Here is a 143,502-nt window from a genome sequence, read left to right as displayed (position 1 = left end):
ATACAACATAATACAACTAATTTGGTAATTAGTTGATCATTATCTGATTTGATCTCTATTTGGTTCTCATACACAAACAATATATAAAGTGTTTCTACTCGAGAGATCTCTGTAGCAAGTAAATATTTGAACATCTCAGAATTAGCAGAGATTTAACACGAAATCACATTATTTTTAAGTCATACGCATTTTAAAATCACCTATTTGAAAAAAGATTTCTATTTCTCATAAACACCTGATTCCGTTTCAAACAGTCAAGAAAATGGGTGTTTCAGAAAACTGTCCACACCTTCCGTGAAAACAACAGAACTCTCTCTGAGCCAGTAAAGCAAGGACAGCATCTTGTAGAAGAAATGGCTGCTGTGGAGGATGCCCGCTCCCCACCGGTCACCCTCTCTGTTCTCTGCCCACATCCTGGTCTCTGAGCAAATCAGGGGCTTTCAGTGGCTGACAAGTTCCCAGTCCTCCATGGCCAGACTGTACATGCAGAGTGTCACCCCAGGACCTGCAGGAAAAGCTGGGGGCTGCTGTCCTGAGTCTGTCACACTCGGGATGGGTTCATTCTTGATACAGCAGTGAAGGCAGGATAGGACATCTCAGTGATTCCAGTTAAAAGATCAAGGCCACAAGTTCAACAATGACTGTGAAGCCCTCCTGTCTTCATTGTCTCATAACCAATGGGCACACACGTTGTATAAACCCCTGACTGGGTGACAGAGAGGCCGAGGCTTCTCCACTTCCTGCATTCCCAGAGAAGTATGTGAGCTACTTCCCTTTGCAACCAGCTAGCACTCACCATGTCGGAAATGTCGCCACCACTGAGTTAGTGTGTGAGCCCCCTCTGTATTCTCTAAGTCCCTGAAGCACAGAGGCTGCATAATCACTGTTGAATTGAATTCTCAAAGCTCCATTGATGTCAAAGTCACCACCTGTTTGCCTGAAAGCTCATCTGTGATCAAGGTGCTAAATAATAAAGCCTTTCTCAAAACAATGATAAGGAGTCAATAATGTGCCTTTTTGGTGATAACTTCCGATAGACTGATAGAGACAGTCTCTTTTTTGGAAAACGATGATAACTATTGTCCTTGGAACTCATAAAAATTGTTGAGGGAATAGCTACTGTCAATGTCCTTACAATTCTGAGCTCTACAATACTTTTGTTGAAAATCATGTTAAAAACCATTTTTTCCCCCTTTATGTTTCACAGAGTGGGGCAAAGGTGAAAGAAAATCAAATTAATTTTCTGTTTTGTATCCTTATCTCTATGACAATGAAAATGTCCAGGATGTATAATTTACTATTTGCTAACACAACGAATCCTGGAATCATAGCAATCACTACTATTTCCCTGCCCTAAATCCAATCTCCTTATTTCAATTGCCTTAGTACTTTTGTTCAAACTAACAATATACCTGACTAAAACTCTCAACTTCCTAGATTCTCTCTGAGCTAGAGGGTGACATTGTTGCAAAAAGGCACTGTTGTGGACAATACAATATAAACCGAGGGTTTCTGGAAATCACTGTCATAAATTTGAGCTGGTCTGGGAGCAGTTTTTTTTTTTTACTTGAAGCCGTAAGGGTGAGGAGAAATTCTTGCTTCCTTTCTGAAGGTTTAAGTCTTTAGGTCTGCTCTAATAAAACTGATAGTAGGCTGATTAACAGGAGAAAAGGCACACAGATTTATTAACGCGTGCATGTGAAAAGGAACTTTATAAAATGTTGAGGCTTAAATACCCTCTTCATAGAGGAGAGGGAGGGCACGGAGCTGTAGGCAATTTTTTTAATGATTTATTTATTTATTTATTTATTTGAAAGTCAGAGTTACACAGAGAGAAAAAAGAGACAGAGAGAGATCTTCTACCCCCAGATGGCCACAATGGCCAGGGCTGGGCCAGGCTGAAGCCAGAAGCCAGAAGCCAGGAGCTTCCTCCAGATCTCCCACATAGGTACAGGGGTCCAAGCATTTGAGTCATCCTCTGTTGCTTTCCCAGGGGCATTAGCAGGGAGCTGGATAGGAAGTGGAGCAGCCAGGACTTGAACTGGAATCCATATGGGATGCCGTAATGCAGGCACCAGCTTTACCCACTATGCCACAATGCCAGCTCCAAGCTATAGATCATTTTAAAGGTGGATTTTTAGGGGAAATGAATGAGGCAAAATAACAGACAGCAGATCAGAAATGATTCTCATTACAGGATGAAGAATAGACAATAGCTTGTGGCAAAATCTGTCTATGTATGGTGGCATCCCTGTCTTTGTCATGTGAGTGTAATCTTCCTTGGTTAATGAAATTTCAGGGAGGAGTTCAAGACAAATGCATTTCTTTGGGAAGACTTTTCCTCTGGTCAGGTGAGGAACTACAGGTACAGTCCCTTCCTGCAGGTAAGAGACAAAGAAGGAAAGTCAGACAGCCCTGGGTGCTCAGACTATTACTCCAGCTCAGCACATCCCAGCATCACACTTTGGAGTGTGGTTTTCCGAGACCCTGCAGAGGTGAACGAATTTCTGACAATTTAGCATAGGCAATCCAAGTCCTGCTGAAGTGTGGCCGTCATCTGTCAAAGGAATGATGCGGCTTAAATGTTGGTGTCCCATATCCTGAGCCTTTTATTTCTAGTCCATGCAGTGGGTGGATGAATGAGAAGAATTGAGGAAATACAGCTTCCCCTGTTTTAGGGAAGGAAGTGGATTATGGGCCCATATTATTGCCATTAGTCCTAAAATACAGTGTGGGTGGCTTTTTTTTTTTCCCTAGGGAATTTACATGCTAATGAATCTTTTTTGGAGTTTGTGTTCTTGGAAGGTTAAAGAGCGAAGTTAGCAGTGAAGGCTCCGTTCCCATGATGGTGTGAAACTCCTCCTGGGCTACAATCTGGAGCTTCCAGTGAAGGCAAAATGAGCGTCACAGGAGGGCACAGAAGTCTCTCTAAATCCTGCATTCCTTACAGACACTGCTGTTCTACTGCCCTTCGGGAGAAGGCAGCCCAGAGTAAGAATGTCTCTACACGCCCAAAGCCAGAACAAACCACAGAGTAGATATTAACAGATTATGTGGTTGGGGGAAGGGTGACAATGTTGAATGAATTCAAGTGGAGAGATAGCCCAGCATTTTTTTTAACCTCTCTTTTAGAGCCATCCCAGCCCCTGGATCATCTTTCATGTTCAAGGCATTGTGATAATTATTCACCTTTGAGTGGAAAAGCAAAGTCACTGCTACTGGTCAGAGGCAAGTATAGTAAGTAAGACACTGGAAAAGCAATGCTCTTGAGAAGCCAGGGTCCTCCATAGGGAGCAACTACATCCCCATAACAAGGAGATAATAAAGGGACTCCAGCTGGCCTGATGGGTGTTCTGGAACTCCAGCAGCTGCCCCCGGATGTATCATTCCCACCTTTCATGGCCTTTCAGCGGAAATAGTTATTGGCTCACTCATAGGATAAACAAGCTTTCCAATTAAGCAAGTCGGTGTGAGGCCTACAGCGGCTGACTCCCTGGGGGAGCCCACCTTGAATGGCAACCTGTGTTCCTGCGGAAGCAGGGATGGTACTGTGCATCATCAAAGCCTTCAGGCACAGGCACGGGACTGGGGTTGGGGCTGGGATCCTGCTCCTTTTCCCTGCATTAACTCATTTCTGGTATTGGAATCTTTCTCTAAATCTGTATTTACAGGGAGTAACCATGAAGCTTCCTGAGGCGATTGATTGTGTGTTAGGGGGAAGGAGGGACATAGGCATGAGCCTATATGTTTGAAAGGAAGAGAAAGAGGGAGGGAAGAAAAGAGCCAAATAAAAAGCCGCCCCCTTCTCCCTGGAAGGCTATATTTGTAATTACTCAAAACATTTCTAAATAAAATAGTTACAATGCGTCAGAATGGCTCAAATATAAGAAAAACATGAAAAATAGAGATAGACGAAAATAGAAAGGGAGTCTTGTAAGAGGGACTCGGTTTAAAGAACAGCTTAGCTTAAAGAGCAGTTTTTTTCTCTGTCTACCACCTGCCTACCAGGTCCCGGCCAATGAGTCTTGCCAAGGCCAGTGACTCAGCAGAGCGTGCCTGCAGCAGCTACTGAATGACAGCCTTGGAACACTTCCTCTGGGTCTCCCCACCCGCAGGAGCAGTAGAGTAACTAATGAGGCATTATGTCTTTGCCCTTGCTGTTTGCACTTTGAAATGCAAGCCCACCACCGTGTACATTTCCTGCACATTTCTATGGCGCTGCAGTATCAAGCAATGCAGTCCAGGGCTGCTATAGAAGCTTCCTACGGGTTTCAGTCCCAAGCCTGCTATTTTCTTATCTGACTTGGCATTTAGATCGGCTGGATAACTCTCTGACCCCTGCCAAATGTGGCTTGGAGTTATGCATTGCTGGTATCTTGCTTTGTGATGTGGTTAAGTAAAAGCATATGCTTTCTCTTTTACTGACTTTGTGCCCAGAACTGAAATCAATCTAATCACTCTCTTCCTGATGCAGCAAATGATAAAAACCCAAGGCTTACTACTGTTGCTGAGAAAACCCAAACTCAGCTCCCTTGACACCCTTGGGAGAGTTTACCCTTTACCTGGAAGCCACAAATTCCCGTTCCTGTTGAAAAGCATGAGATTGCCATTAGATGGAGCTCAATGAAAGACAGACTAGAAAATGGTCTTTTTCTGGGCTAGAATGAGGTTTTTCCTGGAAAGTCTATTCAAGCTGTTAAAAGGGCAAAGTTCAATTTGATGTGTGTTTTTAAGGAGTAAACTTCCATATAAACCCAACAGACAGCTCTCTGGTGTTATTGTTGGTGTCAGTGCAAACCCATAAGCATTGACATCAGAAATAAAACTGCTGGGGCCATCTCTGTGAGGTAGCAGCTAAAGTCTGGCCTGCAATGCTGGAATCCCATATGGGTGCTGGTTCAAGTCCAGGCTGCTCCGCTTCCAGTCTAGCTCTCTGCTATGGCCTAGGAAAGCAGTAGAAGATGGCTCAAATCCTTGGGCCCCTGCACCCGCGTGGGAGACCAGAAGAAATTCCATGCTCCTGGTCTCGGATCAGATCAGCTCTGGCTTTTGCAGCCATTTGGGGGGGTGAACCCACAGATGGAAGATCTCCTCTCTCTTTCTCTCTGCCTCTGCCTCTCTGTAACTCTGCCTTTCAAATAAATAAACAAATCTCAAAAAAAAAAAAAAAAAAAAGAAAGAAAGAAACTGCTAAGTGAAACTGCTAAGCCCTAGGAAATGATAGAAAAATCCAGTAGGACAATCTAGTTTATATGATGTGAGATGTTTTATGCGGTGGGGAACCTTATCTCTGTCAAGGGCCATTTAGATATTTATAAATCATTCATGGGCTATATAAAATTACCAACTTAAAAATTAACCTTCTAGGGATTTGTTGAATTTCAGGTCCTCCCTGCAGTTGCACTGGCTGAGCCAGACCAAATGATTTCTCGGGTCTTATATGGCCCATGGGCTGGACATTTCCCACCTCTGGTAGAGTGTGCAAGAAAACACAGATTGCTTATAATCTGTGAAATGAGTATTATCTGGTTTGTTTTCATTTCCCTGCTTCTCACTCATCCTCACCACCAGATTTTTTTTTTTTTTTTTGATGTTCAAATGGAAAAATCTAGAGTCAAAAATCTGTATGCCCTGGGAAGAGAAAGTCAATCCAGTGTTAATATTAGAAGGAAATGTCCAGTTTGGCTTTGTGTGAAGGTGGGCATGATGGCCGAGCCAACTGCTACAGCCAGGTAAGCTTATTTTCATTATCTTTATGGCTAGGATACAATCAGAATGTGCATTGTCATGTGTAATAGGAAAAATGTATGTGCTGTCGGAAAAATCCAATCCTCCTGAGTGTGACAAGGGGAAAAAGTAGCAAAGTCTTTGTTAACGCCCAGGCAGTAATACAGCTTTGGTGTAGCACAGCCATTTATATTCTATTGAGTGATACTTGGAGTTTATGAAGGATATTTTATTTAAGAACCTCTGCATGTGTGGTTTTATAGTACATAGAGACCAAGACATCAAGGAAAAGAAAATAAAAATCCTTTCACTGAATTCATTTATATAATGCTAAACCACACTAAACGATTTCTATTCTATAAGCAAAGAAGAGACTATGGATTTTAAAACTGAATCCAATCCTATGTATTGATCACTTTTTGAAAGAAGTCACTGTGCCTCTCTTTATTACTATGTGTGGCTTGGTTTGCTTTGTACTGCTAAAACAGAATACTTAAGACCAGGCCATTGATAAAGAACAGAGATCTATTTTCATGGCCCTGGAAGCTGGGAAGTCCAAGGTCGAAGAGTCCACATCTAATGAGCCCCTTCTTGCTGCATCATCTCATGGTTGAAGGTGGCAGTGCAAGAGAAGAGAGAGAAGAAAGAAGAATGAATTCATCCTTGCCTTGGGAACCCATTCCTGAGATAATGGCATTAATCCATTACAGAGAGCAAAGCCCTCGTGACCACTTAATGGTCCCACCTCTCAATACTATTGCATTGGAGATTTGGCTTCCAACACATGAACTGTGGGGAACCCATTCAAACCATGGTGATGCGTATTTGTATGATTCTCCATTCAATGCAGGAATTGCTCACCTATCCTTTCTCTTCCACCCCATATCCATCACCTGACACGTGAAAACAGATCTGCCATTAAAATTTATTTGTAAACCAAAATATATTTTCATTGTATTAAAAAGATCTTTATTACACTATTGGGAATAATTTCACAAACAAAATGTCTTTTAGAGAGTGAATAATTAACTCCTAATAAATCTTGTGATATAAATAGGAGTTTATATGCTAAGTATGCCATAAAGTAAAATACTCCACACACAGAAGTATATTGTGGCACCCCTTTGCATATGACAGACATTTCCAGTTTAGCCAATTAGCTCATGTTTTCCAGAAAGATGTTTCAGAAGTCCTCAAAGACTGCAGTTTATGGATTTTGGAAACCAGAAAAAAACTCCAGCAATGTAAAACTGTCTGAGTTCCTCCACTGGACCTGGGTTAATGACCTCATATGCTTTTTCTCACATCCTGATTCCTGCTCTGGAAACAACCAGCCACCTGACTTTGACTCTATTTTTATCCACAAGCAAAGATGGTGATGTGTAGCAAACAATGAACTTGTTACTGAACCTCCAAGGAGACAATTCCCCCCAATAATAAGGGAAGGCATCTTAATGGGTGGGAAAGAAGACAGAAGGGGAGGGAAAAAAATAATACATCACAATTAAAGATTCTTTGAACCCGTCATTCAACATTACCATCATCAATAAGTGCTTGGATGAAATGCTCATTTGGGTTTCTGTTTCTGCATTTAACCCCTCTTATGAAGGAAGAAATGCAGATTCCTCATAGCTCAGATTGGGAAGGAAAACAATCAGAAATGAAGTCAGGATCACTGTGGAGCACAGTGCTGTTCCCTGAGATCAGGATGGGCACATGTGCAAGTTCAGTGCCAAGTTGACAAGCATGGAATGTGTCTGTTCTTAGTGGGTAAAAGGCAATATTATAGAGAACAGTGGCCCTACTGCTTTAGACTTGCAGAAGTCTCTATAGTTCTCAAAGTATATTCACAAGTACTGTCTCATTTGCTAGAGCAGCCTATTGAAATAATTAGATTACTTACCAATAACTCTGAGAAATAAGAAATATACATAAATAAATTTCTGCTTGAACTTTGGTCTTCTAACTTTACATCTTCAGACCACTGAGGATAGTACTTAATTATTGTTCCTCTCTTCATTAGTGTTTAGTTGCTGTTTTCCAACTAGAGTGGATATGTGTATATATGTAGTCCCTGAAGAAGAGAATAATAGCATGCATTTAGTTCTAGAGTTTTTTGGTCTTATCCCTACTGACCTTTTGGGTCAAAGGTCATATTCTTACATTGTAGGTTATTCGTAGCATCTCTGATCTTTATCCACTAAATGCCAGTAGCACACCCCAATTTTTCACAACTAAACATGTTTCCAATCATTGCCAAATATTTCTGGAAGAGCAAATATACCACTGATTGAAAATCCCTGAATAAGCCTGTCACAGTCCTGGACACATAGGAGAAGCCTCCTAAGTTCCTAATAAAAACCAACAGGCATTCTTGGGTGTTTTTAATTGAAACCCATCAAAAGATAAAGTTCAACTGAAGGGTAAGGTCCAGGACTTTGCCTTTTTAGCATTCATGACAGCAGTGCCAAATAAGCCTGTAACAGTGACTGCTCTTATGCCGATTAGTAAAATAGTTTTGTAGGGATCAATTTGGGCAGAGAAGAAGGACCTTGCTTCCTTCAAAGGTAGCACACAATTCTGTGTGTCCTTCCACCTTGAAACCGTGAGTCTTTGCAGAGGATACATTCCTATCTACTTCATTTGTTTAGAGATTCCAGCCACTGAGGAAGCGCTCATTCAAACGCTAAGAGCAGAGGGAGCCCAGACTTGAGCACCTTGGGACTGGAGTCTATTTCTATCTGTGCCACTAACCGAGTAGTAAGACCTTTGGCAGGTCACTGCACCTTTTTGGACTCAGAGTTCTCATTCATAAAACGAGGAGGCTGGAATTTTTATCTCCTAGGTAACTTCCGACTCAAACATTTATTTATGATTTTACGATCCAGGTCCTCCATTCCTATTTGAAAACCCTGGGATTGTGGGTTGCAATTCAAACTTTTCCCATTCCTCCAAAGGTAATAAAGTGCACAACTATTTTTTAGTAACCCTTCCAGTGGGGTTGGGACAACAATCCCAAATCAAGCACATTACTATTTGTTCACTAAGTGTGTGACTGCTCACACTCTGATATAACGATTATTAATAAGCCTTGCATCTGTTCAGGTTAGATTTTGCCACCAAATGAATTTGCCATAATTTGGTTTTCAGAATACTGCAAAATTGTAGATATACAACTGTGGGTGTATAGGCCGCTTTGATCATTGATGATGGATTACTGAATTCTGTTTAAAAATAAGTAGATTCTGCTAAATAAACCTATGTACACATTTTTAACTCTTGAAAAGTAGGTTAAGTAAATATTTCTTTAATATTTACTCTCTTGGACCCCAAATTTTAGAGCTGCCAAATTGGTATTCTCTTTTATTTCAGTTTTTATTCTAATATTCCATCATTATGTACAAAATTGCTAACCCATTGGTGTATGTATCTGGGAAAGATATGAATGAAAGTGAAAATTAAGCTTCTTATTTCTCCTCATGTAAAAGTATGGCATAAATTTCATGAATAAAATATAATAAAAACGTTATCAAAACAAGTCTCACAGGAAGCAATTTAACAATAAAGTATCATTGCCTCATTTTAATTAAGGTCTTATTAACCTGCACTTTAGTCAGCAAAAATGGAATAAAAGCTTCCATGAATCTTGCTTGCAGGGCAATGTTATCGGAAAGCTGTGGTCCCTGGCGAGCACACACATCAAGTTCGCAGGCTGGACTTGTGTCTGACTCCTGTGGATCTCAGTTCCCCCAATTTCTATTAATAGTGCTGCCAACCACGGCACTCTCCTCCACCGCTCAGCACTTTCTGTCACACACCAGGAATACTCCACACAACGGTGCTAAATATGCCAAAAAGGGCTCTGCCAAATACAGATGCACCCTCACTCTTCTGAAAGGAAACCAAGACAGCGGGTGGGCTGCCAGTTAAAATCAGTCCTTCTGAGAGGAGGAAAGAGTAGGATACAATTGTCTCCCACTCCTCTGTGAACAGTGATGCATAAAGCTGACGATTTGCTTAGGTGTTCCCCACCGTAGAGAAATTGAGAGAGAGAACAAGTTGGGTAGGAAACAGGAGGAAGGGAAACTCTAAAGGAAGAACGGATGCGACAGAGTTGGCTATGGGAACTTGCCATGAAATATCCAGCAGTTTGGTCATCTGTTTTGTTTCATTTGTTACTCGTTACTCTCCTAACAATGATAATAACAGCGATCATAATTACAAATGTCAAGTGCTAGGTGTTGCAAGTGCAATAATGAACAAGACATTTGAAATGTATACATTGGTGTTATAAACAGACCACAAACAAGTAAGAAATAAATATATGATTTCAGATGATGAAAGTCAACCATGTTATCAGAACACACGTGGCTTGTGTAGAATGTTTTGAAGGGATTCTTGGCGAAGCCTCTCTGGGAGGTGGCAGACTGCACCTGGAGCAGAGGAGGGAGCTGGGCTCGGAGTCACTGCCAATGCCAAAGCCACAGACAGGTTAGGAAGGTTGCTGCAAGAGGAGACAGGGCTGAAGGTCCTGAGAAGTCACTGTATAAGGTCTGTGTTTTCTGGCAAGGGCAACGAGAAGGCACTGAAATGTTGAAGCAAAGGAGAGAGCATTTGGTTTAGGGCTCTTTTATAAAAACAAAAAAGATTTATTTATTTCAGAGGTAGAGTTACAGAGAGAGAGAGGGAGAGGCAGAGAGACAGGTCTTCCATCAGTTGGTTCACTCCCCAAATGGCCACAATGGCCAGAGCTGGGCTGATCCGAAGCCAGGAACCAGGAGCTTCCTCTGGATCTCCTATGTGGGTGCAGGGGCCCAAGGACCTGGGCCATCTTCTACTGCTTTCCCAGGCCGCAACAGAGAGCTGGATCAGAAGTAGAGCAGCCTGGACTTGAACTGGTGCCCATATGGGATGCCATGCTGAAGGTGGCAGCTTTACTGGCTGTGCCACAGCTCAGGCCTGGTTTAGGGCTTAAAGGGACACAGCAGCTGCTTGTGGAGAATGGACTGGGAAGGGGAAAGAGCAAAAGAGCAATGATTAGAAGGCTGATTTGGAGGAGGACGCTGCAGGAGTGTGCAAATGCTCTCAGCAGGGGCCGGTCTGAGACGCTAAGGACCAGTTCCGGAAAGGATGGATAATATCTCCTCATGCTCTCTTCCTCCAGGCTCCTGGTCTTCAAGAGCTTTGAATAGATCTGTTTGTATTTGCAACCAGCCACTTCTATATGGTTAAACAAGCAATGTTTATTGCCTGGTGTTGGTGCTTTTTTTATAATCCAAATGTAGATAAGACAGTTGTGAATACCATAGCATTAGGGACCTAAGTACTCACACTGATATAAGCTGACAAATTCTTCTCTCACTTGTCAACCGCTACAGAATATTAAAGGTGTAAATGATATTTCCTCTCAACCTCATACTTCTAGGTTGAATAATCCTAATATCTGTCCTTATGTAGATGCCCTTTTATTATTATAATACCTATTTTAGGCCCTCTCAGCACTGCCCCTAACCCAGGCCAACTACTGGGTTTGAGTTGTAGAATGAGGACTAAAGATTAAAAACCAAACATAGAAACTCTGATTTATTTTTCTTTTCCTCTGGAGCCAAATTTTACTGCTTTGTGATACGTATGCATTATGCTTAAATAGGCCACCAATTTGTTTCAGACAGGAACCGTGGGGAGAAAGGGGAATGCCTTCTGTTTGTGGGGGAAGCTAGGGGACTGCCCTTTACTTATCATGTTCTTAAACTTCTTAGTCACGTTTTCGTCTTTTGTCAACATTTGCCATCCTGTTAAGTCTGTGCCTTCATGGTCCCTCGAGTGGTTGCAATCACCTCACTGGCAAAATGAGGCCAGATAAAGGATTTAATTAGTTACGGAAGGCTGTGTAAAAAATTTCCAAATCTAGCAACGTAGAACAACCGCAAACATTTATCATCTCACAGTTTCTATGGGTCAGGAATTTGAGAGTACCTGGGCTGGGTTCTGACTAGGCTTTCTCATGAAGCTGTGGTCTACATGTCAGCAAGGGTCTGGATGGAGCTGAAAGATCTGCTTCCAGGATGGCTCATTCACTCGTTTACAAACTGGAGCTGGCTTCGTCAAGAAGCCTCTGGTCTTTCCTAGGGCTGCTTGAGTGTGGTCATGACATGACAGCTGGCTTCCTCCAAAGATGGGAATCCAAGAGCGAATGCAGTAGAAGCCACAGTAGCTTTTAGGATCTAACCTCAGGAGTCACATTCCAGCACTACTGCAATGTCCTGTTGGTTACACAGGTCACAGTGCACACACAGGCATGGATACTAGAAGGAGAGAATCACCAGGGGCCGTCTTTGAGGCTGGTGACCACAGATTCAGAATGGGCAGATTGGTAATAAATGGGATATGACAAGAAGACCAACTGTTGCGACTCTGGGGAAGTCTCACTGGCCAGATGCAGTATCTGGAAGGCATAGCCACAAATGCTTGTGCTGGAATGTAGAAAAGCAAAGAGGGTGTTAGCAACAATTCAAGTCAGAGCAGAAAGTATTCTGATTCAGAGGGGCACTTAGCCAGCATCTGGAAAAATATTCACTGTACGCTTACTTACTACATATTTATTGAACAACCATTGTGCACTGGGCACAAGGACACAATGGCAAAATGGATGCTCCGTCATCATGAAACTTAAAACCTAGGAAAGACTATGTATAAGCAGAAGGATAATTACCCTATAGGGTGATGAGTTCCATGAGTAGCAGGGGGGTGGGGGAGGAAAGGGTGAGAGGAGGGGAGAGGAGAGGAGAAGGGGAGGAGGAAGGGGAAAGAGATTGTTCACCCATTTGTTCATCCCAGATACTCACAACAGCCAAGGCTTAGCCAGGCTGAAGCCAGGAGCTCCATCCTAGACTCCCACATAGGTAGCAGGAATCCAAACACTTGAGCCACTATCTGTTGGCCCCTCCCTCCCTGCCACCCCAGCACACTAGCAGGAAGCTGGATCAGAAGAGGAGCAGCTGGGACTCAGAACTGGCACTCCAACATGGGATGTGTGTGTCTTAAGGGTCAGCCTAGCCCACTGCATCACAACGCCCAGCAATCAGTGGGGGTTCTACATCCAGACTGCCAACCTATCACTGTCTACCTCTGCCACTTACCACAGTCCCCAACAAGGCCAGTCTGTGCCTGTTTCCTCAGTTACAAAAGCAGGCATGCTGCCCCCTGACAAGGTTGTGGTGAGGATTAGACAAGTCAGTACATGTGACTTAGGAAACCAAAACCCCAACCCTATTGCCTCTGCTGTAGATTTTATCAGGGCCCAGTTTCTCAATTCCTCTGTCTTCCCCATGGTGACTACCAGTCGACTCCTGCTAAAGATTAACTCACTAAACTAAGGGACAGGGTGACCCTGCAGGACTCCGGATTGCATGACTGAGAAGTCAGTTATCAGCTCTATGACTAATATTCTACTGCTGGACTCTGAGCTGCTTATAGGAACTTCAATTCCTCACCAAACAAAAGCAATAACCAATCTACCAATAGACCCCACTTTGCCTTCATAGTGTCTTTGGAAGGAAACACAACTCCTGTTGCTGATCACTCCAAGGAAGGCACTTGGACCAGTCAGAGACCCACACACAAGCCTATCACACTGTACCCCCACCCCCCATTTTGTAAGGTTCACCACCTTTAGTCGCTTGGGTAGTCTGGGATTTGAGTGGTTATCTTCCAGACTCCATACTCTGCACACTGCGAATAAACTCCTGTTAGCAACTACCAACTGCAAATGAATACCAATATTGCTTGAAAAATGTTTAGCAAAATTTACATGTGAAATTCCAAACCTTGTAGGTTTTTATGGCACTATAAATTTATGGTACAACATGCCGGCGCCACAGCTCACTAGGCTAATCCTCTGCCTTGCGGCGCTGGCACACCGGGTTCTAGTCCTGGTCGGGGCACTGGATTCTGTCCTGGTTGCCCCCCTTCCAGGCCAGCTCTCTGCTGTGGCCCGGGAAGGCAGTGGAGGATGGCCCAAGTGCTTGGGCCCTGCACCCCATGGGAGACCAGGAAAAGTACCTGGCTCCTGCCATCGGATCAGCGCGGTGCGCCGGCCACAGCACGCCGGCCGCGGCGGCCATTGGAGGGTGAACCAATGGCAAAGGAAGACCTTTCTGTGTCTCTCTCTCTCACTGTCCACTCTGCCTGTCAAAAAATAAAAAATAATAAATAAAAAAATTTATGGTACAACAAAGAAAAAAAATTCTGTCAACACTAGTTCCTAGCTCATGCTCCTGCCACAAGTTAATGGGACTGAAAGAATTCCTATTTCTTTCTCTCCCGACTCCTCAGTGCTGAGGTCTATTCTCGTTGCTTGACACTTCTCCCACATCTGCTTCTCCTTACGTGTTCCTCCTTTGCGTCTCCCCCTGCAATCATCCCAGTCAGCCAGGCTTGACTCCTCTTTCCCATTATGCTCCCCATCCAATCTGTTTACAAGTCCGGGGAATTCCGATTCTGCCTTCATTTTCATGCTGTCCTCCCAGCTCCATGCCCACAGGAATCACCGCTACCTGCAATAGCTCACTATTCTCAGCTTGTTTGGTTGAAAAAACTGCTGAAGTGGCCTCCAATGATCCCCTTCTGCTGCTGGTTACCCCCTTGTGGAAATCCCTGCCCTTGGGTGTGGATGGGCTTGGCGAGCAGTTTCAAATGAACAGAGATGGCACACGCGACATCACTTCCATGATTAGGTCACAAAAAGTCCCTGGTTTCCACCAACTTCCCCTTTCTTGCTCCCTCCCTTGCTTGCTCTGATGGAAGCCAGGTGCTCTATGAAAATGCTGACTTGACAAAGAACTGAAGGAGGCCTCTGGTAACTGACCAAACTGGACCTGGGTCCAACAGCCCTCAGTGATGGAATCCTAGGGTGGGTATGTGATGGTATTTGATGCAGCAGTTAAGATCCACTTGCAGTGCTCATGTGCCATATTGGAGTGACTGGGATTGAGTCCTAACTCTGCTCTCAATTCTGGCTTCCTGCTAATGCTCACCCCGGTAGACAGGGTAACAACTCAAGTAGTTGGATCCCTGCCACATAAATGAGAGATCTGCATTGAGTTCCTGCCTCCTGGCTTTGGCCTTGGCCCAGCCTCCGCTGTTGTGGACCTTTGAAGAGTGAATCAGCAGATGGGAGACTTCTCTTTGTGTTCTCTCTCTTTATGTCTCTCTGTCTCTCCTCTCATGGTCTCTGCCTTTCAATAAAATAACATAATGATAAAGAGCTAAATCCTGCTGATACTACACCAGATTCCTGACTGGCAGAACCAGGAGACAATGAGTGCTGTTATTTAAAGCTATCAAATTTGGGGATTATTAGTCATGTAGTAATAATAATGTAGTAATTGTAGTAATAATAATGTAGTCGTGTAGTAATAATAATGTAGTAATTGCCAGTTATTTATTACTAGCAAGTGTTCCCTAGTCCAGAAAGTGTTCATTTTTCTGCTGCTAAAATTCTAGAAACCCAGTTCCGTTTATACCGTTCCTGTGCTTGGAAACCTGCCATGACTCCCCATGCCTTCAGAAACTATCGAAGCTTCTCAGTAGTAATGACGGCACTTTCTCACCACGTCCAGGCGTGTCGGTTCATAATTAACTAAGGATTATCTGGGAGTTGAAGGCAATGATGTGTAATTCAGGTATCAGCTGGGGCCACCCTCTTCCTTAAGGGCGAAATTAGATTGGCTCCAACTGGCAATGTACATTTTGTGGGAAATCCAACACCTTTCCCAAGATTTCTATCAATTCCTGATAGGTTTCTGTTCTCACACTTACCTCTGGCTTTATTTGCTTCTGTTGAGGTAATTCAGTGTGCAGATCCTCTCTCTGCGCCTCACCCAGTACTACTGCACATAATTTCAGCTCCATTCCATTCCTTGATACACACACAGCTGTACACATACACACTTCATACAAGAACGTTGTGTGAAGCAGATCTTACTAACTTTTGAAGATTTTTTCACGGCTCGAATAACTTACCCAATTGAAGTTTACAGATAACTCTTAAAGTATTTTTAGGGGTGGTAAAATAATGTAAGTTCATTTTGGTTTGTATTTGCATAAAGAAACACCGGAGACACCATAAAAACTGAAGAAAAAAAAAGAAAGTATCTGGGCATAGGGGTATAGAACGAAGTATGTAATGACAAGAAAATGGTCAGGGGCAAAAAGAAGCCTCTTTGTTCTCCGCCTCTTTTATAAGGTAAGGCATGGTCCTTTAATTGCATAAGCAATAGAGTGGGTGTCTTAGCATGCATGAAGCCATTGAGGATGATATCCATGTGGTCATCACAGTGTCTCTTCATTTCTAGTTCCAGATGAGACACACTTGCATCCTGGGAAGGTGGGCAATTTAGACTGACAGGTAAAGAGATAATATTACTTCACAGAGCTGGCAAGAATTCCAGCTCTCTGCGACCTGGCTAACTTCCTACCTGTTCCTACCGTATCAGCAGCATCTGGCAACCTCTCCAACATAGGAAAAGCTTTTGACCCAGATAGTTCACTCCTGAGAATACCCCAAACAAGTATGTAGACATGTAGTCCCAAATCTAGAAGCTTCCGAAAATGCCCATCAGCAATAGAAAGGATAAAAATTGTGGATTTTGTACTATGAACTATGATAAAGCAGCAAGAGTGAGTAAACATGACGGTGAGTAGAAGAAACCACATAGCAGGAAGTCGTGCATCCTTCCCCATAAAAGCTGGACACCAACAAAACTAATCTAAGATTGCAGGAGTCCAGGAGTCAAGACAGTAGTTATTACGGGGAATGGATAACAGCAGGGAGGAGGGGGTAAAAGGAGACCTCTGGGCTCTGGGTTTTGGCCTAGTTCTTGATTTAAGTGCTAGTTTCATGGCAGTCTTTTTTTTTTTTTTTAGATTTTATTTATTTATTTGAGAGGTAGAGTTACAGACAGTGAGAGGGAGAGACAGAGAGAAAGGTCTTCCTTCCGTTGGTTCACTCCCCAAATGGCTGCAAAGGCCGGAACTGTGCCAATCCAAAGCCAAGAGCCAGGAGCCTCTTCTTGCTCTCCCACGCCGGTGCAGGGGCCCAAGCAGTTGGGCCATCTTCTACTGCTTTCCCAGACCACAGCAGAGAGCTGGATTGGAAGAGGAGCTGCCTGGACTAGAACTGGCACCCATATGGGATGCCAGTGCCGCAGGTGGAGGATTAGCCACTGCACCACGGCACCAGCCCCTCATGGCGGTCTTTGAAGATGTACCAAATGATATACTTAAGCACTATGCACTTTTTCTGCATATGTGTTCTGTAAACAGCTAAGTTACATTCTAATAAAAAGTTTTTTAAGGATCTTATCAGGGGGACAGTGCTGTGGCACAGTGGGGGAAGCCACCACCGGTGGCACTGGCATCCCACATGGGCACCAGTTCTAGTCCCAGCTTCTGCTCTTCCCATCCAGCTCTTTGCTATAGCCTGGGAAAGCAGTAGAAGATGGCCCTAACTTCTTGGGCCTCTGCACCTGCGTGGTGGATTCCTGTAAGAGGATCCTGGCTCCTGGCTTTGGATCAGCCCAGCTCCGGCCATTGCAGCCATTTGAGGAGTGAACCAATGGAAGGAAGACCTTTCTCTCTGTCTCTCCCTCTCACTGTCTATAACTCTACTTCTCAAATAAATAAATAAAATCTTTAAAAAAAAAAGGCCTTATCAGCAGTTCTATTTTTAGCAATGGTTTAAAGGTTTGTGTCCCTCCAAAATACACGTTGAAACTTAATCACCATCGTGGAGGGTGAAGAGACAGGGCCCCTGGGGAATCAGTTAAGTCACAAGGGCCCTGCCAATGTGCACTGGATTAATGACCTGATAAAGCATGCATTTTCTCAGCCACATGAGGACCCAGCAAGAAGGCACAGCCTGGAAGCAGAGAGCAGCCCTCACCCGACAGTAAACCTGCTGATGTTTTCATCTTGGACTTCCGGGCCTCCAGAACTGAGAATAAACAACTTTACAAATTGCCCCGTCTCTGTTATGTTTGACAACCCCACCACTATCATTTATCCATACTTTTGAAATTATCTACCCAAAATGTCAATTCTATAGATATTTTTACTGTCTTGTGCATAAATATTTGAAGGAATTAAACTCAATTATTAACACCAAGGGATAATGGCTATCTTTATGCATTGAGGATGGGTTCTATGATAGACGTTTATAATTTCAGATATTAAAAACATCACCTGCACGCAGTAATGCACTTTTTATAACATATTAACTATTTGGGAGGCAAAATTTAACACTTAAAGGTGTATGACTAGGCCAGTGCCGTGGCTCACTAGGCTAATCCTCCCTGTGGCGCAGGCACTCCGGGTTCTAGTCCTGGTTGGGGCACCAGTTCTGTCCTGGTTGCCCCTCTTCCAGTCCAGCTCTCTGCTGTGGCCCGGGAGTGCAGTGGAGGATGGCCCAAGTGCTTGGGCCCTGCATCTGCATGGGAGACCAGGAGGAGGCACCTGGCTCCTGGCTTTGGATCAGTATAGCGCACTGGCCGTAGCGGCCATTTGGGGGGTGAACCAACGGAAGGAAGACCTTTCTCTCTGTCTCTCTCTCTCTCACTGTCTAACTGCCTGTAAAAAAAAAAAAAAAAAAAAGGTGTATGACTAGAGAATGAACTCAGGGCAAGCTATGCACTCATTGGCTGGGTGAATGAACAAGTTGTGTAACTTCTTTCAGTCTTGGGGTCTCCATAAGTGAATGGAAAGTAATGTCAACTATTCTGTGAGCTAATGGGAAGAGTGAGCGTATGTCCACAGAAACTGCTGGTCCTATACGAAAAGGCTGCTATAAATCTTTTCTATCATTGCTTCAAGTAGTAGCTCATTTATTCATAATTTCTACATCATGATGGCATTTTTATCTTACCATATGAAAAATTGTATCATTTTAGACATTTATTTTAAAAATTTTTTATTTATTGATTTGATCTGAAAGGCAGAGACAGAGAGAGAGAGAGAGAGAGAGAAAGAGAAAGAGAGAGAGATCTCAGATGCTTGAATACTTCTTCCAGATGCTTCCCCCAATGCCCAGGACTGGATCAGGACAAATGCAGGATCCTGGAACTCAATCCGGGTCTCCCACAGGGAGGACAGAAATCTATTTTAGCCATCCCCTGCTGCTTCCCACAGTGCACATTAGCAGGAAGTGGGGATCAGAAGCCCCGCTGGGATTATAATCCGGGCACGGTGACACGCGTCGCAGGCGTCTGAAGTGGCATCTTAACTGCTACACCAAATGCTCCCCTCCCCCAACCCTGGTTTGAGACATTTAAAAACCTCAATGCCAATGTTTATTTTTATTCTAGTCCTTACCTAGCCATGTGACTTCGGAAGATCACCTCACCTCTCTGGGTGCCATTTTCCTTCAATATGAAATCATGAAGCTGAACTAAGTGCTCCTAGATGAAGATCCAACAGCACTGACATTTTATGGATCCACCTTCTGGCTCCTCTACCTCCCGATTGTCTCCCACCTCCATTCCCCGTGCCTTTCACAGTCCCACAAGTTCATCAAGAAGAACGGTTCAAAGTCCCGCTTGCCTGTCTATGCGTTTACCGCAGCAGGTCCACACCTATTTCGCGTGCCTCTTCCTTTAGCAAACTCTCTTTGGTTTGCCTTGCTGAGTAGCATCTGTCTGGCCCCTAAAATCCATATATCTGTGGCAGCAACTCTCATATTCTTCCTTATGTTAGTTATTTCTTTACATTTTGTCCCTTATTGCAGCCTCTGAGCTGTTTCAAGGAAAGCTACCTGCATTGCCTCACTACGCTCTGCCCACCATACTTAGCCAGAATTTGAACAGAATTCACCTACTAATGTTAATACTATCAAAGTAACTCCCTACATCACAAAAGAAACCTAACATAGAATGTCCTTTAAAACAGCTGAATCAGTGACACAACCACCATCGTGATGTCACAGCTCCGTGCGTTCTTGCTCAAGGTTTGACACGGGACAGCTACAATTCAGTCTGGTAACCACGACACCAGGGGACTCTGACGTAGAGAATGCGCACCAATGTCTGCCCGCACGTGGAGGTGTTAGTTTCTGAGACTGAACTTAATGGCCTTCCTAAGTAGGGTGGCAGCGAGAGGGCAAAAGAGCTGCCTGGATTTGTGTCGTGTTGGTCGCCGTTCCCTCTCTGGCCTCCTGAGTGTAACAGCTGCAAAAGAAAGGCTTCGCACAGTTCTGGCTAAGCCGAGAGCACCATCCCCGGGGGAAGGCTCAGTTAACCTTCATTAGTTGCTAACCATCTTTTGCAGGTTGTTTCAAAATTAAGTTCCGTAGCCGGCTGGCTTTCTATCTTTCCATGCGTGAAGCAGACTGCTCTCAGTCCTGTGAGTAATCCCCGAGGAAGTCGGCACCCTGATGATCCTTGTGGGGGTGAGAGCTAATCTCAGGACCGGAGGGGTTTTCAGGGTTATGAGGTTGGGTTTTTTTCCCCTTTAATGTCATTCATTTTCAGCCAGGGATGTTACATGCTGATGTTGGACGCTGGCCAACTAAAGCGCAGATAGCTTTCAAACAAGAACTTGACAAAATGCTTTCTGAAGACAAGACAGGGTGCATCAGTGAGGAAAATCGTGACAGGTGACAATCAGTCATAAAGACAAGGGGTGGTGGGTGAGAGCAACCTTGCCGGCTTGTGTCACGTTCACTGCCTGGAAAGGCAAGCGTCAGACCTCTTGTTCCGAGTGGGATTTGTTGGGTTCCCCATAGCTCTTCATCTTGCTCAGAATCACAGTCACGTTGCCGAGGCTGGTGACAGATATGCTTTGCTGGTGTGTTCAAAGGGATCTCAGTTTTGATTTAGCCTGACTGGAAAGCAATGGGAGAATATGGGGCCAAAATGTTAAAGTGCGCCCATCCTTTGACAGAGAAATTGCATTTCTGGAAATGTAACCTAAGGAAACAGGTAAGGATCTGTTCCAAATATGTATCTGTAGAGTATTTGTGGGGTCGGTGCTGTGGTGTAGCGGGTAAAGCCGCTGCCTGCAGTGCCAGCATCCCATATGGGCCCTGGTTCAAGACCTAGCTGCTCCACTTCCAATCCAGCTCTCTGCTATGGCCTGGGAAAGCAGTGCTTGGGTCCCTGCACCCATGTGGGAGACCTGGAAGAAGCTTCTGGCTCCTGGCTTCAGATCGGCGCAGCTCCAGCTGTTGCAGCCATTTGGGGAATGAACCATCAGATGAAAGACCTCTTTCTCTCTCTCTCTCTGTGCCTCTGCCTCTCTGTAACTCTTCCTTTCCAATAAATAAATAATTTTTTTTAAAAAGTATTTGTATCAAAACTATTTGTAACAATACAAAATCAGAAAAAAGCCTAAATGTCCAGCAAAGGAGGACTGGTTAAATCAGTTATGACACAGTTACATGTTTGAGTATTATTCAATTCTTTAGAGTGATGTTATAGAAAATACATTATAGAAATGAAAATATTTTCATGTTAGATGCTTATCTAAAAAAATGTAGAGCCACCACTGTGGCACAGTGGGTTAAGCTGCCCCTTGTGACATTAGCATCCCATATGAGCACCAGTTCAAGTCCACTGCTCTACTCCCAATCCAGCTCCCTGTTAAGCACCTGGGAAAGCAGTGGAGGATGGCCCAAGTCCTTGGGCCCCTGTACCCATGTGGGAGACCCAGAAGAGGCTCCTGGCTCCTGGCTTCAACCTAGCCCAGCTCCAGTTCTTAGAGGATGAACCAATGGATGGAAGATCTCTCTCGATCTCTCTCTCTCTCTTTGTCCTTCACTCTATAATTCTGCCTTTGAAATAAATAAATAAATCTTTCAAAAAAACTAAAAATATACATTTTGCCCCATTAAGAAAAACAAAACAGGTGAAATGTGTCAAATATTTACTGTGTGCTACATATATGGCTACTTATGTATATGTGTCTTATTTAAGTATAAAACAGTCTCACAAACTAGATATTGCTATTACTGTCATTTTACAAATATTCCAGGTCACATGAGTAGTAAGAGGTGGAGCTGGGAGACAGAGAGAGAGAGAGAGGGAGAGAGAGAGAGAAGTAATTGATATGGAAAAAGATCAGGGAGGATCTGTGGCAAGATGCAGAAATTTCTTTGATTATATGGAATAATGAGCATTGTTGTTTGCTTCTTTTGCGAATATTTACTGCGTGGTTTTTTCCTATAATGAGCCTGAGCTGTCTTCATAATTAGATTTTTGTTAGTCTCTCAAACGCTTTTTCTTCTCCTGCATACATTCCAACAGGGCCTCACGCATTTGAGTAGGTACAGGAGAGAGTTCTGCCTCGCAGTATCCCATGCTTGGCGGGAAGCGGGCGAAGACAAGAACCTGTGCAGCGTCCTTAACTGTCTCCAGGCTCCGCGGCAGCGCCTGCTCTCAGCAGCACCCTGGGCTGGTGAACACGGAGCTGCGCAGAGTCCTAGCTGACTTTCTGCATAAATCGTCTTCCACTGCAACTGACCCTGTGTTCTTCGATCTTCGCGCTCCACACTGTCGGAGGGCTCTGCTTGCCAACTGCAGGCTGTACAGACCAATGAGGCTCCGAGACCCGCAGTGCTCCCGAGTCAGCACCTGGGGACATCCGCATCACCCTCCTCGGAGCTCAGCGGAAGCCGAGATAGGAGCTCTGGCGTTCGAGCCTGCTGGTACCTGCGCGGCTCTGCCCGCCCTGGATGCTGCAGGGTTTGGCCGCCCGGCTGTCCTCCCTGGGAGCTTGCAGCCTTGCCCCTGCACACTCCGGCAGGTCAGCTTCCTCTGGACCGTTCCTCCCCCGTCACCCTCCGAAATCTTCCATCTCGCCCACAATCCACCCTCCCCCTTTCTTCCTGTCACATCCGCCCTTTCCATAAATAAGTGTTTATGAACAATATCACAGGCCTAGCTCCTGCTGTGCTGAAGCTGGAGATAAAGGGATGCAAAGATCTTGTTTATCCAAAAGTCTTAGCCGGCAGAAGCAGCGCTGACAAGTCCTATGGTTTGATGTCAGAAAAGGAATGCCAGCTCTTTATTTCTCTTGATAGTCCTGCTACAACCACCTAAAAACTTCCAAAGTGATTACTCAGCGAGTGCAAATAGATGTCCTTGGAAGGCACTGGAGGTCACTTCCAGACATTCCAAAGCGTATTACGTGTGTTTCACTGGCACTCTGCTCTAGAAAAGCCTGAAATTTGGCAGGAAGATTGTATTATTAGATGACAGGAATTACTATGGGGACTTTCAGAGTTACACAAAAGAGCTGAAGTAGGGAAGACTTTCTAGAAAGACCCGGGGGAAATATTCTGAAAACAATTTCTGAGAATGCTAGGTAGTTGGATACTCCGAATGTGAGTTAGAGCAGAAAGACAAACTTGGAAACCACCACCACGCAAAGATATTAGCCAAATAGGTAGGATGCTTTAAAGAAAAGTGCATGAACTCACCTCAAAGATGAGGGGGATGAAAAGTGGTGACAGCAGCGTGCCACCTGTAGCCCCTCGTGATGCAAGGGGGCAAGTAGAAGGAGCCTGAGCTTTTAAAAACACAAGTTTAAAATTTTCTATACAGTACAGTGTGACTTTTTAACACACATATAAATGTGTCATGGTCAGGTCAGGGTAACTCGCATGTCCATCACCTCAGGCATACACCATGGTCTGTGTTGAAGACATTCAAAACCCTGTGTGGTTGGAATTTTGAATGGTCCATTACTTGTTGTCCCCCATGGTTGAGAGCCAAAAACTATGCAAGCGAAAACTGAGGCATAGGGCCAGTGCTGTGGTGCAGCAGGTTAAAGCCCTTGCCTGAAGCGCTGGCATCCCATGTGGGCACCAATTCAAGACTCCGCTGCCCCACACCCGATCTAGCTCTCTGCTATGGCCTGGGAAAGCAGTGGAAGATGGCCCAAGTGCTTGGGCCCCTGCACCAGTGTGGGAGACCCGAAAGAAGCTCCTGGCTCCTGGCTTCGGATTGGCGCCGCTCAGGCCATTGTGGTCAACTGGGGAGTGAACCATTGGATGGAAGACCTCTCTCTCTCTCTCTCTCTCTCTCTCTCTCTCTCTGCCTCTCCTCTCTGTGTAACTCTGACTTTCAAATAAATAAATACATCTTAAAAAAAAAAAAAAAAACCTGAGGCACACACCATACACTAGATACTTTAGAACCGAGCGCAGAGTCAAGGAAAATGGGATGTGTGCCGGCTCCATCCTGATGCGGAGCCTGGTGGGGTGAGACATTGAGACTCTGCACCGACAGAGGAAAGCAAGAGAATCCTGGCATTCATCGTATTTACATTTTACATGGATCCTCATAAGAGCGGCGAAATCCTCCACACGTAGCTGCAATACCCAGGACATAGAGCCCTCTCTGAACACAGCGTGTGTGTGTGTGTGCGTGTGTGTGTGCATGCATGTCTGGGTTGTGGCAAGCTCAAGATTTTCATGGAGGGGCTGCACAGGTCTTGCTTTCTCCTTCCTGGTCTTTATCTCCCCCCACCCTGAGAAAAGGAACTTTGACTACCAAGCAACCCTACTGCTTGCTGGGTGGCAGGTGCTCTGCTGGGGACAAGGATCACCCTCTCTCCCCCTCCCCCCATAGCAGTGAGCAAGATGGCTTAACCTTTGTGATCGGCATTTCCAGGGGAAGGAGGTGGCACACCGCAGGAGGCTTTCTTTGGACGGTCTCCATTTGGAGCAGTATCCAGGAGAGGCGTTCAGAGTTGACCTCCCAATTGAGCCTGCTATTTTCTGTCATTTCATTACAGCTCCTCTAATACGTGGCGCTGTCACCTGCTCCAGCCTGTCGCGTGGCAGGCCCTGGGCCCCAGGATGAGTGTACTGATGGATGCCCTTTCCCCTTTGGACTCTTCCCAAGGAGCCCCACGCAGGTATGCGACCAATTGGCTGACGGTGCCTGCTGGTGGCTTGTCCTCCACCTCTCTACCAAGCAGAGAGCTTTATTTGGGAACATTCCATCTTGGCATGAAGAAAAGTGTGCTCACCTCCCCAGCAACCCAGCATGTAAGTCTGTTCCCACACCATATATAGTTGCACAGCTGGGTTGCTATAATTATGGTGGAGAATTATTTTTGATGTAAACTAATATTATGCATACTATTTACCAACCATCTTCTCATTTTGTCTAGGGGAAGGCTGGCTGCAGTGTCTCCTCCTCATCTGTGCAGATCTGTGTGTACAGCAGGGATTCTGGAGAAAGGCAGTTCTGCACAGTCAGAGAACGTGCAAATGGAAGTTTGCATTATTTATACCTAGCATAAGAGGGTTTTTCTCCCACCGTACAAATCCAGAAACACTTTGCTCAGATCATTTTCTGGGATGTAAATATTGTGGCTAAAAAGAACAAGCCATTGGTTCAACCTATGCTTCAGTTCTCAAAGCTAGCTGTTTATTTAATCCTTCAGGTATTAAATCATGATTATTAGCAGATGAAATACTGCACTGGCCAGGCTCAAATGTGCTCCCCAAAGACTTCTGAAGTTCAAACACAACCCCGAAATCCCGAGTCAGTTTAATTAATTAAGGATTGTTATTTACTAAGAATCAGAGCACAATCTGATCACATTGATCAACTGCATTCCATTTTTTGAACAAATTGAATGTACTATGTCCACCAAAGGGAAGAGAAAGACACTTTGAAACACCTGAAGGCCTGCCTGGGATGAATGGGACACAAGCAGATCATTTGATGATTCCAGCCCAAGGCTGGAGTGCTGTCTGTGGCTGACCCTTGCCATGGTTGCTATGGAAATGCAGAGAGGGGACATTTTACCAGTCTGCGGTTTAGAGATTTACAGGAAATGTCCACCAGCACTCAGACAAGCACATCACCAGCACATCAGCACTCAGGAAAATAGGTAGAGGTTGATCAGGCCAGTAAGGGAGATGAATTCCAACAATGGGATTTATCCTGCAGGTACGAGATGAACCGGGAGATGGGAGGCAAGCCAGAGGAGTTTTAGGTTAACCATTGAATAGTAGCCTAGTTAACCATTTTGACCTCAGGAACAGCTATAACAAGTGGAGTCCGTGATGGACAGCTTTGTGTTAGTTCCAAGTTGAGAAACTTGAGCTTTTGCTTGCAGGGGCGGGGAAACTAATGGGGGATTTTCATCAGGCGAGTTTCCCGCTCGGATCTGCATTTCAGACATGTCACTCTCGTGGGCTGAAAGGGCGACCAGCAGCAGCTGCTCTCTTGGCCCTAGTTCCTCTCTCCCTTTTTCTCTCTCCTGGGAGTAGCCCTATGAGAGAGTGGTGGCCTCCATTAGGACGAAGGAGCTAAAGCCGAGCAGGGGATGGATTTTAAACACGTGATCATGGCAAGATAAATCTTTCAGACTAGGTGTCTGTCAGTGGACGCGAAGAAGAGCAGTGAGTCCCAGCTTTCTGGTTGGTGATGAAAGGGGAGCTGGAGCCATTAGCTCTGTTGGGAAAAGGAGCAGTGTGGGGAGTGGGGGCGTATTGATCAAGAGGTGTCTGTGAGACTTCCACACAGGGATCCTGTCCAGGAGGAACGGGGATGTAGGCACGGAATCCAGGGAGGACTCTGGACCAGAAAAGGATGTGGGGGAGGGGACAGGAGGCCAAAAGCAGGAGGGTGGCTGACCCCACTGCGTAGCAGCAGGCAACTTGCAAGGGGGCTTTAGCGAGGCAGTGTTGCCTTTGGGTGCTTTGCCATGGGAGGCGTTTACAAACACTCCCAAGTCCAAACCTTGACAAGAGCTGCTCTGATGAAAAGCAAGGTGAGAGCTGCACAGTCCCACTTGTTCAGGACCCCCACACCTCGTTCTTCTCCTAAGGGCGCCCCACAAATCTCTGAGGGACAGTTGCAAAATGGGGCGGTCTAGACCAGGAGTCAGAATACCATCTCCCATGGCCCAAATCCACCACCGCCTCTGGTGACTGAAAACAACAAGCAGCAGCAGTTGTATCAGAACCCCGCCATGCTTTCATACTACGAGAGCAGAGTTGAGTTGTGGCAGGCACTACGTGTGGATCACAGAGCCTAAAACATCCCTAATGGGGTGACATTACAGCTGGGATCCTACAGGGGTTTTTTTTTCCACTACACTGTCCTGGTTCCCTTTCAGAGGGGACTTTCCCCCTTATCCACCAGCCAACCTCCAGTACCATCTTACAGAGGTGCCCTCCTTTGTCAGCAAAACCCTTGGATGAGCACACCCTTCCTCTCGCTTTTTCCAGAACTGGAAGAATATTCTTTCTGTTGTGGTCATATCTTGGCTTCTTAAAGTAGAAACAAAAGCATTCTCACCCCTGCTGGCCTCTACGTGGGTCCCTGAGCCACGAACTGTGCTCTGCCTCAGCGATCAAAATAAGACCCCTGTAACGGGCCTCCGTCCGCGCTCTGCAACCAGACCAGCGCCAGGGCCAGGTGACAGATACATCCTATTTCCTGAGCGCTTTCCTCTTCTACTGCCTCCCCGGCTCAAGAGATTTGCTCCACATTGTAATTTTCATTTCTTGATTCGTTCTGCTGCCTCCACCCCCCCTGCACGGCCCGCTGTGGCCCCCCGCCATCCTCTACTCTTACATCTTTAACACTCTGGAGCTAGCTTCCCTCTTGGGCCCCATGCCTTGGGCAGCCGCAGAGCAAAGCTATTAAACCCGCAGCACAGGAAACAGCCTGCGCTTCAACACCTACTTACACTTTCTAACAGGACAATGAATGTGTTATGACCCTGCACTCCACTTTCCTGGATTAATTTTCAATGGGTGCGTGTGCAATCGCCACAGACTTAATGCACATTTATTATCTCAGAGTTTGCATGAGCTGGGAGCCTGGGGAGGGGTATGTTTCCCAACTCCCTGAGTTTGTTGGAAGGATTCACTTCCTTTCAGCTGCAGGCCTGAGCAGCCTGACTGTAGCCCTGTGCTTGGCAGGAAAATGACTTCAGGTGCGAGAGTCCTGGGAGGCTGCTGGCCTCGGAGATTTCTCCCCCATGGTCACATCTTGAAGCCCATAAGGAGTCTCTCTCTCTTTCCAGGTTTCCAGGGTGCTAAATGTGAATCTTAAATAAGAGAACATGGCCGCACGACTTTTGCCATAAAATGGAATCTACTTCTGGGAATGGCATCCTTTGGTGGTTAGCACATCCCGGAATCCAGGGTAGGGGAGGGGGAGAGGAGACAAAGCAGGCAGGGGGCAGAGACCACAGATGTTGACCACAAGGTCACTCTTAGGGCTGCTAGACATAGGGACAGGAGGTAAAATCTTGCTTGTAGAACGTTTCACCCAGCACCTGGCAGGTGGCGAGCGCTCAACAATGAGTTAATATTATACCGCTTCTTTGTTGTTCCTTGCTTTTTATCTCCTGCCGGAAGGAGATCAGCTGCTTGTGAGAGAGGCTGTGTCTTACTGGACTTCCCTGGAGTTCTTCCCTCTCTGCTGGTCACATGATGGGTTCCCCCGCCAGCTGAGCGCCAGGAAGCAGGCCATGTTGTGGGCATCTCAGGTGCTGCATGGTATGGTTGTTCTAAAGGAGAAAATGACATGGACTGCTGCAAGTTCCTCCTGCACTCTTGAACTTCATAAGGGTCTTCTCACATCCCCTCCTCGACACAGTATCTCCCACTGTTGTCCTGCACCTCTGCGGAATCCACACCATGGCCTCTGCTGTTCTGGGCAGCTGTGCAGCAAGTTTCAAAAATTCCCCAAACAGTGCTTAAACTATTAGCAGGTTTCAATGTCTGGTTGCCTTTTACTTAAGTGAAATGAGAGCCACCTTCCTGGCTGGTCGTGCCTGAACTGAAGGCTCTTGGCATCCCAGGGAAGCCCGGCCTCTGTGTGAAAGAGGACCTCCAAGTCCCTGGTCTGAAAAGAAAAATAAAATCCAGGGTTGCCAGGGCTGTTGTTGCTATTGTCCGAATCTATGAGACGCTGGCGTGAAAAGTGGCACAGTGTTAGAAAGGAAGATTCTGCCTGTAGGGGAGAAGTCAGAGGGGCCCTGGCGTGTACCAGGCAGGTTAGGGGCTGTCGCTCCCCCTCTTCGTGGAGGAACGACACCAAACCCTGCCTAGGCTTCATATCCGAGTCACGGCACCATTATGTCGCTCCCCGTCTTCGTGGAGGAACGACACAGGACCCTGCGCTGTTCTTTCGTCTGCTCGGCCCTTCCCGGGTTTGCTGCTGGTTCTTCCCGGGTTGGCTGCTGGTCCTTCCCGGGTTGGCTGCTGGTCCTTCCCGGGTTGGCTACCGTCCCTTCCACCTCCGTGGAAGGGCGGTTCCCCCTGCCACATTCCCCACTTCCGCGGGGGAGCGGCACACCGCCGGCCGGCTCTCTCGGGGGCTGCACAGGTGTTCCTTCAGATGTTCCCCCTAGATGTTCCTCGTGCATGCCGTCTCTCTCCTCCTTTATAGTCCTCCTCCGCCAATCCCAACTCGGCTGCCCACACGCCGAGTATGCTGCTCTCCTCCAATCAGGAGCAGGATCAGCTCCTGGAGGTCATCACTCAAGTTGGCAAGAGGCAGCTGCGTAGAAGCTGTTTTCTTCTCTCCCAGCGCCATATTGTGGGAGAGCAGATGCATAGAATAAGTCTTAATTCCAGTAACTTAGTCCAGTCCGGGTTGCTCCCCACAAGGGGCAGAGATGGGCTCCCGGCACCTGGTGCCCACACTCAGGTCCTGGGAAGTGAGAGCCTGGAAGGAGATCAAGGCACAGAAGAGAGGACTCGGGATGCTTGAACATCACCGCACCCAGAGCCAGCCTCGGAGGTGCTGATGACAGTGAGCCCAGGAGAGAAGCTGCCCCACCCACTCTGTGAAATGATTTTTGCATCTTTAGCCTTAGCTGTATTCAGCTTCAAATTGGCTCCATTTTAGCCCACCAGCACATTGTCGTGAGTGACTCCCTTTATTGGCAATGAATTCTGACCAGTTTGACTGGGAAGTGTTGAAACATGCCAGGCGCCCATTGCTGGGCCTCTGGCTGCCTGTGACAGCATTTTCCCACCAGGGCCATGGCTGACTCAGGCCACCTTCAGGTGTCAACTGTTAATGACACTGGCTGCTTCACCAGGACTGCCGACTGCATCCTAAGTTGCATTATTTTCCTTCTCACTTTCCATTTCCTGCTTCCAAAGCAGTCCCTTAAAGACTTCTATGTACAAAAACATATGCACATACCAAACACATTAAATGTACACTTGTGGTTATCCCTGGACTGTAGGCATATTCGTTTCCATATTCATTTTAACAAATCACCAATAATACACTGACTTAAAACCAGTCAAACTCATTCTCCCAGAGTTCCGCCGTTAGGAAGTCCAAAAGAGGCCTCGCTGGGCTAATGTCACGATGTCAGCGGGCTGTGTTCCTCTCTGGAGGCTCTAAGGGAGAAGCCCTTGTCTGCTCTTGCTTGCTTGTGCAGGCTGCCTGCGTTCTATGGCTCAGGCCCTCTTTGTCTCTAAAGCCAGGAGGAGCAGCCAGGTCCTTCTGCTGCCCTCTCTCTGGGAGCTCTTCTGATTTCCTTTCCACCTTGAGGGGCTCCAGGATTTCACTGGACCCACCCAGATAGAAGACAGCAATGCCCCTGCCCTAAGGTAGCTGACTAGCAATCTGAGTTCCATTTATCCGCATCTTCAATTCCCCTCTGGCACTTGCCCTGACCCAGTCACAGGCTCAGGGAGTAGGAGGTAGACACCTGTGGTGGCCATCATTCTGCCTACCACAACAGGAGGATGGGTTACTTTTATTGTTTATTTTGCCTTGCATGTATTTTTTAAAGATTTTATCTATTTATTTGAGAGGCAGCGTTACAGAGAGAGAGGTCTTCCATCCGATGGTTTACTCCCCAATTGGCTGCAATGGCAGGAGCTGGGCTGATCCACAGCCAGGAGCCAGGAGCTTCTTCCAGGTCTTCCAGGTGGGTGCAGGGGTCCAAGGACTTGGGTCATCTTCCACTGCTATCCCAGGCAATAGCAGAGAGCTGGATCAGAAGTGGAGCAGCCAGGACACGAACAGGTGTCCATATGGGATGCTGGCACCACAGGAAGAGGAAGCTTAGCCTACTATGCCACAGCGCTGGCCCCACCTTACATGTATTTTAAATTTCTGTAAAAAAAATTGGTGATGCGCATAATTTTGTATAAATCAACTTACAAAAGAATATAACTTTCTTATTCATAATTTCCCTTTCAACATCCATCCGCCACTATGCCACCATCACTGCCCTCTATATTAAGGGGGAAGACAGTCAGTGACATTTTCTTTAGTTGGTTACCCCTGGGGCAGGCATTTGGCACAGCAGTTAAGATTCTAGGGGCTGCGCTGTGGCGCGGTGGGTTAATGCCCTGGCCTGAAGCGCCAGCATCCCATATGGGCACCAGTTCTAGTCCCTGCTGCTTCTCTTCCGATCCAGCTCTCTGCTATGGCCTGAGAAAGTAGTAGAAGATGGCCCAGGTCCTTGGGCTCCTGCACCCACGTGGGAGACCTGGAAGAAGCTCCTGGCTCCTGGCTTCAGATCAGTGCAGCTCGGCCATTGCACCATCTGGGGAGTGAACCAGTGGATGCAAGACCTCTCTCTCTCTGTGTCTCTACCTCTCTCTGTAACTCTATCTTTCAAATAAATAAAATAAATCTTTAAAAAAAAAAAGATTCTATTCGGGATGCCGGCGTACTGAAGTTCCTAAGTTCAAGACCCAACTCCACTTCCGATTCCAGCTTCCTGCCAGCCTGTACCCTGAGAGGCAGTAGGTGATGGCTCAGATATTTGGGTCTCTGCTGCCCATGTGGGAGAACTCGATTGAGTTCCTCGCCCCTAGCTTTGGTCTGATCCAGCCCCAGCTGTTGCAGGCATTTGAGGAGTGAACCAGCACATGGAAGATAGAGCTCTCTCTCTCTCTCTCTCTCTCTCTCTCTCTCCCTCCCCTTTTGAATAAATAAAAAACTATTTATTTAAGAAAGTTATTCTAGCTGGCTATTCTCAGCATCTGCCTCTCTCAACAGCCCCTTTATGTGTCCAGTCACCTTGGACTTGCTCATTGACTTTGTATCATTCCTTTTACTTCTGTGGTTGGGAGTGGGGCAATGTGCCTTTCTAAAATCTACTCCATCAGAGTTCCCACGGACTCTTTCTTGACAGCAGTTTGACCTATGTATGACATATACTCGCAGTCTCTGACACTTAGAAAAGAGAATTCTCTTCCCTGAGCCTGCCTCAGTGACAGTCACAGCTTACGCCTGGCATCTGTGACATTTCCAGCTGTTGTCGGAACCATTTTCAAGACGGAAAGGAGGCTCAGGGACATTAAGCATTTTGCCTGGTGGTCACACTGCTGATAAGTGACCAGGCTGGAATTCAAACTCCACGATCCATTCGCTTAAGCATTTTCCTATATTGACACCCTTGTATTTTCATATCTTCCTGTTCCAACATTTTTAAAAATATGTGACAACTTTTTCCATCTCTCATCATTCTGTCCAATTACCATTTCTTGAGAAATTTTCTATTAGAACAAGGTCAGAAAAGAAAGTACAGCCTAGCTTCTCTCCTGACTGATTCTCCAGGCACATAAAGGCTCTGAATTCCATTGGTAGTGACTGTTTTTGAAAGAATATTCATGTTGATTCTAAGAATTTGGTTTCCAGTCACTTTTGTGTTACTTATGGTTTCATTTATGAGCTTTTTTCAAGGTGGTTAAATCCTGTTCTATTAGGATCAAGACAAATATTATATTGTGAAATAAAATTCTTACACTGGTTTTGGGAAAGAAGAAAGAAAACCAACCTATAGTGTTTGGTTCTTAAGCCAGGAAGTAGGCAGTGCCTTTTCGACTGCCTTGTTCAACCTTGGCGCTAGAATTATGAGATGGTGATACTGTCCCTGTTTCACAGCTGAGAAATGAGACCTTGCAGAGAAACTCCATCTACCACTGATGGATGGCAGGCTTTGATCCACCGCTGTTTTCACACTTTCAAAACTTAATCCTTAGAACAACTATGTGAGCTTTTTTTTTTTCTCTCTAACTTAACTTCCATTTATAGAAGAAAGAAACACAAGCTTCAGGAGGTTGACTTCCCTAAGATCATATAGCAAAGCCGCTTTATGGGATTTCAAAGACTTTTTTGCTTTTTCTGTACCACACCGGGATCTTGGCTCTAGCTTGGATAGAAATCTGTTAATCTTATTTTCTTTAATCTTTCTCTTCTGAATTTCTCTAAATCATGGTAAATTCAAATGCCTACAGGGCCCAGGCAGGTAACAAAAAGAGAAGGAGACAAGCCGATGGTCAGGAACACTGTGTACATCCAATGGACATGACCGCTAACACTCAGCCTCAGCATCCAAGGTGCACGTGCACACAGCTCAACGACGATCCAGTTCACGTCCTTTGTCACTCTCTGTATTTTAATTTTGTACCTAAAAATGCTTTTCTGAGAGGTAGGCATTTACCATAGCAATTGAGCCAGTGGTAAACCTGCATCTCATGCCAGAGTGCCTGGGTTCTCCTCCCAATTCCAGCTTCCTGCTAATGTGTAAGCTAAGAGTCAGCAGGGGATGGCTCAAGTACTTAGCTCCCTGTCTGTCACCTTCATGAGAGACCTGGAGGGAGGAGTTTGGGATTTGGCCTGGCCCAGCCCCAGCTTTTGTGGGCATTTGGAGAGTAAACCAGGAGATGTAAGATCTCTCTCTCTCTCTCCCCTACCCCCTCTCACCCTTTACCATTCTCCCTCTCTCTCCTGAAATAAATAAAACAAATTTTTACAATTTTTTTGATACTCTACTGAGGCATCCCTAGGGAGACCATGATTGTGTGGCTATGTGTATACCCAAAAAAACGAAGGCTTTGAAACCCAGCATTCAAGCCTGGGTGAGACCAACAGGGTATTCAGGACCTGTGGGGACCCAGTGTGTGATTTCCATCCATGCGGCTCCGCCAGCCCTGAGTTCTAGATCTTCAGAGTTTTCTCCATCAGCTGGAAAGCCACACATCTGTCCCGCGTCTGCTAGGTGTTCAGTGATGGTGCTAACTCAGCCCTGCCCTCTGGGGCTCCAGTCCAGGCCTCAGCTCCCGATGCTCCTCTGTCTTATTCCTTGTAACGCTTTGCTTCAGTCTTTGTCTCACGGAATCTCGTTCCCTTATTTCCTACACTGCTGTTTAAAGAAACATTTTGTCTTCATATTATTTACAATTTTTAAAATTACCTTTATCACACAGGTAATATGAATTTTCTTTTTTATTGAATATTTATTTATTTATTTGAAAGTCAGAGTTGCACAGAGAGAGGAGAGGCAGAGAGATAGAGAGGTCTTCCATCCGCTGGTTCACTCCCCAATTGGCCGCAGTGGTCGGAGCTGCACCAATCCGAAGACAGGAACCAGCAGCTTCTTCTGGATCTCACATGCTGGTGCAGGAGCCCAAGGACTTGGGTCATCTTCCACTGCTTTCCCAGGCCTTAGCAGAGAGCTGGATGGGAAGTGGAGCAACCAGGACCTGAACCTGTGCCCATATGGGATGCTGGAACTGCAGGCGGTAGTTTTACCCACTACACCACAGCACCGGCCCCAGTAATATGAATTTTCAGAGAAATCAAAAAGAACTGCTGTCTGAACTACATCCATTAGGATCTCATGCATTTTTTAAAAGATTTATTTTATTTATTTGAAAGAGTTACAGAAAGAGGTAGAGACAGAGAGAGAGGTCTTCCATCTGCTAGTTCACTCCCCAGATGGTTGCAACGGCCAGAGCCAGGAGCCAGGAGCTTCTCCGGGGTCTACCACGCGGGTGCAGGGGCCCAGGGACCTGGGCCATCCTCTACTGCTTTCCCAGGCCATAGCAGAGAGCTGGATCAGAAGAGGAGCAGCCAGGACTAGAACCGGTGTCCATATGGGATGCCAGCACTTCAGGCCAGGGCTTTAACCCACTGCACCACAGCTCCAGCCCCAGGATCTCATGCATTTAACCTTGATGGTCTGGCCGGCGCCGCGGCTCACTAGGCTAATCCTCCGCCTAGCGGCGCCGGCACACCGGGTTCTAGTCCCAGTCGGGGCGCCGGATTCTGTCCCGGTTGCCCCTCTTCCAGGCCAGCCCTCTGCTGTGGCCAGGGAGTGCAGTGGAGGATGGCCCAGGTGCTTGGGCCCTGCACCCCATGGGAGACCAGGAAAAGCACCTGGCTCCTGGCTCCTGCCATCGGATCAGCACGGTGCGCCGGCCGCGGCGGCCATTGGAGGGTGAACCAACGGCAAAAGGAAGACCTTTCTCTCTCTGTCTCTCTCTCTCACTGTCCACTCTGCCTGTCAAAAAAAATAATAATAATAAAAAATAAAAAATAACCTTGACGGTCATCACCCTCAGAATGTGGCAGCAAAGGGCAGCCAGCCTGCACTCACATCACCCCCTTTGGTTCACGCCTCAAGGCGCTTGTGCACTCATGCTTTCTCTCACTTTCTCTCTCAAATAAATGAATTTCTTTTTAAAAATTAAAGTAGCAGGTGTTTTGCTTAGTATTTCAAATAAAAAACAGATTAACAAGAGAAAAGCTAACAGGGGTTTATTCTTTAAAAAAAATTGTATTTATGGGGCTGGCATTGTGGCTTAGCAGGTAAAACCACCACCTGTGATGCTAGCATCCATATGGCTACTGGTTCATATCCTGGCTGCTCCACTTCCAGTCCAGCTCTCTGCTAATGTGTCTGGGAAAGCAGTGGATGATGGTGCAAGTGCTCCACCCATATGGGAGACCTGGAAGAAGCTCCTGTCTCCTGATTTCCACCTAGCTCAACCATGGCCATTGTGACCACTTGAGGAGTGAACCAGTAGGTGGAAGACCTCTTTCTCTGTCTGTCTCTCCTCTCTGTCACACACTTTTTTAAAAAATGATTTATTTATTTATCAAAGATTTATTTATTTATTTGAAGGCAGAGGTACAGAGAGAGGTCTTCCATCTGCTGATTCACTCCCCAAATGGCCAAAATGGCTGGAGCTGGGCCAATTAGAAGCCAGGAGCTTCTTCTGGGTTTCCCACATGGGTGCAGGGTCCCAAGCACTTAGGCCATCGTCTGCTGTTTTTCTAGGTGCATTAGCAGAGAGCTGGATTGGAAGTGGAACAGCAAGGGCTTGAAGAGGCACTCTGCTATGGGATGCCAATGTTGCAAGCAGCAGTTTAATGCACTACACCACAACGCCAGCCCCCAGGAAGTTTAGTAGAGTGAATCACATGTATACAAGGGAGCAATCAGAAACGAACCATTCCAAAGGACACTTGGAACTTGAGCTTGCACAGTATTTTAGTGGCCTACCCCTATAGGTTTAATATACTTATAGGGGGAGGAAATTTGGACACAGACACACACACAGGGAAGATAGCATAGAGACATGTGGAGAACTCTGCTGTCTGCAAGCCGAGGAGAGAGGCCTGGAAGTAATCCTTTCCTCGTGGCCCTCAGTAGGAACCAACCACGCCGAAACCTTGATCTTGAACTTCTCTGCCTCCAGAACCGGAAAAGAATACATTTCTGCTGGCTAAGCCACCCAGCCTATCACAGCTGCCCAAGCAAATGGACACACCCCCAGATAAGGTTACATGATGTGGCCATAAATTTAGCAGTTCATATTCAAGCCAATAAAGACATCTCACAACAATACTTAAACAACAACTTATTAATAAAGACAATCAAAGGAAAGCGTAAAGAGAAAGCTTTGTTACCAGCTGGGACAGCACTGGGGAATCCTGAAGACAGCGTTCCAGGGCCGACTGGGAAAAGTTGCAACAGGAAATCCCTCCTCATAGGTGGGATCCCAATGTGTATGAAATCCGGGGGGAACTTAAATACTATTTCATATCAAACCGACTTGTTTAATTATTTAGCTACATCCATAAGTGACTTGGCTCTGGCCAGGTTCCAACAGCGACCACGTGGGCAAAAACTGTTTGATCAACAGCACAGTTTCCATAGGGAGAAAGGCCAGTTCTCTCAGTTCTCACAGGGAACTGCAGAGTCTCTCTCTCTCTCTCTCTCTCTCTCTCACACACACACACACAAACACACACACATTAATCTCAACTGACAAGGTCACACTGCAGCCATAAACATGAAGGAATTTTAAAAACTACTTTACTGGGGCCTGCGCTGTGGTGTAGCGGGTAAGGCTGCTGCCTGCAGTGCCAGCAACCCATGTGGATGCCGGTTGAAGTCCCGGCTGCTCCACTTCCTATCCTACTCTCTGCTGTGGCCTGAGAAAGCAGTAGAGGATGGCCCAAGTCCTTGGGCCCCTGCACCCACATGGGAGACCTGGAAGAAGCTCCTAGCTCCTGGCTTTGGATCGGCACAGCTCCAGACCTACCTCTCCTCTCTCTGTGTAACTGACTTTCAAATAAATAAATAAATATTTTTCAAAAAATTTCTTTACTGAAAAAGAGCTTATTTGGATTGAGAGAACCTTCTCTCCCCAACTGCTGCCTTCTTAAAAAAAAAAAAAAATTTGCTCTGGCCAGCACTCATCTCTCGTGAACTGGCTATCCAAGTGGCAAGCACCAAGGGTCTGATTATTTGTCCAGTAACAGCATTGGTGAGCTTGCCCACGAGTCTGGAGTGTACTCTTCAAGTGGCCTAACCCCTTTCCCATTAGGAAGGAGGGCAATGGCCACCTGTACCCCCCCCCCCCCAGAGCTGCTTGCGGTGCGTTACCACTGTGGCTGGGACTCCAGAGACAGCCCAGCAGCTGCTGAGTGCCCTTTCTCCCAGGGCCTCTCCCTTCTCTTCCTGCTGTGGCTCTGGCTACCTACGAGCACCTTGATGGGACAAGGAAATGGTATTTTGTGGGGCGTCAATGACTCCCATTCGTGTAAGAAGTCAACAGCTCTGACACTGGGTCCCCGCCACCTAACGGATGTCTCCCTCTCATCCTCCTCCGGAGAAACAGACTCGAGTATACACTGACCGGAGAGGAAGTAAAGAAGATATGTATGCAGTGCTTGAGCGGAATCAGCGGCGAGGTTCAAACTGGTGTCGCAGACTTTGTTGGATTCATGGATATGTGTGAGGCGGAACGAACATCAGCATCAGGAAGACAGCTTCTTTAGTGTAACCTGATAATCTTCGCCTTTTTAAACTGAGGACTAGCTGTACATACCTGCGGGGTACCACGCGATCATTTGATGAGCGTTAATTCTGGAACTGTCAAATCAGAATGATTCATATTCCTCACCTCATATACTGTAGATGCATATAGATCACTGCAAAGCTACAGTAAAGCATCTAGTACGAGAGGAGACAGAAGCTCCTATGCCTGGTAGACCAGGAGGGTGCTTAGAAGGGACTGAGAGTGCAGTCCACATTCAGACTGGAGTTTCTACGGTCCCACATTTCTTCTCCCCGCCTCTGTTTTCTGGGGAAGTACAGACGGCTGGTACCTGGATGCGGAAGACCCCTAAACAGACCCCTTTGGACAACACTGGCCATCGAGAGTCTTATCTACTGGAGAAGCAAATGACTCCTTCAGTCCAGTGATTGGAACCTTGAGAGGCCATCTGGATCAGTGCAAGTCAGTGGACTCCTTTTGATGATGGCCGGGCAAGGACACCGAGGGCTAAGGGAGACAGACAAGAAAGAGGCTGGGTCCCGCTTCCAGGATTTATTTCTTTGTTCCATTGCACAAAAATTTATTTTCTTTAAAGATTCTTGTTTTCTTTGGCCCCTCTTACCCCATAGGCTAACATCTACCTGACTGCCTTAGCAATACTGGGCATTTGCTGTCCCACTGCCACCAAGCACTGACTCCTGCCTCAGCGTCTTTCACCTTCAGTATTCTTCGCCAAGATAGTCCATCAGCTGTCTCTTCTCCCTTCCTCCTGCTTTGCTCAGGTGCTAGCTTTTCAGCGAGACCCTCCTTGAGCATTTTGATCAAATGTATAATGCCTTGGACCTTTTTTCTATCCACTTTGCCTGCCTTTTTATGAGCCTTATACCCATTTTACTATCTTATACAGGGTATACTTTATGTATCTTTATAAAACCTACTTATCATTTATTTATTTTATATATTTTATTTGAAAGGTGGGGTAAGTGGAAATCTTTCATCTGTTGGTTCACTCTCCCAGTGCCCACAACAGCCAGAGCTGGACCAGGCTGAAGCTACAAGCCCAAATTCAATCTGGGTCTCCCTCATTAGGGACCCAAGTATTTGGACCATCATCTGCTGCAACCCAGTGTGCACATTAGCAGGGAGCTGGAACAGAAGTGGAGCCTGGACTTGAATTAGGCACCGTAATACTGGAAGTGGGTGGCGGCCCAAGTGGCATTGTAACTACTGCACCAAATGCTCACCCTCTTATATCTTTTAATATTTCTTTCATTCTGTTAGAATACAAGTTCCACTGAGAGCAAGGATTTCTTTCTTTTAGAATTTTATTCACTCCTTTATCTCCAGTGCCTGAAACACGATCGGTGCTCAATAACTATTTCTTGAGTGAATAAGTGGATTGCAGAAATACCTGACACAGAACTCTTCCCTCTTCCCACATGAAAAGCCCTGGTGATACTAACCTCATCCTTCCCTAGCTGTAGGTTTACAACACTGTCATCTAAAACTTTGCTGGCTGGTTTGACTGGTGCCCTTAACTGAGCACATTTAATTATGACAGGATATCATTTAAAAACCCCAGTCAGTTTGGAAAGAGAATAAGAAGTCTTTCTTCTTCATACCTGCCAATGGCTCTTTTAGTCATCCCTTTTGCCTGACAAAATCAATCTAATATAAAGTAAATCGGATTTTTTGCTGATCCAAATTTCCCCCACAACCGTTTGCAAGATTTCTTCCAGCAATAAAATTCTATCATTCCATATATCCGTCTTTACTGCATAGAATTTGAACAACCGTGTCCCTTGGTTTTGTCCCTATTGAATTAACATTGGAATTTATCAGTGCCTTGCTGAAGCAAATGTGCAATGTCTGCTTTCTCAGCAAAGCTACAGACGCACGCTTTCTATGTGAAAACAATCTAAGCAATTCAAAAACCATAACATTCTTTAATGGAATGCTAAAGACAAATACTAGCAGATTTCTTCCTTTCCAAAGATTGAACCATATTCTAAAATTGACCAAAGTGAGAAATCTTGCTTTTAAGAAATACATATGTGGCCTGGAGTACTCTCAGGTTGATTTGGGGGCAAGTCATAGTTGCCAACCCACTCTGTTTCAGTAAGTCCCCAGCAAGCCCCCCAGTGAATCCTGTCCTTTGTGAAGGATTTTTCTGGCTGCTGAAGCCATCTCCAAACTATTCCGTGGAGATCCAATGGACACTCTCACACTGGGTTAGTAACTGCACACAAATTATTTAAAATGTCATTGATGGAGGATTCCTTATGGGACATTTTCGGTCTTTTAAGGAAGTCTAATTTTAAGCATCAATTCAGTCTGCTTTTTGTTACAAAAGGAAATGTAGGAATCAGGGGGCACTAAGCGATGGCTCCCATAGTGGAAATCTGAGTTACCTTAAATTCTTCCACTAGATTTCAATGGCTTACAATCAGCCAAGAAGTATTTCCAAGTGGGGTCACAGAGGGAGGCAAAAGAGATTATAATCCCAGCCCTGAAAATGCTTGCCTTCAGCCCAGGAAGATCAAATTAACATCTTCAGAAAAGTAACAGGCAGGTGTTTGGCCTAGCAGGGAAGAGGTCCACCTACCTTATCAGAGTGCCTGGGTTCAATGACTCCAGCTTCCTGCCAAGGCAGACCTGGGGCACACCAGTGATGACTCAAGACATTTTGTTCCTGCTGCCCACAGGGGAGACCTGGATGGAGTTCCCAAATCCTGGTTTTGATGCGGGCCGGCACAGGCATTTGAGGACTGAGTCAGCGAATGTGATGATCTCTCTCCTCCTCTCTCTCTCAAATAAATTTAAATAGTGTTTTCCAAAGTGACAGGCCAAAGAATGTAAATTAGTTGGTACTGATGCGAAGTGCAGAAGCAGTTCAGAGAAAGGAGAGCTATGAGGTCTGCATAAGTCAAGGAAGGCCTTGAGAAAAGAGAGCCATGTCCCAGGCTAACTCTAAGGCCAACTAGGATTAGGGAGGACTGGGTAAGGAGGAACAGCACGAGACGAAGCATGAGCACGTTCCTGAGGAACTCTGCATGGAGGGTGGGAACGTCCAGCCGCCAGCCTTTTCCTGCCTTCTTCCAAAGTGCACAGTTGCCTGGCCCCAGGGGGCTCTGGGAGCACCCCACACCTGCAATGCATATTCAGTGAGAGACTATGTTGAAGCCTATTTGGAGGGTAGTGATGAGCAGCGCCTTGGTTGCTCCATTTCATTTTAAAGAAAATCAATGGGCAAATGTCAGACTCAAATAGATCCCTCAAGAAGGATAATTTTAGTTGGCTGTGGGGGCCTGAAATGCTGCTTGGGCACGTACGAGCACACTGCTATCAGTTACCTCTGGTTGCTGAAGAAGAGCAGGTGTCTAAACAAAGCTGCTGCTAGTCAAACAGAATTGCAGTGAGTGTGCTCCCGCACGGCCCTCGGGATTAGGGAGCGTGCTGCCAGCCCGAGCCGCCTTCCTCACAGGTGGCTTTTGAGGACACCTGCACTTAATTAAGTGTCTGAGGTCAATGGCTGCATCTGAGCTTGGCATTCTGTCCTGGAAAGATCCCAGAACTCTAACAGCACAAGACTGTTGAGCTTCGAACCTGGGAAAAGTAACTCCCGACCGTTTGTCCCAGGTTCTGGGGACTTCTGGAACCTTCCTGGATCTCTCTGAGCTCCAGGGCAGCTCTAAGTATGTGAAGCCATGATGCAGCTTGCCGTTTCTTTAGTGTTACCTTTTCTATTTGTCCAAACCTGTTGAGTGAGCACTTACTCTGCGCAGGGCGTTCTGGCAAATGTGTGAGGGAAGATAAGAAATACAAAGACAATTCGTGCCCTTAGAGAGTGCAAAAATCTTCTCCAGCAGTGAAACATAAGAAAGACAAACTAAGCAGGCTGTATTAGCCAGCTTTTTGTGACTTTACTAACATATATGAGAGGAGTTTCTGGGGAAGTAATAGGTCATTCTGGTTTACAGTTTGGAGGTCAAGTTCAGGATCAGGCAGCTCCCTTAGTCTGACATCTGGGGGAGTCTGACTGTGGATGGTTGCATGGTGAGTGCAGGGGTAGACACAGCAAGACAGGCAGCCCACCTGGCTTGTACAACCAGCACCTTGGAAGAACTACCTTCTGAGGACACGCCCCCAGTGACCTAAAGACCTCCTACCAGGTCCACAGCTCAGACTCTCCAGGTCTCCATCTTTAACCCATCAACCATTAATACATGACATAGGGTTTCAGTGTCTCCCCAAGTTTGGAGAGCCAAGTCCCATGACAGAGTAATTCTGAGGCCATTGGAGAGAAAACGAATATGCTAAGGTAAGGCAGGGGTGCAGTGATGAATTGAGAGCAAGTTTGGAACAACAGACAATATTCTTCCAGATTGGCTGGGAAAAGAAAGAGTCCATGACAACCGAAGAGTGTGATTACATAAAGGCACAGTAATACTCAAATGCCTGATGTATTTGGATAACTATGAGAAGTCCAGTGCATCTGGAGAGAAAAATATCCTTCAAAAAAGAAAAGTAGATTGAAGCTAGATGACAAGGAACCTGAGAGCCAGACCAAGGATATACACTTTTTTTTTTCTATATTTAAGAAATAAAATGTGCCTCCAAGTTTTGAGCAAGTGGCTGTAATCTGACCCTGCAGGTATGTGAATTAGGAACAGGAGATTTTTTTCACAAAGGCCAATTAAGACCAGAAATCATCATGTTCTTAGAGTGAGAAGCAGGAGGCTTGGCCTGGTCCAAAAAGAGAAACAAGGAGAATGGTTACCAAGAGGCAGATTCTGTGTGTGGCCCACAAGAGAGAAAGGAGAGGATAGCTGCAGAGTGTTTCGTCTTGGGTTGTGTTTGCAAACCACTCCTCATGCCCTTCCCGTGGACACCCAACTCAGACTCCAGACCTATTTCTTTTCACAAACAAAGAAATGTATGGTAGCAGGTCTTAGGTCTGCCCAGATAAGAATTAGCTATTAGTTGATTGGGACTAATTGGGGCCAGCATTGTGGTGCAGCAGGTTAAGCCACTGCCTGCAACACCAGCATCCCATATGCACCATTTCCATCCTGGCTGCTCCACTTCCAATCCAGCTCACTGCTCATGCACCTGGGAAAAGCAGAGGATGGTTAAATGCTTGGACCCCTGTTCCCACGTGGAAAACTCAGATGAAACTCCTGGCTCCTGGCCATTACAGCCATTTGGAGAGTGAACCAGCAGATGGAAGATCTCCCTCTCTTTCTCTCTCTCTCTCTCTCTCTGTATATATATAAAATTTATAATTTCTATGTAATTTATATATAAATATATATATTTCTGTCTCTCTTGCTTTGTAACTATGCCTTTCAAATAAATATTTTTAAGAGACTAGTTGGTTAAAGACTGGTAGAGAATAGAGAATCTGACTTCGACGGAGGCTAAAAATTCTATCAAATGAGGAGGAGGAGACAGCACCAGAAATGACTCATGGAGAGAGACATTGAGGAGCACATGCCATCCTGGGCTGCTTGGTGGCCATTGCTATAGAGCTCGCCCAGCAGTAACTAGAAATGCTCACTGGATGTCTCTCACAACCTCTGTCAACAGAAGTGACAACTGGGGCATATTTCAGATGTCAGTGAACACTTAGGGTAATGTTTTGTTTATTTGGGGTCATTTGTTTGGAAAACTCACCATTGTGGGAAGCTAAGCCACCTAGTTCTAGTGAATCTTCCAACTTGGAGACTGAAAGATGGAAAATATTCTCAGGAATCAAATCTCTTTGAGAAAACAGAGCAGTGTGTTGAGGCAGATGTTGCATATAGCTAGGCAAGCCAGCCATCAGCTTTTGTCCTGGGGAGGGAGAGGAAGAACCAGGCCTTGGATCTGATGGCATAGGATAAAATTAATTTGTTTTAATTTCAGCTACTAAGGTTCTTAATCATACAAGCAGTTGCCTCTGATATATCATAATGAGTTATTCCTTTCTTGTGTCCAGTCCTAAAATATCCTCTTTCTCAGTTATTCTAATGAGGGGACCTCACTTGTGACCCTGGGGAGTTCCAAAGAGGTGTGTCCCCAAGAGCACACCTGAGCCCAGGGCAGCCTACATGACTAGCCTCAGGGCTAAGAAGGAGCAGCCAGCGCTCTGACCAAGAATGCCCAAGAGTAACTAGCAATAAATAGCTAATTAGAATATGTGCAAGAGCTTCAAACTCTCTGAAAGCAAAGTCAATGCCCATGCACTTCCACAATAATCGTGAAAGTGCCTATTGGTTGAAAGTTTTTAAAAGATTCAGCTCAGTGGAATTAACACTTGTAAGTGATGTGGCCTGGCATCGAGACAATTGTCTTGAACAAGTCAGGTAACAGCATTTGCTGCATCTAAGGCATTTTTTGGTAAAACATTCTTGAGTGATAAAAACAAAAGTATAAGGCAGATATGATACCGCAAATGTTAATTTCTGATAAGTTCGTTCACAGTGACACTTTGGCAGTGCATTGAGCCAGCTGACATTTTATAAAGATACTCCACACCTGCAAAGGAGTTTCACAGCCCAGAATTCCAGAACAATTCTAAGTATGTGTGTGTGACAGTGTGTATGTGCGTGTGTGTGTATGTGTGTGTGTGAGTGTGTGTGTGTGTGTGTGTGTGGTGTTTGCCTGTACTTAGAGCAGAGAATTTGCATAAGTTTACCCTGTAGGAGACCATCTTAACTCCCTTCCAAAAAAAAAACCACAGTTCTCAGTAACTTTATCCAAAAAAAGATTTCTGAATTTCTGTGTTATTACGTCACTTTATGGTTTGAGGAAGCTGCAGAAGTCACCAGAAAGGAAAAGTCTGCAGGAGAGCCATACTACTTCCTGGATGTTTGGGGCAGCTTCCACACGGCTTTGTGGGCCTTCTTGGGGCTGCTTTTCCACAAACGAGACGAAAGCTGTATAACAAAGAAGATATTTTAACAAAACTAAATTTTACCAACGGGTTTGGACCTAAAAGCAAATACTCTGATGATACAAACTTTCCGAGAAAAGGAAAACAAACAGCAGCATTCTTTGTTAAAAAAATATATATACATATATATACATATACATATTTACAGATAGTCTTGGCTGCTTACCATGAATGGGAATGATGGTAGGTAACTGTAGCTTCCTGGGATACAAATTCCCATCATGCATGAGGGAGGAATGGACAGTACAGACCCTTCCTCGGGGCCTTGGACACGGTTTGAGTTCAGTCCTCCCTGCCCCGGGCCTCATCTGGCTCACTCCCAAGCCAGGGCCTCTTCTGCTGAGCCTTGTCCAAATCTGACAAGTCCTCCAGGTCACACACATGGTGGAAAAATAGCATCTGCACATGTTGCTTCCCGTGCTCCCGAGGCTGCAAGGCGCTGATGACATTTAGTACATTTAGTGTTGCGGATTGCCAGGGCGCGCTCCGGTAATGAAGCATGTTTCATGGCAAGTGTCCAGGACCCCTCCCTTCCCGAGATGGTCAGGCCGAGTCCCAGGGGCTGAACGACTTGTCTCCTGAAAAGCCCTTACGGAGCAATGGCAGAGCCCGGTTCAGAAGCGTGGGACCCCAAGAAAATGGGGTCACCTCGCAGGCAAGCTCAGGAAGCGAAAACGTGGCCTCAGGCTCCATTGCAGGGGCGAACTTTCGTGTGGTTAAATATAACAACCCAATCAGGACGACGGCCAAGGCTCAGGGTGCCAGCTCCACAGGGCTCGCATGAAAGCTCTCTGGGATCCCTCGTTGCCACAGGTGGGTCACACAGTTCCCTGAGCTCGCGTCTAAAAATACGCCTTTAATGAGTCTAGCTGCCAGTGCTGATTGTATTGTCACTTTAGAATTCAGGATGAAAAGAAGTAGGGAGGCGGAGGAAGAGGTGGTTATTCTGGGGAAATCAGAGATAAGTTCTACGAGTTGCTAGGGAGTGATTTTGAAAATTGATTTTCTTTCTTCTTCTCTTTTCAGACGTCTTTAAGAGACTTCTCAAGCATGTTCTTTCTCATATCCGTCCTGTTTTGTGAAAACCTAGGATGGGTAGTTGATGCTCTGTGACTCTTGGCTTCCCAGGTCTGAGGGTGAGGCGCCTGTGTCTGTGTCACCAGCAGCCACAGCCATCTGTAGGCCTTCCGTGCAGGCAACGTGTGTCCAGAGTACGGGTGCAAAGGCTGCAAGCCCCCCTCTCCACTCAGCCGCGTGCCCTGATCTCTTTGGGTGAAGCAGGGAGGATGCAGCCAGTGGCTCTGAAGGGCTAGAAAGTCAGTTGAACCTGAGTTCGAAGAGGCTTTCCCTCCTCAAGGCCATTTCCACAGGCAAGACTCAAATGATGGCTTCTGCCCCAGAAATAATAAAACCAAACCCCCTCATACGGGGGACATAGTGGGTTAAGCTGTTGCCTGTGAGGCTGGCATCCCATATGAGTGCCCATTTGAGTCCTGGCTGCTTGATTTCCTATCCACCTCGCTGCTAATGCTCCTGGGAAAGCAGTAGAAGATGGCCCAAGTGCTTGGGTCCTGCACCCGTGTGGGAGACCTGGAAAAATCTCCTGGCTTCCATCTGGTCTAGCCCTGCCCATGCAGCCATTTGGGGAATGACCCAGCAAATGGAAACCTCTCTTTCTCTCTCGTGCTCTCTCTCTCTCTCTCTGTAACTCTACCTTTCAAAAAATAAATAAATAAGTGTCGCTCCCCCTCTTCGTGGAGGAACGACACAGGACCCTGCGCTGTTCTTTTGTCTGCTTGGCCCTTCCCGGGTTTGCTGCTGGTCCTTCCCGGGTTGGCTGCCGTCCCTCCACCTCCGTGGAGGGGCGGGCCCCCCTGCCACTTTCCCCACTTCCGCGGGGGAGCGGCACACCACCGGCCGGCTCTCTCAGGGGCTGCTCAGATGTTCCTTCAGATAGATGTTCCTGGTGCTTGCTGTCTCTCTCCTCCTTTATAGTCCTCTTCCACCAATCCCAACTCTGCTACCCACATGCCGAGTACGCTGCTCTCCTCCAATCAGGAGCGGGATCAGCTCCTGCAGGTTACTGGTTGAACTGGAGGCAGCTGTGTAAAAGTTGTTTTTACTCCTCTCCCAGCGCCATATTGTGGGAGAGCAGATGCATAGAATAAGTCTTAATTCCAGTAGCTTAGTCTAGTCTGAGTTGCTCCCCACAAATAAGTCTTTTTAAATTTTTTTAAATAAAAAATAAACACTTGCAGGATACAGGGTCTTAGATATAGAGCAACATTGGTTTTGTGAATGGCAGTAATTTCATTGGATAACTTTATAAGAATGACTTAATTTTTTTTAAAGATTTTATTTATTTGAGAGGTAGTGTTACACAGAGAGGGAGAGACAGTGAGAAAGGTCTTCCATTCACTGGTTCACTCTCCAAATGGCTACAATGGCTGGAGCTGGGCCAGGAGCCAGGAGATTCTTCCAGGTCTCCCAACAAGAGGTGGGTACAGGAGCCCAAGCACTTGGGCCACCTTCTACCGCTTTCCCAGGCCATAAGCAGAGAGCTGGATTGAAAGAGAAGCAGCCGGGACTCAAACCAATAGCCATAAGGGATGCCGGCACTACCAGCAAAGGATTGACCTACTGTGCCACAGTGCCGGCCCAAAGAATGACTTATTTCATGACTACTGGAAGTACAGAGAGGTGACTCTACCTTTAATTGAAATTTCAAATGTTCTCCTTTAAAAAGAACATAGACTGTTAACTTGAAGGCCAGTGAGTTTTCTTCTGCACTAAGAGGTGAGCGAGTTAGAGTGGCATTGCATACCTGGGACCTGGCACTGATGCCCTCTTGGCTTCTGCCCAGTGTTGGTGGTCTTCCATCGTCTTGAGTATGTTTTCCCTTTCCTTAAAAGCAGAAGGTATGTGCATACCTCCACTCCCTGCATGGGGGAGGTAAAGCTGTCTTCCAACCTCTTAGCAGCCCCTGCTGGGACTGGCATTAAATAAATGACCAGAGAGAAAACACCTAAAACACCATCCTTGATTGTACCTGGGTGTCCTCATGAGCCAAAAGGACCAAAGAAGCGGTGAGAGCCAGAGGCTGAAGCACTGGGTTGGACCAAGAATAATCAATTATGAGGATCTGACAAGACAAAGGGAGTAGAGGAGAGCAGCTGTCTGTGGAGAAGTCCCCGGGAGAAGGCTCCTTTAATGAGGATCCTTTGTGTGGATTTCTCCTGGCTCATCTCCCCTACGTCTGGCATTCAGAACGCCTGCCTCCCTCCTGGTCCGAGGCGGGCATCTTTCACACAGCGCGGATTTAATCTCTTGCATTCAAGAAGGATGCGGGAGGTCAGAGCGCCCTTCTTGCATGGGCTGTTTAGCCCAAGATAATCAACACTGGGGGTGGTGTGCTCTAGGCCCCTTTGCCCGCTCCCCAAATCTAGCGGCTGTCTAGTGTTCAGTGAGCTGCTTCTTCACCAACTACCACGGCTGAGAATCGCTCTGCAGATACCACCCACTGGCTGAGCGTCCCTGCCCACCAGAGCCCTCCACAGAGCATAAAGGTCAAGGGGCAGGGCAGGCCCAGGGCGTGCCCCCTCCTCGCCTCGCTTTGGTTCACTTGCTCTAGCTAAATTTCTGCTTGAACCTATCCCTCAATAACCAAATCGCTTCTCTTTGCTGCTAGTCTGTCCTATTGTTGTTACTGTTTTTGCTTCAACCCAAGCCTCTTCTGTTGTTGTTTTCTTCCTATCCACTCTTTCTTTCTTTCTTTCTTTCTTTCTTTCTTTTTTTTTTTATTTGACAGATAGAGTTAGATAGTGAGAGACAGAAAGATCTTCCTTCTGTTGGTTCACCCCCCAAATGGCTGTTACTGATCCGAAGCCAGGAGCCAGGTGCTTCCTCCTGGTCTCCCATGCAGGTGCAGGGCCCAAGCACTTGGGCCATCCTCCACTGCCTTCCCGGGCCACAGCAGAGAGCTGGACTGGAAGAGGAGCAACCGGGACAGAATCCGATGCCCATGTGGGATTCCGGTGCCGCAGGAGGAGGATTAACAAAGTGAGACACAGTGCTGGCTCCCTCCTATCCACTCTTTCTGAAAAAGGCTTTTGTGGGAGACGTTCAGGTTTCGGGAGGCTGGGCGGGCAGGCTGACGTGGCTTGGATTTCGTTGAAGTGCTTTGAAAATTCTATCTTCTTTGGAAGCTGCCCTGCAAAGCACTAAATAAAACAAGAGCTGGATGAGTTACCTATCAGCCTGGTGGGAATACACGTACACGGCACTTCGGGGCTTGGGTTGGCTGCCACGGCTAATGCCACAACAGATAACCCCGGGACTGGAGGTTTGCCCTAATCTGTTGTCACATGGTATTGGTTGCTTAGGAGGAGATATGGCTAAAGGCAGGTGGAGGCAATGCTGTTAAAGCTGAGGTTGGCCGCCTCTTGGCACTGCTTGGGGGCAGAAGGAGACTCCAAGGTGATTCCCCTATGTTGCTCTCTGAAAACTGTCCAAGCCTTGCATTTTATAATGAGAAGGCCAAGTTTAGAATCTAAAACTTGAGCCACGTTAGAAGATGAGAGGCACTGTCTGGACAGAGAATTGCAACAAGGAGTCGGCCCACGGTCAAGCACCCAGGGTGGGGTAGCCTTGGAAGGAGGACTGATTGGCATGTCTGGTTCCTGGGCTAGTCCGATGAGGAGGAAACCAATTGTCTCATGAAGAGAATCCATTTGGGAGTCTCCGCTGCCACCTTGCCCACTTCCGCGGAGAACCTGCAATCGGCCGTGAACCATCCCCCTGTAGATGAAGAATTCCCTTTTTAGCTGAGTGCCTGTTTGCTGTCATGGCTTGCAAATGTTGGGGGCCAGGAGCACCTCTGCCTGCTTCTGTGCCTGGAGGAGCAGCCCAGGGTCAGGGGCATCAGGATCCCCTAAGGGCTGGCTGTAAATGCAGATTCCCAGCTGGCAAAGGCACACGGGAGAGTGAGAATGCAAGAACTCACACCCTGGCTGATCCTGGCTAGGTCTACTTGGGCATCCATTCCCCAAGGCCCATGAGCTTGTCAGTCGTAGGCAACATCACTGCACCAGTGCGTCCACGTGGTTCTGGACTGCTACCCTCTGCCTGCTGCTGGCCAGGTCTCGGTCATCCCCTTTCCTGCGTCTGTCAAAAAGGGCACAGAGGGGACCAGAGTCTCTCGCACATACTCAGGCCTCTCTCCACCCGTGGCCACTCTACCTGTCACTCTGGTCCCAAGGCCGCCTCAGGCCCCAGTATCAGAGGCTTTAGTGTTGCGGCTGCCACAGCGCTCAGCCACCCACAGAGCCCAGGGAAGCATCTCAGACTCCAAGACCCAGAGCCACGGCACTGTGGACTGCTGTGTCCGAGATCTTTGGCATCTACTTAGAGGTCTTTAACAGTCCCTTCTCTTTCAGGGGAGAGCAGGTCCCCCCAAATATGAAGCCCCCTCTATGAGGGGGCTTCAAAAAAAAAAAAACCTGGGAAAATGGCCTTAATATAAAAGTTTATTTTGGTGCAAAAATGTTTGGAAATCCAGGCATAGTTGCTTTGTAAAGTGAAGTTTGCCATGAAGTTTTTGAAAACCCCTCTTCTACTGGGGAGGGGAGGTGGGGGAAAGTCGCAAGGACAGAGTGTCTGAACACAGCAGGAGGAGGCTCGGCATGAAATCTCTGTGGCAGTGTTGAATGCGAAATTCCACTCTGGTAGACACTGTGACATATAAGGTAAAGCCACCGCCCGCAACACCAGCATCCCATATGGACACCGGTTCGAGTCCTGGCTGCTCCCCTTCTGATCCACCTCCCTACTAATACACTTGGGAAACCCACCGAGTGATGGCCCAAGAAGTTCCTGGCACCTGGCTTCAGCCCAACCCAGCTCTGGCAGCCATTGGGGAGTGAACTAGTGAATGAAAAATCTCTTTCTGTCTTTATCCCTGACTTTCAAAACTAAGAAATAAAATAAAGTAAAATAAAATAAAATAAAAAGAAAAGTGAAATTCAGCTCAAAGTCAAGTTTTCTGAACTGTGCTGTAGGATGCACTCCCCTCCATTTCCCTAAGGAAGCCTCTGGTAAAGTCTGCTAGCCTCAGCACTGGCCAAGGAGCTGCGCTTAGCGGGACCAGGAGCAGGCTGAGGCCAGGTGGTGTCAGGGGAGAGAACACCCCAGATGCCCTGCCCTGGCCCTTGGCTTTGGTTCCTAGCGGGCCAACTCCAACTGCCCACCTCTGGGCTCCTCAGAAACCGGCGACTTCTTGCTCTCCCATGACCTACAGATCTTTACATCCCCTCTGGGGCAAGTTCATCCTTGTTGCTTCCATTGTATTACTGGCCCAGTCGCCCATTGCACCAACTTAAGGCCCTCCTGTGTTGCTCCCCGCTCCCTTCACGGCTTCTTTTTTCTAAAAACCTTTTCTAGTTATTTGTAATTCTGCCTTCCTTCCTGTTTCCACCCCACTACCTAGCCTTCTGGGAAAAAAAAAAAATTCACTTTTGGGACCAGCATTTTGGAAGAGCAGGTAAAGCCTCCGTCTGCAATGCTGGCATCGCATGTGAGCTCCAGTTCAAGTCCTGGCTGCTCTGCTTCTGATCCAGCTCCCTGCTGATGGCCTTGGAAAGCAGCTGACAGTGGCCCGAGTGCTCGGGCCCCAGCACCCACGTGGGAGACCCAGAAGAAGCTACGGGCTCCTGGCTTCAACCTGGCCCAGCCCCTGTCATTGTGGCTATTTGGGAAGTGAGCCAGTGGATGGAAGATCTCTCTTTCTCTCTCTCCCTCCCTCTCACTCTCCATAACTCTGCCTTTCAAATAAATAAATAAATCTTTAAAAATAAATACCCACTGCTTGCAATACTGGCATCCCATATTTAAAAAAAAAAAAAAAGAACCTAAGGAAGGGAAATTGCTCTTTACCACCACTAAAAATATTTTAAAAAACCAAAGGGCCCATATTTACATGATTAGCAAGAAAACTTCAGACTCCTCCATGAGCCAGGCAGGCAGTGTGACAAAAATTAAATTGCTTGGATCAGTGTTATGAAGCAATGGGTTAAGCCACCACATGCAATACATATATCCCATATGGGCTCTGGTTTGAGTCCTGGCTGCTCGACTTCTAATCCAGCTCCCTGCTAATGTGCCTAGGAAAGCAGCAGAAGATGGCCCAACTGCTTGGGCCCCTGTACCTGTACAGGAAACCCAGAAGAAGCTGCTGGCTCCTGGCTTAGTCTGACCCACTCCCATTTGGGGAGTGAACCAATGGATGGAAGATCTTTCTCTTTCTTCTCCCTCCATCTCTTGCTCGGTAACTCTGCCTTTCAAATAAATAAAATAAATCTTAAAAGGAAAAGTCTTTGAATTGTTCCCGGGAGCTGCTCTCAGCTTCCATTGCACTTGCGCTGCTGAGATCTCCGGATGTTTTCACTGCTGCCAGCCCCCACTGGACAGGGTTCCACCTTGGCTGTTTTGTAGCTACCTTTGTTCCTTATTTTAAATGAAGAATGAGAGCCCTTGAAGATTTGTATTTCTAAACGAGTCGAGGGGAAAAATGCTTAAAATACATTGCATTTGTATGAATAAAAATATTATTTAGCTATAAAGTTGAAGCTTTAGTGTCAAAACACTTTCTGCTCTCAAATCCTTTCAATGGAAGTCTTAAAGCCTTAAAGAAATAGGAGAATGGAATTAAGAATTGAGCTGTTTAAAACCTGATGAGACCAGCCATGAATTATAACTGAACAGTTTGGTCAATAGTTTGGCTTTTAAGGTATTCTGTACAAATGCGGTGTTGGGTAACATCCCTGAAATTCAGCTACGTTAGTAAAGAACGACACTTTGTATAGAGGAGAAAAGCAGCGGATTAAACCAGATAAACAGACCCCCCCCAACCAATGGGGTCTGACTGCCACCTAGTGGCCACTTATCCTCACCACGGGGTCCTGCCTATGGACTTGGACAAGAGGAGGTGCTGAAAAGCACCAGACTTCAGGGCTAATCCCCAAGCTAAATCACTGGGTGGCAGGACTAGAGTTATATTTTCTATCATATCAACTCTCATAGCTTCCAGGGCTATTTTAAGAAATATATACTTGTTGATGTGGCTTAAAAGAAAGTCACACCAGGACATGTAAGCCACAGGTTTTACTCTTCGGAAGCTTATTTTACACAGACCCCCAAAAGACAACCAGTACCTGAGGTTCAAGTTTCCGTTCATTCAGTTCAAGCCCAGGAAAACAAAAATGGTGATAAGAAAAGAAGCACTAAGGTACGGATTTGTGTATCACTGGAATTGGTAAGGAAGAAAGCCCAATCCATTAAAGTGCTCCTCTCCAAGTGCCAAGACCCCTCGCATTCATTTCTTCACGCCTAGCCAACATGGACACAAACACGTTGACCGTTGGCTAAGCTGTTCCACTCCCTCACATTATTAGGGAGGATTTCCAGATTGACCCAGTGTCCAAAGCTGAATCTTCCCTGGCGCGTTCTGGAAGCTGAGAACCTCTGAAATACCCCCAGTCGGCCAGTTTGTCAAATAATTTTTCTACCTGTCTATTGCCACCTATACAGCAATCTTAAGAAGAAGCTAGACCAAGAAGACCAAGAGAGTTCTGGGTACGGTCCCCAGGGTCCCAATGCATGTGACCTGACTCAGTTTCATTTTGTTGAGCTGGCAGCTACATTTGCAAACTTGAATGCAAAAGCCAGCGTGTTCGACGTTCCATTTTAGCACAGGCTTCCACTAGTCAGAAATCAGTGCCAAGATGATTAAGCGTGACCTTTCCGTGCAGATGGTACCTCGCTCCGCCAGCGCAAACAGCACCTGTCACACTAACCCTCAGATGCAGATGTTTGCATATTTTTAAGACACGATGTCTTAAATTGGTAAAGTAAGTGCTGAAGTCAAGCTTGGCAGAAGGGAACAGAATTACTGCTCTGTGATCTATGGTTACTGCAGCAGTCAGAGTTCTCCAGAGAAACAGAGCAAACGTGGAGAGGGAGGGCGGGAGTGGGGAGGTGGGGGGAGAGAGACACAAAGAGGGAGACTTAAGATGAAGGACTGGCTGCACGATGATGGGGGCAGGCAAGCCCCAATTCTGTAGGGTGAGCTGGCAGGCTGCAGACAAGAGAGCCAAGGTTTCAGGTCCAGTCCGTCCAGTCTGAAGGCTGCCTGCCATAGAGTCGGAAGGAGCTGATGATAAAATGAAGCCCAAAGTCATCCCTGAAGAACTCTGTCACCAGGGTAGGCTGGGCGCTTTGCTCTGTTCAAGTATCAGCTGATTGGATGAGGCCCGCTAACATTACAGAATGTACCATAGCACCTTTACTCAGGGTTCTCTAATTTAACAGTGAACCTCACTCAAAACCATTCTCACAGAAACACCCAGAATAATGCTTAACCAAACCCTTGGAATATTTGACCAAATAATTCTGACCCTGGCCATGGCCCAGATGCTCCCCCCGAGCATTCAAAAGGAAACAACCTTGAAAATATCTTCTAATTTAGATTTATTTATTTGAAAGGCAGAGTTACAGAGAGAGGGGGGGAGAGGTCTTCCACCTGCTGGCTCATTCCCCAAATGGACATGAGGCCAGAGCTGAGTCAGAGAGAAGCCAGGAGCTTCGTCTGGGTCTCCCACATGAGTGTCAGGGGTGCGAGCACTCAGGACATCTCCCACTGCTTTCCCAAGCACATTGGCAGAGCGCTAGACAGGAAGCAGAGCAACCGGGAAACAAACTGGCGCTCTCATGCAATGCCTGCATTGCAATGGCAGCCTAACCCAGTGTGCCACAATGCCAGCCCCAGTATCATGATTTTTAGACTCCGACCCCTGGAACTAAGAAATCAAATTTGTGTGGTTTTCAGCTATCTGATTTGAGGTGCTTGGCTATAGTGTCAGGACGTGATATTCCAAAATATGCTTTCTTAGTATGCTGAGAATCTTTAAGCTGGAGCCAAAGGGGCCTTTTAGGCAAACAAGAGCTCTGTCCTGTCCCCCCACGCATCTTTCTCCCCCGATAAAGACACAAAACTGAGAGAGGTCACTTTGTGGACTACCTCCCCCGAAAGTAGATCAAAACACCCTCATTTGCCATGTGCCCTGCCCTTTACCCAGGGCACCCACAGTCCTTGGAGAATCTGAACAAACAGGCCTTGCTGGGTCCCCGCAATTGACCATAGTTAGATCAGAGCCTCTTGTCCAATCAGCTTCCCCGCAACTCTCCACTTCTTTCATCAGACTTTGCATGAAAGCTAGCCCTCTCTCCTGGGTTTTGGTTGGGGGCGGGGGTGGTCTTCCTTTCTGAAGACTCTCCTATCCCATAGAACTTTGGAAAGTGAATCAGTCATGCTCTTCTCTTGGCCATGGCTGCCTGGGGCCGAGCAGGTAGATGGTTAGGAATCTGACAGCAGGTAGCAGTGATAGGATTCCACGTGCAGCAGGGAAGAGTAATCACCCAAACACACGATGGAAACCAAGCTCAGGCCAGCACACCTATGGCCTCACTGGGTTAGCAGACGTAAAGGCAAGTCGGATGACTGCCCAGAGGAGTGACGGCAAAAGCAGCCAGGACAGGGGGTTGGCGAGAGGCAGCACAGGCACATGACCAGTCATGACCCACTTGGGCTCCAAGAGGGAAAACAGAGCTTGCTTCTCACCACCGCCTGCCTCACTGGCATCTCCACTTGGCAATCTTGTATTTCTCGGTGAGTAAAAGTGACCTTTATGAAATATTTACTGAGCATCTGGGAGCTCACACTGTGGATCCACTTGACTGATTCTTTTAGGCTTTTGGATCAGGCAGGAAACTGTGTGTCTTCATCAACTATTATTAAAAAAAAAAAGTGCCATAGACTAGGGATCTTATAAATAATGGCATTTATCTCCCACAATTCCAGGGGCAACAGGTGCACTACCAGGCATCAGCTCATTCCTGTTCTGATGAGAGAGGGGCCCTGTTCCAGCGGGCAGGCCACTGACTTCTCACTGGGTCTTCCTGTGGTGGAAGGAGGACCAGAAAGTGCTCTGGGCTGCTATTCACCAAGGCCGTAATCCCAGTCACTCCTAACCAACCCCACAGAACCTCACCTCTGGCACAAGCATGTTGCAGGATGAAGATTTCCACACAGGAATTTGGAAGGGACTCCAATGCTTCATTGCACCGTTTTTCAGGGGATGTTTTGGGAAGTGTTTCTATCTTTTCTTCTCCCTTCTGCAGAAACTCCTTTTATTCCTTTGTTTTCAGTTTCTGGCTCATCCTCTGTTCTTTCTCTTGGATAGGAAGAGCAAGCATTGGAAAACTAAGCGAGCCTCACCTAACCCTGGGCTGTGGCGACCTTAACCCAGTTGAGCCCCAAGCCAAGGCTTCTCTCTCCGAGTAGATCCTTCATTTGGTACCTCCCCAGATGACGGCGAGGAAAAGGAGATGAGAGGTCAACAACAAACAGTAAAATCCAGGCACTCAGGGGACCACTCCTGCTACCGAGAGCTGGCCAGGTGAAAATCAGACTTTGTGACACTGAAGCTCTCTGCAGAGATAAATAAATCAGGAAAACATCGAGAAGAGTCTTCATCTCTATGGAGAAGTCTTTTTTTTTTTTTCACAAGTTCTCCTTAGAAGAGTGCCAAGAGCATTCTTCTAATGTCAACGTTGGACAAATTAGCTCTCCTAAATTCTATTTATTGTTTTTGAGAAAATGGATGATTAGAATTTAGTGGTCATTTCAATAAAGGCCTATTACTTCTTGAAAAGTGAAATATATATACAGATTTACAGATTCATTCATTTGTTTGAAACAGTGAGAGAGAGAGAGAGAGAGAGAGAGAGAGGGAGAGAGAGATCTTTCACCAGCTGGTTCACTCCCCAAATGACCACAATGGCTAGGGCTGGGCCAGGTGCTTCATTCATCTGGGTCTCTCACGGGGAGTGGCAGGAGCCTAATCACTTGGGCCACCTTCTGCTGCTTTTCCCGGGCAATAGCAGGGAGCTGGAATGGAAGGAGAGCAGCTTGGACATGAACCAGTGCCCACATGGAATGCCAATGTCTCAGGTGGCGGCTTTATCCACTGTGCCACAATACTGGCCCCGAAAAGTAAAATGTTTTTTAACAAAGAGTAAGATGCTCTAAATTGTAAAACAATTGGGACTATTTGTATCCATTTCTATTTGTGATATCAGTTTGGAAAAATTCAGTGCTGGGAGTCAGTATCATTCAAAAGAGATTGTTGAAATAAATAAGAAGTGAATGACAAGTTTGTTTGTTTTTTGTTTTTTGTTTTTTGGTTTTTTTTGACAGGCAGAGTGGACAGTGAGAGAGAGAGACAGAGAGAAAGGTCTTCCTTTTTTGCCGTTGGTTCACCCTCCAATGGCCACCGCAGCTGGAGCGCTGCGGCCGGCGCACCGCGCTGATCCGATGGCAGGAGCCAGGAGCCAGGTGCTTTTCCTGGTCTCCCATGGGGTGCAGGGCCCAAGCACCTGGGCCATCTTCCACTGCACTCCCGGGCCACAGCAGAGGGCTGGCCTGGAAGAGGGGCAACCGGGACAGAATCCGGCGCCCGGACCGGGACTAGAACCTGGTGTGCCAGCGCCACAAGGCGGAGGATTAGCCTAGTGAGCCGCGGCGCCAGCCCGAATGACAAGATTTTTAAAAATATACTTTAGAAAGGTGTTTGGAAGTAAAATTGAGGTGTCTTTGATTAAAAAATTATAACATCTAGACAATTAAAAAATTATAACATTGAGTCAATCTTAGGTAAAAACCAAATATTTTTGTGAGTGTCCAGCATTTTGTTGCAACCATATGGTAATGCTGCAAGCAGCTGGCACCATTACAACACTGACAGTGTAGTTAGTGGGGCAGGAGCAGGAGGGAAGAAAGGGGTCCTGGGAAAAATGGAAGATGGGACGGGCAAATGAGAAGGGGAGGTAGGCAGGAAGGTCAAGAAAGAAAGGAGGGATTGACTTAATAGATTCGGCTGCTTCCCCCAATCAAATAAAAATAAATAAATAAAGGAAAATTAGAAAAAGGAAAAACCAGAATTTGTAAAATGTGAAGGAGACAGCTACTAAAACACTGCACAAATGGCTACAGAAAGGGAACAGGAAGTCGAGCACGAAAGCTGTTCTATCTCATCCGGTGCGCACTCTGCACCTCCCTGGTGTGCACTGGCCTCTCGGTACTAGTAGACCTTGCACCCTCCCTGAAAGACAAAAGAATTGTAACGGTTCACGTACAGCTCTGTGCGCGTTATCAGTGCTTAGTCTCTCCCGGGCTGTCTCTAGACACCCAGGGATTTCTCACTGACAACCAGAGTAATCCAGGGCCTCAGGAGACATGGGCAGCCAGAGATTACCGGGAAGAATGTAAAGGACAGGACTATCTGGCCGCCAAGCTGTCCCTTTGCACCCATCTGTGGCCTTTCGGAACAGCAGCTCTGCAGCCTTGGTATCCTGTAGAGCAATCCTCCTCAAACGTCACCACGCCGTGGGGGACCTGATGTGCTGCGTTCTCACAGCTCTTGATGATGCCACTGCTGCCAGCCACAGACCACACCGGGAAAAGCAAGTTAGCGAGCACCAAGGTGAACCCACGAGGGAGCAGCAGGCGAGAGCCCAGAAGCCCGTTCTTTCCTGCAGGTCCGCGCAGAGAGAAGACAGGATGCAACAAGCACTCTCGATGCGTTGGCGACTGCTCTTTGTCCCACTTCCCAAGGACTGAGTCAGTGTAGCTTCCCTTCAGGACTTCCAGGCAGGTGGAATTTTCCTCTTACGCGTGACTCTGAATACCAAGCTACACCAGGTATAAGGAAGCCCGATGAGTTCTCCTGTGCCCCATTAGGTGACACCAGCATGATCCTCTATAACACTTTCCTGCCTTATTCCCACATAACCCTTCTTCCAGGAGAAAAAAAAAATATTGTCAACCTGAGCATTGGAGCTATATCTGAAAGCTTGAGTAATCCGGCAGATACTTTGAGAAAGTTCCCCACCCCACCCCGCCAAAAAAAAAAAAAAAAAAACAACCTTTAAGGTCAGATTAGCGGCTTGGCTCTGATTTCTTTATCCACTCTAAAAATGTCCCAGATGTAGACGCTTCCGCCATGTTCCTTGTGTGTAAAACACGAAGGTGGGGTGAATGAATGTATACTCCTTCTTCCCCAAATCAGAGCCTAATAGCTTCAGGGAGAAGCCAAGATTTGGCCTCATATGAAGAGTCTGAACCAATAGTCTAGCACCACATGGGGTGTCTTCTCTTTTTTTCCTTTAACAAAAACCGCTCATTGCACGATGCAGTGTGGGTGTTCTGAGGTAGCTACCCAAGTTTGCATACTTCCTGACTGACAGGCACTCCTGCCAGTGCCTCAGGGCCAGGGTGTGAGTGTTAGTGGGAGGAGTAACTAAGTTTCACTTCCTCGCTGGCTGCAGGCTCACAGCCACCACAGACTCCTCTCACTGAGGAGTGCGAGGAGCAGCCAGCCCAGCTCACCTCTTCCCACAGCACCTGGCCGGGACTTAGCGGACTGGAGGGCGCGGATGGGCAGAGCAGAACTTCTAGAAGGGAAGATGGGCACCCAGGATCCCTCTGATCTGTGGAGCAGACCAGACGAAGACGCTGAGCTGCTCCAGGACTTGGGGTGAGTAAGAGAACAGATCCTCTTTTCAAAGCACTTCTTGGGTGAACTCAAATGCTCATGTTGATGAATGACTGATTCTCCACAAACACCTTTCTCTCGGTCTCCCCGCTCTTCCCTCCTTGTCACTTGATTCATTTGTATCTGTTAACTTTCCCCCTCTGGGGAATGAATTCCAATGTAAAAGCATAGATTATCTTTCCAGAAAGCAGGTAGATCAGAAGATGGGACAAAAGCCAAATGTCGGACATTCTTTGAGAAGAGGGACAGAATTGGGATGGATGAGTGGAGGTTGCTTGGCTGTCCACTGGTTTAGGAATAAATGTGCTATTCAAGACTTTTGATCACTGTCCTAATGACAGTAACAGATGGTGGTGAGATAAACAGCCCACCCAACAGTGAGCGAGAGGGACTTTTTCAAAAGAAGAAATGAGGAAGTTTCTATAGCAATCTTGCTTGGGTTTCTTGCTCCTGACACTACATATGTGAGCTCTCACATGCATGCAGCTGGAGCCTTTCAAATACCAACAATCCAGAAAGAAGATGAAATTTCTGCTTCCAATAGATGAGTTTCTGTGAGTGGAGTCTTCAGTTTAAGAAGGGATGCAGGTGACAAAGTTCATCGGGACATTTAGTGAAAGGAGCAAGCATTGCACTTGAGAGGCACAGGAGATTTCCTATGGATTTGAACCTTCACCTAAAGCACTGGGAATGCGCTCAGACAGGTTTTGACACCTGTGCCTTCTGTCTGCTTAAACTGCTCCAAGTCTTCACAGCAACCCCATGACAAAGCAACTGTTGACAGTTCCAACTTAAGAAGGACAAAACAAGCACCTAACAGGGTTGAACAACTTGCTCACAGGTCGCACATCCATTAAATGTCCAAGCTGGGATTCCAACTCTTTGTTCTTCATCAAAGAACAACGGAAAGAGATAAAATCAGTGTGTTCACACTGAAGGGCTTGTATCCTCTGATGTTGTATCACTGTGGAAGGTTTCGATAATTCCTGTCTATAGATTACAAAATTGAGGCCTCAGCATTGAACTCACCCTTCATATTGTACATCAGATACAACAGCTAGAAGTTTCAGTGAGGGAAGTTCCACTTATTGGGAAGTCAGACTCCAGGCTTTCTCTGTCCTTTCAGAGAGAGGAACAAGAGGCAAAAGACCCCCCCACAAGCACTCAGAAGAGGTGTCAAAGCGTGCAGGCGCTAAAGCTGACGCTGAGCTTTTATGGACTCGGTAAGCTATAATGCCTCTGTGTCTCCTTATCTGGAATGCTAGCCCGCTGTAGTCAGAAACCCTCAGGAAGGACAGAGACAAAGGGAACAGCAGTTCTGGTTCTTTAAGGAAATGGACAACCCTTGAACCTAGACTCTGTGGTTGAGTAGCACCGGCACACACTTAGATGACAAAGACATTTCTGTGCTGCCCCAGGTGCAGGGAAGCCTCTATAGGTAAACCTCACCGGGGAAACAGAGTTGTGTCTTCTCTCGCAGGAACAGACATTCCACATGAAACGCCGCGCTGCAGAACTGGGTCGGGATACAGCTATGTCCTGACATCTCAATTTCAGCAGGCCTGGAAATGTATTACGTGTGTGAGGATGAGTTCCATGGCAAAAGGCAGCCTACAGTTATTGGGGGAAAGTGCTCTGTAGTACTGACTCCCAAATTTGGCTATGCATTAGAACAGCCCAAGGAATTTTAAAATTCCTGTTGCTGAGGTCATATACCAGATGAATAGTTTCAGGATCTCTGAAGGTCAGCATTTTCTTTTTTATAATATGATTTTTTTTTTTTTATTTGGAAGTCAGAGTTAGAGAGAGGGAGCGATAGAGAGACCTTCCCTCCTCTGGTTCACTCCCCAGATGGCCACAACTGCCAGGGCTGGGCCAGGTCGAAGCCAGGAGCTTCATCCTGGTCTTCCACATGGGTGGTAAGGGCCCAACCACTTGGGCCACCCCTCAGCTGCTTTTCCCAGGCCATTAGCAAGGAGCTGTATCACAAGTGGAGCAGCTAGGACTTGAACCAGCACCTGTACAGGAATGCTGGTGTTGCGCCTTGTGGCTTTACCCACTAGGCCACGGTGCTGGACCCCTACCATTTTCTTTTTAAACACTCCAAGTAGGAGCTGTATATCCCCCCCTTACCCCCCTCCACCTCAAAAGCATTGAATAAAAGCTAAAAGAGGCTTTTTCATTTTCAGTCTGTTGGGTATACACTTGAATCAGAAGACCACTCATAAATGTTGCCATTGTGCTTGTTGGTTTTTGGATCATTTTGATTAATGACTTTATTGATATGTACTAATCAGTTCATTCCATTCCAAAAGTACCCCGAGAGCCTGGTGTATTTAAACACATTACTCCATGGTATGTTGGAAAAGCAGAGGAGCAGAGGTGGGGAGTGAAGGAACACTGATTTCTCAAATGTGCCTGTTTCCCTGGTATAAATGCTTGCATGCTGCCAAGGCTCTAACCATCAGCTTGCAAAGCTGAATATTCAATAATCAGTCTGAGGCAGTAGCCGCCCCACCAGCACGTCACTGAGATGCTCTGTGTACCTGATACTTTGTGAGACCTTGACAATGACTTGAAGCCTCTGGCAGAATTCCACATATAAATGAAACTTGTTCTTTGGCTCTTTAATGCACTGGTGAGGTATGGTCTGTTTCAAGCCTTCTGATCGATTCCATTTTTTAAAAGCTTCATAAAAATCATGGCGATTTAATGCAATTGACGGACAAAAAATGGCTGGTTTTAGTGACTTAATTCTTAAGTTATTTTTAATAGGTCATTGGAGGTAAATTCTTATTCCTGCATTTTTGGTAGCAATGAAGAGATAGTCTTTAGTGGTTATGTGGGAGCAATATCCTAAGTCTTTGTTCGTTGGTGCCTGTTTTTCTTAGGCTCTGCCAGCTGAACCCTGAGCCACAACAGAGCCCTCATTTGCTTTTCTAGGACAAATGTTATCCACTTGCTCAAGCACAGCTTTATGATTTCCTAAAGTCTCTAAATCAAGCAATTCAGATGCGTTCCCATGCCTCACTTACAGAGCGTCAATCTCAAGACGTTTATTTTCTTTCGTCCTAAATGCATCCATGTGTCCAAAAGCAAAGAGAAGTAAAACCATCTTAAACAGTGGCTCAATTTTATTTATACCCTGGCTGTGCAGGGTCAGATGGCAGAGGTAGGGAGCAGGGAACAAGGTGGCTGCTCTCCAAACCTACAGAGGGGGCTTCGGGGGGGGGGGGGGGCTGGAGGCGGCCTGGGGCAGGTGCTACGGGAGCTGCAGAGGAGCGCGCCCGGGCCCCCACAGGTGGTCACCTGGCTTCTCCGCGCCTGGGATCCTCCCTCTCAGATCCCACCCTGCCTGGCCTTGCCTTGCCTGTCCCCGCAGCGGGCGCAGGTGGGCGCTCCTCAACCCAGCAGGTTTGCCGGGTACTCTTTTATGGCAGGCTATGGCCCAGGCTTGGAGCAGCATGTGACAGGGGCCAGGGCAGCGACGTAATGCTGGAGCCTGCAGGACAAGAGCGTGGAGCCGGGAGAGAGCAGTCAGGAGAGCCGGCTAGGGTTTCCTGCTGGGCCTGGCACAGACAGGGGCAGGATTGAAGAAATCTGCGCTTCAAAGACAGATTCTCTGAGGAAAGGAAGCTGATGAGTGCCCGGTGAGCTTCATGGATGACCGCAGGTGCACAGCTAGCTTGGCCCCGCCAGGGAGCAGACACCAGGCGTCCGGGGAGGGGGCTGAGTGCCTGGGCTCTGAGACTTGGCTGGGCCGCTCCCCTAGTCCGGGATCCCACCAGGCAGAAATCGATGAGAAAGGTTGTCATCGTGTTATTTTCTAAGAATCCCTTGAGTTTTCACTACCGTGAAAAGCCCTCCTCGCTGTAGCTCAGGTGTTGGCGCCGTGCCTTAGCCTCAAACCAAGAAGCTGGCCAGGCCTTTCCAAGAAGCTAATACAACATATAAAGGACACACTAAGGCTGCCTCAAAAATTATCCGATTGCTGTAAAACACAGGTGCATATCTACAGACACATTCTTTTTATAAGAGCATACTACTTTTTTTTTCCTTTGGAAGGCACAGAGACAGAGAAACAAAGATATTTCACTTGCTGGTTCATTTCCCAAATGCCTGCAACAGCCAGGGCTGGATCGGGCCAAAACTAGGAGCCCAGGACTGCATCTGGGTCTCCTTGGGTGGATAGCAGAGACCCAAGTACTTGAGCCACCATCTGCTGCCTCCCAGGGTGTGCATTAGCAGGAAGCTGGGTTGGAAGTGGAGCCTGGACTTGAGCCAGGCCCTCTGATACAAGTCGTGGGCATGCTAAGTGTCATCCTAACCACTGTGCCAATGCTCCTGCCTCTGCCCAGTAATCTGCATGTGGAAACAAAGTTATAGTAGGTAAGTAGCCACAGACTCTTTAAATGAAGAGCAGATGATCATTATCCTCAGCTTTGCAGGCCTTACAATCTCTGTCACAGCTCCCCCCGCCCCCCGCCACTGCTGTACAAAACCCGCCAGAGAACACAGAAGCCAACGAGCGAGAAGATGTTCCAAGAAACTGTCATCCATGAACACTGCGACGTGAGCCTCATTTGATTTTCATGAATCACAACACAGTCATCTTCTTCCCGACCATTTCAAATGTGCAGAGGCTCCTGGCTCTCAGTCTATGCTACACTAAGCAGGTGGCTGGCAGGAACTGGCCCTCAGCTGGTAGTTTGCTGACCCAGCGAATAAATGGGAAGAAACACACAGGTCCCTGTTGCGAGGCACATGCCTTGCTTACCCCAGCTCTGACCTTCGAAAGACGAGAAAGAATTCCAACTTTGGCTCTGTGGATGAACACAGGGAGGAGCCAGGTGGCCACAAGTCCCAGAGTGTCTAGGCTTAGTTGTTTTCCCCGCTGTGATAGGCATTGTTTACCGACCACCTACTATGCACCAACATTATGCATTCACATGCATTATGTCCGTTTGCCATCACAGTATCACTCTCATAGATGCAGCCAGTGACCTCACTGAAGATAAATGCTCTGCCCAGGCTGGAGCCCTGGCAGGTAGGGGAACAGAGGAATATACCTAGGGGCTCTCCCGAGACACCCAATGCAGTGCTGCTTTGCAAGTTAAAGCTACGCATTCAAATAACAACAGCTGGTGTTGATTGGATGCTTGCCTTGTGCCAGGCACTATTTTAAGCCCTTTACATGTGAAAATCTACTTAATTCACACAACTTTGAGAAGCAGGTACTGTTACTAACACATCCCCATTTACAACTGAGAAAAGAGAGGGCCAGAGCTTCTCCAGCATGCTCAGAGTTACAGGCCAGAAGGCCTTCAAGTCCAAGTTTTTGTCCAGAGCCCACATCCTTGGCTACTAATGCAAGTCGCTAATTTTCATGAAATTTCTCTCTTATTATATAATGACAACATATTAGTGCTGAATTCAGAGAAGCAAAGAAGGTTCTGTGATGACTACAACCAACAAAGTTCGTTGAAGAAGACATTATTCTCTCTATTCTTCACATAGTAGACATGCACACAAAGCCAAGTCAACACCCTAAATAATCAGTGTCATATTGAATTTTGTGTACATTCCACTTTCAGGACTAGAAGAATTGAGTGGACTAAGAAAGTACACTACAGTCCATAAGATAAATAAAGTACAATAAAGGGAGGTTTTAATGAGACCTGTTTGCACAGCTGTGACATCAACCACAGCAATAAGGCTTGCTTCTCTTGCTGTGCAATTTTGTGATCTTGCATTCTAAAAATGGAAGGTGACCCTTTGGCGGCCAAACAGTGTTGTAACGAGCACACGGCACCATCTCTCCTTAACGCATCCAGTCCCGACGGTTCCATCTCTGCCTCTCATGGACTCGACCCTCAGCCTTGTTCAGTGAGAAGCTCCCCTTTCCTCTTGTAGCTCTGTTGTCATAACGAGACCTTTAGAGTACTTGTTAAAGCTGGGGTTAGTTTCTGGATCCCGCCAGCTCCCCTCAGGGAGAAACACTATTCTGAGCCCATTCACTTCTGGCTCTGACCCGAATGTGGACCTGCCTGAAACCAACCGCAGCCCAGCTAGTGGGCTCCCTCGCTTCTCTATGGTCCTCACCCTCACTCTCTGTCCCCTGGCACCGGCCCCCAAAATCTGTGGCTAGATTTTGTCTGTTTAAAAATGCTTATAACTTTAAAAAGCGTAAGAACAATAACAGTATGTCTGGATAATAGTTTGAGCTATGTAGGAGAATGCTACCTTGTGGAGATACATGCTGAATGATTTAATGGTAAAGTGTCATTCTATCTGTAATGTACTTTAAAACTTTCTCGAAAACATATGGATAAAGAAAAAATGTGGCAAAAGTTGAAAAATTATTTTACCTAAAATATGAGTATTATGTAAGTGTATGATTTATAATATATTTATACTGTTTTCTATTTACATGTGAAATTATTAATAATAAACAATTAAAATATAGTAATGTAATATTAATTATTGAAAGTTTTTAAAACAAAGAAAGACACCAAAAAGGTCAGCCATGTACAACCATCTGAAATTATATTGTTCAGCTTCTTTGTCTCTCTTCTCTCTCTCTCTCTCTCACACACACACACACACACACAGATTGCAGCCACACCATGTGTATAATCTTGCTCTTATCTTCAGGTAAGACGTTTTCCCACCATCTCCCTCTGTGTCTGCTTAAAGCTGGTGCTGGTGTGGTCTTTCCTCTCCATTAAAGTTTGGATATTTCAGTTGGCCCACATTTCAGAGCACTTGAAGTAGATTTGGTCCATGGACATGAAGCAAGGTTTGGATGTTTGTAGGAACATGGAATTACATGGTCATCATGTTTCAGGTGGATTAATTTGGTAGTTGAGCATGATGGATGACAATGGTCCAGAACCACGAAAACTAATTAGTGAGCCAGTTTATAGATTGGTGAATAAGAAAGGAGAGTTGACCTGGGAATAGAAGGGAGACAACAGGACTAGACATCAGCAATCCCACTAAACTAAGCATAGCAAGTGATTCATATCCAAGTAAAACAAGTCCTATTGCTGTGGGGTATTTTTAAAAATGGTGTCAAACATATATTGAAAGCTTTAATGTTTCACAAGTATCTTCTAACACTTTTTTTGTTCTTTTTGCTTTATCCCTGTAAATTTCTAAAGTTGCCTAGGTTTCAGGTTACTGATTCTGGGTTCTGACTCACCATCAGGAGATAGTGTGTTGGGTGGGTCCACCAGGTAATCTTATACCCATTCTGCAGATGCCAATGCTGTTTTAGGGCACAGTAAACTCCTTTTGTTGGTGAACTCTTAAGGAGCAAGGCTGTAGGTGTATGTTCATCTTTGACTTCTCCACCAGGGACTTCTGCTTGACAAAGAGCAGCTGTTTAGATGCCTGTGTTTCACACACGAGTACCTGGCTTCAGTTCTCAGCTCTGGCTCCTGACTCTAGCTTTCTACTTACACAGACTCTGGGAGGGGTGAAAAACTCAAGTAATTGGGTTCCTGCCACCTATGTGGGAGGTCTGGGTTGAGTTCCCAGATCCTGGCTCTGGCCCTGACCCTGATCCTGTCCCTGGGCCAGCCCCAGATGTTGCAGGCATTTGGGAAGTGAGCTAGTGAATGGGAGCTCAGTATCTCTCTTTCTCATCCCGCCGCTTCTGTCTCTCACTCTTGCTCTCTCTATCTCTCTACCTCTCAAATGAATGAAATGCTTTGTTTTTAAAAATCAATAGATATGTGTTGAACTGCCCCCCAGGTTGAGTCAAAACGAAGACCAGAACTCAAGACTGTATTCATGGCCCTTGGTCTCACTCAGGCCCCTTCTTCCTAGTGGTTTTTACTGTGGGATAAATTGATGTTGGCTAGAGGTATCGTCTGAGCCGGGGCATAGAGAAGAGATACCTAACGAGACAAGGATCTGTCTGTTTTATTACATTCCCCAAAGTTCCTGCAGCTGTGGCTTCCTGGAAGTGTCTCTCTCTATCTCCATTCTAGTCCACAATGGTATCCTGTCAGTGATGATCACAGTCCATAAACAATTAGCCCTGAGCCATCATTTTATGAGGCACAGGTTATAAGCTTAAACAGAGTCGAGCAGAGTCAAGCAGATCCCACTCAGACACGAGTGCATCTGACAGAATCTCTGTTTGGGATCCCTGCTTTTCCATGAGATTTTTTTTTTCAAGTCCAACCCAAGCATTCCGTGTGTCTCAGGCACAGGGGAGCAATGGTGCCCTTTTGGTCTCGCGGGCATTCCTGCACGGTGCAGCTGCCCCGGGGCAGGGTGGGGGGATGAGCCTAAGGGTCTCTGCTGTGCTGGGATGCAGTTCCCATCCCTCCCCCAGCCAGTGGCTGCTCCTCAGCTGCTCCTCCAGCTCTCTGATACCCCGGGGGTATTGCTCCGTCTCTGCGCGTCAGGCTCTGGGGACCTCTCTGTGTGCCTGTGCATCTTTATCTCTTTCGTTTCCCTGTCACTGTCTCTTGGGTCAGTTTATGTCTGCATGAGGGAACATCAAAAATTCATAGAAAAGTGGAATTAAAGGATCGATTTATGTTGGTGCAAAAAATTTTGAAACTATGGCAAAGTTTTCTCATACTACACATTTTCCAAGTGCTTTTTGAAGACCCTCCAAGTGCACCACCTGTAAGTCACCACCTGCCTCGGGCCGTGTGTGTGAGCCAATGGACTGCTCTTGTCTCCACATCCTGCCTCTCTATCTCCATCCCTCCACCTACAGCTCTTGGACTTCTGGGCCTCTTATTCTTAGTGCCACTTTGTTTCTGTGTTTCTATCTCTGTCTCCATGTCTCGATTTCCCAGAATGTCTTGCCTCATTCCTCAGACTCCTGTAAAAACAGGTTTATCCTGGTCCCCAACTCCCACAGAATTCTCTTCTCCCCTTCAATCCTGTTTTCCTTTAGCTGTGCCTGACTCCCTCAAGGAGATTGGGACCTGCCTTTAATGAACATAGTGTGCCTTTGTTATCACATAGTCTGCTTCTGTTATCACTCAGGCTGCCCCCAGAAGCCTGGGGCCACTGGCCTCACCATGCAGCTATGCTAGGAGCACACATGCCTGAGGACACAGTGCTAGTGCTGATTCCATCGCAAAGCCCTCCCTACAGGGAAGGTCATGCTGGTCTTTCTGCAGCTTCCCCTGTATATCACACTCTGCCTGGCTGAACCGCATTGCAACTTCCCAAACCATCGGCAAGGCCTCCACTAGGTTCTCTCTACTTGGACAGGGCCCATTGCTGTGATCGGTGAGAAGATGAGCCCACACCTGTGGATATGACACTTCAGACACTAGCATGAGCAACACCGTCTTCGCAGCTGCAGCACAGCCTGCCTATAATAGAAATCACAGTTCTGATACTCTAGAGCTAAATAAGACAGCTCCTTATCCCAAACCTGTGATTTCAAACGGCACCGAGGGCTGCGAGCTTCATCTTCCGTAGAATCAAAGCATCCTGAACCAACTCTGTGAGCAAAGCCGCATCAGGGAGAGCAGCAGCCGGGCAGTGGACGCCATGCTGAGGACGGATCAGCCCAGGGCAGGCTGCTCAGCGTGGGAACGCCTGCGGAGTCTGTCTCGTGTCCCAGCACCGTTGTGTTCAGTAGGACTGTGGAGGCTGGGCAGAAACTCAGCAGCTGGGAAGTCAGGGCGATGAGACATGCCTCCGCGGCCCCCGCCCGGCACGGGGAGTGCACCTATGTCACGCTTCTGCCATGTGCGTGCACCTGAGCTCAGAGGGCAGTCACAAGTGAGAATAACTGAGGGAACAGTCAACGCTCCAGAGTGCTCTCATTGACTATCCCACGTCCAGCCATTTGAGCGACTTGCACACAGTCAGGAGTGTGAAATCTGTCTTCTTCATAACTCTGCTGGGACAGAATCTGGGTTCTACTTTGCTTCTCTTTGCCCTGAAATGTATGAATGACCTGTAGGTGCAAGCTACTGAGAAATGTCATCATCATCAGGAAATATGCAGGCTGGGACGGTGTTGTGGCACCATGGGCTAAGTCACTGTCTACAACGCCAGCATCTCCCAGGGGCGCCAGTTCAAATCCTGGCTGCTTCAATTCCATTCCAGCCCCCTGCTAATGGCCTGGGAAAGCAGTGCAAGATGGTCCAAATGCTTGGGCCCCTGCATGCATGGGAGAGACCCGGAACAAGCTCCTGGCTCCTGGGTTTCACCTGGTGCTGCCCCAGCCGTTGCAGCCATCTGGGGAGTGAACAGGAAGGTAGATTTATCTCTCTTTTCTGTCTTCCCCTCTCTCTCAGCAGCTCTGCTTTTCAAATAAACAAATACATTTTCTTTTTTTTTTTTTTTTGTCTTTTTTTTTTTGACAGGCAGAGTTAGACAGTGAGAGAGAGAGAGAGAGAGAAAGGTCTTCCTTCCGTTGGTTCACCCCCTAAATGGCCGCTACAGCCGGCGCACTGAGCTGATCCAAAGCCAGGAGTCAGGTACTTCCTCCTGGTCTCCCATGCGGGTGCAGGGCCCAAGCACCTGGGCCATCCTCCACTGCACTCCCGGGCCACAGCAGAGAGCTGGACAGGAAGAGGAGCAACTGGGACAGAATGCAGCTCCCCAACCGGGACCTGAACCTGGAGTGCTGGTGCTGCAGGCGGAGGATTGGCCTAGTGAGCCGCGGCGCCAGCCAACAAATACATTTTCTAAGAAAAAGAACTATATAAGCTAATTGGACATGGAGCTCAGGTTTCAAGGTACAAGACTGTTTTCTGTATTCACCAGTTCTTCTGCTGTAGTTTTGTTCCCCTGCCTGACATGAACTCTCTGCTCCAGGTAGGCATTCAGTTGCCTGTATATAGCACTCACCTGGCAACCCCAGTGCCTTTGCTTATGCCAGTCCTCCTCTTGGATGCCCTTTTCTCTATCTGATGAATCCTGTCTTCATTCTTCACCCCCAGCACATGATCTTCCTCTTCCCTGAAGGTTTCCCTGATCATTCCAGGCCTCCACGAGTTCCTCATTTTATACCATTTACTGTATCATTTAGATGAGCTCCATGGCTGGTTCTCTAACCATGTTCACTGCAGATTCTTCCTTTTTCCTCCCTGTTGGTACTGAAATGTCACTGGGAACTTAAATTTGCCTTTGTCCCCAGATGCCAAGTTCTGTGAACTCAAATGATTGAGGCTACTGAACTGAATTAAGGTGCTTAGGACCAAGAGTCCTTCAGCTCCTTGCTTCTTAAGCTCTAAGTTACCTAGTGATCCCGTGAGGCTCTGTGGGTGAATGGGTCCAGAGAAGGTGCATTCCTAAAAAGATGCTGAGGTAGTCCATCTAAACTTGGAAGATTTTATTTATTTATTTATTTATTTGAGAGACAGAGTCACAGACAGACAGAGAGAACTGTCTTCCATCCACTGGTTCACTCCCTAAATGGCCTCAATGACCGGAGCTGAGCCGATCCAAAGCCAGGAGCCAGGAGTGTCTTCTGGGTCTCTCACACAGGTGCAGGGGTCCAAGGACTTGGGCCATCTTCTACTGCTTTCCCAGGCCATAGCAGAGAGCTGGATGGGAAGTGGAGCAGCTGGGATATTAACTAGCACCCACACAGGATGCTGCCACTGAGGGCGGAGGCCTAGCCCATTTGGCCACAGCGTTGGGCTCGTCCATCTATACTTTGAATAGCAGCACTGTGCGGTACTTCTCAGATACCAGGAGCAGCCCATTGTGGTCTCACAGTGAATCTGGTGAGTCATATCCATTTTTGTGCAAAAGAAATGGAAACAAAAATTCGAGTGACTAGAATATAGAAGGATAAGTGCCGTTGCCTGTAACATCTTGGTCATGTATGTGCGCTTGTGACACACAAGGGATCTTCCAAAAGTTCATGGAAACTGTACTGTGGAAAAACTAGACACAGATTTCAAATTTTTTTGCCAAAGTAAACTTAGCTTTTAATTCCATTTTTCTACAAATTTTTAAAGTATCCACATAAAAGGAGTGATGTGACATGTATTGTATATTGTGGGTTGGTTGAACGAGTTTAAAAGCCTCTCCTTTGGGCCGGCACCGAGGCTCACTAGGCTAATCCTCCGCCTGCGGCGCCGGCACACCAGGTTCTAGTCCCTGTTGGGGTGCTGGATTCTGTCCCGGTTGCCCCTCTTCCAGTCCAGCTCTCTGCTGTGGCCCAGGAGAGCAGTGGAGGATGGCCCAAGTACTTGGGCCCTGCACCCGCATGGGAGACCAGGAGAGGTACCTGGCTCCTGGTTTCGGATTAGCATGGTGCACTGGCCGCAGCACGCTGGCCACAGCGGCCATTTGGGGGTGAACCAACGGCAAAGGAAGACCTTTCTCTCTGTCTCTCTCCCTCACTGTCCACTCTGCCTGTCAGGAAAAAAAAAAAAAAAGCCTCTCCTTTAAAAGGCAGCTGAGTGTGATAAGAACTTAGATCAGCAAATTCGGACCATAAAATCCTACGCAGTAAGGAACTGTGCAGGTTGCAGTCTCCTGGGGCAAGGTCCTTGCTCAGGGAGGCACTGCAATGGACGGAGAGGAGGCTGAGCGGGGGACCAGCTTTCCGGAGCGAGCCGGCCTGCTCTGTCTGTGGCTGGGCTCATTTCCTGCGCCTCACTGCCAGGCAGCTCTGACAATCCTCCGGGGGTGGCTGTTTCCTATTTTGTTACTGTCTCATGGAAGGGATAGCACCGCTGTTTCCTTCAAGGTCATCTTCAGGGTCTGATAATCTTGTACACACAGTACGAACTATTCTTCTGAGCGTGGCTAGTCTCTGCTCTGTTGACTCTGTTTGTTAGCCTTGAGACAAAATTACCGCAACGCGTGGGCCTTGGGCAAGGGGAGATGCTAACACTGCTCCTGGTGTACTGTTCTAGATAGAGTAGTTCTTTGCTCTTTTGTACTTCTCCAGGGAAAATGAGACCAAAAGAATGTATTATATCTTTACTTTTATTTTAGTTTCAGGAAAATGAACTTTATTGTAAAGGGGATAGAAGTGAATCCCCAGCACCAACACAATGTCTGGCATAGTCGTGATATATCGCATGATTAGGAAAGCCCGTAGCTTGTTCTCTTCTGCAAACATTTAAGTACGTGAAACATTGATAAACACAGACAATGCTCCAATATCTGAAAGAGGAAGGTTTTCTTCCTAGGCAGGATAACTAGTCACCTTGCCAGAGGAGAACCCAGAGGCTGCTGCTTGTCAGACCTTAGAAGCGGTTGGAGCAGATGGACTAGCCCAGGAATTGGCTGGAGGCAAAGGCCTGGCCACGCCTCACCGAGCTCCTCGCTGTCTCTCCCGGGATGCGTGTGGTCCGAGTGGACTGCTCCTCAGCATCCCTTTCCACTTGGCGTTTCCCAGCAGGGAAAAAAAGCAGGTTTCTTGTTGTACTGAATTCAAAAAACATCCACCTCGGAAGAGCCGCGGAGGAAGATGACCTAACTGGGAGTCTGAATCAGCAGTAGGTTCCGCGTGAATCAGCTGCGTGATGCAATTGCGAAGACACGAGTGCAATTTCAGGCTGCCTTGTGTGGGCCCAGCAGCCTGGAAAAAGAGGGGTCTGCACTGGTTGTTTTGCATCTCAGAGCTTAATCTACCAGAGACTTTTTTTTTTTTTTTTAAACTGGAAGGTAGAGGAAAGCAGGTGTCTGGATGAGAAGCTGATGGGAAGCAAAGAGGGTTTGTTCTCAATGTTTTCAACTATCTGCGTAAGTGTCATTGATAGAAATTCAAGAGGTAGCTCTGGGACAGCCTGCTGAAAGCTCTAAGCGGGGAGCAGTGATTCGGTGTAGGCAAGAGCGTCCTGTCCGTCGGTCACAGATATAATGGATTGAGCTCGCCTAGACAAATAGTGATCTCCCTGTCACCAGCAGCATGTGACAAGATTAGACAAGGTATTTATTAGAGTTTAGAAATGATTAAAACGTTGTACAGGCACTGGTGCTGAGGCACAGCAGATTAAACTGCCAACTGTGGCACCGGCATTCCACATGGGCACTACTCCACTTCTGATTCGGCTCCCTGTTAATGCTCCTGGGAAAGCGGTGGAGGATGGATGGTTCAAGTACTTGGGCCCCTGTACTCATGTGGGAGACTTAGAAGGAGCTTCTGGCTCCTGTCTTCAGATCCACTCAGCTCCAGCTGTTGCAGCCATTTAGGAAGTGAACCCAAATGGAAGAGTCTCTCTTTCTCTCTCTCTGTCTCTTTCTCTCTCTCTCTCTTTCTGTAACTCTGCCTTTCAAGTAAATAAATAAATCTTTTAAAAAAGGTTATACAATTTTTTTTGGTTACTTTATATGGTTTTTCCTAAAGAGCCTTCCAGATTTTACAAGCTTCAATCCTGTTAAGATTTGGCTCTTACTGCTAATAATCAGAATAACAAAACCTAAACAGTTTTTCTTTCTTTTCCTTTTTTTTTTTTTTTTTTTTTTTTTGACAGGCAGAGTTAGACAGTGAGAGAGAGAGAGAGACAGAGAGAAAGGTCTTCTTTCTGTTCACCCTCCAAATGGCTGCTATGGCCGGCGCTGTGCTGATGCGAAGCCAAGAGCCGGGTGCTTCCTCCTGGTCTCCCATGCAGGTGCAGGGCCCTTGCAAGCACTTGGACCATCCTCCACTGCCTTCCTGGGCCACAGCAGAGAGCTGGACTGGAAGAGGAGCAACCGGGACAGAACTGGTGCCCCAAATGGGACCAGAACCTGGAGTGCCGGCGCTGCAGGCAGAGCCACAGCGCCAGCCAACAGTTTTTCCATACAGTTATGGTTGCAGGAGCTTCAAGGCCTGTGCAGTTAGGATTCCACGTAATGAGGTGTTAAGTACGCTCAGTAAGCCGTAAGAGGCTCTGCAGACACCAGTAAAGGAACTTCGGGCATCCTGGGTGGTATATAGCCCAGCCTTGAGCGCCTCCCCGCTTCAGCTCTCGCCTGTCCTGCAGTACCCTTTCCAGTCACCCTGAATGACTCCCACGACCACATGGTGTTCTGTTTCTTTCGCACAGCCATTTCTCTTTTGCTTCTAGGCCTGTGCTCTTGTTATTCCCCTTCCCTGTCTTAGCTCATTGAACAGTTGCCACTCTGGATCCCACCAGACTTTAAGCAGACAAAAGGTCTACCTCTGCTTCTTTCTCTGTCTCTCTTTCCCTCCCTCTTGACCTCTGTATCTATGTCTCCAGCTCTTTTTCTTCTCTATTTCTTCCTCTTCCTCTGCCTTCACCTAATTGCCTTGATCAATTCCAGGACTCAATAAACTTTGATCAAACAAATGAAATAAAAGAATCTCTGGAGGTTGGATTAAGGGAGAAATTGACAAATTTCTCTTGTCTCTAATTCAGTGTTTTCCATTGGAATGCACTAAGTTAGGAAAATTTTATTAAGCTAAAGTCTCTTTTGCCAATCACTTCAATAGCGGTTCTTTCTGCATGGGAAACCAAACTTTTGAGCTGGTGTGTGTTTTTTTAGACTTATGCTTTTATATCCTTAATATTTATATATGTTGGATTGTTTGTAGTGGGGGAGTCAAAACTAAGTAATATCATACTGGGCGCATAGCTAGTCCTTCTAACAACATTATATTTGGGGATCTACCAACGCTGATGTGTGTATATATACAATATCTTCAGCATTGGCCTTATAAGAAAAACATTCCTTGATTGTTCAGGTGGGCATAATTCTTTTTGTAAGATATTAAGCATTCCTGCCACCCTCTCACTAAATGTCATTGGTATCCCACTCCTTCCCTCACTGGGCAAACAAAGAGATGCTCGCACTTTTTCCAACATTGCTGGCTGACTTCTTGTACCATCTTATCTTAGGAGTGCTGAAATCTGTCATTTCTTGGTTGATAGACGTTTAGGACAGCTCCAGATTTTTACACCATGAACAATTCTGCACTGCCCTTTGTCCACATTTCTTTCTGTTCATGTGAGTGTTCAGTTAGGCAGACACTAGAGAAGAATCACTGACCATATGTGCAGACTCAGTTACACTGGGTTCCCTACAGTCCCCTCCAACTTACACCCCTACCAGCAACAGACAATAATATCCATCACCCCCAAACCCTCCATTATTTAATACCATCTAACTCTTCCATTATGGATAATCTAGTAAATAAGGAAAAATATCACATTGTTATTTTAATTTTCATTTCTCTGATCCAGTACTGAGACTGTTAGAAATATAGATTTCCTCTTTTATGAAAGACTTTGATTTTTTCTCTCTCTCCTTTTTAAAGATTTTATTTATTTGAAAGGTAGAGTTACATAGAGAGGCAGAGGGAGAGACAGAGAGAAAAGTTTTCCACCCACTGATTCACTCACCAAATGGCCGCAACAGCTGGAGCTGGGCCGATCCGAATCTAGGAGCCAGGAGCTTTTTCCTGGTCTCCCACATGGGTACAGGGACCCAAGCACTTGGGCTTCTACTGCTTTCCCAGGCCATAAGCATTGAGTTAGATCAGAAGAGGAGCAGCCAGGACTCAAATCAGTGCCCATATGGGATGCTGGCACCACAGGCAGAGGCTTAGCCCACTATGCCACATCATCAGCCCGATTTTCTCTTCTTTGCATGTATATATTTTAATTTTCATTGTATATACTTTTAAAATAACTTAAATATCTTTAAGGCCCATTTACATCCTGGCTTGTTCAACCTGCTTGTGATCTTTCTTCCTGGAACCTCTCTTGAGTATTATATTCTCACTTGGATGGAGTTTGCAAGGCTCTTCCAGACTAAATTAGTGGTTTCTTGATGTTCAGCCCAGGCATTTTCATTCTTATTTCCTTTGACCTGCCAAACACGATGTCTTGCACAAGGATCTGCATGGATTTGAAAGAATGGTTGAAAATCGAGAAAACTGATAGTGGCACATCCAGCAACTTAACTCTCAGTTCTTCATGGACAGTCTTGAGCCATCCTTATCAAAGGTTGCCAAGTGCCTACAAAGGCTACCCTGTGTTCTTTGGCTCCCTGTTCACTGCCCTGAGACATACACTCATCAGAGTTTCGGGGACAGGAACACTTGACTCAATGAAAGGGGGATGTTTAGGCATGTGTGGAAGAGCTATTTGGGGAATGAGGACATTCGCCAGGTGTGGGTGGCTGCCTGGCAAGCTCCATATGAGCCTTTGTCAGGACCCACATTCCATAAAGCCCAAACGGATTCAAACAAAACTGCCACCCAGAAACCAACGCTCTCTCAGGGTTTTCCCCGTCAGATCCCAGTGTCATTCTTCTCCCTCTAAATACAAGTACTTGTTATATGTTTAAGGTGTACAGTTATTACGTAAAAGATTGTCATAAAAAATCTTGGTAAAAATGGCTGCCAGCTTGCAATTAAATAACAGCAAAGTTCTATAAATGTTAAAAAGGGACTTCAGAGTCCACCGGGAAGAATCCAAAGGAATGTCTTAATCCTTTATGTTTTTTAATTCTGTGACTCTAATATTGCTTCAGGTAAGAGATTTGCTGACTCAAATGGAATCTTATGCTAAAATGTTCATCCCAAAATTCATTCTTGGCAAAATGTATTTAAGGACTCGTGACCTTGTGGAGATTTCCTCTATCAACAAGAATTAGAATTTTGGCTTCAGCTGAACTTGGTGTTTGTTACAGCTTCGCTTGTAGTTCTTCCAGCTGTTCTTTGCAAGCACTTTGTAGTGAACAGATTTGAACTTGTCCGGGGATCAGTTCAACGAATAGGGCTGCTCTGGGTAAAGCACTCAGTAAGGACGCTTAGAAAGTGTTCGTCGCGTCATTGCTTTCAGTTAGCAAATACATTTCGAATCTTGGATGGAGGCATCTCTGCCCCAAGAGGAAATACGCTCGAGAAGCATAGGAAATGCGGCTCCAGAAAGCAGCTGGCTGATGGAGCTGTGGGAGAAACTGCCTTCCATAGAGGCACTTACATCTGTTCTTTATTATGCAGGCCAAAATTTCAGGTGACACAAGTTCCCAGTGGATGCCAGAATGTTTCAGGACAAGGCCCCTCACCTACAGAGCAGGGCTCTTCCTCGACGCTCTTGTGCCCTACCCGCTCTTTAACAGCACCCCATTCCTCACCTTGACATTGGCTGTGTAATTGCTCCTCTCTGCTGCTTTGCCATTGCCCCGGACTGTGGGCCCCGTGCAGTCAGCCAGCGCCTCTGGTTGCTCCCTGTCTGTTGTCCAAACTAAATGCAAAGAAACAGGAAATTTTACTTGAGCAACAAGAAAATCATATTGCAGAGGCTTTATGACTCCCAGTGGCTTCCTGAAGGCCATGAACAGGTACTGAGCACGGCTGTTCTCTGGGCCTGCTTCAACCTTTGCACTGTACTGACGTGTGCAGCACCGACAATCGGTCACCAGCTGTGACTGGTATTAAACCTTCATACACTTGAGGAAGTCGAGGCTGAGGTGCGTTAAGTCACCAGCCCAAGGATTTGGCTCTGACTGGTACAGACTGAGACCCAGGCAGGCGCACTCCTGGGGCTACAACCCTAATCATTGCACTTTACTGCCACTCCCATGTTGTGAGAAAGAACATGAAGTGCCTGTCATTAAGGGAAAGGACCAGGTGCCCAGCACTGTGCCTGCCACACTCTTAATTTCTGCAGAATTAAGAGTGGCCGGGGATACGTGCATTGCCTGTAGATGTGTGGACTGTCAGGAGGAAACAGGAAAGTGATTGACATTGGGGTCCTTTTGGGGAAGGAGCAGGGGTCAAAGGTAGGTAAAAGCTTGATTTTGACCATGCCTTCTTTTGGATTATTTGGATTTTTTTTCTTTTACCATGGGTGTCCTGTTACTTTGTCTAAAACACAAATACACACATACAGATCAGTTTGCATCTCCTGGGAACCTCCCAGCTCTTATGCATTTGAAACAACGTATGTGATGGAGCTTGCTCCTCACTGAGAGCATGTGGAGCCCCTGTGACTGGTTGCATCTCACTCATGCTGCTGGCTTCCAGTGCCATTACTCTATAGTTTTCCGTGAAATAAGACCACTCTTGCAAAAGAGGGTGAGAAACAGCAGTGAAAAGAAAGAAAATAGGTCAAAGCTTGTTATTATGACTGTTTGGGATTGGAATTTAAAAGAAAAAAAAAATCTGCTTACAAAGCAACACCATGTGAGTTAGCTGGGGCTTCTGGAAGAAACTGCCATAACTTGGGGCTCAACCGCGAAATCTGTTGTCTCCCAGCTCTGGGGGCCCTAGTCAGAAATCCAGGCACCAGCAGGATTGGTAATTTTTGAGGGCCCTAAGGGACTGTCTACCCAGGCCTCTCTCCTTGGCTTGCAGGCTTGGCTTCTCTGCTCACGTGGTTTCCCCTGCACACCAGTCTCGCCCCAATCCTCCTTTCTACCAGGGGACACCACTCCCCTGGGTTAAATGACCTCATCTCCACGTGCTGCAGACCCTGTCTCCATGTGAGGTCCTTGAGGGCCTGGGAGACCAGGTTCAACATAGGACTATGTTCTCAGCGCTCCTCTTCAGCCCCTCCCAGGGATTTCCTCGTCCTGAGGTTTGGGCTGGGGGCTGGGTTTCCAGGCTACTTACTTCTGGTGGAGGACATTGCAAGGTGACCTGTGACCTAAAGCCCAGGAGAGGAAGTGTCCCCGTGGCCTGCCCTGAGTGACAGCACTGTCCTCTGCTTTCCAGGTGGTACCACGGCAACCTCACACGCCACGCGGCCGAGGCGCTTCTCTTGTCCAATGGATGTGACGGGAGCTACCTGCTGAGGGACAGCAATGAGCAGAGCGGCCTGTACTCGCTCTCTGTGAGGTAGGGCACCCGAGGACTCCAGGAATGCCTCCGGGGGCACCTGTCACTTACGGACTTGAGCGTCGCTCACTCTGCCGGATCATCCCTCCCCTCCAAGTCGGAAGACTTCAAACTCAGCAGCGACTCTGTGAGAAATGCCCCTGCTGCATCCATCCACAGGCAGGAGAAAAGCTGCAGCTAGAGGAGCCTTAGGGATTGTCACGTCCTCGCACGTGGCTATGAAGGGCCTGGAACCCAAAGTGTGGGAGCATCTGGCACCCAATAGGTCAATGATAAGGAGAGCGTGGTGGTCCCAACACATTGCCTGGGCTCTGCCCGGGGCTGCTGGCACTAAAGCAGCTGGCGCGCGCACACACACACACACACACACACACAAAAGAAAGAAGGGAAGGAAAAGAAGGAAAGGAAGGGAGGGAGGGAGGGAATAAGAGAGGGAGGGAGGGAGGAAGGAAAAGAAAGAGCATCAGAATGCAAATTCCTGAAACCCAACCAGGATCCTTTCCATCATTTTCTAAAACATCAGAATGATCTGTGATGATACGAGTTGCCGAGTCACAAACCCAAGCAGACAACAAGCAATTTTCCAATTTTTCCTGTAAAGGACCCAACTTTCTTTCTTGAGGCTCCACATCCCCCAAATGGCAGGAAAGTTAAGGCAGTCTCTAACAGGTGCACCCAGCCAAATGTGGTGACTGCCCAGCCTTCCACAGTATCTCCTTACCACCTGCTTCTTCCTGGCTGGCCTCCCGGATCACAGATGTTAACCCAGCTGTGGTAATCAGGGAGGGGACAGGTTCTCTGACAGCATCTGGCACTGTCTCTTGTGGACAGGAGGCCACTCTCCTTGGGCTCTGGGTAGGTCTCAAGGAATCAGGCAGAGGACACGAGGACTCTTCCAGCACCCCCCCCCCCATTAGGACCTATTAGGTTCCTATTCTGATCACACTAGGACATAACACAGCCCCTCAGCTGCCCTGGCGTAAGACAGGTCTCCATCTCCTCCCTGCTCTACTTGGTGCAGGAGTCGTCCTCACTAACTCAGCACACACACTCCCTTCTCCTGTCTAATCCTCTTTTCCATCCAAATCCATGACAGCCTTTGTTTTCTGATTTTCATGTCCTCCCTGATCCAAGTGAGGAACTGGCTAAGAAAGTCTTTTCCTAAGTAACTGACGACAGGCTTCTGTGAAGTCAAAGGCCAAGAGTTTACATACCTGCTTCTCTAGTCATTGTGTCCAGGGCCTTCATTTTCCGTTTCCACGTTCCATAGCAAATTACCAAAATACATGGTGGCTCCGAACAACATAAATCGCTGCCCTCACTGTGTCTCTGCCTCAGAAGTCACGTACAATGTGACTGAATTCTCTATTCAGGCTCCTTGAGAAGAGAAAAAAGTAAAAACTGAAGCTGGACTTGCCATGTATTTGTCCAAGGAGATGGTATTTGAATTGAACCTAATTGGTAGCTAAGATTTCCAGCGGCAGAGACGGGGGAAGGTGTGGCAGAGGAGAGGAGCGGATGAGCGGAGTGCCAGGGCTGGTGCTTCCTGATGAACAGCAGTCCCATTAGTTCTGAAGGGAAATCCCCAGAGCAGCAGCACCTGGGAATAGGCTGGAGATGCAGATTCTTGAGCTGGCTCCGTGGCTCACTTGGCTGGTCCTCCGCCTGCAGCGTCGCCATCCCATATAGGTGCCCGGTTCTAGTCCCAGTTGCTCCTCTTCCAGTCCAGCTCTCTGCTGTGGCCCGGGAGTGCAGTAGAGGATGGCCCAAGTGTTTTGGCCCCTGCACCCGCATGGGAGACCAGGAGGAGGCACCTGGCTCCTGGCTTCGGATCGGCACAGCGCCGGCTGTAGCGGCCGTTTGGGGAGTGAACCAATGGAAGGAAGACCTTTCTCTCTGTCTCTTTCTCTCACTGTCTATAACTCTACCTGTCAAATAAATATTAAATGCAGATTCTCAGGCTCTCTCCCCCAGACCTCCTGAGTTGGAATCTGGGGATGCAGCCCAACAATCTGGGTTTTAAGGAGCCTTCCCAGTGATTTTGATGCCTGATCATGTTGGAGCATGGACAGCCCAGACAGGAATAGTGGAGGAAGGCTAGAAAGACAGGCTGGGCTCAGATAAAGTGGATCTATAGACACAGAAGTACTCTGCCCGATTTCCAAAAATGGAAAAGGCTATGGCAGGAAACATGATATTTCACTCAGTAGACAGAGAGCTAGGCAAGGGAGGACAAGATTTGGGTTCACAGGACTAAGTGAGTGGCACAAACAGGACTCAGACAAGTAAGAGAGGAGGGCCAAGGACAGAGGAGAATCTGGTGAGGATGTTACAGGCATCTTCCATCTTGCCAAGTCCCTGCCCTTAAGCTCATGCTAGGACAAATGCTCTTGGCAAGTGAAAGAGTAGGAGAGGGAGGAGAAAGAAGGGTGGGAGTGTGGGGAGGAGGGAGGGTAGGGTGGGAAGATTCACTGTGTTCCTAAATTTGTATATACAAAATGCATGAAGTTTGTATACCTTAAATAAAAGATTTCTAGGTTAAAACAATTAAAGAGAAGATAATCTTGAGTAAATTATACATAAAATAACAGCACACTGGGCCTGGGGTGTGGGGGCGGGCCTTTGGCCTAGCAATTAAGGTGCATATTGGGACCCCCACATCACACACTTGAATGCCTAGGTTTAAATTCTGGCTCTGCTCTTGACTTTAGTTTCCTGCTTACGGGCACCCTGGAGGGTGGGGGCAGTAAGTGGTTACCCAAGTAGTTGGGTCCCTACCACCTGAGTGGAAGACCTGGATTGATTTCCTAGCCTTTCCAATCATTTAGGGAGTGTAACAGTGGATAAAAGTGGGTGAGATCTCTCTCTGCTGTCAATCCAGCTTCCTGGCTAATGCATACCCTGAGAGGCAGTGACTGGTGGCCCAGGCACTTGGGTTTTCAGAAAGAGTTATGTAAGAATATATTTTCTTTTGAAAAAAAAAAAAAAAACTCACTTTTAAAATATTGTAAACATATCTTTTTCCCTTTCAGAGCCAAAGACTCTGTCAAGCACTTTCACGTTGAGTATACTGGATATTCATTTAAATTTGGCTTTAACGAATACTCATCTTTGAAGGATTTTGTCAAGCATTTTGCAAATCAGCCTCTGATTGGTAGCGAGACAGGTAAGTTCTGAACTCTCTGTTGAACTGTGAGATACTGTTGCAGCATGAGGGAGGATCAAGATAGATATCAATCAAAGAATGTCATAGTTGTCACTTCCACTGAATTGTATGCCTACGCTGTGCCATTTGATATGCTTAGGAACATTTTGTCTATTACTATGCCATATGCTACATTAATAAAGTATACACTTTATATGTAAACATTATCTATAGGAGAAAATAATATATTTTGTATAAAGCAGGTATTTTCTCTGATGTGCCACTTATTGGATTGATTTTGCATTGACTAAAAGTGTACAATTTCTATAAAATGGGCTATCCATTTTATAATATTTACAATTTTTTTTAAAAAGAAATGGTCAGAGAATCAAACCGAAAAAGTCATGGTTTCAAGAAACAGAAGATACCTCTTGTGGTACCTAATTTATCCAACTTCTTTGTCCAGACCATTTCAATGAAGTGTGGAAAAGCTTACCCCTATATTTGTAATACAGAGTCACAACTTTATTTGTCCTAAATGATGGTAAATCTAGTTAATCAAAGGCCAGGAAACTCCAAGAACCTGTGGCAAAAAAGGAACTCAAGTCTTAATCACACGACTGCTTACCATGAACTTGTCCAGACTTGTTTTCCTGGTAAATTTGATCATGGGCTTTCTGCTAACTTCAGTGCGGTGGACTGAGATGCCATCATTGGTTTTCTACCTTGTCTGTGAGTTCTGTGGCCTGATAGACCTTGATATGAATAACACAGTGTGTCTTTGCAGATGAAAGGCACAATGGAAACCACAAGCCAGTGGTTTTGCTTTATACTGACCACACCAGGCCTGCAATAGAATATTCTAACCTATGAAATTGATGCTACAATCATTTTTTTAACAGTCGGTAATTCTCCAGATTAACCATGCAAATCACTTCATGATTTAACCAGCAGTTGTCCTCATAAACAAATAGCACTTAAAAAATTCATGGAAAATTAGAGCTAAAATTTTTATTTTGATGCAAAGAAATTGAATATTCACATAGTTTTTTCATAATGCACATTTTCTATGAACTTTTTGAATACCCTTGTTATTTCCACTGTTCCCATTATATATCTTTGTTATTTCCATTGCTGCCTTGACCTTGATAAGCATTTCAGTTTCTAAGATTTTTTTCACTTCAAACTCACTCCTTGTGTCCAGCTCTACATTTGTATTGTTCAATGCTTGGTCACTGGCAACGGAGAGGAGATTTTTGAAGCTGGGTCTTTGTTTTGTCTACCTCTGTTTTTGTCCTCTCCATATCTGCCAGGTTTGCTCTATTTACCCATTAAATAACTGAATAAATGAGTGAACGGAAGACTGTGGATAGGAGTTCTGTGTGGCCTTCAAAGCTATTGATATCTTTCCACTCCCTTCTTTCAAACTGTTCTCCTAGACTCTATTTTTAAGTCCTTTTCTCGTTCTCTTTACTCCTTCCTGTCGTTCTCCAAGTTAGGGAAAATTTACATAGTATGTCTGCTGACAAATTGCAAAGCAGTTTCAGACCTGCATCCTGGTTGAAGCTTTGTGACACTGAGCCAATCGCCAGGCAAAAGGATCACTTAAGTCTGCTCCAAAGTCAAGGTTTCTTGACATGGCATTTGGGACAATGTTAAGCTTAATACGTCATCCTGACTGATCAATGCATTAGGAATTATAAAGATCTGTAGTCCAGACTCCTATTCTATTTCTCCAAAGCTAGGACTTGCTGTATCACCATCATTACTATAATTACTTCCCTATTTATTGAAGTCAAACTTAAGAAACTAAGATTTTCATCCTCTTCAGTGCCTCTCCTCTGTTCTACTCATTATCCAATGGTGGATTTGCTATTTGAACTCCTGCTAGAGGTCCCTTGTACTTGACTTGCTGGCTTCAAGCCCGCAGTTATGCTTCGCTGACTTTATTCCTCTTATCTGTCCCAGGCAGATGAACGAAAAGCCACTGAGCCTGGGGGAAAGAGGTAAAACCCAGGACAGATAAGTGCTCTAATCCTGTCCCTCTGGGAGTAAGAGGCCGAAGGAAGCAAGATAGCATGCTGGAGTCACAGTGACTCTTAAGCCCGAAAGTTACCCTCAAGTCACTGAGTCAGTACTAAGGCCTAGGCAGAATGGTGAGTGGAAACTGGGAAACCACCTTCTAAAAATAGGTCTTTTCTTGTTGATTGGGTGCCTAGTGTTGGCTCTGGGCTGATGATTTCTTGGTCAGCATCAGATGCAGTGCAAACTCTTCGTTCGATCAAGATCACTAGGGACAGCGTCTGTCTCCACAGAGGATCAGACCCCTGCAAGGCTCGCACTCCTAGATTTCCTCAATGGAAAGGGCTAGAATTAGATATTTCAGGCCACTCCTGCCAGCCAGACGTAGGCCTGGCCATACCTGGCAGTTCCCAGAAAGTGAGTTTATTACAGAGACTATCTGACATTCATCTACTGGCAGGAATAGCAAGGGAGATGATGTCCAACTAACCAAAACCTTACACTTCTGCCTTACAATTTCGTAACGTCTTCGGTAGTGTAAAATCCACAGTACTTGGCTGTGGGTCATGAGAAAAATCTTTGTACTCAGAGCAGGTCAAAGTGTAGACTTGTCTTAAAGGAATGAATGCTGCTTTATTCTGTCTTTCTCCAATTCTAATGCTAGTCTCCAATCTTTAAACTGTCAGGATTTCTGCTTCTTGTTCTGAAGACCAGGGCTTTCGTAGACATGATCTAAGCCTCTTACCAACTTTGATTCCATTATTATAACTTCCCGTTTCCCTCGTCACGGTCTGCATTTAATCTCTCTAATCTCTCTGTTAAAGTTTCTGTTCACTCTAATTTATCCTTATTAATACCCATGAATGCTGAAGATGCTTCCAGTTATTAAAAGTCAATAATTTGGGGCCAGTGCTGTGGCACAGTAGATTAATCGTCTGCCGGCAGTGCTGGCATCCCATATGGGCGCTGGTTCTAGTCCCGGGCTGGAGTCACGGGGACTCTTAAGCCCAAAAGTTACCCTGAAGTCACTGAGTCAGTACTACGGCCTAGGCAGAATGGTGAATGGAAACTGGGATACCACCTTCTAAAAATAGGTCTTTTCTTGTTGATCGGGTGCTCCTCTTACCATCCAGCTCTCTGCTATGGCCTGGGAAAGCAGAAGATGGCCCAAGCACTTGGGTCCCTGCACCCACGTGGGAGACCCAGAGAAAGTTCCTTGGCTCCTGGCTTCAGATCAGCCCAGTTCCAGCCATTGTGGCCATTTGGGGAGTGAACCATGGGATGGAAGACCTTTCTCTCTGTCTCTCCCTCTCACTGTCTAACTCTACCTCTCAAAGAAAGAAATAAATCTTTTTTTAAAAGCCAATAATTTCCCAAATATATATAGAGATACAATATACTCTCTTGCTTTGTTTTTCTCAATGACCCTTTTTACCTTCTAACATGTCATATAATGCAGTTATTAAAAAAAAAAAAAAACAACTTCCTCTCCATAATAGAATGTAAGCTCTATGAGGAGAAGGATTTTTGTCAGTTTGTTTACTAAGTCCCAGAACCTAAAAGAATAAAAGCTAACCATTTCCACATTCTGTCAGTCAGATGTCCCACTAACAATGCCTGCATTGAAGCTTATGTGGCAACATCACAACCAGCAAAGTTCTGACAACTTTAAGTTCCAAGGTAGACACAAAGCATAATTGGACATGATGTCTTGTGTTTCACGTATGTTCTGTATTGCCTTTGATTGGTAATAGTAGGATGTTAAATAAAACATTCATATTTTTACATGATTTCTAAAATCAGATTTGGAAACTTTAGAAATTTTTGTTAGTATAAGAATATATGATCTATAATCAATTTTTTATTGCATCCTCTTGAAATTAGCTAACTAGCAATGGAGAATGCCCAGCTCCTCAGCTGTTTAAGGCCCATGAAATCATTTGGTCTGGCTCTGCCGAGGCAACCACAGACAGGACTCAGAGTTCACTAAATCTACAGCAGGCTAATTTTTTAAATTAATAATTTGTATGGCCCATTGATGTTACAAATATCCAAATAGTGCCTGGCAAAAAAACAAACAAACAAACAAAAAAAAAACAAAAAAACAAACAAACAAACAGCTAAACTTCCTCAACCCTAAAAGTCTTGAAAATGTACACAGAATTTATCTTTATGCCTAAATATCCTAATATTATTAGAACAAAAATTGTTGCCCATTACCTTTTGTTTGTATTTCAATACTTCTTGTATGAAAATGTCATGTATAATTTATTATACCATGTTGTGACTTTATCAGCTATTCAGCCCGAGAAAATATGACATAAGTCAAGTGCAGTGTTTGTGTTTACCCTTCATAATAACTAGTTCTCAATTTTAAAGATCCTATCAGGTTCTTCCCTAAATGTCACATTTCCACTTCCCTTTTTCTTCTGACGGGGGACTCCCAGCCCTTTGAGAATGGCTACCACTATTATTACTTACTTGTCACCTTTCACTCCGGTGGCATTTTAAAATAATGAAGTTTAAAAGTTAACTTTAATTTGAGAATTATGTGACGCTTCTGAAAATAACCAGCACCCGCTCGGAAGTTTGCTAAGCCACACTCAGGGTCACTTCGTTTATGCTTGACAAAAATACAGCTTTTCTTAGTCTATAGATGAGCTCTATTTGGAAAAAGAAAAAAAATCAAGCAAGGAAAGGAATGAAGCCAAAATCTGTAGAGTGTTTAGTAAGCTCTGGGCACTGTGTTACCTGCGCTCACATGTATGATTATTTAATCTTCTTGACCTCCTGCAATAATGCTTATGGGCACAATGGTCCCATTTGCAGATGAAGAGATGAAAAACTGGAGGTGCTTACCTACTTGCAGAAGAAAAGTGGCACAGCTCACAGCTCATAAATATCAGAGTTGACACTGGAATCCAGGCGACTTCATCCTAAAGCATAGTGCTTTCCATACACTTTTCTGTCTCCTGAGGTTGGGCCAGCATGGCAGTACAGTACGGTATTGTCACAGCACAGCATGGTCTCGGATGCTTTTGGAAGGGAAGAGTCCCTACCACAATAACCTGAGAGATTTGTGGGTGGTGGCAAGGCTACAACACACAGCTCAGTCCTGTTCTTCTGTCTTCTTTTCAGTCTCCACTACTATGTTTGATGAGTGATGTAAACCCACTATCTGAAGAATCTGAATCCATTTGAGCTTCTGCCTTTGCATTGGTTGCTATTGTTATTTTGATTTTCATGAATTGCCTTTTGAGAAATTATATTAGAGGTACTCTTAAAATGTTCATGTCTGGGAGCAGGTGTTTGGCACAGCAGTCAAGATGCTGCTTGGGAGGCCTGCATCCCGTATAGGAGTGCCTGGGTTCCTGTCCTGATTCTGCTTCCCATGCCAACTAATGCACACCCTGGAAGCAGCAGGTGATGGCTCCCACATGGGAGACTGAGTTCCTGGCTCCCAGCAACAGTCTGGTCCAGCCTTGGATGCTGCGGGTATTTTGGAAGTAGAATAAGTGGATGGAAGATATCTTCTCTCTCTCTCTCTCTCTCTCTCTCTCTCTCTCTCTCTCCCTCCCTCCCTCCCTCCCTTCCTCCCTTCCTCCCTTCCTCCCTTCCTCCCTCCTCCCTCCTTCTCTCCTCTCTCTTCTCTCTCTCAGCCTGTACCTTTTAAATACAATGAAAAGAAAAAGAAAGGGTGAAAAAAGGAAGTTGTACATTCACGGGAAGCAGGACAAGCATTTGGTTACTAAGCTTCCTCCTGTTTCCCTCCCTTACGTGGGTTTGTGTGTTTAACCAGATTGGCAGGAGGTTAGAATTGGGACGGAGCTGGAGAACCAATTAACTTCTCCTTTATACACGAAGAAACTGAGACCCGGCGAGAAATGTTCAAGCAAAAATTCACGTGTCTTTTCCTCCATTTGCTTCCTAAAGAATCCGTTTCTTCAAACTTTGATTTAGACTTGCGAGCTCTCACCCACAACAGAGAACAGCATTTCACAAGCCGTGGCGGTTGCCATGGTGACCACGCTGCGGCTGAGGATAATTATGGTATAATGAGTAAACACACGAATTCCCCATGCACTTCTGGCCCCTGCCATTTGCCAGCTCTGTGTTCTCAGTCGAGTTATGGAGCCTCTCTGAACGCGACTTTCATCACCTTATAGAGCTGATGGCAGCGATTCATACTTGAACGGCTGGTGAAGATTGAAGGGAACTAGGCAGGCAGGACATTAGGATTCTCGGCCTCGTATCAGCATCCAGTCATTATGACTGTTATCTAATGAATCCCTTTTGTGATAATTAATTCCATCAGACGCTATGCAAGGGCCATAAATTCTTTGGTATATCACGAGAAAGGTAGTCTAGAAACAACGGGAATCTGTGTTTATCTAATGTTTGCTGTGTCATCTTCAAGTTTTAATCCTGCTCCACAGTGGATTCATAGGAATGGCAGAATCAAGTGAACCCTCCAAAAAGCATCTGAACTGATTTTATTTTTGAACAGAGTCTCCTGTGCTGGCTCAAGGCTCTCTCATCTACTTCAATGTATTTCTTCCTGTGTGCCTGCAAATAAGATTTGACAGCTCTTTCGTATAGACATGAATGAGAGTGGGTTAAAGTCTATTTGCAAAGGAGGAGCAAAGAAGGAAGGGAAATGATCTCAAATATTCCTATTACCACCCATCTCCCACAAAACCACTTCCCCCTGGCAGGAGCAGACAGGAACCCATCATGCCAGTTTGTTGTCTGAACTTGAGGGCAGTGATGAAACGTGTAGATGCAATCTTATTTTTATTCAACAAGTATGTATGGAGTGCCAACGAGGGATGGGCAGGAAGCAGATCCCATTCCTGTCCTCAAACACCTTACAGGCCAGCTGGGGGACTTAATGCCTAAATACCCGCCACCTGCATCAAAGAAACATGTAAGCAAGCACTCCCTGTAGGAGCAATGCGCGCTCTGCCCTGCACTGTTTAGATACCACAACAGAGCTTGCGGCTCCACACTGTTCTTCCTCTTCTTCTCAGCTCCTGCTGGAACATAAGAGAAAGTGTGTTTCGGGGCCATCTCAGGTGATTGCATACAGAGTTGTAGGTGTACCTGTTCAACCTCCCCGAGTTATTATTCAGCCGACACATGGGAATGCCTGCCCTGTTCCTCCCTTGATCATCTCACAAATGCCCTGAAGTTGAGTGCCCCAAACTAGATTTCACATGAAAGGCAGGAAACAGCAGGCACCTTCATGTAGTTCAGAAACTGAAGTGAAACTGACAGCCAAGTTTCCAAGCCCTGTGGCTGGTGATCTTCCCCGTTCTTCTTTCTCTGCCACCTCTGCCTCCCGTTGCCTTTTATCTGAATCTTCACCAAGGCCTGGAGTTCATTTGGTCCAAAGATCACAAATCCAGAGTTTGTCTCCACAGAGCTGTGGTGCTGTCTTGGATCTTGGGTGGAAATTAATACATCATATCACATTAGATAAGTTTCTTTTGATTGCAAGGGGGAGTCAAATTTTCACCAAGGATGTTAATACAGGCTTCCAGAATTCAAGGGCAAGCTGAACAAACAAGAGACAACAAGGAATCCACTCAGTAATCATGGCAACTCCTAGGCTTTCAGTACAATGAAATGCCTACCTTGAGCCCATTCTGATCATCTCAAAAATGTCCCTCCACTGAGGGTTCCTGAAACCAGGTTGTGTGTCAAAGACAGGAGACAACGGGTGACTTCATGTAGTTCAGAAACTGAAGTTGGTAGACCTTCTCTCCAAACAAGTGGATCCCCGGGAAGTGAACAGAATGAGCGTGGCTGGCCATGGGAGCCCAGCAAAGCTGAGCTGTCTGCCTGTGCGTACTGGGAGGAGGCAGTCCACTGTCAGCCCCGCAGCCAGCCGGCAGCCTATCTTATCTATCTATCGCAGTCTTTCTTGGGCAAGAATGGTCAGCTGAGGAGACCCGCCTATTAGGAGCAGATTAGTATCAGTAAAAGTTATCATTTTATGAGTGGTTTGTCCTTTTTCTCATCCTGCGATTCAGTCTAGCCTCGTTCATGATCTTACCAGCTAAAATCGATGCACCTTCAGTTCTACTTTCCTGGTTGGCTGAGTACCCCTCCTCGCTTTAACTTCTGCTGGGTTAACCTTTAGAAGATGGCTATGGGATCATTGGGTCCCCCACCCCAGTGGAGATTTGAAGTCATACCTGAAGTGGTTGTCTTGTGCTGACCCCACTACCAAGGCAAATGTGTACCAGGGAGACAGGGAGAACTCAGTCTCTTCCTTGATTAAGCCAGAATTACTGTAGCACTCAGTCACTCCCTCATCAAGCCTTCATCATGTCACAAATTATCACATGACGGAGGTACAATGATGTCTGAGATGTCACACCTGCTCTGAGGGGCTCACTGAGCTTGGAAATGTGCTTGTTGGAGAGGCAGTGGTTTCCTAATGCCATGTGGTTATGGCTCTGCAGGCTCAGGTATTCCCAGCCCCGACGTCCTTACACTGTGGCACACCAAACCCCAGGTCTCTGCCTCTCTCCCAGAGACTGAGAGAAGGGTTTGATCGGCCGAATCACAGCCCCTCCCAGAGACTTCCACATTGCTGCCCAGACCTGTGAGTGTGTTCTGTTATGTGGCGAGAGGGAATTCGGTTTGCAGATGGAATTCAGGCTGCTCATTAGACAACTTTAGGAGTGGGGAATTATGCTGGATAACCCAGGGGGTCATTGCAATCACAGGCCCTTATTAGAAGGCTGGAGAGGGAGGACCAGAGGCGGCAGCCTAAAAAGGACTTGCTCTGCTGATTTTGAAGATGGAGGAAAAGAGTGGAAAGTCAAGAAATGAGGGCAGCCTCCAGGAGCTAGAAAAAGCAAAATAAGGACTCCACCCTCCGGGCTCCACAGGGGAAGCAGCCAACACCTTGCTCTTACACTAGTGAGACTCACTGGTCCCCAGCACTGTCAGAGGAAGAACTGGAGTTGTTTTAAGCTCCTGAGCTTGCGGTACTTTGCTACAGTAACAACAGGAATATAGGTAAGAGTGTGCTTGGGATGTGGGTGTCCTCTCAACCAGGTACACCCCTCTAAAGTATCATTTAAAGATATTTTCACATTGAGTACATAGAATAGCGTGAAAACCTCCCAGTGGCTTTAAAGATAAAACAGAAGATTTCAAAATAGTTGCAGGTTGTGAACTGCTTTGAGCTTTAGGTGACAGTCACCCTTTCTCCCACTGTTACAGCAAAGATGGAGTCAGTGCCTATTAAATGGCCATTGCTTTGATTCCCAGAACAACGTGGCATCCAGATCTTTATGTTTTGAAGAATTCTTATTTATTTGAGAGGCAAAGAGAGAGCCAGAGAGCAACACAGACAGAGAGTGCTTCTATCAGCTAAGCTGCTTCCCAAGTGCCCTCAAGGGCTAGGTCTGTGCACAACCATAGTCATGAGCTGGGAACTCAATCCAGGCATTCTGCATGGGTGGCAGGGACACAACTACTTGAGCCAACCCCTACCGCCTCCTCGGGTCTGCATTAACAGGAGGTTAAAGTCAGGAGCCAGATCTAGGAATAGAGCCCAGGTACTATGATATGAGACTCAGGCATCATAAACCATGTCTTAAATGCAAAGCCAAATTCTCACCCTTAGCTTTTTTTTAGCTTAACATTATAAAAATCCATATTCCCCAAAATGCCATCATTAGAATTTCATTTAAGGGCTTAAGAATAGTCTATATCAAAGAATCATAATATCTGAGCATAATTTGCCCGAGCATACTGTGCCCTGCCACAACAGGGTGCCCTCGCTGGGGCTGTTTCTTGAGGGCAGGTCACATAGGAGCCCACCTGGAGCTCTCCATGCGTGTGCAGCGGTGCCCTGGTGCACAGGCAGCCCTGAGCCTGCACAGCTCCGGCATCACTGCTTTCGTTCTGACTGAGCAACTGCAACCGGCCCCTTCTCCTTAAATGACTGGCTCTGTTCTCATGAAAGGATCTCTTTGACAAGAGCACACAGACAGTGTGCAAGAGAGACTGGGGCTCTGAAAATGCACACCCCATTTTTTCACGCTGAGCCCAGTGATCCTGATGTGAAACTGCACATAGAAAGAGGTAGGGGCCAGGGGAGCTCATTTTCTGGGGCCAAGATCAGAGGCCCTCTTCTGGCTTTTCTCAGCCCACCTTTCCATTCTACAGCACCGCATTACCTGGGCCCAGGCGTCAGAAGCCATGGTGCTGATTTTGCAGCCAGACACTGTACAGATTCAAACATCATCGGACAACTTTTGTGCAGATTAATAATGCATCATTAATATTAAGTCCTTGTCTTTGTTTTAGCAAAGAGGAGGCATTTTTCTTTCCTTGTTGTCTCCCCCTCACCCCAATTTGTTAGCTTTTAAATCACCCTTTCTTTTTTATTATTTATTTATTTGAAAGTCAGAGTTACACAGAGAGAGAAGGAGAGGCAGAGAGAGAGAGAGAGAGAGGTCTTCCATCCGCTGGTTCACTCTCCAGTTGGCCACAATGGCCAGAGCTCTGCCAATCCGAAGCCAGGAGCCAGGAGCCAGGAGCTTCTTCTGGGTCTCTCACGCAGGTGCAGGGGCACAAGTACTTGAGCCATCCTCCACTGTTTTCCCAGGCCACAGCAGAGAGCGGATTGGAAGTGGAGCAGCTGGGACTCAACCAGTGCCTATATGGGATGCCGGCACTGCAGGTGGTGGCCTCACCCACTATGCCACAGTGCCAGCCCCTTAAATCACTCTTTCAAGGGAGCTGGATCTGACCACACATGTCAAATATCACTCTAGCCCAGCCCCGCCTTCTCACTCTTTGTCCTTTTCTCTGCTCTCTTCATTGTTCCCTGGCACAGCTTGCACCTGTCATATCATCTTTTTTTTCCTTTCCCTCTTCTCCTTTTCTCCTCTCCTCTCTTTTCTTTTCTCTTTCCCTTCTGAGAATGTAAGCTCTATAAGAACAGGTGCTACATCTCTAGCCAAGGGCATGGAATGCTTTGGAATAAATTACTGGATTTTTCACATCTCCTCAATGTCTCATACAATGCTAGACTTATCATATAAAAATCTCCTGTGAAATAAAAGGAAACGGGAGCAAGGCAGAAAAAACCCTTCACTTGCCTTTTTGGTAGTCAAAGTTTCTAGTTTCTGATTGACTGACTGACTGAGGGGAGGAGGCAGAAGGGGAAATGCCCTCAGTGTTGACTCAGAATTGCTCCAAGTCTTTGTGTGAAGTTCCCAAGCCCCCTGGCCTGAGCCCTTTTGCTGCCTCACCACCCCCTGAGCCCCTGAGACATCAGTGGACATGATCACACGTGAGCCACCCCTTCAGCTCGTGTTCACTTAAGAAAACTCAAGGCCTCCTTTAGTTTATTTTAATCGGGTGGTTAAGAGAGAGGGGAGAAGGCAGTGAGTCCAGTTTTTTGAGATCCACTGATTGGTTACAAGGTTGTTCTAGAACTGATTTAAAAAAAAAAATCGGGGCTGGTGCTGGGGTGTAGTGGATAAAGCCGCCTGCAGTGCCAGCATCCCGTATGAGCGCTGGTTCATGTCCCAGCTACTCCATTTCAGATCCAACTCTGCTATGGCCTGGGAAAGCAGTAGAAGATGGCCCAAGTCCTTGGGCCCCTGCACATGCTTGGGAGACCCGGAGGAAGCTCCTGGCTCCTAGCTTCGGAGAGGCGTAGCTCTGGCTGTTGTGGGAGTGAACCAGTGGAATGGTGGAATGGAAGACCTCTCTCTCTCCCTGCCTCTCCTTCTCTCTCTGTGTAACTCTGACTTTCAACTAAATAAATAAATCTTTAAACAAAAAATTGAGGCAATGGAGGGGATTCTCCATATTCCGGGGCAAGTCTTCTATAAAGCCCACCTGGAAGGCTTCTGGGTTTCTCGTAGGATCTGTTTCAACTGTCAGCCCCTCTTTGAACGCTTTCCTGAACCCTGCCACAGGAAGGTTCCTCAGGGCCTCCCACGTGCTGTCACTTTGGTGGCGTCTCCTGAGCCTGGTGGCCTGGGGGACTGTGTCTGTTACTGGTTCTGAGCACCAGGAGGCCAAAACCGTCTTTCATGTTGTATATCTCAGAGTCCAGCTGCAGGGCCTGGCACGTAGTCTGTACTCAGAACATGTTGAGAAAATGAGGCAGTAAATACTTGAAAAACACAAGAGACTTCAAAACCAGGCTCAGTCACCCCATTAGCATTGGACTTTCCTCCTAGGGATGCCACTTGATGTTTTATTTTTCTCTCTTCATTCAGGCAATCTGATTGTTCTGAAACATCCTTATCCAAGGAAAGTGGAAGAGCCTTCCATTTACGAATCCGTCCGGGTTCACACAGCAATGCAAACAGGAAGAACAGAAAGTGACCTTGTACCTACTGCACCTTCCGTAAGTGACCGTCAACTTGACCGCAAGCTTTCACTGTTTAAATGCCATAAAGCGTAATAATTTACTCACATCACAATTCTAACTTCAGCTATAAAACTTAGAAAGTAATGCCAGATTCCGCCTATTATGCAGTTCCTATGGTCCTGGGTAAATCATAAAAAAAATACAATGCAATGGTGATAAGATTTTTAGTACTTAGAAAATGACAGGTAAATCTCTGTCTTTAGTTAGCCAAATAAGTCCGTGGTGCAATGTATGAGAGATGTTTCTGTTTACCTAGTTGACTAAACTGTTATTCTTTGACAAGTTTCTTTTATAAAGAAAAAAAGTTTTGCATTTCAGCTGGAATAAAAAGTAGTGTGTAGCTTTACTGTACAAACTCAGGGTGTAATCTTTCCTAGCTCTTCTTGCTTCCTGATGGAAGAGCACAGAAGAAAACATTGCCCGTCTTTGCAACGTGAGCTCTTGCTGGGTTTCAGTGCCAAGGAAGCACTGGGTGTTGGTCTCACAGTGTACTGAGGTCTGCAGACTGTAGCCCTCTCAAGAAATCTGGACTGTGCAGCTGATAAAGGGGACAATACCCAAATGAAATACCAAGAACTAAGACTGGAGAGCAGTCATTCCACTTGAAAAATAATCACTTGAAGATATTCAGCTATGAATTCTATGAAACTATATGTGATCTTTCCGGGCTCTGCAGTACTTTTTGCTCCCCTACCAGCAGAGAAACCTTTAGAAAAAGCAGACCCTCCCCAACACCTGTCCACCTGCCATCCTGTGGTGAGGCCCAGGAAATTCATGGTCCACCTGGACCCTGCTTGCCCTCTTTGTACTCATCTCCTGTTCCCCCCAGGCTCACTCTGGGGAACCTGCGTCTCTCAATAATGCACTTGTCTCAGTGCTCCTTCTTCCCTCCCCATATCTGAAAGTCTGCCACAGCCATGGATGTCCACCCATCCCCCAAGACGTGTATCAGGGGGCAGGGTCTTCCAGGAAGCCTCGCTCGACCCCACTGGCTTCTTTTCCAATGCCCTCTTACCCAGCAACCTGCTTACTTTTGTCCTTTAATGGTCATGCTCTCGGGTAACCACCTGCCCGGCTGTCTGTCCTCTTCCACAGTTCTGTACTGCTAAGGACATGAGTCATAGCTTGTCTTTGTAGGTCTTTAGGTTATCACAGTTCATGGCACAAATTACACTTCTGTTTCTAGGTCACATTCCCTCAAAAACAAAAGTTCTGAAAAGGAGTTGATGATTTGAGGTTTTGTTAGATTTGGGAAAGGAGACAGCAGGACTCTGAACTTGAGAAACTTAGACAAAAAATAGCCCAAAGTCAACAGGACAGTACAGAAAATTCCAGCTCTAACCTTGAACCAATTCTTTTTCCCAATCAATGCCTTAGTACTTTCCTCTTTACCCTTCTTTAACCCACCACCGGTCACTTCAACATCTCGTTCATCTGCACTCCGTGTAACTCTACATTCCCCTATCACACCTCCCCTCAAGATCCACTGAAGGTCATCAAACCCTCCCCTACTCTGTGTGCCTGCCATCAACAGTAAGATGCAGGGGCAGCTATGCTGAATTTGCCAGGTTCGTGCAAACATAAGGTGCAGTAGATCTGAGTAGAAGCAAGCCTCTTTTTACCACATGCTGGAAAGCCTTGTTACTTAGCTTCTTTGCTTACTCTAGAGAGCAGAGAGAGCCACCTGCCCCAGGATCTACATGTGAAATACATGGAAAGGTTCTGTACGGTGAGGTTTTTACATAGAGGTTGAGAATGAAGGGACTCACCGTATAGTGAGATGCCCACAAAGTTCATTGTGCTTTAGTATGGACATACACTCGCACAAGACAACTGTAAAAGCTTTCCAGGGGCTGGTGCTGTGGCACAGTGGGTTAAAGCCCTGGCCTGCTGCGCTGGCATCCCATAGGGGTGCTGGTTCGAGTCTCGGCTGCTCCACTTCTGATCCAGCTCCCTGCTATGGCCTGGAAAAGTTGTAGAAGATGGCCCAACTCCTTGGGCCCCTGCACCCACGTGGAGACCTGGAAGAAGTTCCTGGCTTCTGGCTTCAGATCAGCTCAGCTCTGGCCATTGGCGTCATTTGGGGAGTAAACCAGCAGTTGGAAGACTTATTTCTCTCTATCTCTACCTCTCTCTATAACTCTGTCTTTCAAATAAATTAAATAAACCTTTTTATTTTTTAACTTTTATTTAATAAATACAAATTTCCAAAGTACATCTTTTGGATTACACCGGCTTTTCCCCCCCATAACCTCCCTCCCACCCGCAACTGTTCCATCTCCCACTCCCTCTCCCATCCCATTCACATCAAGATTCATTTTCAATTCTCTTTATATACAGAGTACCAGTTTAGTATATATTAAGTAAAGATTTCAACAGTTCGCACCCACATAGAAACACAAAGTGTAAAGTACTCTTTGAGTACTCATTATACAGTTAATTCACATAGTACAACACATTAAGGACAGAAATCCTACATGGGGAGTAAGTGCACAGTGACTCCTGTTTTTGATTTAACAACTGACACTCTTGTTTATGGCATTAGTAATCACCCTAGGCTTTTGTCATGAGTTGCCAAGGTTATGGAAGCCTTTTGAGTTCGCGGACATCGATCTTATTTAGACAAAGTCATAGTCAAAGTGCAAGTTCTCCCCTTCTTCAGAGAAAGGTACCTCCTTCTTTGATGTCCCGTTCTTTCTGCTGAAATTTCACTCACAGAGATCTTTCATTTGTCTTTTTTTTTTTTTTTTTTTTTTTGCCAGAGTGTCTTGGCTTTCCATGCCTGAAATACTCTCATGGGCGTTTTAGCTGGATCCGAATGCCTTAAGGGCTGATTCTGAGGCCAGAGTGCTGTTTAGGACATCTGCCATTCTATGAGTCTGCTGTGTACCCCACTTCCCATGTTGGATCATTCTCTCCTTTTTAATTCTATCAGTTAGTATTAGCAGACATTAGTCTTATTTACGTGATCCTTTTGACTCTTAATCCTATCATTATGATCAATTATGAACTGAAACTGATCACTTTGACTAGTGAGATGGCATTGGTATATGCCACCTTGATGGGATTGAATTGGAATCCCCAGGCACATTTCTAACTCTACTGTTTGGGGCAAGTCCGATTGAGCATGTGCCAAACTATACATCTCCTCCCTCTCTTATTCCCACTCTTATATTTAACAGGGATCACTTTTCAGTTAAATTTAAACACCTAAGAATAATTCTGTGTTAATTAAATAGTTCAACCAATGGTATTAAGTAGAACAAAAAAATACTAAAAGGGATAAAATATTAAGTTGTTCCTCGACAGTCAGGACAAGGGCTGATCAAGTCATTGTTCTCATAGTGTCCATTTCACTTCAACAGGTTTCCTTTTAGGTGCTCTGTTAGTTGTCACCGATCAGGGAGAACATATGATATTTGTCCCTTTGGGACTGGCTTGATTCATTCAGCATGATGTGTTCCAGATTCCTCCATTTTGTTGCAAATGACCAGATTTCATTTTTTTTACTGCTGTATAGTATTCTAGAGAGTTCATATCCCATAATTTCTTTATCCAGTTTACCGTTGATGAGCATTTAGGTTGATTCCAGGTGTTAGCTATTGTGAATTGAGCTGCAATAAACATTGAGGTGCAGACAGCTCTTTTATTTGCCAATTTAATTTCCTTTGGGTAAATTCCAAGGAGTGGGATGGCTGGGTTGTATGGTAGGGTTATCTTCAGGTTTCTGAGGAATCTCCCGACTGACTTCCATAGTGGCTTTACCAGTTTGCATTAACACCATCAGTGGGTTAGTGTCCCTTTTTCCCCACATCCTCGCCAGCATCTGTTGTTGGTAGATTTCTGAATGTGAGCCATTCTAACCGGGGTGAGGTGAAACCTCATTGTGGTTTTGATTTGCATTTCCTTGATTGCTAGGGATCCTGAACATTTTTTCATGTGTCTGTTGGCCATTTGGATTTCCTCTTTTGTAAAATGTCTATTTAGGTTCTTGGCCCATCTCTTAAGTGGGTTGTTTGTTTTGTTGTTGTAGAGTTTCTTGATCTCTTTGTAGATTCTGGTTATTAACCCTTTATCTGTTGCATAGTTTGCAAATATTTTTTCCCATTCTGTTGGTTTCCTCTTCACTTTCCTGACTGTTTCTTTTGCAGTACAGAAACTTCTCAATTTGATGTAATCCCAAATGTTAACTTTGGCTTTGACTGCCTGTGCCTCCAGGGTCTTTTCCAAAAAGTATTTGCCTGTGCCTATATTTTGCAGTGTTTCTCCAATGTTCTCTAATAATTTGATGGTGTCAGGTCGTAGATTTAGGTCTTTAATCCACGTTGAGTGGATTTTTGTGTAAGGTGTAAGGTAGGGGTCTTACTTCATGCTTCTGCACATGGAAATCCAGTTTTCCCAGCACTATTTGTTGAATAAACTGTCTTTGCTCCAGGAATTGGTTTTAGATCCTTGATCAAATATAAGTTGGCTGTAAATGTTTGGATTGATTTCTGGTGTTTCAATTCTGTTCCATTGGTCTATCTATCTCTTTCTGTACCAGTACCATGCTGTTTTGATTATAACTGCCCTCTGGTATGTCCTGAAATCTGGTATTGTGATGCTTCCTGCTTTGTTTTTGTTGTACAAGATTGCTTTAGCTATTTGAGGTCTCCTGTGCCTCCATATGAATTTCAGCATCATTTTTGCCAGATCTGAGAAGAATGTCTTTGGTATTTTGATTGGTATTGCATTGAATCTATAAATTGCTTTTGGGAGAATGGACATTTTGATGATATTGATTCTTCCAATCCATGAGCATGGAAGATTTTTCCATTTTTTGGTATGCTCTTCTATTTCTTTCTTTAAGGTTTTGTAATTCTCATCATAGAGATCTTTAATGTCCTTGGTTAAGTCTTCTCCAAGGTATTTGATTGTTTTTGTAGCTATGGTGAATGGGATTGATCTTAGCAGTTCTTTCTCAGTCGTGGCAATGCCTGTGTAAACAAAGGCTGTTGATTTTTGTGCATTGATTTTATATCCTGCTACTTTGCCAAACTCTTCTATGAGTTCCAATAGTCTTTTAGTAGAGTTCTTTGGATCCCCTAAATAAAGAATCATATCATCTGCAAAGAGGGATAGTTTGAGTTCTTCCTTCCCAATTTGTATGCCTTTAATTTCTTTTTCTTGCCTAATGGCTCTGGCTAAAACTTCCAGAACTATACTGAATAGCAGTGGTGAGAGTGGGCATCCCTGTCTGGTACCAGATCTCAGTGGAAATGCTTTCAACTTTTCCCCCATTCAATAGGATGCTGGCTGTGGGTTTTTCATGAATTGCTTTGATTGTATTGATGAATGTTCCTTCCATACCCAGTTTGCTTAGAGTTTTCATCATGAAAGGGTGTTGTATTTTATCAAATGCTTTCTCTGCATCTATTGAGATAATCATATGGTTTTTCTTTTGCAGTTTGTTAATGTGGTGTATCACATTGATTGAGTTGCGAACATCGAACCATCCCTGCATACCAGGGATAAATCCCACTTGGTCTGGGTGGATGATCTCTTTCTGATGTGTTGTTGCATTCTATTGGCCAGAATTTTATTGAGGATTTTTGCATCTATGTTCATCAGGGATTAAACTTAACCTTTTTAAAAAAAGCTTTCCAGCAGATTCTGAAATGTCTCTCCTTATTCCTCACTATGGAATGCTTGCTGATTGTGCCAGCAGGGCTGGGGAAGAGAGTTCTGATCTGTTTGAAATGCTCCTTTCCCTTCCTAATGCAAGAACTCCCAGCCTTCTCTGAGCACCCCAAACGGCCACATGGTGCTGCACCTCCATCTCCAACGTGTGAACACTGAAGTTTTTCAACCGTCTTCAACCGTCTGTTTTGTCTTTTGGGGATGTGGTTCTTTCATAAGGTCTACCAGTGGAGGAAGAGAATTAAGTGCTGTTTATAGGAAAAAAGAACTTGCTTGAAGTGAAAATGAAAGATGCCCTATTGCCCAGAAATATAGATGATTGCGCAAAACTGTTTAGCATCCTCTGGCAGTCACTTTTTGGGGAAATTGCTATTGACACTTTTAATAAACAGCAATGCATGGGGTTCCTGACCATGATTAATTTAACTAAACTCATGTATTGTATGGATATTTTTAAGTGCCTACACTACATCCAGCACTGTTTTAAGCACTGGGTGTTTTAGAGTAAAATAGGCACAAGCTCTCCCATCATTGAAGCCTCATTTTGGGTGAGGAAGGTCACAGACAATAACAACATAATAATACAATACCAGATGGTAATATGTCATAGAAAAAGTGGAGTGAAACTTGAGGGTAACATCTGAGTATTCTGAGTACTTACTGTGTGCTCACTACAACAGAGCAGGGGAAATTTTGTATACTTGCATACACACATACACATACATACTTTTATCTCTCATCTGTCATCTCTATATCCATCTATCTACCTACCTCTGTCTGCCATCTGCCTGTCCATCTGTGTCTAGCCGTCTCTCCATCCATACGTTCACTCAATACCTCCAATCCTAATCTGGTACTCGAGGCTCATGCTTATGTCTTTCTCTTTTCTTATTTTTAACTCCCTTCTTCCAGGGTAAGGAATGTGGGCTGCACTACCCTCAATCCACTTACTTATTTCATGATATGATCAACTGAATGTAAGCAATTTTCAGTCACTGTTCATACCATCCACCATCCTATCCCCAACATTCTGATCATCCAACTCATGCTCCAACATCAGTCCCAAGCCACTGCTACCCATGCTGTCAATGCTAACACCCATCTAGCCTGACTTGGCCTTGAAAGTGTACGCTGGTCACCACCTCCACTCCGTTGAGTAGAAGCCCTCTGCGTCCTACCAGGCTTCACTACCACAGTAAGCTGCTGCCACCACCATTGCCACATCATCCATACAGAGCCCCCCCCATCCCCCGCTAGGGCTTCACCACCCTGTGTGAAAGTGCAAGCAGGTCTTCAGACACACAGATATCTTTTTTTAAAAGCATTTACTTATTTATTTATTTATTGAAAGGCAAAGTTACAGAGAGGCAAGATGGGGGTGGGGGGAGGGGAGAGGGAGAGAAATCTTCCATCTGCTGGCTCGCTCCCCAGATGGCAGAGCTGGGCTGATCTGAAGCCAGGAGCCAGGAACTTCCTCCTAGTCCCTCACATGAGTGCAGTGGACCAAGGACCTGGACTGCCCTCTGTTGCTTTCCCAGGTGTACTAGCAGGGAGCTGGATTGGAATTGGAGCAGCCAGGACTGCAAGTGGCAGCTTTACCCACTATGCCACAGCATCTGGCCCCACAGATACCCATCTAGCTTCACACCTGATGGCTATCAACTACATTTAAGCCAGGCAGCTGGTAAGTAGGTAGGATGGCAGGAAGGGACTATTTATTTATTTACGTATTTGTCTATAACAGAGCCATTGAGCCTTTTTTAAAAAAATTATTTGAAAGGCAAAGCAAGAGAGAGAGAGAGAGAGAGCTATCATCTTTCATCCACTGGTTCACTCTTCAAATGGCTGCCTTGGCTAGGGCTGGGCCAGGCTGAAGCCAGGAGCCTGGAACTCTATCCATGTCTCCCACGTGTGTGGCAGGACCCCAGTGACTTGGGCCATTTTCCATTGCTTTCCAGGCACATGAACAGGGAGATGGATCAGAAGTGGAACAGCCAGGACTCAAACCAGTGCTCTGATATGGGATGTCAGTGTCATAAGCAGTGGCTGAATCCACTGTGCTACAACACTGGCCCTTTAATCCTTTATTTTTAACCACTAAGGTTGTTTCCAATTTTAAATTCCTCTAAATATCTTTCCTGTTATGGATTATAGATTTTTTAAAAGATAAATTTGCTATGAAGCACTGTAGCACAGATAAAGCCAACACTTGGGATGCCCACATCCCATATCAGAGTGCTGGTTCAAGCCCCAGCTCCTCTGTTTCCAATCCGGCTTCTGCTAGTATATACTGGGAGGAAGCAGATGGCTCAAGTGCTTGGGTCCCTGACACCTATGTGGGAGACCTGGAAGAGAAAGTTCCATGGTCCTGGCATTGGCCTGGCCCAGTCCCCACTAATGTGGCCCTTTTGGAAGTGAACCAGTGGATAGAAGATTAGAAGGTATCTCTCTCTCTCTCTCTCTCTTCTCTCTCTCTCTCTCTGATTCTTTCTTTTTTAAAGATTTATTTTATTTATTTGAAAGACAGAGTAACAGACTGAGGTAGAGTCAGAGAGAGAGAGAGGTCTTCCATTCCACTGGTTCACTCCCCAAATGACCACAACAGTCAGAGCTGAGCTGATCTGAAGCCAGGAGCCAGGAGCTTCCTCCAGGCTTCCCACACAGGTGCAGGGGCCCAAGGAGTTGGGCCATCTTCTACTGCTTTCCCAGGCCACAGCAGAGAGTTGGATTGGAAGAGGAGCAGCCAGGACTCGAACCAGTGCCCCTATGGGATGCCGGCACTGCAGGCTGGGGCTTTAACTCACTGCACCACAGCACCAGCCCCTCTAACTCTATCGCTATTGCTTTGCCTTTCAAATAAATAAAGAAATCTGTAAAAATATTATTTTATGGGGCTGGCTCTGTGACACAGAGGGTTAAGCCACAGCCTGCAGCATTAGCATCCCAGTTCAAGTGCTAGCTGTTCCACTTCTGATCCAACTTCCTGCTAACATGCCTGGAAAAGAAACAGAGGATGGCCCATGGGCCCTTGCACCCATGTGGGAGACCTGGAAGGAGCTCCTGGCTCCTGGCTTCAGTTGGTCCAGACCTGGGTGTTGCAGCCATTTGGAAAGTTAACCAGCAGATTGAAGATCTCTCCTCCTCTCCTTCTGTCTCTCTGTAGTTCTGCTTTTCAAATAAATAAATAAATCTTTTAAAAAATATATTATTTCAACTCTTACATCCTGAATAAAATTAACACCTTGAGGTTTCCTTGTGCAGCCTTTCATTCACTAAAATCTTAGAAAAACATCAGACTTCTGGTATATTCTTTGGATGGAGGTAAGATCAAGTGAGCAGTGTTATTCATTAGTTTGAGTTCAATGGCTAATTCTATCAAAGTCTTTGATATAACCAGTTTCCCATAATTATTTAACCTGCAACAATCCAAAATGTTATTTTTTGTCATTTTCATAATATCTAATCAGTCACTTCAATTTCTTTAACATGAAACTAAAGTGAATTGACTATGTGACATCAAATTCACTAATATTGATAACTTAAGTAAGCACCAGAGAAGTTCTCCTTTGCTTTTTTGTCAAAAGAATTTCAATTTCAAAAGAACTTGTTGCATATTACTTCTTGCCTAAACTCTTTTTACTGGAGTGGTGGTTTTTCTTCTTCTTCTTGTTTTTTTTATAGACTCCACTTCAGGAAAAAATACCCTGGAAACTCCCATGGAAAGAACCATGATGTCAATCAAGTCCTTTTCCAGTTCTTTTTTTTTTTTTTTTTCCTTACAAGACTTACTGTGACCGAGCACTAAAACAAAAGACTACCAGGTTCAATTTCTTCATAAATGTGTGAAAGTGTACATTTCTTCACTATAGGGTCCTTGTCTTATGCAGATCCTGTTCACACAAGTTCCCTATCATTCTGCTAGCTACGTGTGCAATATTGTGGTTACCCCTAAATTAGTGATATGTGAGTTAGAAGAAATAACTCATTCTCATTTCAAATCCCTTTTGGATAAATCAGAGAAGTAAATCTGCACATCTGAAAGTCTGTTTCATAGAATATGGATCTCAAGAGAGGGTCTACAAAAGGTGGGGGTGGGGTGAAGAGGGAAGCAGGGAGAGGGTTGGCTGGGGGCTAATGTGGGAAGAGGAATTATGTGACAAAATGAAAGTTGAAAATGTGGAAATTCCATTGCTAAGGTTCTCTCTTAAAACTTCACAAAGGGGGGTGTGGGCACGTAGCCTGGCAAGTTCAGATGCCGGCCGAGATACCCGGGTGCCACATCAGTGCCTGAGGTCAGTGCCCGGCTCCAGCTCCTGACTCTGGCATCCTGCTACTGCAGATCCTGGGAGGCAGGCGGTTACGGCTCAAGCAGGTGAGGTCCTGTCCCCCATGTGGGAGACCTGGACTGAGTTTCTGGCTACTGGCTTTGGTTGAGCCCACTCCTGGCTGTTGAAGGCATTAAAGAAGTGAATGAGCAGATAGGAACTCTCTCTCTTTCTCCCTCCCACCTTTCTCCCCCTCCCCACAACGTCTCACACCACCATCTCTCCATCTCAAACAAATAAATAAATTAAAATTTTTTAGAAATTTACAAAGAATATTAGCATAATACAGGCTCTGGGGGAGCCCTTAAGTAAAGAAATCTTTTTACTTTTTTTCAGTTCAGCTTCCCAAATGTATTGACTGTGGATGTGTGTGTGTGTCTCTGTGTGTGTGTGCATATTTATGTGCTAATACCCCTGAAGTATTCCAAGCAGCTGGGTTTCACATGACAAACTGACAGACACTGACTTTTCTAAGTGAAATGATGTGGTTTACTGTTTGCACATTGCTAGCTTGGGGATAGACAGCCTTTGCATTGGCTGCCCCTTGCTACAGAGTTACAGCAGGTGATCCAGTCTGAAAACAGTCTCTCCCCCACATGGACGATTTTCAAGTACCTGGGTGAAGAATGAAAGGTGATCAGTTAAAGATCAAAGGCAAACTTGTTTCATTTCCAGCCGTCCAGAAATAGGAAGAGGAACATCATGCTCTGGGGGTGCAGGCTTTCACTCACTACTTCTGTGTTGTTGTTTTGTGTTTTTCAGCTGGGCACCAAAGAAGGCTACCTCACCAAACAGGGCGGCCTGGTGAAGGTAAGGCATACCAGCCACAAAGGAGAGTGCCTGAGGCATCTTGGCATCATTCTGACAGTTCTCTTATTTTTTTTTTTTTTAAGTGTAATTGCCTGCTCATTTTGACCTGCTTGTAACATTTACCTGTTTCAAGAGTTTATTTTCATGACTTATTCAATGAAATTCTGGACAGTGGCTTGGCTTTTCTGTGGCAAAGGCATGTAAGAGTAGCCTGAAGTTAATGGTCAAGAAAGCACAATCCTGGGGCCCAATGCTGTGGTGTGGTGGGTAAAGCTGCTGCCTGCAGTGCCTGCATCCCGTATGAGTGCCGGTTCGAGACTTGGCTGCTCCTCTTCCAATCTGGCTCTCTGTTGTAGCCCGGGAAAGCAGTAAAAGATAGTCCAAGTCCTTGGGCCCCTGCACCCGCATGGGAGACCAGGAAGAAGCTCCTGGCTCCTGGCTTCAGAGCAGCTCAGCTCTGGCTGTTTGAGCCATCTGGGGAGTGAACCAGCAGATAGAGGACCTCTCTGTCTCTCTCTGTCTCTGTCTCTCTCTGTCTCTGTCTCTGTCTCTCTCTCTCTGCCTCTGTCTCTCTCTCTCTCCTTCTCTCTGTAACTGCCTTTCAAATAAAACAAATAAATCTTTAAAAAAAAAAAAGGCAAACACAGTTCTTTTCATGGAATGGCTGAGGGTGAAGGTAGCAGGTTAACTCTAGAACATTTCTTTTTTTTTTTTTTTTTTTTTAAACAAAGATGTCAACATTGTATAACCTGTTTACTTAAAGGTAGACCAAAAACATCCCTGGCATTAAAGAAATTGTTACAAAATCCGGAAGAGAACACAGCTTGGGACTTTAAAACCCATGGTATCTGTGTATCTCCCGTTGGTGTGATCGCACTTTTCCAGTTGCTCTGTTTCATTTCAATGTACCAAAAAGACCTTCCTGGAAGGTTGAATTCAACCTAAATATTTAGTCATTTGTGTCCCTACTAGACTGGGTGTTTCCTGAGGGAATTTCATGTTCAAAGAACATCTGTGTTTTAAATCCACTGTTACTTCCTTCTTTAAAAAGATCTTTATTTATGGGGCCAGCGCTATGGTGCAGTGGGTTAACACCCTTGCCTGAAGTACCGGCATCCCATATGGGCGCCGGTTTGAGATCCGGCTGCTCCACTTCCGATCCAGCTCTCTGCTATGGCCTGGGAAAGCAGTAGAAGATGGCTTCAGTGCTTGGGCCCCTGCACCCACATGGGAGACCCAGAAGAAGCTCCTGGCTCTTGGCTTTGGATAGGCACAGCTCTGGCTGTTGCAGCCAATTGAGGAGTGAACCATCAGATGGAAGACCTCTCTCTCTCTCTGCCTCTCCTCTCTCTGTGCAACTCTGACTTTCAAATAAATAAAAAAATCTTTTAAAAAAATCCTTATTTACTTATTTGAAAGGCAGAGAGACAGAGAAAGAAAGAGAGATCTTCCATCTGCTGGTTCACTCTCCCAAATGCCCACAACAGCTAGGTCTGGCCAGGTCAAAGGCAGGAGCCAAGAACTCCATCCAGGTCTCCCACATGGGTGGCAGGGGCCCACGCACCTGGGCTGTCTTCCACTGCTTTCCCAAGAGCATTAACAGGGAACTGGGTTGGAAGCAGAGTATCAGGGACTTCAACTGGCACTCCATTATGGGAACCAGTGTAACAAGCAGTGCCTTAACTCACTGTGTACAGCGCCAGCCCCTGTTACTTCTTTCAACTGCTCGTGGGGCACACAAGCACCCAGGATGGATGAGGGTTCTGTCAGCAGCTCATGTGGCAGTGGGCAGCACCAGTTTTTGCCACAAATTCTATGGAATTCCTAGACAAAGTTTAGAATGTAGTTGAGGTCCTACCCCTCAATTTGCTCATCTTACAAAGATGGGATCAGTAATATTTGATATTGTTTTATGAGGACTGGTTATAATGTCTATAAACTTCCATGCATAGTATATAGCTCATAGTAGGTGTTCAAAAATGACACCTACTTTTATTGTAGAGTTAATAAGATGGAAATGTAGTGGTTTATTACAAATCACTTGCTAGCCGGCGCCGCGGCTCACTAGGCTAATCCTCCACCTTGTGCCGCAAAGCACACAGGGTTCTAGTCCCGGTCGGGGCGCCGGATTCTGTCCTGGTTGCCCCTCTTCCAGGCCAGCTCTCTGCTGTAGCCAGGGAGTGCAGTAGAGGATGGCCCAAGTGCTTGGGCCCTGCACCCCATGGGAGACCAGGATAAGTACCTGGCTCCTGCCTTCAGATCAGCCGCAGTGGCCATTGGAGGGTGAGCCAATGGCAAAGGAAGACCTTTCTCTCTGTCTCTCTTTCTGTCCACTCTGCCTGTCAAAAAAAAAAAAATAAATCACTTGCATATTTGTAATAGGAATGCTAACATCTCTTCTTCATCAGAACTTAATGAATAGAATCACCTTTTTTAAAAAAAAAAAAAAGGATTTGGATTATTTATTTGAAAGTCAGAGAGAGAGAGAGAGAGAGAGAGAGAGAGAGAGAGGTCTTCCATACACTGCTTCACTCCCCAAGTGGCCACAATGGCCAGAGCTGGGCCAGGTTGAAGCCAGGAGTCAGGAGCTTCTTCTGGGTATCCCACATGTGTGGTAAGAACACAAACCCTTGGGCCTTCTGCTGCCTTCCCAGGCCATTAGCAGGGAGCTGGATAGCAGGGAAGCAGCCAGGATACAAACCAGCACCCATATGGGATGCTGGCATCTCAGGCAGCAGCTTTACCCCAACTGTGCCATGACAGTGGCCCCTTGAAGTCAATTTTGTATCTATTTTAAAATTTTTTTCCTTAGAAATGACACAATATTTTTCTGGATTATTATATCTTATCTTTCAGATACTTTTAGAAGAAGGTTAATCATTTAGTTCAAATACTAGATTCCTGTGTCTTAAACCTGTGCGTTTTGTTTTGTTTCTCAGACCTGGAAAACAAGATGGTTCACTTTACACAGGAATGAACTGAAGTACTTCAAGGACCAGATGGTGAGAGGCGTGATAAAGCATTTCCTCTGCAGAGATAGCTGTCTAGATAAAAGACACATCTATCGTTAAAATCCCTGCAAACCTCCTCTGTCCACTCAAACCCAGCCAGTGGCTGCCCGTGTGATCCCTAACCACCGAGAAGGCAGAGTGCTCCTACATGGATCAGGGTCTGGCTGACGTTCAGCTCCCGGGGCACTGGCTGCCTTCTGTCTGGGGAGACGGGATTGTTCTCATGCCGTAGTTAGTCATCGCCGCTGCAGCAATTTCCCTCTTTATTCAAAATTTGCCCACTTTGCTCAGTCAACTTAAAATCATTCCATTTCTTGCTGCTTTCCTTGTATAAAATATCTGAGAAAGTACAGTTTCAAGAGATGAGAGAAATATGACTTCTATGCATGTACTAAAGTCCATCTCCTCCAAATGTAAATGGATGAAAACAATCTATTTATTTGAAAGTCAGAATTACAGAGAGATAGGGAGAGACAGAAGAAGAGAGATCTTCCATCTGTGGGTTCACTCCCCAGGTTGTTGCAATGGCCAGCACTGGGCCAGGCCAAAGCCAGGAGCTTCGTCTGGCTCTCCCACGTGGGTGACAGGGGCCCAAGAACTTGGGCCATCTTCCACTGCTTTCTCCAGGCCATTAGCAGGCAGCTGGATCAGAAGTAGAGCAGGTGGGACATGAACTGATGCCCATATGGGAGGCTGGTGTTGCACGTGGCAGCTTTACCCGCTACACCACAATGCCGGCCCCGATAATCTCTTCTTAATGCCCAGTTTCATGAAAGGCTAATCCAAAAATTACAGGTGCGTGGCCTCCCTTGATGAGGCTTTCCTGTGATCAGTCCTCATGGTGAAAGGAATTGACGGCTGAGTTACACATGGTGGGAACAAGCGGTCGGCAAATTTGCGTGGTTCTTTAATGATATACGTTGCCTTGTGATTTTCTTTTTAAAGTCATCAGACCCAATTCGGATCCTAGACCTAAAGGAATGTTCAGCTGTACAATTTGATTATTCACAGGAAAGGGTAAACTGTTTTTGGTAAGTTGTCATTGTTGTTGTTTCTATATCCATATGTATAAAGGAAATGCATTTAAAACATCTTACCACACACTTCCTTTAGCTAAGGAATAAAAATCTATGTCTAAATGTCTATACATGTGGGGATTTGAAGGATGTGCTTTTAACCACCATCACACAGGGCCTACATGTTAGGGGTGCTTTCATCTGAGTCTATCATTATACCTTAAGTAAAGTGGCTTAAGCATAGAGGCAGGCCAGCTGTGTTCAGGCTGTGCACTGTACAAGAATGATACACAGCTGGCGCCGCGGCTCACTAGGCTAATCCTCCGCCTTGCAGTGCCGGCACACCAGGTTCTAGTCCCAGTCGGGGCACCGGATTCTGTCCCGGTTGCCCCTCTTCCAGTCCAGCTCTCTGCTGTGGCCATGGAGTGCAGTGGAGGATGGCCCAAGTGCTTGGGCCCTGCACCCCATGGGAGACCAGGAGAAGCACCTGGTTCCTGCCATCGGATCAGCGTGGTGCACCGGCCGCAGCGTGCCTGCCGCGGCGGCCATTGGAGGGTGAACCAACAGCAAAGGAAGACCTTTCTCTCTGTCTCTCTCACTGTCCATTCTGCCTGTCAAAAAAAAAAAATCCTTTAAAAAAAAAAAAAAAAAAAAGATGACACACAAAAGGGGATCTTCACTTTATTTCTTTTGCTCTCGAGTTTTAGTATCACTCCCGATCATCATGATCACTCCTGACAGACAGTGGGAGAGGAGGAGGCAGACGGGGATGGAGAGGGGCATACCATCTGCCGGTTCACTCCTCAGATGCCTGGGGGCCAGGCCTCCCCTGTGGGTGGCAGGCACAGAGTTACCGGAGCCATCACCACTGCCTCCCAAGGTCTGCCTTAGCAGGAAGCTGGAGTGAGGAGCCAGAGGTAGGCATTGAACCCAGGCACTTTGATATGGGATACGAGCATCTTAACCACTGAGTCCAATGCCTGCCCTGTAACTTTTTAAATTTTTCAAACATACCCTTGACCTAGATGCATCAATCATTAATGTTTTGCCATGTTTGCTTGATCTCTATCTACCATTTTTTTTTTGAACCAGTGAAGCTGCAGACACCATGGCACCCTAAAGACTTGAGTGTGTTTCTCCTACGAATAAAAATATAACCTATACTACTACAATGCTACTATTACTCCTGAGAAAATTAACATTGATGCTATAATATCAGCCAACAATGGATTTCTTTTTTAAATCCACATAGAGGTGTCATGTGAGCTGGCGGGGGTATATTTTTCTATTAAAACAAACAGCTTGAGTGGCAGGTCACTACGTGGACAGGGGCAGGCCCACCATCTCTGCATTTCACTTGGCCTTTCCTCCTGCTAGCCATCTCAGGACCCAAGTGGCTCTTCCAACCTTAGGTCTCAGGCTTCCATGTAAGGCACAGAGAAAGCCATTAGGGGTGGTATCAGCCTTGCCATCCCCTTACCTCAGAAAAGCCAGCGCGTCCGCAGGTGCTCACCCATCAATTTGCCCTTTAATGCTCATTGGCCACGATGCAGTGCCTTGGCCATCCACAGCCAAGTAGGAGACTAGAGACATTGATAGTATCATCATAATTGGCATAAACTAATTAGGACTTATTGCCTGAGGCTCTGTTAGCAAGAAGAAAAGGCAACTAATAATGTCTCCCACAGGGAATACAAAACAAGAATGATTAGACACTAGCTTTATGCACTGTGTGCACGACGCCCCCTACCGCAGCCCACTCACCCCTCAGTTGGGCATCCCACCAGGGTTCTACCTGCTGCACACAGGAACTTCCGTCTTATGAAGTCAACATTGTCCACTGGCTTCAACAATATATTCTGTTTAAGATGTAGGATATAGAGACCTTTCTGAATTTCAATTCAAGGCTTCTCCCACCACCAACACAAAAGGAAAAATGTTTTTAGCCTTTGCTTCTCAAATGGCAGTACAAAGAGAAAGAAAGAGCAAGATAAAAGTTGTCATTCACATGATTTTAGCCAAATATATATACTCAGAGACAGTCAGAAGAACTGCTGGGGCCAGCACCATGGGACAGTAGGTTAATCCTTCGCCTGCGGCGCCGGCATCCCATATGGGTGCCGGTTCGAGTCCCGGCTTCTCCTCTTCCAGTCCAGCTCTCTGCTATGGCCTGAGAAAGCAGTGGAGGATGGCCCAAGTCCTTGGGCCCCTGCACCCATGTAGGAGACCAGAAAGAAGTGCCTGGCTCCTGGCTTCAGATCGGCGCAGCTCAGGCCATTGCGACCATTTGGGGAGTGAACCAATGGAAGGCAGACCTTTCTCTCTGTCTCTCCCTCTCACTGTCTGTAACTCTACCTCTCAAATAAATAAATAAAATCTTTAAAAAAAAAAAAAAGGTAAGAAAGACTGCTGTTCATTCACGCCATGGGGAAAGTTCATCTGTCCTCCAGCAGAGTAAGTCATGGCCAGAGCCGGGCACAGTCCCTGCTGAGGAGTTGTACTGCCTGTGTTTCCTGTCCTAAATACTCAAAACTGACTACATCCTCCTGCTGCAGGGACCCTCATGGAAGCAAAGTAGCCCAACTGAGTTAGTTCATTCAGTAAACCCTACGGGTCGGGCTTATTCCGGGGCTCATAGCACAGGGTCTGAGTCATTTGAGAGATCAGCTGAATAAACACAGAAGCACTGGATTCAGCCCAACACACACACACACAGCGGAAGGTTCTGAGGCTTCCTGGATTGTTTTGTTCTTCTTTGAAGTCTCATTAGAGAATATTAATCTGACCTGTCAATAGTAAGAAGAATCCATAACTTCCTCAATATTTCTGCAGGTTGCTGACAGAAATAGTTCCATATATACCAATCCATCCATTACCTAAACTCTGTATTATTTTTCCCATGGACTATTCTAATTAATGCGTAACTAGTGATGTGTGCCACCAACCATCTGGAGTGTCTTACATGCCTTCTTTTGCCTTTCCAGCCTAGTGTTTCCATTCAGGACGTTTTATCTCTGTGCAAAGACGGGGGTGGAAGCGGATGAATGGATCAAGATATTACGCTGGAAGCTGGTGAGTTGATGCCTAGCCCTGAGAAATAACGTGGTGATGATTTTATTAAGCTTAGTTCTGTTGAGTCAGATGATGCCCAAGAATCAGGGAGAGACGCTTGTGCGCTTCTGGAACAGACTGCTCGTTCCTCTAGGAGTTGAGAAGAGATGGAGACAGGGCTGTGAAAAGGAAAGGATGGAGACGTATTTGGGTTTCAGCCCTAGAGCCTTAGCCCCAGGCCTGGCCTTAAGTCTTCTCTCTCTTTTTTTTTTTTTTTTAAGATTTGTTTATTTATTATTTGAAGGGCAAAGTTACACACACACACACACACACACACAGAGAGAGAGAGAGATGCAGAGAGAGAGAGAGAGAGAGAGAGAGAGAGAGATCTTCTATTGCTGGTTCACTCCCCACATGGCTGCATCCATTTGGGCTGATCCAAAGTCAGGAGCCAGGAGCTTGTTCCAGGTCTCCCACGTGAGTGCAGCGACCCAAGCTCTTGGGCTGTCCTCCCCTGCTTTCCCAAGAGTATGAACAGGGAGCTGGATCAGAAGTGGAGCAACTGGAACCTGCACCCATCTGTGATGCTGGCACGGTGGGTGGCAGCCTCGCCTGCTACGCCACAGCACCGACCTCTTAACTCTTCCTTTAAGGTATACAAGTTAGTCCTGTCTTGTCTGGAGCAGACATTTGGGACCGTAGATTTCACAGAGTAATGCTGACATAGTTCTCTCACTGAAGAGCTTTTTAAATTGTCAGAGCAGGGAGTTTGCTAGAGGAACTTAGGTTCCCGTGTGTCGCTCTGTGCAGGCCAGGGACAAAAGGCAGTTTATTTTACCTGCTTTCTAAATACTTCCTGGGAGAAAATGGGGCATTTATATAAAGTTGACATTCTCATACACTTTTTGCATGAGCTGTTAACCAAGAACGATACCTCAAAGCTTACCAAATTTTTCTATAAATGCAATCTTGAAACCTTGATATTTTCAAAAAGTAAACTATTTTGCCTAATTATTTGTTGTGAAATTATCTGATATACACACAAAACCAAGACTCTTGTTGAATACTTCCTTCTAGATTCTGGAACTTTTGCTCTTGGTTTTATTTTGAATTTGAAATCTAAAGAAATACTGCACTGATTTTGAACTTTTCCCAATGTATTTGATATTCAGTGACAAAATATTTTGGGAAATATTTTGCCATATGAAACCTTTGTTCAGATAGGAATAAATATCTTACTCTTTATATTTTGTAATTATGCAAGGGACACATAATCATTGTAGAAAAATTAAGATAAAATATATCTTTTAGCCTTCTCCCTGTGCAAGAAAATACTTAAAGCCATTCTCTAATGTTCTTTCCTTCTCACTCCACTTCACAAAATATTATGAACTTGTGCCCATATCAATACTTTGATATCTATGTCCTCCTTTGATTCATTGAATAATATTGTGTGATGGATAGTTGTATGTGTTAGTTCAAAGCAACCACTTTACAACATACCTCCTGAGAAACATACAGAAAACCATATTAAAACTTGCAAGGGGGCATCATTTTGAGCTGTGCGGCTACTTAGAAGTTGGCATGTCTTCTTTAATATTTATTTCAGTATTTATTAAAAGTCAGGGTTTGTTATTGTAGATGCACTCAATCACAAATACCTGCGTGTCTGTGTTTTATTGCAGTCACAAATCAGAAAACAGCTCGACCAAAGAGATGGTACCATTCGCTCTCGGTCTTTCATCTTTAAATAGAGCTTTCTCGCCAAGGACTGCCCGGCCCGGGAGCGCAGGCGAATGCTCCCTGGTGCTGTGATCCCTCTGTGGCAGCCTCCCCGCGAGAGCAGACTCAGGATTCCCTCTTCAAAACAAATCCGAAGCAGATTCTGATCGGGACCCGCATCCCACGTCGGCTAACTCCCTGCAAACTGCTGCCTTTGCCAGACGCGGCCACCTCCTTACGACTAGTGAGGAAATCCTTGTGCTGATAGAAACGGGTTCAACCTCCACTCCCAGGCCTGCCCCCTCTGAGCACATGCCGCCATGTAAGAGAAAGCGCTTTTGTGGTCTCCAACTGGTCGGCACCCGTGGCCTGCAGTTCCACGGTGCCTCAAGGTCAGCGCCCTGGCGCCCAGCTTGTGCAGGATTCTAGGCAGCAGGAGGCAGCGGGCTTCCACCGCTTCCCTGTGAGTCCCTTGAGAAAGCAAACATCAAAAGGTTTTCAAGGAGAGGGGTGTGTTTTGCTTTCTTTTTTTCTTTATACAAACAAAACAAAACAAAAACAAACAAAAAAACAGGTTCCAAAGCTAAAATAGAAAGTGTTCGCAGGATTGATTTTCTCTTTTTACAAGGCTCAGGAAGCTAGTGGGCCATTCATTTAGGTTAAAGCTATGAGAACTAAATGTCCTATGGGTGGTTAGTAGGGATTGACATCAACAAGGGTACAGTTTGAAAACATCGTCTTTGAGCATTTAGGGGAAGCGTTGTTTTTGAAGAGTTCAAAAAAGAAATTGAGGAAGGGTAAGGAAGCAGCAGATAGCTTGTAGCTCTTATTACGGTGGGGCACTGCTGGGGCACTGGTACCTGCCACATCTCCCAGTGGCCCAGGAGGCATTTCTCAAGAAATGCCTTACTAAAGAGCAACTTCTGTTGCCGGTTGATGGAGTAACACTAAATTTCCATAAAATATACAATCATGTGTTACACAGCCGTTTCAAACTGGAATCAAAGGAGTGAGACAGGGCGAATGAAATACGGCGTCCAGAGGTCAGAAACAGATGCCAACCCCTTCTACGATCTTTACTAATCCTGCTTTTTGTTTGTTGGTTGGTTTTTGCTTTTTGTTTTGTTTTGTTTTTGACAGGCAGAGTTAGACAGTGAGAGAGAGAGAGACAGAGAGAAAGGTCTTCCTTTTCCGTTGGTTCACCCCCAAAATGGCCACTATGGCCGGCGCACCGCGCTGATGCGAATCCAAGAGCCAGGTGCTTCTCCTGGTCTCCCATGCGGGTTCAGGGCCCAAGCACTTCGGTCATCCTCCACTGCACTCCCGGGCCACAGCAGAGAGCTGGACTGGAAGAGGAGCGACCCAGACAGAATCTGGCGCCCCAACCGGGACTAGAACCCAGGGTGCCGGTACCGCAGGCGGAGGATTAGCCTAGTGAGCCGTGGTGCCGGCCATAATCCTGCTTTTTTAAGATAGAAGTTTGGAGGGAGACAAAAATGGGTGAAGAGCCAGAAAATCAAGACGAGGGAGCCACGCTATGATGTAACACTGCTCTCACAGCCCCACAGGGCAGCTTGTTAAATAAATTCCTTCTGGTATTTAAACATCTAAGATTCAGAAATTGCATTAGGCTTTGTATATTTCAACAAGGTTTTTAATGTACTTTGTTATGTTTGTATTGTATGGGATAAAGCAAATGTCCGGTTAAAATGTATTGTATCAAGTTTGCAAAGGAAGAAGTTGCAAATGAATCCTTACCAGATGTACTCAGCCTTTTGTTTTCACAGAAACAAAGTCTAAGTAATGTTATTTTTACTTTTTGTAAAACATGTGTATTTATATTCTTCAGTTGTTTATGAAAAGGAGCTGTGCATGTACTATTTTGCTATTAAAACATGTTAATATTTGTAATTTAAATGAACTGCAGCTGACTTATATCACAGATAGCAAGGGTACTTCAGATAGACTCTAAGCCATGAAGCCTTTGAAATTGAAGAGGTTGTTCTGGGCCTCAAGGAATTCTTCATTAAATATGGAAAAGACAATAAACAAATATGTGATGATGTAAGTAAATACTGTAAACACACACACACACACAGGTGCAGACATTTGGCATGTCAGTTAAGACATCACTTGGGACACCCTCGTCCTGTATTGGAGTGAGTGCCGGTGCTCAAGGTCCAGCGCTGCTTCCCATTCCAGCTTCCTGCTAATGTGCACCTTGGGAGTCGGCAGGAGATCGCTCAACTACTTGGATCCCTCCCACTGTTGTGGGAGACCGAGATGGAGTCCCTGGATCCTGGCTTTGGCTGGCCAGATCCCAGCTGCTGTGGTCATCTGGGGGAGTGAACTAGCAGATGCAAGATCTTTCTCTGACTGTAGGCCTGTCGGTGTCTCTCTACCATTCAAATAAAATGAAAACAAATAAATAAATGTTAAAAAAAGAAAGTACATGAAGCTATAAAACATGCATTAGCTGGAAATAAAACCATTTGCTGGAGTTCTCATGTGAAATGGGCGAGCTACCAAATAGCCTAGCGTACTCTGTATTTAGGACCTGGTTACGTGCTGCACCTGCTGTCCAGTTCAGTGGAGAGGCTGTGATTGCATCTCCTGAGAAGAGCCTGGGCAGGGGCCCCCAGCTGCTTCTCCTCCAAAACTATGGCGATGTTTCGTGCTGATGGCAGATCAGAGCGGGGAATGTGAGAGGACAGCACGCAAGTTATCTGTGCCAGGCCTTATCTCCTAACATGCATGTGCTTATCACAAGGGCAGTATCTGTTAAGACACAGCTAACGTATTAACACTTCGTCACCAAATTCCCCTGGGAAAATATTGGCCCACTGGCGCAATAGTCCTGAACTATTGGAGTCACCTGTGGAAGGGAAGGCTCATGTCTCTAGGCAGAATCTGCCCCCAGTCCAGGCCACTGGGCACCAGAATATTCAGTGGGGCAGGACCCTTCTCTTCCCACTCATGTGGCATGAAAGACTGGGGTTCTTTCTCCTGACCTCTCATGTACGTGTTGAGTGTGCAGGTTAGGGAGCTACACTCTGTCGTTGCTTCAGGCAGACAGCGGGAGCGTCCATTCTATTTCCCTCCCCTCCACTACTTCAGATCTTCTGCAGTGTATCCATGTCTTTACCAAACTCTTCCTAGCCAAGCCCACTCCACAGGAATGCTCCAGGCTGGAGCCTACCTTATTCTGCTCTCCATGGATTCAGGCTGCCTGGCCATGATGTCAGTTTCCTCAAGCCATCTCTGGTTTTCTTTTCTTAAAATTTACAGGGGTGGGCATTTGGCACAGTGGTTAAGGTACCACTTGGGGTAGGAGAAGTGGCACAGCAATTAAGTCACCTCCTGGAATGCCCACTTCCCATATGGGAGTGCCTGGCTCAAGTCCCAGCTACTGTGCCTTCACTCCAGTTTCCTGCTAATGTGCACCGTGGGAGCCAGAGATGACACAACTCAAGTACTTGTGTCCCTGCCACCCATGTGGGGGATCCAAGTTGAGTTTCTGTCTCCTGGCTTCGGCTTGGCCCAGCCCTAGCTGCTGTGGGCATTCAGGGACTGAACCAGCAGATAAATGCTCTCTATGTGTCTCTCTGCAGTTCAACAAAATAAAAATAATCAAATAAAACTTTAAAAAAAATTTATGATCATAAAAGACTGGGATTTTCTAAAATTCAATAAAAATACTATGTCAAATTGCTGTACATTTTTAAGCACTTGCAATTTATTTTTTAAAAGGTTTATTTCTTTATTTTAAAAAGTGACACACACAAGCAGACACAGAGAGACAAAGAGACAGAGATATCTTCCATGCGCTGGTTCACTCCCTAAATAGCTGCAATAGCCAGGACTGGGTCAGGCTGAAACCAGAAACCAGAAGCCAGAAGCCAAGAATTCCATTTGGGTTTTCCACATGGTGGCAGGTACCCAAGTGCTTGGGCCACCATCTGAGGCTTTCCCAGGTGCATTAGCAGGAAGCTGGATTGGAAACAGCGCAACTGAGACTTGAAGCGGAGCAGTGGCCTAAGCGGCTGAGCCACACTCTCGCCCCAGACACAATTTCTGTGCTTATCTTGCTAACAAACTGCAGAATGGCTCAGTCTGTAGTCCACACAGATCTAGTTGATTGACAGATAAAAGGAAGCATGAGATTTCCCAGGAAAGAACTGACTTGAAGATAGGCAGGTTTGTTAAAGTGGCAAATGTTTTGTTGGTGGAGTAGGCACATCATTACAGCAGAGGGTTGATTCTGAGCACGCTTGTGTCTGTCAGCCCCTCCCTAGCAAAACCTGAAGCAGCTGTTTCTCTAGTCTCCAGGTAAGTGACATTGAGATTCGAAGTTGTGTTACACCTGTGAGCCAATGCGGCGCCCTTGGCCTTCAGAGTGCACACTGTCTCCAAGCACCAACAGCCTCAGTCGGCAGGCACAGCAACAGCTGGGCTGAGGGGCATCAGCCTTCCGGGAGAGCAGGAACAGAGCAAAAGAAATTGGCAAGTGCTGTGTGGCTTCAGGTATACACACGTGTGAAGGGCTCTCTGGGGACTCCCAGAAACACCTGGAAGGAATTTCACAGGGACTGGAATTTGTAGACAAAAAGCAAAGAGAAGCCAGAGAAGTGGTTTCCTGAACCCATCCTGTGGTTATTTCCTCCATTCCAGGAACAAGATTGGCATAGACACATTTGGCAACCTGCAGGATGCCCACATTGGCTGGCCAGGCTGTGGGGGGAAGGCATTTACTAGTAGGATGGAACAGGTGGAAGCCTCTAGAACTGCTTCTACCAGGGGAGATGGTACACCAGAAGCAGTGCCACGTTCCTGGAGGGATTTCAGAGATGAGTGGATGTAGGGGTGGGGACTCCCCCATCTCCACCAAGCCCACCTCCGTGACCTGTGCAGGAAGCAGAACCTTGGAGAGCGATAGTGAATTATCACACACTTACCAGGTGGTGACTCCTATCACAGGCATTCTTCCAGATAGGATTTATTGCTTGAGCAAATTAACACATCTACTGGCCTGGTCTACAGCCTATTGGTCTGCAACTGTTTTTGTTTGTTTGTTTGTAGGTTTTCTTTTTGTTTTACTGTTAGTACCACACCCACACTGTCCTACCATAGGGGGACACTAACTCTCTAGCCATATGGCATAGCTTAGTCCCCAGGGACCTTGACTGAATTTCCATTCCACAAGATATCACACAGGTCCATTACATTGATGACGTTATGCCAGTTGGACCTAGTGAACAAGAAGTACCAACAATCCTAAATATATTAAATATATGGAAGGGGAGAGGGAGCGGGAAAGGGGAGGGTTGCAGGTGGGAGGGAAGTTATGGGGGGGGGGAAGCCATTGTAATCCATAAGCTGTACTTTGGAAATTTATATTCATTAAATAAAAGTTAAAAAATAAAAAAAAGACAAATTATGTCTGCGGGTGGGAAATGAATCCAACAAAAATTCAGGTGCCTGCCGCTGAGATTTCTAAGAGCCCAACAGTGTGGGAAATGTCTCAAGGTATCTCTTCTAATGCACAGGATAACTTGTTGCATCTGGCCCTCCCAGAACCCCCAAAAAGAGGCACAATACCTAACAGGCCTCCTTGGATTTTGGAAGCAACGCATTTCTCATGTCATTCAATGGAATTTCACTGGTCTGACCCCTTCTTCTGAAGCACCCGTCATGGAAGAAGGGTGGAATGGTTTTGAAGACTCAGTTCCAGCACTAGCTGTGTGGCAATGTCTTTGAGGGCTCAGCAGTGTTCTCCAGGCTATCTGTGATCCACATCAGCATCCAGTACCTGGTTCTCCTTCCCCCACAGCCAGATCCATTGGTCCAGGAATCAACGGGGCAGAATTAAGACAGGTACCACTTAATCTCACTCCTAGTGATCTGTTAGCACAATTTTTGCTTCCTGTCAAGCCTGAGATAACAGATAGAGAAGGCAATTATGAGACTCTGAGGACTTGTGTAGGTGATGAGGGGAAAATGGGCAACAACGGAGCAACAGAAATAAGGAGTCAAACCACAGATCTGCCAGGGGATCTCAGTACCACCAAGCCCTGTCAATGGAAAACTACAAAGCAATTCCAGTAGGGACTGATTCTTCATCTTCAGGAATGAGTATCTGGATCACCCCATCAGGCAGATTCACAAATAGCCAGGGTGCTGGCTGAGAGCAAAGGGAATATGGGGTGGGCAATGGAAGGTTGTTATAAATACTAGTTACCACTATACATGCAGTTGGCAAAACAAGGGCTGTAATTATTGTACTTCTTCCCTTGTTTATAAATGTTAGTATATTATACATATTGACCAAAGATCTTTTCCCTCCCTTTCCTCTTATTATCTATCACAAGAAGTATTAATAACAGTTAACTTTGCATCATGGTACTGAAGTTTTAGGGTAACAAGGAGGAAAGTCAACATGACCCAAGGACTTGGCATCTTCCTTTGGGGGAATGTGTATTCTCTTCTGGGGAATCCTGGGGGAATATTCCTTGATGCACATGAACTCAGTATATGATTAGAAGGTTGACTTTGTTACTGTTTCTATTTGGGGATTAAAATGTGGTTTAAAGAAATGCATACAGGTACCAAGGTGACCATGGATGGACTGTAAAGTTTAGTTTCCTGTGTCAAATTGGCTAGGATAAAGAACCCAATTATTGAAACACAAATCTAGGTGTTGCTAGGACAGTATTTTTGCAGCTATATGTTTAACACCTACAACCTATTGAAATAATGTGGGAGAGACTCATGCAATCAGTTGGAAGGCCCCAAGAGCAAAATAACGGTTTCCCAAAGCAAGAAATTCTGCCTTGAAACCGCAGCCTTAGTTCTTAGCAGAGATTTTTCACTCTTCCATCCTGCCCCATACACTCTGCCTTGGACAGTTCCTACAACTTCATAAACCAATTCCTGGAAATAAGTCCAATACATATACATTCTACTGTTCTGCTCCTTTGGAGGGCCCTGACTAGTATAGCTTTTTCCAAAAATCTCTGTTTTATCCATTTTGTTGTTTTTGAAATATTTTATTATTTTTGAAGGTTTTTTTTTTTTCAAGTTACAATGAAGTTTATCAGAAATACACTCACTCCTACGATCCCCATTACCCAAGTACCTAATTTTACTCCTCGGAGGTCATCAATCAGGTGCTCCTATGTATCTCTTCACCTGATGATATACAAATATGAAAATACATTTTTTCTTCTTACACATAAGTTCTATAGCATGCCACAAAGTTTCACATCATGCTTTTGTTCAATGCACATTATACCTTAGAGATAATTTAATCTCAGTACCTAAAGCACTTCATCATTCCTTTCTTCCATCGAGCAAGTGTGGAAATCAATTTCACCAAAGTTCTATGATTATCTAAAGTGGGACACTTGAGAGTGAAAGGAACACTCAATAATTACTCCAAGGACATCAAGTATAACTTTTGGGAGAAGTATGAGAAAAAAGATCTATATAGTGCTCAAGTTATATTTTTAAAAATATTATTTTATTTATACTCATGTATGAAAAAATGTACTCATACTATCATGTTTACATACATACTGATATTGGCAATAGAATTCAATAAATCATGTTTATATTTTATAAAGAACACATAAACATTAAAATATTGATTGGTTATAGAAAGCAAAGTTGGGGGAAACCATTAGCAATAATTTTCATTTTCAGTAAAGAACAGCACCCTCTGAAAAGAATCAAATCAATTAGTAATATTCATCTATATTGCAAAATAATATTTACAAAGGAAAGTTAGTGATTGTACTGATTTTATTACTCTTACTAAGCCATTTTATCTTTTTCATACTCAGTGCACAGAAATAAAACATAATCTGAAGAAAAATATGTCCTCATTATTATTCACAATAAAAAGGGTCTGCTTCATTCTGCAGGCCTGGGCATACTGTACAACAGGGAGCACTTAACAGCTCAAGTGGATCAATGTTCCATTTTGATTCTGATCCACTGAAGAATCGCATCTATATTCGCTGACTAGACTAACTCCATGGGAGCCATGATAGCCTGAACCATTTTTGTGGTATCCTCAGAAAGACCCTACACAAGGAAATACAATCGATCTGTCTATAACATATCCATAGGCTCTTTCTTTAGTACAAGGTGGGAAAAGGGGCCTTTTCTTGAGTACATGGATGAACGTATTATTGTAGTCTAAAGATTGCTGGATTGATATTGTATTGTTACAACGAAGACAAGGTACACACTGAAATGACTGTCAGATTAAGAAACTTCCACAACTTTTATCAATTCTTCAAATAACGGAGCAAGTTCCTTTTCTAGGCTGACAATTAGTCCTAAAACAAAGAAATTAAGAAAATTAGATTGTAAGAAAAATGTTCCTGAAAAGTCTTTAACTTACATTACTTCTTGTCCAAAATTTAGTTATGAAAAAGAAATCAGATATGGTTTATTCCCTGCAACTAAAACAAAGTACAGCAAACCTGACTAAAGTAACCAAAAAACTCCTCATTCATGAAGTTTATTCTCATCTACATATTAATCCTATATAATAAATTAGATGAGAAATGTTTACCTATATTAGTAAATACAGAATGAATTATATGCACTATAATCTGTTAGGTTTTTTTTTTTTTTTTTTTGACAGGCAGAGTTAGACAGTGAGAGAGAGAGAGACAGAGAAAAAGGTCTTCCTTCCGTTGGTTCACCCCCCAAATGGCCACTATGGATGGCGCGCTGCGCCGATCCGAAGCCAGGAGTCAGGTGCTTCCTCCTGGTCTCCCATGCGGGTGCAGGGTCCAAGCACTTGGGCCATCCTCCACTGCCTTCCCAGGCCACGGCAGAGAGCTGGACTGGAAGAGGAGCAACCAGGACAGAATCTGGTGCCCCAACCGGGACAAGAACCTGGGGTACTGGGGCCGCAGGCGGAGGATTAGTTTTGAAAGAAAAATCTCAATTTATGCCTCAGTGTGTCAAAATCTGCACTAATTAAGAAGTAACACACATAATTTTTACTAAATAAGGCACATTTATTTCCTGAGTCAATTGGAATAGCTTATATATCAAAAGACAGGCAAATAAGCTGCTTCAACAGTGGTCAAAGGAAATCAGAAATTTATTTTATGAATTCAATAAAGCAAAGAAATGAGTGATTCAAATAAAAATATTTTAAACATGAATGGTAAGAGTACAAAACACGCCGGCGCCGCGGCTCACTAGGCTAATCCTCCACCTAGTGGCGCCGGCACACCGGGTTCTAGTCCCGGTCGGAGCGCCGGATTCTGTCCCGGTTGCCCCTCTTCCAGGCCAGCCCTCTGCTGTGGCCAGGGAGTGCAGTGGAGGATGGCCCAGGTGCTTGGGCCCTGCACCCCATGGGAGACCAGGAAAAGCACCTGGCTCCTGGCTCCTGCCATCGGATCAGCGCGGTGCGCCGGCCGCAGCGTGCCGGCCACGGCGGCCATTGGAGGGTGAACCAACGGCAAAGGAAGACCTTTCTCTCTGTCTCTCTCTCTCTCTCTCTCACTGTCCACTCTGCCTGTCCAAAAAAAAAAAAAAAAAAAAAGAGTATAAAACAAACACAGATGTTTAAAAAGTTCAGTGATTTACCTGGGAGACAAACTCATCTAGAAATCAGCATATATAGCTTCTCTTTAGTTTACTACAGTGAAAGCCTGTGTGTCTCAGTGCCTATTTTATGTTCAAAGAAGGAAATAGTTTTATTGCTTTTCGGCCTTTTGGCTAAGATCAAGTGTAGTACAAGTAAATAGTTTCCTCTTGTAGAATATTTAAAGCATCTGACTGTCAAGGAAATATTCTGAGTACAATATAACTGTGTACTTATGGCAATATATTACAACTGGTAATTTATTATGTGATCATGGGAAATCTATCAAAACTGACGTTAACTATATTGGATATACTGACAGCACTACAATCCTATATAATTTGCAAAGTGTTTGCACACATGTAGTTTAAGACTTCAAAATGTTTAGAAACCTAACAGATCATCAAATCTAAACCTCTCAATTTGAAGATGTGGTAACTATGGACTGGCTTCATTAACACAGCTAGAACAACTTTGCATTCTAAGAAGAGAGAATGTGTAACAGTTCTCAACAGCAATCAAATATGAAGGACAAACGCCTTAAAAAATTCCTACTCTTACCCAAAAGCAAGTAAAGAAATTGCAATCCAACTCAATTCTGTTATTATTTTAGACATAGATATCCAGTGAACAACATTAGATGTAATGGGATTTAACGATTCCTTACAGATGGGAATACAGCTTTCCAGCATTTGATCCCAAATTCTTCAGCCCTCAAGAACAGTAGCATGTTCATACCATTTAAGTTCTTTAAATGCTCAATCACATTCACCGTGCCTGCTATCAGTCAAAATTTTAAAATTTTCATTTTATAGATTAGTCTACATGGGATTAAACTCATCCTTGATCATTTTGTGTATTCTCCACTCCTTATTTTCTTAAACTGTTTTAATGTGAACAAGATGCGGCACTCAAGCTAATACTTTTCCTTTTTACCTCAAAAAAAAATTACCACATACGCTGTCTCATTTGAATTAGAATATAACCCCATAGGATGAGAAAGCAGATTATTTCTATTATACGAACATGGAAACTACGATTCAGAGAAATCACTTTTCCCAAGAATAAGGAAAAAAGATGGTAGAGTTGGACCACAAATTTAAGCTTTCTCCCTCTAAATCTACAATTCCTATCAGACTGCACAAACAGGATAATGTAAAGAGTTGAAAGTTATATTTAAAGTACTTCACATACCTGTATTGGCATTGCTACTGGCTATGAAACTCACCACCAAAGGCAGCCGATTAAACTGAACAACCTAAAAAAGAAAATACAACCGAAATAATATGATAGGCAGTATAACTCAACTGAAATGTCTTAATCTTCCAAAAACTTTAAAATGGCCAATGATACTAGCATGTTCATGGTACTACATCTTGAAATATGAAGGAGCTGAAAGTAAGTATTTCCACAACACAGAGTTACTGATTATCCCTTAGAAATGCCAACACAACTTGGCTAGGAAAGTTTTAAGGTGGAAACCTATCTTCATCTTGTTATCTCTAACGCCCAGCAGTGTCAATGACATAAGCAGGGGCTCAATGAACAACTGAAAATTAAATGGACAAAGATAGCATTTCGTAGCCATTTATGTATAGTAATCCTCCTGTATCTGTGGTTTCAGTTACCCACAATCTGAAAATTTTTTTAATGAGAAAATTCCAGAAGTAAATGATCCGTAAGTTTTCAACTACATGCCATGCTGAGTTGCATCATGAAACCTCATGCTGTCCTTCTCTGTCTTGCCTGAGATGGAATCATCCCTTTGTCCAGCATACCCACTCTATCTGCACTACTCACTGTTAGTCACTCAGTAGCTATCTCCATTCTGTGTTTACCTGCTTTGGTACTGCGCTGCTGGTGTCCAAATAATCCTTAATTTACTTAATAATTGCCCAAAGTGCAGAAGTAGCAACGATGGCATTTTGGATATATCAAGAAGTTATAAAGCACTCCCGTTCAGTGACAATGTAGAAGTTCTCACATGATAATAATAAAAAAAATCACGTGCTGAGGTCAGTTACTATTAATCTCTTACTGTGCCTAATTCACAAATTAAACATCATCACAGGTTTGTGTGTGTCACAGGAAGCAACTGCTTGAGGCCAGCGTCACAAGTGGTGAAGGAATTCACCAGCAGAACACAGAGAACAGTGAGCATAGCCAGATTTAGGAAAATACACAGCGAGCAGACAGCTTACGCGGACAACTGCAGCAACACGTACGATCATGTGGGAGTTACCTATTTGAGGCAGACTGCCCTGGGAGGGCTTTTCCAATACTAGTGATTTCCTCATTGTTGTGGGTTTTCACCAGGGACTTCCTTATTACCGGGTACCCAGGTGACCTCCACAGTGTATACAGGACAAAGTGCTATGTATTTAGGGTCTGTAAATCCCATGCAGACAAGAGGGAACTCCTCTACAGTTTTTATCTTCATGATTTTTCCTGCCTCCCCTGTGTCACTACAATGCAAATTAATTTTACTTTTAGCCAACTCTCAAAAGAAAAAAACAGAAAACCAGCTTTGACCTAATCCTTATTGGTGAAATTAAAGGTCTGATGGATTTGTTATTTTTTTCCTAAATCAGAGTAAAATATCTAGCATTTAAAGTTAAAAACGTCATTTGTGTATAATAAATGGTACGTGAACCACACTCTAGGAAACACCATTCTAAAGCAGAAGGGAATAATTTGTTCTTTTTTTTTTTCTTGACAGGCAGAGTGGACAGTGAGAGAGAGAGAGACAGAGAAAGGTCTTCCTTTGCTGTTGGTTCACCCTCCAATGGCCACCGCGGCCAGTACGCTACGGCCGGCGCACTGCGCTGATCCGATGGCAGGAGCCAGGTACTTATCCTGGTCTCCCATGGGGTGCAGGGCCCAAGCACTTGGGCCATCCTCCACTGCACTCCCGGGCCACAGCAGAGAGCTGGCCTGGAAGAGGGGCAACCGGGACAGAATCCAGCGCCCCGACCGGGACTAGAACCCGGTGTCCGGCGCCGCAAGGCGGAAGATTAGCCTAGTGAGCCACGGCGCCGGCCTGAATAATTTGTTCTTAAGATGATTATCCTGTAGATCAAGACACATAAGAAGTAACTGCTTCCCCATAAACAATATCAGTCATTATGTCTACATTCCAAACCACATGAAAGAATTAACAGTAATAACAAATTTAAATAACTTATTTGACTTTTAAGAAAAATTTCTAGCTGTCACAATTACAAAACAAGGGTATCATTTGAGAAATTCACAGTTGTCTGGCTAAGGGCACCATCTACTGGAGGTAACAATGATCTAACTTGCCCTTTTTAGGATAACAAGTCCTTAATTATTCAACCTTTAACTACTTTCTCATAGCAATTATTTCCTGGTATAATAATGTGAAGCAAACGACTAACCAATCTGAAGGCCAAAATTTTAAAATTTCATCCTCTTCAAATCTAAAATTTAGAATTATAACACAAGTGATTTCATATAAAAGACTAAAAAAAAAAAAAAAAAGACAGTGGAAAGCAGCAAACCATTAGATAATGATGTATTTACCTGGTAGGTGTTATAGTAACAGATGATACTCTTGTTTTTTGAAAGTCCAAGTTTGCTTCCTTGGTCTGTCGCCAGGGCAAAAGTGGATAAGAAGCCAGGTCTCAAAGCATGCTCTGGGGCATTGTCGTTGGCCACTGGGAAACAAGGGATTCAAATAAGAGCTATGCAGGTTGAGGAGTGGGGATGAGGTCGGGGGATACAGTACTTTTTTAAAAATACAAACTTTATATAAAATTGAGCACAAATGTTATGTTTTACATTTAAAATTATACCACTAATTGCATATCAACTTGAATAGACAAAATGCTCAGAAGTTCAGTGCTCATAATTAACGTAAAAATGCTAACAATTTTGGGAAGAATACTAAATATTTCTAGTTCCCTGATATTTATTTTAAGACAGATAATTCTGTTCATGTAATAAATTGAATGTTCTGGCTATCTGAGAGTCACACTAAACTAAAATAATGAAGATAGGACTAAATTAAATTAATGAAAAAAGGACTTTGCCTGTCAAAAAAACCATAGCAGTATCTCTCACAGATGTTAAATAACCCTGACAGGCAGCTACCTGTTTTCATGTTTCACTCAATGTTATTAACTGAACAAATGCAGAGTTCAAGGCTTTAACACAGACTTTCTCAGAAACAATATCAGAGCTAAAAAAAAAAATTCAAGACTCTCTTGTTCAAAGCACTCAACAGAACAAAGAAAAGGCAAGTGGCCTGCCCATGGCCACCCATGTTGATAGATCAGAATGAACTGTGGACTACCCATCAGGAAACCACTGGCTTCACTGCTATCTCCTCTCTGGCTAGCAGGCAACTCTGGACAGGTGTCTCTTTGCACTTGACTACTTTCATTTGTAAAATGAAAGAACTAAACTAAATTAGGTGACCTTTAAACCTTTCAATTCTAAAACCTAAAATTATCTGATATATATGATAACCCCACATGGAAAATAAACTGTAAACAAAATGTACAAAGTGTTATTTAATCTTTGGTTACAGCTACTAAAATGTCTCAGTGTAACTGGGAACATTCACTCTAATAAACAAATCTAGTTGCATTCATATTCACTTCCATAACTTAGATTTAGTAACAATTTACATTATACCATAAATGTTTTTAATGAGAAACTGAGTTGGAGATAAATCCATGCTGAAACTTGGGATGTTAACGTGACACATTTGACATGCAATCCAACAGAGGTTCCAACTCGGCCTTCAAAACTAAGACCATCTTCTGAATTTACTGAAATGAGTTTTACACATTTTCATTCTAACTACTAAAATCTAAGTGCCTTGTACATACGTTTCAGTCAAAACCAAACATGACATTTGCATTTGTATTTTTTACCTTTAATAACAGGTACTCCATCTCTATCTGACACAACAATAGCATGGAGCCCTTCCACACTAGAAAGACAGAAAGGTTAAAATATTATAAAATATTTTATTTTCCCAATATATGTATCTCGAAGTCATAAATGTAATTCTCATGTATATTTTTGAAAAGACATGGGGTTGCAATTACTGCTTCCCTACACTCCAGTGTGTCTGCCAAAACTCTTCCAGAAACTGAATGCACATTACTGTCATATTTATAATCTTTATAGATTTACGCAGTATAGTTGATTTTCCAGTAAAATTCCTAATGTATTACCATTCTGTGGTTGACAAAAGTATAAAAGGTTATCAGTGTTGGATACAGTGACCAAAAAAAAAAGGATGTATCTTCTTTCCTTCTCTCATTCATTCCAATTTTCAGTGCCCAGTATTTGTGGCACTTAATATTTTGATATTACGGTAACCAAATATACACACAGTTGTTGCTTTAATAATGCTTACAATCTTCAAACAGCTATCAAAAAAATAACACTACAACTGTGGCAAGTGCTAGTAAGAGATCCACGCTGCCAGGAAAGCCTGTAAGAGAGGGGCGAGGCAAACAGGTAGGTTAGGGGAGGCTTCCCTGGGGAAGTGGTACCTCACTGAAGAGTGGAAAGATCAATTAGGCTGAAGAAAAAGGGGAAAAAAGGGAAGGTCGTGTGGGAATCCTTTCAGCCATGCCCACGTTAGGAAAAGCAGGAAGCAGAATGGTCAGTGCTACAGCTCTGAAGGGAGAAAGACCTGGGTTCAGTCTGGGGTCTGCCTATCACTGTTTCTGTCCCCACGGGTCAATTATGAAATCTAAGACTCAGTTTAACCAGCTCAAATTGAAATAACTATACTTATTCGGCTATCATGAAATTTTAATACATAACATATAACATGAAAAGCACAGGCCAGTACACAGTTAACATTTGAAAGTATTACCGAACACTAATGGTGCAAACTATGCAGAAGGATATACTTTATCACTGCAGTTTAAGTACCAAATTATCACTGAGAATTCATGAGAAATACGCAGTTAAGAAATATAGACCCCAGGGCATAAAAGGAAAGGGTTAAAAGTTATGATGGGGAAACACTTTCAGACTTTCAATACCCATGCAAAAGTTTTTAGCTACAACACAAAACCCATTACCCTGTAACCATCTTACAATATCTGTAAACTGCACCTCAGAGATATGTTCAATGTTCCTACCATAACTGAGAACTATTCATTTCTTATTGTGGTTGATCTTAATGTTTTAATTTAGAAATAAGGAATATTCGAATTAAGCTTTAAGACATCCTATTGTCAAAAACTTTTAAGTCAGATAAGTGTTATTAAAACTTGAGTGCAAAATCTTATAAACAACATCATTTGTTATCCTCATGCTAAAAATATGATGAAGCAACTGCATATAAATGATTTTTAAAGTTTTTTTTAACTATTATTGGTATTACTTCCTATTACCATTCAATTCTGATATTATGTATGGACTAAAACATATTAGGTAAGATTAATACATAAAATAAACACAGTGTTCTAGGTTAAAAGTTAACATTCTTTTTTTTTTTTTTTTTTTTGACAGGCAGAGTGGACAGTGAGAGAGAGAGAGAGAGACAGAGAGAAAGGTCTTCCTTTGCCGTTGGTTCACCCTCCAATGGCCGCCGTGGCCGGCACGCTGCGGCCGGCGCACCGCGCTGATCCGATGGCAGGAGCCAGGAGCCAGGTGCTTTTCCTGGTCTCCCATGGGGTGCAGGGCCCAAGCACCTGGGCCATCCTCCACTGCACTCCCTGGCCACAGCAGAGGGCTGGCCTGGAAGAGGGGCAACCGGGACAGAATCCGGTGCCCCGACCGGGACTAGAACCCGGTGTGCCGGCGCCGCAAGGCGGAGGATTAGCCTAGTGAGCCGCGGCGCCGGCAAAAGTTAACATTCTATAGAAACAGATCCAGGGCAGGGGTTGAGCAGTGAAGACACTGGTAGGGGTGCTTGTGTCCCACTTCAGAGTGCTTACATTGTATACCAGCTCCAGCTCCAGCTCCTGGCTCTAGCCTCCTCCTAAATTGCACCACCAGAAGCAGTGGTGATGGCTCAAGTAATTGGGTCCCTGCCACCCATGTGGGAAACCTACACCAAGTTCCCCATGACTAGCACTGGCCCAACCTGGCCAGGCCCAACTCAGCCCTGGTCATTATGGACATTTGGAGAGGGAACCAGCAGATGAGAAGAACCAGCAGTTCTTTCTTAGGCTCTTAATAAAAATCTAAAAAACCACAATCATATCCCACAGATACTTGCACACATGAAATCATTTTGAAATCAATTTAGTAACATTTCTTGACATAGATAAAGATGAGAAATCTACTTTCTTGTAAGAAAAACATGCTAGAGGCCAACGTTGTGGCACAGTGAGTTGGTTCAAGTCCCAGCTGCTCTGCTTCTGTCCAGCTCCCTGCTAATGTGCCTGGGAAGGCAGCAGAGAACGGCCCAAGTGCTTGGACTCCTGCACCCATGTGGGAGACATGGATGGAGCTCTGAGCTCCTGGCTTTGGCCTGGACCAAACAGCCCCTGACCACTGCAATCATTTGGGGAATAAATTAAAAAATGGAAGCTATTCCCCTCCTCCCACTCCCCTCCCACAGTCATTTAGGAAGTAAATCAGAATGGAAGGTATCTTTCCCTTTCTCGCTTCCCCTCTCCCTCTCCCTGTGCTTTTCAAATAAAATAAATAAATGAATATTCAAAAAAAAAAAAAGTCAAGTTAAATTAGCTCTGATATACATGTACAATGGAATACCCTGCAGATATAAAAAAGAGGAAGCTCTTCATGAACTGGGGGGCCAATCTCAAAAAAACAGTTTCGAATAGTGTGTACAAGAAACAAATGTGTAACACAATATTTAGGTCTGTGGTTGAGTGTGCTTAAAAACATGCCCTTACATACATGGTTACAGGAAGACAGATAAAATATCTCTGCAGATAGTAAGAGTCCTCTTAGGTTGGGGGGTAAAGCTGGGGAGCTTCTCACTGCGCTGACAAAGGCAGGAACCAGGGGCTTCCCCTGGTCTCCCGTGGGGTGCAGGGCCCAAGCACTTGGGCTATCCTCCGCTGCACTCCCGGGCCACAGCAGAGAGCTGGCCTGGAAGAGGGGCAACCGGGACAGAATCCGGCGCCCTGGCCGGGACTAGAACCCCGGCGCGGCAAGGCGGAGGATTAGCCTAGTGAGCCGCGGCGCTGGCCCTGGATTCACTTTTAAATAACTTTATGAATATATTACCTACCCATAAAACAAGTGGATTAGGGGCTGGCGCCGTGGCACAGTAGGTTAATCCTCCCCCTTAGGCGCCAGCATCCCATATGGGCACCAGTTCGAGTCCCAGCTGCTCCTCTTCCAATCCAGCTCTCTGCTATGGCCTGGGAAAGCAGTAGAAGATGACCCAACTGCTTGGGCCCCTGCACCTGCCTGGGAGACTGGGAAGAAGCTCCTAGCTCCTGGCTCAGGATCGGCACAGCTCTAGCTGTTGCAGCCATTTCGGGGGTGAACCAACGGAAGGAAGACCTTTCTCTCTGTCTCTTCCTCTCACTGTCTATAACTGTACCTCTCAAATAAATAAATAAAATCTTAAAAAAAAATGTGGTTTAAAAACCAATAGAGTACCACAGAAATGTTTAGAAAAATCTGTGTCACTATGGTAGCTTTTTTCTAATTTTCATGGTTATTTAAATATCAACTAATGCACCAAAGGAGGAAGTAGAAATAAAAGAATTCTTAAAAAAAAAGATGTCAAACTCACAGATACATAAATGAGTAAGCAGAAAAATGAAACCCTTTACCCAGTTTTAGAAATTAGGTCACAATACAAAAGTTGTTTCCACTCTTACTCACAGTAGACAAAGAGTAATGTGAATATATTTTACGAATAATTAAAATTTTAACTCATTAATAGATATGCTATACTTTAAGAATAAGTTAAATTTTATAAAATACTCTAAGAAACCTAAACCTCAAGTTTACTAAAAATGACTTTTATTCTAAAAAACAACTGTTATATTAGTAATCAAAAGCATACTGAGTATGATTCTTCTAATTATGAAATATTTGGTTATTTTAGAATATACAAAGTTGTGATTATTAAGACCTGAGACTGCTTTGGGCTCAACTAGATTTTAAAATGCAAATCTAAGAACAATACATGAGGCATTCAAAAAAGTTTAGGGAAAATGCATATTATGAAAAAACTACATAGGTTTCAAAATTTTCTACAGCAAAAGAAACTAATCTTCTAATTCCATTTCTCCACAGACTTACTAAAGCACCCTCATATTTAACAGAATTCAAAACCGGAAGAGCACGCATTCTGTCAAGGCGTGCTGCTGACCTGGATGCTGAAATGCACTGCAGAGCAACATTTAAAGCATGGGCCCACAGCTCTGAGGCCAACACACCTGCGTCCAAACACACATCTGGCAACAAATCAGTGTACACTCTTCTTATTAAGTGTGTGCAAGCTTATCATTTCTTCATGTGTTTTGCTCTTGGGATGAAGTCAGTCTACTTTCAACAAATAATCCCGATGATGAATCACAGCAGACTCAGCCATTCTGGAACCAACAGAGGGCACTCACTCCTTTCCTGCCATTATGGAGAGATTTTCATCATGTTTTTATAAATATACTTAAATTTAGTTTATCTCTTGGATCAGCACTACCCCTTGATGTTTTTCCTCTTGGTTAAAAGATAAAAAATGTCGAGATTCAAAGAAGAAACTTTTCAACTGTTTTTGGTCAATACTAGAGCTCCTAAGTTATAAAATGAATAGATTTTGATGATTCTTCAATTCTCTCACATTGACAACTCCACCACACTCAGTACCATTAGAATAGATCTAGTTGTTAAAATGAGACCCTCATAGCCTAACATGATTTTATTACTTATTTATAATCACAGACCAAGTAATTAGAGTCAACTGTGTTATTTATTAGATCTCTAGGTGAATAATGAGCATCTTAACAGCCTTACAACTCAAGAAAACTGAAAGCAATATTTTTGTTTGTCTTCAGCAAAAGATGTTAACACTCAAAATAGGATTTTAAACCACTAAAACTTCTAAGTGGATTAACTATGCTTCTGTTCCTACATTGTTCCATCAGAGTGGTGAGCTTCCAGCAAGACAATTGTCAATAAACACAGAAAGATTCATTTTGGGGCCGGCACCGGGGCATAGCAGGTAAAGTTGCTGCTTGCAGTGCTGGCATCCCACCTGGGCTCCGGTTTGAGTCCTGGCTGCTCCACTTCCAATCCAGCTCTCTATCATGGCTTGGGAAAGCAGGGGAGGCTGGCCTAAGTCCTTGGGCACCTGCACGTTCGTGGGAGATCCAGGGAAGCTCCTGGCTCCTGGTTTTGGGATAGGCTCAGTTTCGGCCATTGCAGCCATCTGGGGGAGTGAACCAGTAGATGGAATACCTCTCTCTCCCTGCCTCTGCCTCTCTGTAAATCTGCCTTTCAAATAAATCGATAAATCTTTAAAAAAGAAAGCATTTGTTTGCACAGTGCCAATATGTGCACTTTTTTTTTTGATAGGCAGAGTGGACAGTGAGAGAGAGACAGAGAGAAAGGTCTTCCCTTACCGTTGGTTCACCCTCCAATGGCCGCTGCGGCCGGCGCACTGCGGCCAGTGCACCCCACTGATCCGAAGCCAGGAGCCAGGTGCTTCTCCTGGTCTCCCATGTGGGTGCAGGGCCCAAGCACTTGGGCCATCCTCCACTGCACTCCCGGGCCACAGCAGAGAGCTGGCCTGGAAGAGGGGCAACCTGGACAGAATCCGGCGCCCCGACCGGGACTAGAACCCGGTGTGCCGGCGCCGCAGGCGGAGGATTAGCCTAGTGAGCTGCGGTGCTGGCCCATGCACTTTAATCGCCAGTTTATTTTTTTTTAAGATTTATTTATTTGAAATTCAGAGTTACACAGAGAGAGGAGAGGCAGAGAGAGAGAGAGAGAGGTCTTCCATCCACTGGTTCACTCCCCAGTTGGCTGCCATGGCCACAGCTGCGCCGATCTGAAGCCAGGAGCCAGGAGCTTCTTTCAGGTCTCCCATGCAGGTGCAGAGGCCCAAGGATTTGAGCCATCTTCTACTGTTTTCCTAGGCCATAAAAGAGAGCTGGATGGGAAGCGGAACAGCTCGTCTTGAGCCAGCGCCCATATGAGATGCCGGCGCTTCAGGCCAGGTAGTTAACCTGCTGTGCCACAGCACAGGCCCCAATCACCACAGTTTAAAGAACACCATATCACATGGTGGTACAAGTCAAATTTCAATTAGTGTGGCATATTAATGAAATAACTACTTAGACTGCCTACGTTACTAACTCTTCAGTCCACAAATTACTAACAAATAACCGTGTAATTAACAAATGCACATTGTGATCAGTAACCAATCAGGCCACTTCTTCTAAAGCGTGTCAGTGACTGGTTACCATGAATCTGTTACTCAGTTCATGCAGAGACAGCTAAGCGTGTAGTTTTATACCTGCTGTCTCCCTGTGATAAACCATTAGACATTAAGAATAAATAGACAATCAAAAAAGGGAACTGGCCAGCAAAGATGAAACACCGGAAAGACACAAGAAGTGATCACGCTGGAAGTGAAATTCCAATAGAAGGTAAACAAAGTTATTCTCTGAAGAGCTCACACAGGAAGTGTTCACAATATCCTGTCAGAGACTCTAGATAAACAGCCACAAGAGCTCAATGCATTTATTAATATAAATGAGGAAAGTGGTTTTGATGAGAAAGAGGAAGTGATGCTGGCAAAAACAAAACAAAACAAAGCAAAGCAAAAATCATGTTAAAGAAAATCTCAGAAATATTTAACAACATTGAAAATATAAAAGCTAAAATGTTGGCAGCTAGCTAATGTAAACTTGGAATAAAGTAGGACAATTCACCAAGGCATAAAGAAGATTATCTTAGGGTTTATGAAGAGAAGTAGGCAAACACGTTCCAACATGCTACATATTTTTTTTTCCACAAAGAAATAAAATACTTTAATTATCAGTGTTTCTAATGCTTCAGTTTAGTGTACTAAACTAATTTTACTCATGTTTAGTTTTAATTTCCTAAATATTTGTAACCAACATTAAAAATTTGAATAAAACATTTAAAAATTTCAAAACAATTGTTACGTTTCCCACTGATTACTTTGCAAAGATTTCCTTCGCACAGTCCTAGGGGCCCGCATTACCATGCAGGACTGCAACTGCCTGTATTGCTAATCATTCGTCTGAGAAGAGCAAAGCACCTACTTAGCTTGCCAATATTAAGAGGAGGTGAATAAAATGAATAAAAACGAATTAAAGTATTCGTTAACATGAAATCACTGGTAGCGCTTATTTAACATCTCAATAGTTTTCTTCCTGAGTACATAAGAAAAACCCGAAACAACCCAAGCAAAAATCTAAACAAGAGTCTTCTTTTTAATTTGAAAATGAAAAATTTGCATAACATGCTAATTTCATGGCACATTTTGTTTCTATTCTGTTAGTCTAATCTTAGGTATACACTATGGTATTATTTAGTACTTTCAAATATCTTAGATAACCATAGGTACACAAGTGACATCCTTTGCGAACAGAAATAAACTGACAACTACCACCTTATTTAACGCCAGATTTGGAAGGGAAGGAAAAAGAATCTCATCGCATGTTCTGCTATAGTACTTCAAAAGTTAATTAATTCTGGATCCCTTTATTCTGGGATGTGAAAATGTCAGTCTCAGTCATCCTCCTCTCGTGCATTCCCTTAGACACCTGTAATCTTAGTTGTGGGTGAAGAGGAAAGAGGCACTTGTCGCAGAAGGCACTTTATCTTAAACCAGTATTAATTTTAATTCAGTTAAAGTGACAAGGGTCGCCACTGTGGCGCAGTGGGTTAAACTGCTGCTGCCAGCATCCCACATGTGAGTGCCCACTGGTATCCTGGCTGCTGGGCTTCCTATCAGCTCCCTGCTAATGTATCTGGAAAAGCAGTGGAAGATGGCCCCTTCCACTCACCTGGGAAACTTAAATGGAGTTTCTGGCTCCCGGCTTCGGCCTGGCCTCACTCTGGTCATTTCAGCCATTTGGGAAGTGAACCAGTGGATAGAAGCACTCTTTCTCTCTCTCTCTCTCTCACCCCATCCACTGTCACTCTGCCTTTCAAATAACTAAATAAATCTTAAAAAAAAAAAATAAAGTGACAAAGACACTTTCAGCCAATAAAACATCTAAAAGCAGGTCTCCTGACCTTAACACAAGAATCTAATTTACAAAATAGAACATCAGATGGACTGTGTGCAGGGAACTGCTGCCTGTGCCTAGCATTCTCAGGTTGTCATCGAAGCAATGAGATCTTAATGGCAACATTGAAAGCAAAGGCACTTCGAAGTATAATCCAATAAGCAGCTAAAATAGAATATTTGAAAGAACTTAAAAGTCACAAAAAATCTGAGAGCTAGTCCTCCAGCAACCATTGGCCACTTAACCTAAGACAAGTAATGCTTTTATCTGCAAATTCAAAGGCCATCACTTGTGCTTCCTAGGGTTATGTTAGGCATTTGATAGGGCTAAATTGTAGCATAATATGCACATAATACTCATCTATACAGAAACAATATATCTCATGAGGTTAACATGTCATACAGAACTTTTCAATTAAAAAAATTAAAATTCTCTTACCTTGGTAACTTTTTATACAGGAATCTCTTTAGGTCCTAAAAGAAAATATTTTTAAAAAATCATATTATAATAACATGCCTTCCACTGCTCTTCTAGGTCTTGTCCTACCCATGTTTCAGGAACCTTGTCATCACTCATGACTTTTCATGCCAGTGTTTTCTCTTTTTCTTTTGCATTTTGTTACTCCCCAGTTTTGTAACTTGGTGCTCCAAGTTAACTAATGTTCCCCTCTAAGGTTTCAGCTCATTATTTGTTGGGATAATGGCAGAACCTGAGTCATAAGATTGTTAAAGTCTGAGAAGATGCAATGTAGTAGCATGTTCTTTTTAGCACACTTAAAGTTAGATCACAGTTAACATACTATTTTCTATCTCATGTCTGTGTGCAACTGACAACATATTACAACCATCTTCCCTTGTTCACAAACTTCCCACTATCATTTGAATAATTTTGAGTCAATTAATGAACTTCCCTAAGATTCCATTTCCTAACATGACGAAGCGACTGCGTCAAGTGTTTGAGACTAAAGCAATAGAAGACTATTTTGTCTTATTATGCTCTCTCATCAGGAATTTTACGGACAATCTGGGTATCAATTATGACCTCTACGTGGATAAATCAGGTATCTGTTGTACGGAATCTCTACCCTCTAATATTTCCGAAACCTGAACGTTCATTTTACTTAAAGCTAAATCCACCAGCTTCTGTTGTCATGCTGCCCACACAAAATCTGAATTAATAGCGCCCAAGCAGAATGGGTTTGAAACCATCCTAAATTGCTGCAATGAACCTAACGAGACATCATGACCACTTCCTGGGAAAAAAGGGTTCTGAGCACATCTCCTAAGTCACCACATATTCCCGGGAAAGGCAACAAGCCACCATTCAGAGTTCCAAGTGGTCAACGCGCAGAGCCTCTCATGGCCCAGGAAGACTGGGCAGAGGGCAGAATACAACTTTCTCCACTTCAGGCATCCCAGTGTCCTGCACTCACACTCGAGGCAGCAGCTCAGGACACCGCAAGCCCATTCCTGTCAGTCTCCCGCTCCAGGCCCCAAAGAAAAGAGCTTATTAGGAGGAGGTGGGGAAACCAAAATGAAAACAAACTTCCACTTGGGAAGCTCCACTTCTCCCGGCTCAGAAGCCTCCTCCAAACCCTCGCCCTCCCCTTCCTCTCGTGTAAGGGCTGTCAACTCACATCCGCCATGATGAACCCCTTCCTCCCGCAGGATCAAGCTCCACGCCTGCAAGAGAAACTCCCGGTGACTCTTCCCCTCTAGGCTTCCTCCCCTCCCACCAGCAGCCTCCTAAGCCGGATCAGGCCCAGTCAGGGTGCGACAAGACCGCGCGGTTCTCGGGTTCGGACCAGGGAGGTCAAAGGGAGCCGCACTTCCCCAGCCCCGCGACGGGGAGCCAGCCGGGATCGCCTCACCTCAGCCCCCTCCACCCCTGCCCACTTCCCCCAGACAGCTGCGCCCGAAGACGGGGAGAAAGAACGGGCTCGCCCTCTCTTCCGTCTCACCACCTCCCGGGCCCAGGCCTGACCACCTGGCAAAGCGTTGCCAGATACCTGGGTTTCTGGGCCGCCGGGTTCTCTCCGCTGTCACTTCAAGCAAAGCTCAGCCAGGTTCCCCTGCAAGGCGCCGTCACATGACTCGTGACCCCATCTGTGTCCCAGGAAGCACTTACTACGCGTTGGTGTCCAGGGATACGCAATTTCCGGGGAGGCTGGGGCTGAGCGTGGGAGGGGGAGACCGCGAGCGCCCCGCTCCTCGCCCCGCCCGCCCCGCCCGCCCCGCCGCGAGCCTCTCTTGGCGCCTGCGCGCTGAGGCGCTGTCTAAGGGACGTCGGCTGCCGGACGCTGGTTGCTAAACACTTCTCGAAAATGTTTGCTCTCGAAGGCTTGTGCCAGAAGACATTCTTGTGCGGCCAGGGTGCATGATTTCTCTAGTTTTTCAGTGACCATACTCTCAAACCGTTTCTTGTGGATGAAAAATTGAGAGAATGGCGTTACAAACGGAGTAGCAGGCACCGAATTGCCAGTAATTAGAAGATCCAGATTGCCTTCTGGAGCCGGCGCCGTGGCTCAATAGGCTAATCCTCCACCTTGCGGCGCCGGCACACCGGGTTCTAGTCCCGGTTGGGGCGCCGGATTCTGTCCCGGTTGCCCCTCTTCCAGGCCAGCTCTCTGCTATGGCCAGGGAGTGCAGTGGAGGATGGCCCAGGTGCTTGGGCCCTGCACCCCATGGGAGACCAGGAAAAGCACCTGGCTCCTGGCTCCTACCAGGATCAGCGCGGTGCGCCGGCTGCAGCGGCGGCCATTGGAGGGTGAACCAACGGCAAAAAGGAAGACCTTTCTCTCTCTGTCTCTCTCTCTCACTGTCCACTCTGCCTGTCAAAAAAAAAAAAAAAAAGATTGCCTTCTGACCCAATTTTCTAGTCTCTCTCTCTCTTAAAAATTTTTTTTATTCATTTTTATTTATTTGAAGGGTAAAGAGGGCGAGCGTTTCCATCCGTTGGCTCACCCCTCCAAACGGCTACAGGAGCCAGGATGTTAGCAAAGAGCTGGACAGGAGGCAGCGCCAGGACTTGAACCAGGGACTCCCACGTGGGATGCGCGCCTCCCGAGCGGAGGTTGAATCACAATGAGGCCGGACCACAATGCCTGCCTCTTGAATTTCCCATGCTCTCTGACTCAGGACCATATCTAGAAGGAGTAGAGGAGTGCTGTGCTTCCTGGAGTCAAGGATGCACCTCGGGCAGACAGGGAACTACCCTCTTTCATTGCTTATTGACGGGCAGATGTGCCTTTTAAGGGCTGCCTGTGCTTTTTTTTTAGTTCGTGCCTTGATTGTACATTTAACAAAAGCCCACAGCAGGTGGTAAGGAGTATTAGGAAACAGTAGAAGTGGGGACTCTCCAGTCACCCTAGCCCGAGGTTTCTCAACTTCTGCACTAAGATTTTCCATCACGTGATTCTTTGTTGTAGGGGTTGCACTGTGCATCACAACCTGTGTAGCAACATCCCTCTCTGGCCTTGGCCAGCTAGATTCTAGTAACAAACTTCCCTTATGACAAACCCTCTGGGAGCAAAATCACACCTTAGCTGAGCGCTGCCTCGGCCTCTCTGAGGAAAAACTTAAGCTCCTTGCTTTAGTTGCAGATTTTTTCAGATCTCATTTATTCAAAACAGAAGAGTGCACCTTGGAAAATGAGATCTATGGACACTTATTAATCTTCATTTTCGGTCTATAAAAGTGGGAGTGCAGAAGGAATTAACTTCTAGCCCAAGACGTGAGGGAAAGTGTTGGATACTTATTTACTGTTCTCTTTGAGAGGATAAAACTGAAATTGGAGCTCCACAAGTGACCTCCCAATCATTATAAATGAACTTCAACAGTTCCATAGCAACTGACATTACTGAAGATAGATTTCTTTTCTTTATTTAAACTCCTGTGTCTCATCTTCTGGGACGCTGCAGATACCACTCGCTCCAGCCTCCGAACTCTGCAGAAGATGGTATTTCTCTAGACCGTCCGTTTTCCCCAGTGATGTTTTTCTCTTTCTATGGTGCCCTGAGAATGGCAGTACTAAACCTGCACCTTTCATCTGTGTTCTAGGTTCACATTTTCAGCCGCCTGTTGTTCCTTCCAAATCTCAAAACGCTACTATGCCTTCAAAATGAAAGAACGGCAGGATTTCTAGTTTACAGTGCGGTGACTTTTGAATTACGAGAAGTTAATGGGAGACTTCCGTATGTACTCGAACTATTTGCATCAATTCATTAGTATTATGACTGTTAGCATAGGACCAGGAAAAATAGTGATTGGCCTAAAAAATTATCAGTATTGGGGGCTGGCGCTGTGGCGTACCGGGTAAGGCTACCACCTGCAGGGCCGGCATCCCATATGGACGCTGGTTCCAGTCCCGGCTGCTCCACTTCCAATCCAGCTCTCTGCTATGGCCTGGGAAAGCAGTGGAAGATGGCCCAAGTCCTTGGGCTCCTGCACCCGCGTAGGAGACCCAGAAGAAGCTCCTGGTTCCTGGCTTTGGATCAGCGCAGCTTTGGCCATTGTGGTCAACTGGGGAGTGAACCAGTGGATGGAAGACCTCTCTCTCTGACCTTCAAATAAATAAATCTTTAAAAAAAAAATCACTATTGTATACCAGTTCCAAAATGAAATGTACTAAATGATCCCTGAGGTTCAGAAACTAAATTGTCATTTTTACCTTCTCCAAATTTTCTATTATGTATGCAGCATACTGGGACATACATAAAATAAACATGCACACTGTCCCAACTCCTTTGATTAAATTGGTCTGTTTTGTTTAGCTTTAAGTTCTCTCAGCTGTTATGTACACCATCAGAGATCTCAACTTTTTATTGTGCTTTCCTATAAAAAAATGGTAATCTGGATTTCGATTGAATTGTGAAAAGTTTACTGATTTTCAAATTCATGGGGGAAACAGAATCTTACGGATTTTCTACAAAACTATTTTATTAAGACTGGCCATGAGTAAATATCTTGGCAGTGTTAACTCTGGCTATGGCTTGGGATCTTGGGTCCATTGAGAATGCAATTATAAAGTCACGGGTAATAATTACTACCACTGTCATCATATCCTAACTATGTGCAGTCATCTCAGAAATCATTAATTCCCCCATCCTCTAGAGTGCATCCCATAGACAGTTAGAATCACTCACTTCTCAACACCTTACACTCCCCCACCATCTTTCCTGATGTTGTATTCATGCCTGTGTCTAGGCTACTGAGTTTGCCTGGTGAGAACTCACACGACTAAACATAAATTCTGTCATCAGCTTCAGATCCTCCAAGTTCTTTTTCTAATCAATGATTCAATGAAAATCAGTCCTTTGTGTGTTTGTGTGAAGATTTATTTATTTATTTGAAAGACAGATGGAGAAAGAGAGAGAGAGGTATCTTCCACTCTCTGGGTCACTCCTCAAGTGCCCCAATGGCCAGGGTTGAGCCAGGCCAATCAGGAGCCTTGGACTCTGGAAGGGTCTCCCCACATAGCTGGAAGGTGCTCAAGCACTTGAGCCATCTTTGGGTGCTTTCCCTGGTGCATTAGCAAAGAAATGGATAGAATGAACAGCTGGGACTCAGACTAGTGCCCATATGGGATGCCGGCGCCGCAGGCAGTGCCTTAACCCACTGTGCCACAATGCTGCCCTGAAAATCATTCCTTTAAATTCATCTTTATTCTTTGTCAATGCTTATCACTTTCCCTCTCCCCCACTTTAAACTATTTCAAGAAAATGGGAACCCATTAGATTGTGCACCAACATTACAATTGCACTTGCATTTGAACCCATCCTTTGTGGATTCTTTTCTGAAAGAATGTTAGTGGTGTCTCTTAGTTCAAGTAATGCTTACAACTTTGCAAAGGAGCATATATCCTCTGGACATACCAGGTACTATGTGAATCTTAACTCTCCATTTGCTACTTGACCCTTTTCAACAGAATAAAAAATCAGTAAGGCCTCTCATATAGTAGTTGATTTTAAATAAAATTCCCTTTCAGTAGAATTTTTGGGAAGTTTTAGCTTGCTTTTTTAGTTGCTAACACCATATCTCACAAATCCAAAAATCCAGACTTCTCTTAGTTCTACCTCCTGAATAATTCTGAAATCATTCACCCGTCTATATTTTCACCCTGATCATCTTTCTTTGGCAATAACATCTATACTTCCTATGTTTACTTGTGTTCTATACTCTTAACCACACAGTAACTGGAATGATATTCTAAAAACTCTGATCATGTAACTCTTCCCTTAAAAAACTAATTAGTATTTTGACTATTGTCTTAGAATCAAGTCCAATATCATTAGCATAGTTTATATATGGTCTTACAGGGATCTGGTCTCTTACCTTACTTTA

The 143,502-nt window shown here is 45.3% G+C and overlaps 2 protein-coding genes and 2 long non-coding RNA genes across 6 annotated transcripts; 1 reads left to right on the top strand and 3 right to left on the bottom strand.

Moving 5' to 3' along the window:
• Window positions 1-33,956: 33,956 nt before the first annotated feature.
• LOC149125094 (uncharacterized) lies at window positions 33,957-41,439 on the bottom strand. 2 transcript variants are annotated; one of them, XR_016212393.1, is made up of 2 exons: window positions 40,416-41,439; window positions 33,957-34,195 (listed from the first exon to the last, which is right to left on the bottom strand). It is a non-coding gene; the product is annotated as an uncharacterized LOC149125094 (long non-coding RNA). The 2 variants fall into 2 exon arrangements; XR_016212394.1 differs by lacking the exon at window positions 40,416-41,439 and adding an exon at window positions 37,670-38,961.
• A 3,106-nt stretch (window positions 41,440-44,545) lies between these two features.
• Window positions 44,546-45,461, bottom strand: LOC103350745 (uncharacterized). Its single transcript, XR_518654.4, has 2 exons — window positions 44,914-45,461; window positions 44,546-44,730 (listed from the first exon to the last, which is right to left on the bottom strand). It is a non-coding gene; the product is annotated as an uncharacterized LOC103350745 (long non-coding RNA).
• A 13,594-nt stretch (window positions 45,462-59,055) lies between these two features.
• Window positions 59,056-116,424, top strand: DAPP1 (dual adaptor of phosphotyrosine and 3-phosphoinositides 1). 2 transcript variants are annotated; one of them, XM_002716954.6, is made up of 9 exons: window positions 59,056-59,395; window positions 79,041-79,163; window positions 82,196-82,329; window positions 94,593-94,723; window positions 105,514-105,561; window positions 108,501-108,563; window positions 109,518-109,603; window positions 112,573-112,660; window positions 114,325-116,424. In XM_002716954.6, the coding sequence occupies exons 1-9, from the start codon at window positions 59,295-59,297 to the stop codon at window positions 114,391-114,393; spliced, it is 843 nt and encodes a 280-aa protein (XP_002717000.1). In that variant the 5' UTR covers window positions 59,056-59,294; the 3' UTR covers window positions 114,394-116,424. The 2 variants fall into 2 exon arrangements, with proteins under 2 accessions (XP_002717000.1, XP_069903935.1); XM_070047834.2 differs by lacking the exon at window positions 79,041-79,163 and having other exon boundaries at window positions 59,167-59,395.
• Window positions 116,425-121,861: 5,437 nt separating this feature from the next.
• On the bottom strand, window positions 121,862-139,251 carry LAMTOR3 (late endosomal/lysosomal adaptor, MAPK and MTOR activator 3). The gene is made up of 7 exons (XM_008267568.5): window positions 139,170-139,251; window positions 138,798-138,843; window positions 137,600-137,634; window positions 128,873-128,931; window positions 127,515-127,648; window positions 125,166-125,229; window positions 121,862-122,703 (listed from the first exon to the last, which is right to left on the bottom strand). The coding sequence occupies exons 2-7, from the start codon at window positions 138,804-138,806 to the stop codon at window positions 122,630-122,632; spliced, it is 375 nt and encodes a 124-aa protein (XP_008265790.1). The 5' UTR covers window positions 138,807-138,843; window positions 139,170-139,251; the 3' UTR covers window positions 121,862-122,629.
• Window positions 139,252-143,502: the final 4,251 nt, after the last annotated feature.

Source organism: Oryctolagus cuniculus, chromosome 8, assembly GCF_051225735.1.
Source record: "Oryctolagus cuniculus isolate XC-2025 breed Fujian yellow rabbit chromosome 8, ASM5122573v1, whole genome shotgun sequence".
NCBI classification, from domain to species: domain Eukaryota; kingdom Metazoa; phylum Chordata; class Mammalia; order Lagomorpha; family Leporidae; genus Oryctolagus; species Oryctolagus cuniculus.
The sequence above is the reverse complement of the archived record's forward strand: the minus strand, read 5'-3'. Positions and strand labels throughout refer to the sequence as shown.

Excerpts from the sequence above, each read along its gene's own strand:
- DAPP1 (XM_002716954.6), top strand. The coding sequence starts at position 59,295 with ATGGGCAGAGCAGAACTTCTAGAAGGGAAGATGGGCACCCAGGATCCC. Across the intron at positions 79,164-82,195 it reads CTGTACTCGCTCTCTGTGAG|AGCCAAAGACTCTGTCAAGC; the intron begins GTAGGGCACCCG and ends TTTCCCTTTCAG. Across the intron at positions 94,724-105,513 it reads TTGTACCTACTGCACCTTCC|CTGGGCACCAAAGAAGGCTA; the intron begins GTAAGTGACCGT and ends TGTGTTTTTCAG.
- LAMTOR3 (XM_008267568.5), bottom strand. Across the intron at positions 127,649-128,872 it reads TGGAGTACCTGTTATTAAAG|TGGCCAACGACAATGCCCCA; the intron begins GTAAAAAATACA and ends CTTGTTTCCCAG. Across the intron at positions 125,230-127,514 it reads GTTACTATAACACCTACCAG|GTTGTTCAGTTTAATCGGCT; the intron begins GTAAATACATCA and ends TTTCTTTTTTAG.